The sequence below is a fragment of the Phragmites australis genome, chromosome 7 (genome assembly GCF_958298935.1).
Source record: "Phragmites australis chromosome 7, lpPhrAust1.1, whole genome shotgun sequence".
NCBI lineage: Eukaryota > Viridiplantae > Streptophyta > Magnoliopsida > Poales > Poaceae > Phragmites > Phragmites australis.
In genome coordinates, this window is record NC_084927.1 from 10,433,236 (window position 1) to 10,577,414 (window position 144,179).

Here is a 144,179-nt window from a genome sequence, read left to right on the forward strand (position 1 = left end):
TAGTAATCGTGTGCAAAGAAGCTTTGTTTTCATTAGAGGATATATTTCTTTCTTTGCCTCTTGCTGTCACTAACATTTTGTAGGAGTACACTGATGTTTCTCCAAAGGATGTACCACTAGGATTACCACCAATATGAGGGATTGAGCACAAAATGGATCTAATCCCTGGTGCCTCACTACCCAACCATGCACCATACCGAACTGAACTAGAGGAGACAAAGGTGATTCAGCACCAAGTATAAGAGCTTCTTGATAAAGGTACGTGCGTGCCCATGTGCTGTCCTATTATTCTAGTTCCTAAAAAAGATGGTTCATAGTATATGTGTGTAGATTGTACAGCTATCAACAATATTACTATTCGTTATTGACATCCTATTCCTCGGTTAGATGATATGTTTGATGAGTTGAGTGGCTCTGCTGTGTTCTCTAAGGTTGATTTATATAGTGGTTATCACTAAATTCGAATTAAATTAGGAGATGAATTGAAAACAATGTTCAAAACTAAGTTTGGCTTATATAAGTGGCTGGTTATACTGTTTGGTTTGACTAACGCCCCTAGTACTTCTATGAGGTTGATGAATGAGGTTTTGCGTGATTTCATAGGCAAAATTGTGGTAATATACTTTGATGATATTATGATATATAGCACATCTATATACAAACATGTTGAACATCTACGTACTATTTTTTATGCTCTATGAAATGCACGTTTGTTTGGTAACCTCAAGAAGTGCATCTTTTGCACCAATCAAGTATCATTTCTTGGATATGTTGTGACTCTATAGGGAATTAAAGTTGATAAAGCCAAGACCAAAGATACTCAAAGTTGGCTGACCCAACAACGGTCACCTAGGCGCAAAATTTTAGGACTTGCTAGATTCTACCATCGCTTTGTGAAGTATTTCAGCACAATTGTCACACCTATGAATAAGCCCACAAAGAAGGATGTTTCATTCGTCTAGAGTAACGCACAAGAAGAAGCATTCACGGTATTGAAATATATGTTGACATACACTCCTTTGTTACAACTTCTAGATTTTAATAAGATGTTGGAGCTTCAATGTGATGCTAGTAGAATAGGACTTGGTGGTGTTTTATTGGCAAATCAGTAGCTTATTTTAGTGAGAAATTAAGTTGGCCTAGTTTGAACTATTTAACTTATGATAAGGAATTATATGCTTTAGTTTGAGCTTTGGAAACATAGAAATTCTATCTTTGGCCTAAAGAATTTATGATACATTCTGATCATGAGTCTTTGAAGCATATTAGAAATCAAAATAAACTGAACCATAGCCATACTAAGTGGGTTTAATTCGTTGAGTCTTTTCCCTATGTCATCAAGCACAAAAAGGGTAAAGATAATGTTATTTATGATGCATTGTCTTGTCGATATACCATGCTTTCACAACTTGACTTCAAGATTTTTGGACTTAAAATGATTAAAGATCATTATACTCATGATGCTTATTTCAATGATACCTTGTTGAATTGCAAAGAGGGAATGACCTGAAACAAGTTCTTCATCAATTAAGGATTTGTGTTTCACGCTAACAAGCTATGCATCCCAAATAGCTTCATTCGTCTTTTGTTGTTACAGGAGGCGCATGGTGGTGTACTGATGGGACACTTTAGTGTCAAAAAGATGGAGGACAAACTTGTTGAACACTTCTTCTAGCCGAAGATGAGGCGGGACGTCGAGCGATTTGTTGCTCATTGCACTACATGTCAAAAATCTAAGTCACAACTTAATCCGCATAGTTTATATATGCCCTCCCTATTCCTACCACTCATTAGGCCAACTCGGCTTGTGTTTCTTAACAAAAGATCGGGACACCCATACTGTCGGAGGATTAACTCCTGTCGCAGGGATCCCAAGAGACCCCTTTTTAGAGATTCGGCCGGGGGGATGATCCTGAATAAGTTCGTCGGAGAAATAAATGGAAGTGAAAGTAAATGCAATGACCGGTGGTGGGGAATGATCGACCTAGCGCAAAGGGAAGTAAATGCACCGGAGTTTAGACAAGTTCGGGCCGCACGGGGGCGTAATACCCTACTCCTGTATGGATGCAATAACTATCCTGAGGGAGATCCCACACGGATGTAGCTGGTTACAAGAATATTGTATCTAACTAAGAGCTTGGAGCCCTTTGCTCTTGGGCAGGGACTATGGTTTTTGTTCTCGGTGCTTCTGTGCTCGATGCTTACGGTCTCTTCTTTGTTGGTTGCGGCACGGTTGACTGCTTGGGCTTCTTCCTCCCCTTCTTTCTCCCTGTGTGCCGACCCATTTATGCACTCGCCAACCGCGACATACCCCGAACTGGAAGGAAGGGGCACAAGTTCCAAGACACCATGACTGAGAAAGGTATCATCATTTCCTCTGGGCGAAGTGACTGGGGCGGTGGAAAAATGCGGCGCTCGTCCGGTCACTTGTCACTGTGGATGCCCTGGCAACGGGCGCCGTTGAGAGGGCCCACCGGGCAGCCACAGAGCCACCCGGCGTGCCCGCCCTGTCTTGTTCCTCTGCCACAGCAGGGCGACAAGCGGAACGCCTTGATCCTGGCAATGTTATCCCGAGATACACCGGATGATACGGGACGAGACCCGTGCAATTAATAGCCCCACGCCCCTCTGCCAAAGCATGGCAGGAACTTACGTCGCGCCGGGAGCAGTTGGATATGCCAGGCCACGCGCGCTCATTTAATGTGGCCTTGGACCTCTGACGGGCGGACACCTCATCGGTGGGCCCCTTGGGGGCCTCTCTGGGTCGTCGGGGAACCGAGTGCTCAGGGGTACCGTTCACCTCCCCGAGCACTCTCTCCCGGGAATGCCTATCTTTGTCTTCGGGGTACTGTGTGCTCGGGGGTACTGGTTACCTCCCTGAGGACTCTCTCCCGAGCACTCGCGCACGATCCTTCGGGGAACCGAGTGCTCGGGGGCTGCCACGAGCAACCCCGAGCACTCTCTCCTGAGCACTTTTGCACAGACCCTTCGGGGAACCGAGAGCCCGGGGGCTGCCACGCGCAGCCCCGAGCACTCTCTCCCGAGCATTCTCACGCTGGCCCTCGGGGAACCGTGCGCTCGGAGACTGCTGTGTGCGGTCCCCGAGCACTCTCTCCTGGAACTTAGCTCTTCTGATCGTCGGGGGACTAGGATGCTCGGGGATGACCGGGCACCTCCCCGAGCACTTTCTTCCTGGTACTTGGACTCTACGGGTCATCGGGGAACTGGGGTGCTCGGGGACCAGAGACTGTGGCCCCGAGCACCTTCTCCCGGAACTTAGATCTTCCTCACCTCGCAGGAGGGACCTCGCGGGGCGGTGACACGTGGCGGATGGCTGGCCTGGCCTCGGGACTCAGGGACCCCCGGTTCCTGATACACCGATAGTAGCCCCCGGGCCCATTGGCAGGTGATGGCACGGAGACTGCGGATGGGCCCTTCATCGCGGACGAGGCCGAGGCTGGCGTGGACGCCACATGGCAAGCTTTCAAGAGGTGGCCCTTTAGACCCGGGCCTTTGGTACGGCCCAGCGGGAGACAAGCGGACGCGTGTCCACACAACTCCCGAAGGGCATGACAACGGTACAGGCGGCACGCGCGGTTGCCGCGTAGATCGAGGAAAATACGCCTGGTAGCCACGGACGCCGCACGACCAGCGGGAGATTCGCCTGGCAGTTGCGTTGACCGAGGAAACCGTCCCGCTGAGTGCACCATTGGCAGGAAACGTTTGAATCCTCTGAGATATAAAAGGGGGAGGGGATCGATCCGCCCCCCTCTTTACGCTATCTTGCGATCTTGCTCTCGTTTCCTTGGTGCTCTGGAGCCCTTAGAACTCCTTTAGGCGATCAGAGCGCTTCTCCTCCTTCCTCTCCACCGCCAAACAACCTCCCCTCCCGTCGAGATGCCGAGAGCCAAAGGAAGCCGCCGTGACAGGACTCTGGGCAGCGTGCTGCCGGAGTCTCGCCTGAAGAATGAAGAGGCGGCGGATAAGATCAGGAAGTTGCTGGTCCCCGAGGGCCAGCAGGGAGCCTCGGTGGTGACGCCGGTGAACTTTTCGCCGGTGACGACCATTCCCGGGTGCGTCATCTTGTTCACGTCTTTCGTGGCGGCGGGACTGGTGCCGCCATTCTCAACGTTCTTCCTCCAAGTCCTCGACACCTATGGCATCCAGTTGGTGCACTTGAGCCCCAACTCCGTCGTAGTGTTGGCGATGTTCGCACACTTGTGCGAGATGTTCGTGGGAGTGGCGCCTTCGGTGACGCTTCTCCAAAACTTTTTCGTCCTGCGGTCGGCCTGGAAGAAGAGGGGGTACTCCACGGCGGACGTCGCGGGGTGCTGCAATCTTCGGCTGTGGGACGGCTTGGGGGAGCAGTACATCCCCAAGGTGCTGCGCAGCAAATGGGAGGAGTGGCGGCGGGACTGGTTCTTCATCGACATCGACCCCCATGATCGTCTTGCTCTACTAGAAGTGGCGGCGGAGCCCCAGAAGTCGACGTGGGAGGTGCCGCCGCCAGAGGACGTGAGGTTGAAGCCGGTGTTCGAGCGCATCAGATTCCTACGCGACTCCGGGCTGACCTCGGTAATGGTGGTGGCGGACTTCTTGCGCCACCGCCTGGCGCCCCTGCGGGAGCGGGCCCGGCCGTGCTGGCTCTACACCGGGCCCGAAGATATCACCCGGACCCAAATCGGCGCAAGCTGGGATCTGGGCCCAGCTGAGCTGAGGGGCATGACCCGAGTGGTGACCGGCGTGGAGGACACGAGCCGGGCGGCGCTCCCGTGGCCGGAGATGGCGCTCTGCACTAACCCTGAGCGCGCGGCGATCTTGGCGAAGCTGCCGGAGTTTGACGCCCAGGGGCTCGTCGACCGGCCGAGGAGCCGGAGCCCCGAGGCCCCCGAGCTCCCTGGGTTGGACGAGGTGGCCAGCGAGGAGGCTGCGAGTAGCCCGGTGGGGGCAGGTGGCCCGGGCGCCGCGTGCAGCGAGCCGCAGGCCAGCGGTAGAGCCGCTGCGGGAAGCAGCCGTCACACCGGAGAAGAGGGCACCACCGAGAGCGCAGCGACGGTGGCACCGGGAGACCGGGGGAAGCGCCCCCGAATCTGCATCCCCGTGCCGGAGTCCCCACCGTCGCCATTGGCGGTGGCGGCGTTCCCAGCCTTGGAGCCGTGCCTCGTGAGGATGGGGCCTGACTCGACACCTGGAGACCGCGCGGCAGCCCCGCCGAGCCCCCGGCGGAAGTGGAGATGGGAGGATTCCGGGCCAGCACCGCCATGCCCAGAGTTCAGGCTCCCGGTGGCCAAATGGCAGTACCGGGGAACTACGACCGCGTAAGTTTCATTTTTCGCTCTTTTTTGGGCGCTCTCCGCCCAAACTAAACTTCGGTTCTGACCTTCGTCTGTCTCCTGCACGCCACCCACGGGCGCCGCCGAGGGCGAAGGAACGCCGACGCTGGCGCCAGCGCCTGAGCCAAGCCAGCCGACGGAGCCGAGGCAGGCGGATGCGGCGATGGCGGGGGGCCAGCGGACGCGGCGGCCAAGGGGAGGATGGTGGAAGCGGCGACTGAGGCAGGGACGCAGCCGTTGCCCGAACCCTTGGCGCTGGTGGAACCTACCCCGGGCGTGCAGAGCCCGGGGCGGATGATGGCAGGGGCAGTGGCCTTGCCGGGGCCAGCGGGTGCGGTGGCCGAGGCGGGAACGCGGCCGTCGCCCGAGAGCCTGGCGTCAGTCGAACCTACCTCGGGCATGTCGAGCCCGGGGCGGATGATCGTGTGGTGACCCTCGGGGACCCTGAACCCCCCAGAGGTGGATCGCTGGGAAACCAGCGCTCCACCGGCGCTCGACCTGCCTGCCGACCCCTTCCTGGCTACGATCGAGGGCGTCCAGGTGGCGGTCGAGCGGCTGGGCGCGGCGGTGGATGCGAAGGAGGGGCAGCTTGAAGCGGAGCGCGCCCGGCTGGACTTGGAGAGGGCGCAACTTGCGAACGCCCAGGAAGAGGCCCGCGCGGTGGCTGCGCGAGAGCAGAAGATTTTGGAGGATACCCGCGCAGAGGTCGCGCGGGAGCGGGAGATTTTGAAGACCGCCCGAGCTGAAGCCGCGCGGGAGCGAGAAGGCGCCACCCGCCTGGTTGAGGCGTCGCGGCAGCAGGCTGCCGAGGCCCTTGCCAGGGAGGCGCAGGCGTAGGAACGGGAGGAGGCAGTCGCGGGCCGCGAGAAGGCGGCGGAGGACCTCCGGGCTGAGCTAACCCGTCGAGAAGGCTAGGTCGATTAGACGTGCGCCAGCCTCCAACATTGGAAAGATGAGCTCCAGAGAATTGACGGAGATGTCCGACGGTGGGAGGAGGACGTCTCCATCCGGGAGGTCGACAACGAGATCACGACGGCGGAGCTGGGCGCCCGGGAAGACTCGCTGACCCGCCGGGAGGGGGAGGCTGCCGCGGCGGCGGCGACCGTTGCCGCCAGGGAGGAGGAGAACGCCAAACACGAGGCAGAGCTGGCCGCCCGCGAGCGGGCTTTGTCCGAACTGGTGGCGCAGACGAAGCAGGCCACCGGCCTCGCATCCGGCGCTGGTGCTTCAGGTGCGGCCGGGGGCCAGGGTCTCGAGGAGCAGCTTCGGATCGCGAAGGAGAAGCTTGAGGCTGCCTTCGTCTCGCGGGTCAACTTGCAGCAGATGTTGGAGGACGTACTCCGGCGGATGCGGCAGGCCGTGGAGAGGGCCGGCCTTGGCCGACTCGTCGCGGACGAGAAGAGCGATGGCCCCGAACAACAAGTCCTGGGGCTTCAACAAGTCTGCGAGCGCCTCGAGTCGCTGCCCTGGGCCGTCCAGGAGCTTGCCGCCCGGGAAGGACGCGGCTTGGCCCAAGTGGTGGCCAAGCACGTCCTGGCCCGCTACCGAAGTAGAGACTTGAACTTCCCGCTGGAGCCAGCGCGGGAAGGAGTGGTCGAAGCCGAGGGAGAGGCCGCCCGGGAAGCAGTTCGGAGCACCGCTGCCGAGGTGGCGGCCGCCTTCAGGCGGGAAGTGCCGCCGCCGCCAGCCCCCGGGGATGGCCAAGACGACTCCGATGCCGACTCTACCTCCGATTAAGCTTTTGTAGTAGCTTTTTTTTGTCTTGGCTGGATGTAAATATGGGAGTGATCCCTTAGAAATGCTTGTATTCCCCTTATGAATATAATGGAAGCTTTTCTTTGGGCTCACAACTCCGGTGCCCTTGAGTACTTAGCGTTTCTTCTGATGTTTTGCCTTGAAGCCCCGGGGAGTACTCAGTCGGACCGCTCCCGACCTTTCCGTCCCCGAGAACAAAGTCGTCCTGATCGTCTTTCTTGGCGCGTTCAGCCCCCGAGCCCTCGCGAGTCCGCATCGACTAAGTCAAGAGACAAAGACACGAACTTCCTTGCTCGGGAGATGGATCGATCCAGCACGGAACACGCCATGATCGGTTAACACTTTTTCACCATGCAACCACTCAGTCTGCAGACCGGAGACACGCACGGGCGGGAATGCGACCAAGAGTCCCCATGGTTCGGTGGTACCCGGGCTTAAGACGAACCGAACCGAGCACCGACAGCCCGCCCCTGAGGCCTAGGCTCCGGACTACTCGAGTGGCTCGAGCGATAGGATTACCCAGGACACCCAGGGACTCGGTAGTGCTCGGGGCCCTTAAAAGCGGACCGAACACCACGACCACCACGAAGGACTTCGGTCGGACATTACCGCACGTACGGTACACCTTTCTACGGACTGTTCTATCGTTCTAGGAAAAAGTAGACACATGGTAGGGTTTTGTGCGCGAGGAGATCATCTCACTGGGCAGATTAGAATATGAGGGCCCCCGAGGATGACTCGGGAACAAAATACTATTGAATCGTAAATTCATCTGAATTTAATCACTCACCGGACAGCTGTTGGCCTTTCGATCGGCCGATCCAGGAGGAGCGTGCGCTCCGAGCTCGGGGTGCCCGGGGGCTTGGTTCCTTCAGCCAGGACGCCCGAGCGTCAAGGGGCATGCGAGGAGCCCGGGGGCGGGTGATCTCGACCAGTCATGCCTAAGCGGTAGGACCACCTAAGGACCCTTGGGGCCAAGCAGCGACCTGGGCATCGAGGCCCCCGCGGTCGAGCTGCTTTTGCTTTGATTGTTGACCTGTGACTTAAGAGAGAATTGGGAATTTCTTTGCTTGGTGCACTCTGTTAGTGCGGTACTTGTTATAGACTGCCCTCGTTTTTGACCCGAGACCTCTCGAATACCCAGACCAGCGGATAAGAGCAGGCAGAGGCATAACCCAGAGGTCCTATGGTTCGGTGGCGCCCGGGTATGACAGACCAGACCGAGCACCGATAGCCCGCCCCTGGGGCCTGAGCTCCGGACTACTCGAGCGGCTCGAGCGATAGGATTACCCAGAGCACCCAGGGACTCAGTAGTGCCCGGAGATTAGCCAGGACACCGAACACCACAGCCTACCACATCGGACGTAAGTCAGCGGCAGCTGCCCGCACGCATACCGATCGGGATTCTTTTATCAGCGGGGAAAAAGAGAGAGCAAACTTTTCTCGCACAACCAAGCACATCACCAAACCGATTAAACATATGGAATCCAGAAAAAAAAAAGAAATTGACATACGATTGCATATTAACATTTTCACTGAATTGACAATTTTTACAAGGTTGGGTGACTTACCCAGCTAGTGGCAGCCCCCGGTCAACCTGGGGCGGGGGTGAAGCCCCCGGCCTGGTTGACCTGAGCCGCGAGCATGGCCATCTACGGGTAGAACTTGCGCAGATGCTCGATGTTCCACAGGTTGGGAAGCGGCTGCCCATCTTCTGCTGCCAACCTGAAAGAACCTTCTCGCGGGACCGCGATCACGGTGAAGGGACCCTCCCACATAGGGGATAGCTTATTCTTTCCTTCGCGCGACTGGACGCGTCGGAGAACTAGATCCCCCACCTCAAAGGACCGTGCCCAGACGTGGCGCTGGTGGTAGCGCCGCAAACTTTGTTGGTACCGAGCCGCCCGGACGGCGGCACGCCGCCGGCGCTCTTCCAGGTAGTCGACGTCGTCGCGTCTCAGCTACTCTTGCTCACCCTCAGAGTATGCATGCACCCGAGGGGAGACTAGAGTGAGCTCGGAGGGGAGGACCGCCTCAGCGCCGTAGACGAGGAAGAATAGAGTCTCTCCAGTGGCGCGGCTTGGTGTGGTCCGATTAGCCCATAGCACGGCGGGCAGCTCGTCCACCCATCCCTACCCGTGCTTTGCGAGCACGTCATAGGTCCGGGTTTTGAGGCCCTTCAGTATCTCCGTGTTGGCGCGCTCGACTTGCCCGTTACTCCGAGGATGAGCGACGGAGGTGAAGCAGAGCTTGATGCCAAGGTCTTCGCAGTAGTCCCCGAACAGGGCACTCATGAACTGGGTGCCGTTGTCGGTGATGATCCGGTTTGGGACACCGAAGCGACTGGTGATGCCGCGCATAAACTGGAGTGCTGTGTTCTTGGTCACCTTGATGACTGGGACCGCCTCCGGCCACTTGGTGAACTTGTCGATGGCGACGTAGAGGTACTCATAGCCCCCGATTGCTCGGGGGAATGGACCCAGAATGTCCAACCCCTAGACCACGAAAGGCCATGACAGGGGGATGGTGTGAAGAGCCTGAGCTGGCTGGTGAATCTGCTTTGCGTGGAACTAGCACGCCCTGCAGCGCCGAACCAGCTCGGAAGCATCCTGGAGAGCTGTAGGCCAGTAGAAACCTTGCCGGAAGGCCTTCCCGACCAGCGTGCGGAACGATGAATGGCCACCGCACTCGCCCTCGTGGATCTCAGCGAGAAGTTCGCTGCCTTCTGCCCGGGAGATGCATTTCAGGAGGACGCCTCCTGCGCTACGCCGGTAGAGATCCCCATATACTATGGCATAGCGTTTGGACTGCCGAGCAACTCTTTCGGCAGACGCCTCATCCCCGGGAAGGGACTTTTCCTTCAAGTACCCTCGGATGTCAGATATCCACGAGGCATCTTGAGAACATTCAGCAAGTGCAGCACACTCGCCGGACGGCGGCACCCTAACGGGGCTTCCCACTGAGGGCACCGCCGGGGTCCCCTGAATTGAGTTCGAGGTTTCCCCTTCGTCCTGTTCGGCAGGCAGGACGAAAGGCCGTGTGAGTCTTTCTTCAAAAACTCCGGCAGGGACGCGTGGACGGGAGGAGGCCAGGTGGAAGAGCTCATCGGCCAGAGCGTTGTCGCGGTGAGGGATGTACCGCAACTCAAGGCCATCGAAGCGCCTCTCCAGCTTCCTGACTGCTGCCACGTACGCCGCCATTTGAGGATCCGTGCACTGGTACTCTTTGGACACCTGGTTGATCACCAGCTGGGAATCTCCCTTGACCAGGAGGCGACGAATCCCGAGCCCCACCACAGCTCGGAGGCGGGCGATGAGACCTTCATATTCCGCCATGTTGTTGGATGCGTGGAACTGCAGCAGCATAACGTACCAGAGTTCTTCACCCGTTGGGGAGGTGAGAACCACTCCGGCCCCCACACCTTTGAGCGTGAGGGAACCGTCGAAGTGCATGACCCAGTATCCGGGCGCGTCGCGCCCGGGATATGCAGAAACCTCTTCTGGGACGACCTCGGGGACGGGTGTCCACTCTACCACGAAGTCGGAGAGCACCTGGCTTTTGATCGCCTAGCGACTGACAAATTGCAGGTCGAACTCCGCCAGCTCCACCGCCCACTTGACAACTCACCCGGTGCCTTCTCAGTTCCGAAGGATGGGTCCCAGCGGATACGTGGTAACCACTGAGACCTTGTGCGCTTGAAAGTAATGGCGCAGCTTCCGGGAAGCGATGAGCACGGCGTAGAGCAGCTTCTGAGCCTGGGGATACCTTGCTTTGGCCTCCCGAAGGACTTCACTGACGAAGTACACCGGTCGTTGTACCCGACGGACCCGAACCGCGGCCTCACCCGGGCGGCTGTTACAGCCCCCGGGCTCGACGGCGTGGTCGGGGCTGGCCGGGTGCTCGGGCTCAACTCCCTGGTCGGGAGGAGCAGAGTGCTCGGACTCGACCCCTGCTCGGGGGGAGCCAAGTGCTCGGGCTCGACCCCTGGCTCGGGGGGAGCCAAGTGCTCGGGCGAGTGCTCGGGGGCCGCCGGGAGCTGGGACCCAGCACCTGGCCCCGCGCACTCGTCGCGCTCCACCACCAGCACCATGCTCACGACCTGAGGAGTGGCTGATACGTAGAGTAGTAACGGCTCGCCTTCAGAGGGAGCCACCAGCACGGGTGGTGAGGTGAGGTACTTCTTCAGATCGCGGAAGGCCTGCTCGGCCTCCGGTGTCCAGTCGAAATGACTGGTCTTCTTCAAAAGCTTGAAGAGGGGGAGCCCTCGCTCCCCGAGCTTGGAGATGAAGCGCCCAAGGGCTGCCATGCAGCCGGCGATACGCTGGACCTCTTTGAGTCGAAAAGGGGGTCGCATCTGCTCGATGGCCCGGATCTTCTCTGGATTGGCCTCGATTCCTCGGCCGAAAACCAAGAAACCGAGGAGCTTGCCCACCGGCACCCCGAGGACACACTTCTCGGGGTTGAGCTTGAGGCGGGAGGTGCGGAGACTGTTGAAAGTCTCGGCAAGGTCCTCGAGCAGGGTGGCGCGGTCTCGGGACTTGACCACGAGATCGTCGATGTAGGCTTCGACGTTGCGGCCAACCTGTGAATCAAGGGTAATGCGAATGGCGCGCTGGAAAGAAGACCCAGCATTGCGCAAACCGAAAGGCATTGAAATATAACAATAAGTCCCCACCGAGGTGGTAAAGGCAATTTTTTCTTCATCCTCTACGGCCATGCGGATCTGGTGATACCCAGAGTTTGCATCTAAAAAACATAAAAGATCGCATCCCGCGGTTGCATCTACAATTTGATCAATGCGGGGCAAGGGAAAAGGATCTTTAGGGCAAGCCTTATTTAGGTCGGTGTAATCCACACACATGCGGAGCTTGCTATTGGCCTTTGGGACGATAACTGGGTTCACCAGCCAGTCGGGGTGGAGGACCTCTCGGATGAATCTGGTGTCAAGGAGCTTGCTGACCTGCTCCTGGATGAATTCCTGGCGCTCAAGCGCCTGCCGCCGGACCTTCTGCTTCACCGGGCGGGCGTCCGGGCGCACCGCCAAGTGATGCTTGATCACCTCCCTAGGGATCCCGGGCATGTTGGACGGTTGCCATGCAAACACGTCTGCGTTAGCCCGGAGGAAGGTGACGAGCGCGCTTTCCTATTTGCTGCCCAGGCCACCGCCGATCCGGATGACCTGAGTAGCACCTTCGCCCACAACGACCTCTTTCGTGGGAACAGAGGCGTCGGCGGTGAGTCGGGGTTTAGATGAAGAGGGTCCCGGGCCCCCTGGGCAGCCTTCGACCTCGGCCTGAGCTGAGACCAAAGCCATGTACGTCTGCTCGGCGCAGGAAACGGCGCCACCAGAATCGGCAGTCACGGAGATGGGGCCTGTTGGGCCCGGCATCTTAACCGTGAGATATGCATAATGGGCGGCCATCATGAATTTGGCGAGCACCGGGCACCCGAGGATGGCGTTGTAGGGGAGGGGGAGCTCCGCGACGTCGAAGAGGACGTTCTCCGTGCGGAAGTTGTCCCGACTCCCGAAGGTCACAGGTAGCTCGACCTGCCCGAGAGGCAGGGAGTGCCCAGGCGTCACTCCGCATAATGGAAGCGACGGCTTTAGGCGCCGGGAGGGCACCTGCAACTTCTCGAAGGCCTCCTTGGATAGGAGGTTGAGGCCTGCACCCCCATCGATCAGCACTCTGCCGACCTTGATATTGCAGATGGTGGGGGACACTACCAGGGGTAGCCGCCCCACGGCTGTAGTACTTGCAGGGTGATCGGCCATGCTGAACGTGATCGGGGCGTCCGACCATCTCAGGGGCCTGGCAGCCTCCTCGCTCAGGGTTGCCGAGCACACCTCGCGCCGCATGGTCTTGATGCCACGCCGCGAGGAAGGCATGTAGGCGCCTCCGTCGATGAAGGCGACGGTATGCTCGGGCTCTTGGAAGCCGAGCTCGGCGTTGCCGGGGGCGGCCTTGGCATCGCCTTCCCCGCGGGACTCGTCACGCTCCCTCTGGCGTTGCTCGATGAGACCTTTGACCGTACGACCCTCCGTGAGATCGTGCCATCTGGTCTGGTGTATGGGGCACCATTTGCCTGGCTCGGGCCCCGCGGGAGCGGGGGCCCTCGCTGGAGCAGGAGCCTGGCCGGGTGCCGGGGCTCTTGCGGGAGCCGGTGCCCTAGCTGGTGCCGGGGCCCTCGCGGGGGTCGGGGCCCGAGGAGGGGCCCTGGCCGGGGCCCTTGCGGGCGCGGGCCGTCTGTCGGCGGCCGCCCGGCGTTCTTGCCGGCGGTTGGGCTCTTGGGCCGGCCTACGGGCGGGGCCCTGGGCCGGTTCGACAGGAGCGGCTTTGCGTCTTCTTCTCTTCTTCTTTTCCCGCCTGTCGGAACGGGAAGAGCTTGGCTCTTCGGCGGTGGGGCGCGGAGCATGCCACGCCCGGGCCTCCGCCGCCTTGGCGCACTTGTCGGCCAGCGCGAAGAGCTCCGCAGTGGTTTTGATTTCATGCGTACCTAGCTTTTCGAGCATCCGCTCATCGCGGATGCCCTGGCTGAAACGCTGGATGAAGCATCACAGTGTCTCCCCATCTTGTTGCTTGACGGCGTGGAAATCGCACTCCAAACCGGGGCGTGTGAATGTGCCCTGAAAATTAGCCACAAACTGGTGGCATAGGTCATCCCAAGAGCTAATAGATCCTGGGGGTAAGTTCATGAGCCAAGAACAGGCAGTTCATGAGCCAAGAACAGGCAGAACCCCTCAAGGCAACATGGAAATAATTTGCCATCACCTTTTCGCTGCCCCCGGCCGCTTGGACGGCCGTAGTGTAGATCTGGAGGAACTCGACGGGGTTGATGGACCCGTCGTACTTCTCTGGCAGCTCAGGGCGAAACTTGGAGGGCCATTTGACCCGACGGAGCTCAGTGGTGAAGGCACGGCAACCGGTGCCGTACCCCGTGGTGCGGGTGGCAGTCCTTGGCGGTGAATGCCGGCGAGCCGGGGATTCCTGGCGATAGTGGGCCGGGAAAGAGGAAGCCTGATCCTCTGCCTCGGCCTCCTGCCGGGTTTCCCGCTGGCGCTCGAGGGTGAGACGTGCGTCTTCGTGGCCCCTCCGCTCGTTGAGACGCAAGCGGAGGTCCTGGGCTTCAGACGCGGCCAGGGGGGTGGCGCTCCTCCTGGAGGCCCCCCGGCCCGTGCGAACGTTGCCCGTTGATGAGCCGGTTCTGGCAGCGCCACGCTGGGTGGTGGCGCGAGAACTCCCGGCCAGCACCTGGCGGCGAGCAGTGCCGACCAGGGCGGCGACGTCTTGGATCCAGCGGCCTTCCGGAGTGTTCGGCGTTGCCTGGACAGGCGGATGCCTGAGGAGAGCATGCGCCGCAAGTAGCGCACTTCCAGGGCCGGCCTCGCCGAAGGCGAGCCTACGCCGCAGATGCACCTGACGCTGTCCAGAAGCGGACCTGGCGGCTAGGGTTTCGACCACCTGCTGGGGGTCGGACGGTGCACCGGTGGCGGCGGCGGCGGCCCTGCTGGGCCCAGCGCCCCGGTCCCCTTGGGAGGGGAAAGCCGCGCGTGCAGATAGTGGCTGCTGCTGGAACGCAGCAGCGACTGGGGCCTCCTTGACGTCGGGCAGCATTTCCTCACTAGAAGTGAAGCCGGAACGCTGGAGACGGTGTCCACCGGCCATTTTTTCCTGCGGAAGAAAACAAACGAGCAGATTTAGGGATGTTCCCCCCTACCTGGCGTGCCAGCTGTCGGAGGATTAACTCCTGTCGCAGGGATCCCGAGAGACCCCTTTTTAGAGATTCGGCCGGGGGGATGATCCTGAATAAGTTCGTCGGAGAAATAAATGGAAGTGGAAGTAAATGCAACGGCCGGTGGTGGGGGATGATCGACCTAGCGCAAAGGGAAGTAAATGCACTGGAGTTTAGACAGGTTCGGGCCGCACGGGGGCGTAATACCCTACTCCTGTATGGATGCAATAACTATCCTGAGGGAGATCCCACACGGATGTAGCTGGTTACAAGAATATTGTATCTAACTAAGAGCTTGGAGCCCTTTGCTCTTGGGCAGGGACTATGGTTTTTGTTCTCGGTGCTTCTGTGCTCGATGCTTACGGTCTCTTCTTTGTTGGTTGCGGCACGGTTGACTGCTTGGGCTTCTTCCTCCCCTTCTTTCTCCCTGTGTGCCGACCCTTTTATGCACTCGCCGACTGCGACATACCCCGAACGGGAAGGAAGGGGCACAAGTTCCAAGACACCATGACTGAGAAAGGCGTCATCATTTCCTCTGGGCGAAGTGACTGGGGCGGTGGAAAAACGCGGCGCGCGTCCGGTCACTTGTCACTGTGGACGCCCTGGCAACGGGCGCCTTTGAGAGGGCCCACTGGGCAGCCACAGAGCCACTCGGCGTGCCCGCCCTGTCTTGTTCCTCTGCCACGGCAGGGCGGCAGGCGGAACGCCTTGATCCTGGCAACGTTATCCCGAGATACACCGGATGATACGGGACGGGACCCGTGCAATTAATAGCCCCACGTCCCTCTGCCAAAGCATGGCAGGAACTGATGCCGCAGCGGGAGCAGTTGGATATGCCAGGCCACGCGCGCTCATTTAATGCGGCCTTGGACCTCTGACGGGCGGACACCTCATCGGTGGGCCCCTTGGGGGCCTCTCTGGGTCATCGGGGAACCGAGTGCTCGGGGGTACCGTTCACCTCCCCGAGCGCTCTCTCCCGGGAATGCCTATCTTTGTCTTCGGGGTACCGTGTGCTCAGGGGTACTGGTTACCTCCCCGAGGACTCTCTCCCGAGCACTCGCGCACGATCCTTCGGGGAACCGAGTGCTCGGGGGCTGCCACGAGCAACCCCGAGCACTCTCTCCCGAGCACTTATGCACAGACCCTTCGGGGAACTGAGAGCCCAGGGGCTGCCACGCGCAGCCCCAAGCACTCTCTCCCGAGCATTCTCACGCTGGCCCTCGGGGAACCGTGCGCTCGGGGACTGCTGCGCGTGGTCCCCGAGCACTCTCTCCTGGAACTTAGCTCTTCTGATCGTCGGAGGACTAGGATGCTCAGGGATGACCGGGCACCTCCCCGAGCACTTTCTTCCCAGTACTTAGACTCTACGGGTCATCGGGGAACTGGGGTGCTCGGGGACCAGAGACTGTGGCCCCGAGCACCTTCTCCCGGAACTTAGATCTTCCTCACCTCGCAGGAGGGACCTCGCGGGGTGGTGACACGTGGCGGACAGCTGGCCTGGTCTCGGGACTCAGGGACCCCCGGTTCCTGATACACCGACACATACCCACATCAATATAATTTTTAGAAAACTTTTAATATTAGAAAATTTTATTTAATTTATTTTTATCCTTTGCATCATTTCATCCTAGGGTTTTCCCATATTTGGGTTATTACAGGAGCCCTCGGGGATCCTCTAGGCCCCAGGCTCTACCTCATTGTCTACTTCTTCCTTCCTCGACTTGGTGGTGTCCCAAGGTCTTAGGGCCTTGGAACCAATGCCTCCTCTGTCGGTCAGCTTCTCGACATGTGGTGGCCACATTGGACATCAATGAGCTCCTCTGTGCCCCATGCTCGCCTCGTTGACCACCTTCTCTCCTTCTATTTCGGTCGGGAGCTCAGCCATAAATCCTGGCATCACCATTCCACTGGTGATGGCTTGGCTGGCCTACCTCGATACTGCCACCGCTGTCATGAGACAACGATGGACTTTTGTCATCCATCACTTTACCAACGTGGTGGTTGTCAACCATGGAGCTTGGCTCTATTATGGTTTGGTCTCTAGGTAACTGAGCTTTGTCTCCTCCACTATTTCCACATGTTCTTAGCCCTGAAATGATGCATGCTGGATGATTTGAAGTCTAATGCTCAATGATGTGCAATGTGTGTACATATGATGCACTAATGACATAGAACATGAGCTGAAGCACGCTACCATGTTTTATCCTTAGTTAAACTGAGAGCAAAAACTGATGGTTAAATGCGTCACTTAAACACACTATCAAGATCTTGTCCTTAGCAACCAAGAACTAGAGATTTGAAGATCAAATCATGATACACATGCAAATTGCAATTATGATTATACAATCCGATCAAGGAAACCATATCTACCATGCTGCACATATTAAACTTGACATGCTCTACTACTTGACACATGGATTACATGGACACATACACACATACATCAGATTGCAGCTAGATTTAACATGCCTAAACATGAAAACACATCTATATACATACTAGTAGCAACTTGTGTTCAAACATACCCTATGCATCCTAGTGGCAAAGCATAGCTTAAAGGTTACGCATACTAGTTAAGAAAATCGATCATATATATATGCTAGTTGGTCAATCAAGCCTATACATGATACATGCAATACTCGATCATACATATCCAATTCATTCTAGTTTATGCACTTGCAATTCTTATGCATACTAGTCCATCCATTCTTGAACTCACCTTTCTAGGAAAGAAAGAAGATGCAAGAATGTTTGGATAACAAAGATGCTTGATGATGCTTATGATCAAGGGGTGGTGATGAATGACTCCTCTTTAATCCTTCCTCTTACTTTAGCTTCTACCATGTCCAATCCATAATGTCATAGCCATGATTAAGCAAGCACGAGAGAAAAAGAAGAGAGGAGAAAGAGATGAGTTATCTTCGCCATGCCATAACAAAATGAATGCCTAGCCAAGCTAAGCCCTCCCCTTCTATTTATAATGAAAGCTACTTGGAAACCAAGAAAACTCACTAAATAAATTTGTAAATGCATGCCTTGGGAAAATTGGGAAGATGATACCTAAATCGGTTATGTGTCAAGAGGCTTGACACATAAGCTATTTGCATGCCTCTGGTGTCTTAGTAAAATAACACCTACTGTCATAAGGTGGCATGGTAAGCATTCATGGTCAAGACAGGTTACTTTGGTAATTTGGCTTTGTGGAAAACATGAAAATTTTGGTGATCTTTGGTAATTTGGCTTTGTGGCAAACAGAGGGGAGCAGGGCATGGGAGAGGGTTGGCCGATGATCACAGAGAGAGCAGAGGAGAGGGGCAAGTGGGTGTTCTGTAGGTGGTGTGAACGCGGCCGATGATCGCGGCAGGGTTTCGGTCGGTGGACAGAGCGGAGAGAGAGAGGGGAGCATGGGCTGCTGCTCTGTGGTGTGGGCGTGCGAGTGATGGCTGGTGGTGTGATTTTGGCCGGTGTTGCGCAGAGAGAGAGGACTGTGAGATGTGAGGGTGAGATATTTGTGTAACAAACCAGTTGATTGTATTTGAATTGTATATAAATGGATGTGTGATAATTCAATTAGATGTAATTGAATTGAATTGAATTTGTAAATGAAGTTGAATTGAGATGGACTTGTAGAACAATTCAATGCACTGATTAATTTACAAATTAACTTGGTGCTTTCTGGAATACTTAGCCCAAAATAATATATTTGAATATATACATACGAGTATATATACATATTGAAATATATATTCCTTGATTTTATACAATTTTAATAATTAGAAAAAGTTTTAATTTGGAGCGAATTTTACTATATTTTTATATGCTAAAATTTAGGGTGTTACAGCTAGAACAAGCTCACGACTACTGATAGCATGAAAAATAGTTCTTATATACACTAGGCTATTAGCGGCATCATGGCTCGTCCAACACGTTCCTAGCACCAAGTGAACGTACTAGTTTGCGCATAATAGATAGATACCAAAAAGAAAAAAATACTGCTAAAGCTTGGTCTTTATAGTTATTTTAAATAATCCTTGATCTTATATCATAGTGATGATTAAAGGATCGACACATGTATTGATTGATGATCATGTTTCAGGGATCATAGATATCAAATCAATAATGTAGAAATATGTTACGAATTATGATGTTGAATTAACCAGCCTTGAGATATTACTGAATTTTTATGTGATGTGTCATCAGTTGTAGTCTTGGATAGTGTACCTATAGGCCTAAAATCATCATTGATCCATAGAATATGTAGTAGCATACTTATAGGCTGCCAAACACTACTCTATAATTAGATAGTTATAAAGATAGTTTTTAAGTATGCTATGAAAGATGTTATGGGGTATGAGCGATCAATATAGAATTTGCTCCTCTTAGATGACGAAAGAGGTATCCCTGTGCCCCTCAATATGGTTGGGCTAAGAAGTTCATGGTCATACCAATGTGATTAAAGAATTAATGGTTGGAATACTTACTCGCATTGGACATGTACGTGGGCTACACGAATATCGATATGTGAAGTTTTAGAGTCCTAATGAGCTTTCAACATTACAACCCATTAGTGGGCTCTATTTAAGTCAAGGTGTGGAGCTATGGGTGTTTCAATCATCCCACCTTGAAACCCTAGTCAGGCATATGGTGCTAGCACATAGGTCCATGACGTTTCATCCTTGAACGTTTGGATACTGTGGAGGTGTTGATGTTGTTGTTGCGGTGCTGATGGGTGAAAAGGATGTTAGGAGACATTTGGTTCGTGATAAGATCGACTACTTCCTCCACATTGACATGCGTGATATTGGATTGAGCTGTTCCAACTCTTGTTTCGCTGCTCTATACGTCTAGTGGTAATGATCTATGATCTTCTACTCATATAGTTTCCTTGATGAGGACATCACTCCCTTGGATACATACAATGATCCTCCATTGAACTTTCAAGGTCCAATCACAAGAGCTCGCGCACGACAATTAAATTTAGAGGTGAGCTCGTTCCTAAGCAACTCTTTATATAATTTTGAGAATAGATTACTACCTAATGATTATGTGTTGTTTAGGAATTATGGAGAGGACAAGGAAACACATAGAGGAAGGCTTGGAGGCGTGGAGGAGCAGCTAGGACGTCCAACAACAGCAGGAGGTCCAGTCCAACTCGAGTCCGAATCAGCCTCGGCCTCCAGGACCAGCGAGCAATAAAACGGACGCCCAGGACGCATCCGGACTCCGTTTTCGACGATTCACATATGGTTGGAAAGATAATTTCATAAGGAAACCAATGGCGTTGGTTTGAGGTCCAAATTCTTTCTGAGTCAACGGGAAACGTCGAAACAAGTCAGCATCCAGAATCTGTCCCGGTGCTGCGTCACCGTTTTTGGTCCGTTGGGCCATGTATCGTGTTGGAGTCCATTAGGGACGCGTCCAGGGGTCCTTGGCCGACCCTAATCCTTTATATACAGTAGCCGCCACCCTAATTAGGGTTGGGTTTTGCTTAGATTATTCTGTCAAGAACAGTTTCGCCGTTTCGTCGGTTTGTGAGACCCCAACTCGTGAGATTAATCATTCATCTGCAATTTGGTTGCATTCTTCCTTGTTCTTGCTTGTGTTCTTCGATTCGCAGGCAAGGATTTTAGCCTTCTTGGCGAGATCAACCGTGCAACGCCGGTTGATAACCAGAGGAGACGTGGTGCTGCAATTGCGGGGTTTCGGATCGTGTTGTTCGGAAGCCGGATCGACTTGTGTCTCGTTTCCACCAAATCGAGAGTTACCAGAACCTTTCGGAAGATCGGGAACCCTTGTTCATATTAAGTGGTATTCAGAGCTTCAGGTATACCGTCAGGTTCATATCTACCCTTAGTTTCGAGTGTTTTCGCCTTCGTTCCATAGTCCACTGCCATATCGTTTTTTTTCCTGTCCTACAACCCTTCCGCGCCTTTAGCTTTTGCATATTTCAGTTTCAGAGTTCGTCGTGTTGAGTTTGTGTCCTGGTCAAGGTCTTGTTGCTGGTTAGGTCGTGTTAGAGTCCAGTTCGTGTGTTTTCCCCCACCGTTTCTATCAAACCCTAGCCTCCGTCGCATATTTTCCCCACTTTCTTCCCGTTTTGTCCTCTAATTCGGAGTCGTTTCTCAAATCGGGCATAACTTTCGCATACGAACTCCGTTTTCAGAAAAGTCATAGAGTTTTTCGCATCGAAACAGCGTTTCGGATCCGTTCGTCCCCGGCTTTGCCGGGTTCGGCGAAATCAGAATTCCCAAATTCGCCTCCGAAGTTTGAGTTTTCAATTTCCAAATATTTTTCTCATTTTACGGCTGAACTTCAGAAAATTCTACAGGCCACGTCTTTCACTTGTTTAAGCTCAAATTTTCTATGGTTCCCTCTTGTGTGCTCCTAAGTGAAAAAAAAAATATCAAAAAAATAAAAAGAAAAAGTCGAATTTTCCCAAAAAAACAACGACAGCCCAAAAAAATAGAAAAAAGAGAGGGGCAAAAGAGGAACAATATCTAGAGGAGCACATAGAGAAGGGCAAAGTGAGCTGTGTTAGCGTGTGCTGTTTAGTTCTTTGTTTCTATTGCTCTTGCTATCCATCATACTTGTTTCTCCACCTTGTTTAACACACATACTTGGTACTTGCAACACTTTAGGCCAGCAACGAGAACAAGTACTTGGGACTATAATTCAGCATTACTATCTGTTTCTGATTTGTGTTCCACATATACATATTTGTTCTCTTTGTGTGCCTTCCAAGCCCCACAGATTCTTCTGGACAGCACTGGTTTGCATCCCTGCAATCGCTCGCACGCCTTCTAGGTATCCTTTGCTTTGCTGATAAGAACCCTGGTAAGGACTTGGTAAGGTGTCTACCTTTGCTGATCTTGATTGAGAGGCACCACTCCACCTTTGTAGTATGATTATTAGGGATAACCTTCACTGTTTGTTGTTGTGTTTGTTTCCACAATGTCAGTTGAAGGAGATAAAACGCCAAAGGATTTCAAGGAGTGTGTCAGCCAAGAGCAGCTACAAGCTGTTGTAGACAATGCTCAGAAGGAGATGAGGGAGACAGTCATCAAGGCTGTCACTGAAGCGATAATTGAGATGAAACTCGCAAACGCGATTGAGCGGGTGGACAAACGGTTATCCGAGCTCACCGACAGGGTAAATGCTTTGGAAAACCGTCCTGTGCACAACGAAGATGTGAATGAAAGCAACACCGGTGATGAGTTGTATGATGACGATGTTAATGTTGATCCAGCGGCGACATTGCAAAACAGATTACGGCGTCGTCTTCGCACTAACACCACAGGTATGGGTGGCGTTCCACATCACCACCACCATCGAGGTATGTATAATCGAGCTCCTGAAGATCCTTATGCTAAGGTTAAATTTACTATACCTTCTTTTTCGGGACATTATGATGCTGAGGGATATCTTGATTGGGAGATGACAGTAGAGCAAAAATTTAGTGCCCATCAAGTACCTGAACAACATAGAGTTAGACAAGCCACTAGTGAGTTTAAAGATTTTGCTATTATTTGGTGGACTGGTTTAGCTGCAGATGGTGCCACACCTCGTACATGGGAAGAGCTTAAGGTTGCTATGCGTGATAGATTTGTTCCCCCATCTTATCATAGAGACTTGCGTAAGAAATTGATGCGCTTAGAACAGGGAGATAAATCTGTGCAGGATTATTATGGTGAGCTTCAAAAGGGCTTGATGCATTGTGGCATAGTAGAGGGAAACGAAGATTCTATTTGTCGATTTTATTCGGGTTTGAGACGTGAAATCCAGGATATTATTGATTATAAAGAATTTAACAATGTCAACCAGTTGTTTCAGTTTGCTATGCTTGCAGAGAAGGAGTTGCAGGGGCGTGAGCAGCAGGGCAAGTACAAGGCCAGCACCACATACACGCCGCGCACAGGACCATCATTTGGGCTGTCCAAACCATCCACTTACAGGGCTCCCTCACCAGCAAGCAAGCAACAAGCAGCTACGGCACCAAATCCTGTCACTACACGACCTTCGGGCTCAGGTAAAAATTCTGTTTTGCAGGGACCTTCCAAGAGTGCTTCCTCTGTTGCATCAACGGGACGCACCTCTGGCATTCAATGCCGTCGCTGCCATGGATTCGGTCATGTGCAGAAGGATTGCCCAAGTCAGCGGGCATACATTGCAACGGAAGATGGGTACATCAGCGCCTCTGACATTGAAGAAGAAGAAGAACCAGTTGTTGAGGAGAGCAACGAAATCTTGGCCAGTGATGACACAGCGACCTATAGGAGCATCATTGTGCAGCGGGCGCTCAGCACAAAGGTACAACAACCAGAGAAGCTGCAACGCCATAACTTGTTCCAGATTTTCTTCGTCATCCAAAATCGGCGAGCACGTGTCATCATCGATGGAGGTAGTTGTAATAATTTGGTGAGTTCAGATTTGGTCAAGAAGCTTGGCTTGACCACACGCCAACACCCCCATCCATATAATCTTCAGTGGTTTAATGATGCTGGAAAAGCTAAGGTAACACAAACTTGCAGAGTTTCTTTTTCCATTGGTTCCTATGCTGATTATGTTGACTGTGATGTGGTACCTATGGAAGCTTGCTCACTTTTATTGGGTCGACCTTGGGAATTTGATAATGATGCTATACACCATGGTAGAAGTAATACATATACTTTTATGCATAAAGGAAAGAAAATTACTTTGGTTCCTATGACCCCTGCTGAAATTGTACAAGCTGATAAAGAACGAGCTGCTAATTTGCGTGATACTAAATCTGAAAATCAGCAAGTTGCTAATTCTCTTTACCCACCTAAAAAGGATAAGTCTACACCTAGTTCTAAGGTAGAGGGCATAAAATTGAAGGGTGGTGTTATGCTTGCACTAAAAAGTGACCTTGCTGAAATTTCTAATAATGATATTTGCTACACCTTGGTTTGCAAACGAGTTTTGTATTCGCTTGATGATGTTATTAGTTCGATACCTCTTGCTGCCACTAACCTTTTGCAGGAGTATGAGGATGTTTTCCCAGCTGAGATACCCCCGGGACTGCCACCTATGAGAGGGATAGAGCATCAAATCGATTTGATCCCGGGAGCAACATTGCCAAATCGTGCTGCGTATCGAACCAATCCCGAGGAGACTAAGGAAATTCAGCAGCAAGTCCAAGAGCTTTTGGACCGCGGGTATGTACGTGAGAGCCTTAGTCCTTGTGCTGTTCCTGTGATTTTGGTTCCTAAGAAAGATGGTACTTGGCGTATGTGTGTTGATTGTAGAGCCATCAATAACATTACTATTCGATATCGCCATCCTATTCCTAGACTTGATGATATGCTTGATGAGTTGTGTGGCTCTGTAATTTTTACAAAGATCGACTTGCGTAGTGGTTACCACCAAATTAGAATGAAACTTGGAGATGAATGGAAAACAGCTTTCAAAACTAAATTCGGATTATATGAGTGGTTAGTAATGCCTTTTGGTTTAACTAATGCACCTAGCACTTTCATACGTTTAATGAATGAGGTTTTAAGAGCTTTTATTGGACGATTTGTGGTGGTTTACTTTGATGACATATTGATTTATAGCAAGTCTTTGGATGAACATATGGATCACTTACGTGCTGTTTTTAATGCTTTACGTGATGCACGTTTATTTGGTAACCTTGAGAAGTGCATCTTTTGCACGGATCGAGTCTCTTTTCTTGGCTATGTTATTACTCCACAGGGAATTGAGGTGGATGAGATGAAAATTGAAGCCATAAAGAGTTGGCCGGTGCCCCAAAACATCAAACAGGTGAGAAGTTTTCTTGGACTTGCAGGTTTTTATCGTCGTTTCGTGAAGGATTTCAGCGCCATTGCTGCCCCCTTACACGAGTTGACAAAGAAAGGTGTGGTGTTCCATTGGGGTAAGGCACAAGAGGAGTCCTTTGACACTTTGAAGGACAAGCTTACGCACGCGTCATTGCTGCAACTTCCAAATTTTGGTAAGACCTTTGAGCTAGAATGTGATGCTAGTGGAGTTGGCATTGGAGGTGTTTTGATGCAAGAAGGTAAGCCCGTTGCATACTTTAGCGAAAAATTGCATGGCCCTGTTCTTAATTACTCTACGTATGATAAGGAATTGTATGCACTTGTACGTTCTTTAGAGACGTGGCGTCATTATTTGTGGCCTAAAGAATTTGTTATACATTCAGATCATGAATCGCTTAAGTATCTTCGTTCTCAAAATAATCTGAATCGTAGACATGCTAAGTGGGTTGAATTTATTGAATCTTTTCCTTATGTTATCAAACACAAGAAAGGGAAGGATAATATAATTGCTGATGCTTTGTCTAGACGATATGCTTTGTTGTCCCAACTTGATTATAGAATTTTTGGACTTGACTCAATAAAAGAACAATATGTGCTTGATCCTGATTTTAAAGATGTATTGCTGAACTGTAAAGAGGGACGTACATGGAACAAGTCTGTAATCAATGATGGATTTGTGTTTAGAGCTAACCGTCTATGCATTCCAGTTGGTTCCGTTCGTCTTTTGTTGTTGCAGGAAGCACATGGAGGAGGATTGATGGGACATTTTGGTGCTAAGAAGACGGAGGATATGTTGGCCACACATTTCTTTTGGCCAAAGATGAGGAGAGATGTTGAGCGGTTCGTGGCACGCTGTACCACATGTCAAAAGGCTAAGTCTCGCTTGAATCCACATGGTTTGTATATGCCTCTTCCTGTTCCTTCTATTCCTTGGGCAGATATTTCGATGGACTTTGTTTTGGGATTGCCTAGGACTAAGAGAGGGAGGGATAGCATTTTTGTTGTTGTGGATCGTTTTTCTAAGATGGCACATTTTATACCTTGTCATAAAAGTGATGATGCCGTTTATATTGCTGACCTCTTTTTCAAAGAGATTGTTCGCTTGCATGGTATGCCTTCTACTATTGTTTTTAGATCGCGACGCTAAATTTTTGAGTCACTTTTGGCGCACTCTATGGAATAAGTTGGGTACAAAACTATTATTTTCTACTACTTGTCACCCACAAACTGATGGCCAAACGAAGGTAGTGAACCGCACTTTGGGTACCATGTTGAGAGCTATTTTGAAGAAAAATTTGAAGATGTGGGAAGAATGTTTGCCCCACGTGGAGTTTGCTTATAATCGGGCAACACATTCTACCACCAAGGTAAGTCCTTTTCAAGTAGTGTATGGTTTTACCCCTCGCGCTCCTATTGATCTTTTGCCTTTACCTACCACTGAAAGAACACATAGTGATGCTAGTGCACGTGCTGATTTTATTCGTAAGTTGCATGAAACAACTAAAATAAATATCGAAAAGATGAATGAAAAGTATAGAATTGCTGGTAGTGAAGGTAGGAAAGAAGTCAAACTTGAACCGGGTGATTTAGTGTGGTTACATTTAAGAAAAGATAGGTTTCCAGAGCTGCGTAAGTCTAAATTAATGCCAAGAGCTGCTGGTCCTTATAAGATAATTGAGAAAATAAATGATAATGCATATAAACTTGAGTTGCCACCCGAGTTCGGGATTAGTCCTTCTTTTAACATTGCAGATTTGAAACCTTACTTGGGAGCCGATGATGAGCTTGAGTCGAGGACGACTCCAATTCAAGAGGGGGAGGATGATGAGGACATCACTCCCTCGGATACATACAATGATCCTCCATTGAACTTTCAAGGTCCAATCACAAGAGCTCGCGCACGACAATTAAATTTAGAGGTGAGCTCGTTCCTAAGCAACTCTTTATATAATTTTGAGAATAGATTACTACCTAATGATTATGTGTTGTTTAGGAATCATGGAGAGGACAAGGAAACACATAGAGGAAGGCTTGGAGGCGTGGAGGAGCAGCTAGGACGTCCAACAATCGGGAACCCTTGTTCATATTATTCCTGATTGAACAATATAGAAAATTTTGATTTATATCGTAGCCTGGTACAATATCTCTTACCGTTGAGCTCTAAAATGCTCTCCACAAGGCGTTGTATGGTTTGAAACCAAATTGTGTGGATTGCTTCCTTCTCCTTCCAATACAACAAATATGGATGTATTCTGAAAGCCTAAAACACCTCCGCTTGCTACAGGACCATGAGAGGCGACTCCGAGGGCAACATCATCTCTTCCGTTGATTCGCCAGCTCCCTCTCCCTCCAACGCCCTCGCCGACATCTGGGGGAGGAGGCATGTCTTTCACGAGTGTGCATATATACTTCTAGTATCTAGGCTAGGTAGTTTTCTTCCCGGTGGTGACGACGGCGTCCCCAACTTGGGTTTATCTCCTCTTCACCAACAGCAATGGTGCCATTTTTGGCGATGGTTGAATGAGGTTTGTTCTACTTTTGCTCTGCCTTTTGGCGAAGGAGATGAAGCTTCTGTTCATTCCCATGTGCAGGTTGCGTTTTTGGGCCAGTGACTTTGTTCCTGGTGCTGAAATGGATTTTTGGATGGCTTCGGATAGAGCAACTATGTCAAGTCGTCACGGATCTACTTCTAGGTCTTTCCTCCTGCTACAATTTTCCTTTAAGTACTTTGGCCCCTATAAAGTATGAGAAAGATTGGCGATGCGGCCTATAAAGTGCAGCTGCCTAGAGATTGCGAGATGCACCCTGTTCTTGATCACACACGATTCCTGTCATGCTTGCCTTGGAGGATACATCAGTTGCTCCGTAAGTTATACTCGATCGTCATTTGGTCACGGAAAGATTATTATGCTTTGCGTGAGAAGTTTCCTACTGCGGCAGCATGGGGACAAGCTACGTCCTCAGAAGCTGAGGCGTCATCACTCAACAAATGCGGAAAATCTGAAAGGTGTATTGTGTCGCAAGTGTGCGTGCAGCACGTGAGTTGGAGCCAGCTGGCTATTAGGTGGGCCCAAGGGGCCAGTGTACGAGAGGTACTGTGGTTTAAATGGAGAGAACCGTAGCAGTAGCTATCGTTGAATTGAATCGTGCAGTTCCTCCTCCCCCAAATTGATCTGTTCCCCTACCTAATTAGTGTGCTAAACTGCTATTTACCCTAAATTCCCTAATTATCTACCAAAACCCTTACTATATCTTTTTTAATCTCAAGCTCAAAATTGACAGCACAACTCAGGATACAAGAGCTGGTGGTTGGATGATGCTGCCCTTTACTACTCCTATGTTTCAGTTTTCTGTTTTCATTTTCGATTTATAACAATTCAGGAAACATTGTTGAAAATATGGACACCACAAATACTACATGGTTTCAGGATCCTACATTAGAATGTTCATAATTTCATCATTTACTATTTTCATGAAAGCATTATGCGAAGATTCTAAACATTCTGAAATGCAATTTTTGAATTTACAAAAAAAAAATGCCGCAAAAAAACTGAATATTCCAGAAAATCATAACCAAGATATTTAACATATATTTATTGTAACTTAAATTTTAAGCTGTTACAAGCTAGATACTTACCAGTAAGCGTGCACTAAAATTCATGTAAATAAGATATTTATTGAATGGTGTATATTAATATATTTTACATCATTCATACCGTAAAGTACCAATGGCATCGTCTTCTCACAGTTAATAATGATTTTCTAACTGCATAGATATATATATATATATATATATATAGATATATATATATATCATCTTAATAAGAGCATGTACAATATAATGCTTAAAGAAGGTTTTTGTTTATAGGATAAAATTGGTTTTTTTCTCACCTACGATAGCACAGGTGCTTACTTAAGCACCACCGCTTATAGTAATGCTATCAAAATATTTAACCATATTTAAACACTGCAGTATTTATTTACATTAAAAAAATATAATTTTATACAGATGCTTAACACTCTGGTTACTCAAGCACCTAGCCAAAATCAACTGTTCATGCCCGAAACATACCGGAGCAGTTTTTGACCGACGCCCAAGAAGTACGCCGGCACCGCTGCCCACTCCTCCAGCAGCATCTCCTCTCCACCCTCCCGGCAAATCGGAGGGAAGAACAGCCAGAACAGTGTGCATGCCCGCCATGAACAACACCAAAAGCGGCCAAGTCACTTGTCGTGGCGGCGGCGGCCACCCCCTTGCCGCCCACTGCTGGGTGCACCAGTCCTCAGCCAGGCAGCACGCGCCATGGAGCAGGAAGAATGCGACCATCTCTCCGGTGGGCGACCGCAGGAGGAGGTAGTACACCATGACCTCATGCATCACCCCGGACACGAGGAAAGTAGCTAGGGCGCCGGCTCCCTTCCCGGCGCGCGCGCACACAGGGTCGTAGACCGACGAACGGAGGATGGATGAAACCATAAGGTTCCACCGCCGACCCCAAAAGTTGCGCAGCGACATCGCCAGGATTGGACTGTCGAACTGCCGCTCCATCTCCATGCCGAGTGCGCGGCCGGCGGCCGCGGTGCAGGGGAGGAGGATGGATAAGAAGCAATAAATGTGAACGCCGTACATAAAGTAGCGCACGTAAAGATTGAGCCTGTTCTTGAACTGGTAGAGATGGAGGACGACGGCTAGAATGGCGACCTCGACCGCCCAAGAAACGATCTTGGTTTTGGAGGCACCTGCGTCCCCGGGACGGCCGCCGCGGCGTCTGAGCTTGACGGGGAACGCTGCGGTGAAGAGGAACGGGCCCACGGGGAGGGCGGGATCGAGCGGCCCGCGGCCCGCGGCGAGGAGGGCAACCTTGAACGTACCAAGCCAACCCAGGAAGAAGCCGGCGATGGATCGGAGAATGGAGGAGGAGAAGGCCATTGGGACCGCGGCGAAGAACACGACCACCGGTAGCAGAGCGGCAAGGCGGGGGAGACCTGGGCGGAGGCGCGAGCACGCGGCTCGCGCGTAGAGCGCGGCAGCCGAGACAGCCAGGGACACCATGGGGATGCTGTCCCGCAGGAGCTCCATGCGTGACACGGTGGCTCTGGAACAAAAATATGTGAGACCTTTGTGGCTTTGTGTCATCATTTTCTTATCTTCAGATTAAGAATCGAAAATTAATTCATGCGGCTAGTTTTTTTTAGGGTAATGTAATGTTATCGTTGCTGCTACGCACCATAGATTAATACGCGAGTGAGGTTCAGGTGGAAGAACACCAAGTGATAACTGATAAAATTGTTGTTGCTAACGAAATCGTGTAGATAGTTTCCTATGTTTGAAGGCAACTTCGATCTATATCGGTTGTATTTGAGATGACGACAGGACTATGAAGGTGATTTGTCATGATCCTGGGCCTGGAAGGTGAGATGTTAGGCAGGGATGAACAGGGACTTGATAGGCTGCTTCAACAACATTTAAATAGTAAGACATTTGAGGTTTTGTGATGATGACCTTGTGTACTTCGGCAAGAAAGTTGCTCCCTACATGAAAGGCGAAGCTTGTAGAACTCTTGTGATTCTCATTTCATTTCCTCACCCTCTGGTATTTCTTTTGTCTCACTACATTTTACACTTTAGTCCCTATACTATTGCATAATTACAGAACACACATATACACAGCAACAGTTAGGCACAGTGATATGGCTCAGATTGTCAGGATGAGTTAGCTGCTGGAATGGACAAGAGGATAAGCTACGGTATGCAAAGACTTCTGCTGAAGAAGATAAGGAATAAGGTGCAGGGGCAATTCAAGTACTGATAAACAAGCTGCGACTGATGAATTCTTGTGTTATCCGACCCTCCAATTAATTAAATACAACTTGTTACACGTTGCTCAGCTATTGAACTACTTTGTGAATCCCAATAGCTCAAGCCATGCAAACTGCTATGATGGAGGGCCGTCGACACTAGCAAGCTCGTCAACGAGAACGCTGGCTCGGGCAACTGCTGCAGATTGAGAGGGAGAGGCTGGGGTCGGGGCAGTGCTAGGGGAAGGGGCACAAGCAGTGTCGTCATGCCATGGTTTGCAACCTCACATCAAGGAACGATTCATTCATTTATCAAGTGGTGCACACATATGACAAACTAATTTGTAACAACTCTCTTATCCGACATGCGTGATGAAATTCTTAAGTACATCTTATACAATGTTGAATAAATTACAACACTTAACCATCCACAAGTTCTCTGATTAACACGAGTTATCACCAATTAGTGCACTATAAAAGCAACATGACAATTTTGAAACTGTATTTGTATCGCATAGCTCAACTGAAGTACAGTATACATCTCAAAGCCTATTTGTAACACACTAAAAAGAATTTACATCACATTGCCTGCTCTGGCCAAAGCAGCAGTACTTCTTGTTTCCTCGCATTCGTGATTATGCACCAGAAATTAATTGCACGTGGTTCAAAAGTTATTTTGTGAATGCTATGCTCATTTGATGCCTTGCATAATGCAATCGCTATGCAGTCAGTTGTATCAATAGATGTAGAACAGTGAGAAATCTGACCAGAAAAAACATATAATTTTACATGGCAACAACAACTGGTGCCAATGAAAACTGAGGGCACTAGCAAAATTGTGTCATCACAGTTCTTGCCCATCCAAATCTGGTCTGACAGGATAATCAAGGCTCTGTAGAGCTGGTATTCTTCTCAAATCCTCTTCTGAATACGCGGGGATGAACCAATATCTTTTGTCATTCCCAAAAACCTGATAAGAAAACATTTGTCAACTAGAAAGTCTAAGATAGTCATGCATAGAGTAACTTTTGCATTTGCTAGTATTTGACAGACAGAACTGGTACGAGCAGTAGGTACTGTAGCGATAGGTCCATGCCTAGGGACTAAGATGGCATCTTCTTACGAAGTTATCTATTTCCTTAGTAGTTTTGATTAGGTTCCTACGATAATTATTAGTTTTTACTTAGATGCCTTGCTGGCTACGGAAAATTTGGCACTTCCATTGTATAACTTTTCCACCATTACTAGAGTTTTTTCTATGTTTGCCCCTTCAAGCCTTGAATAACAACAATCGCACAATGATTATGTGATAAGAACAAGACAACAGCTATCATGGATATCTTAACTATCTGTATCCCCATGCACAGCCGACATACTCCCTCCGATTGCAAATGTAGATCGTTTTAGGCTTGTGCACAAGGATTAAGAAAGTAGATTAAATGACCATATTGCACTTCATTCATTATACATTGGAAAAGATAACTCATTTATTTGTAAGAGTGGTAGCATTTATTAAACAAGAGCAAGATACAAACAAAAGAGAAAAAAATGCATAAAAGTTCGAGAATGATTTATATTTAGAGAATAGTTGAGAGGCTAAAACGACCTACATTTGCAACCAGAGGGAGTATGTTTAGGGATTTCACCGCCACCTCATCATGATAGGTGTATTATTCTCTTGAAATAAAGTTAATTTGGCTATGCTTGGCCATAGAACCAAACAAGTAAATGACTATCTAGAAATTTCTTAAAACTAAAAAAATCAGAAAAGCCTAACCTGAGCAAAATTCCTCTTCCGGCCAAGATGATAAATCCAATGTGGAGTAGTTTTCTTCTCATATGCCTGTAGATCAAGGTAACAAATTAATCTCATCATGCACATTGCAAAAACTGTTTAAAAATGTATTGCTAGATGCTTGCCTCAATCGTTGTTGTATTAGAAGAAACAAGTGAAATATGCATAATCATAAAACCAAGAACACTCAAGGAAAAGGCCAGATTCAACACTGCATAGAAAGAGAACTTTTAGTTGATGTTTCATGAATCATGCAGAAACATAAGTTTTCCATAAAGTAAAGAGTGAATTGTACAAAACTACAACTATTTTGTCATTTTTAACATAAAACTACAACTATTATGTCTAGTAACATAAAACTACAAGTTTTGTACAATAATTTCACACATAACCTGATTTTCGTTATCTCTACCTCGAAATTCACTGTTCACCGGTACAAAAATCAGTGATCTTCTGTTTCTCTAAAAATCTTAAAAAAATTTGTACGTGTTCTATAATCCATGTGCAACCCATTTTAAATGCATTCAACCAAAAAGTCTGTGTAGAATTTAAACTAAAATTCTTTTAAAAAACTACTTTATAACTTCTAACAATCGTTAAGGCCTCAAATTTTTGGGATTTTATTTGAGGCCTTAACGATTGTTAGAAGTTATAAAAGTAGTTTTTTAAAAGAATTTTAGTTTAAATTCTACACAGACTTTTTGGTTGAATGCATTTAAAATAGGTTGCACATGGATTATGGAACACATACACAAAGTTCTAGGATTTTTGAAAAAACGTAAGGCAACTGATTTTCATATCAGTGAACAGTACCGATGAAAGTGAATTTCGACGGCAGAGATAACAAAAATCAGGTTATGTGTGAAATTAGTGTATAAAACTTGTAGTTTTATATTACTAGGCACAATAGTTGTAGTTTTGTGCAATTCACTCTAAATTAAATGCACTTACCGAAGATGAGAAATGTGGTTGCAAGTGCTGCAGGACTTCCAGGATATCGACATCGCTGAAGAAGGCTATGAAGTGAGGCAGTAAAGAAATAGTGACAAGTGTTGTCTTAAGGAAGGTGTAAAACTGCATGGCACCATATAAAAATGGTTTCTTTTCAGAAACCTTATGATAGACAGCAGTGTTAAAGAGACAATGATTGAAAACAAGTCTGAAAAAAAGATGCACTTTAGCAGCTGTGTTTGTACTGTTAACATTATAAACAGAGCAGCGAACACACTGATAACATCATAAAGACATAGGTGCAATTGCTTCTATTCTGACTTGCATTATCCTACTATTGTCTTCCATGTTCCACAACTGAAATAGCTCTTCACGATTCAAGCAAAGCAACAAAGCATTAATCTTAACTATTGCTAAATGAGATTCCAAATGATAGTTAGCAAAAGTTGCTAGCAACAGGTGCTAATAGACTATGGTGCAAAAGTTTCTAGGAACAGGTGCTAATAAACTATGGTATCACATATAAACATAAAAAAACATAGGCTAACCAATATTCAATTCATTTCACCTTATTAGTTGATTCATTCTACCAAATAGGTGGGGTGGGGGGCTATTGTTTTGGAAAAATCTGACTTGATGAAACATGTTCAGTTCATAAGGTAACATAGTTGCACTTACGAACAGCGACTGCAAAATGTTAGTATTATAGAGGTTCAGGACATTGCAAGCATATGCATAATATTTTATGATGATTTATAGAGACTGAATTTGGTGGCATTGCCTACTTTAGGGATGCAAGGACGCAATGTGACATTATGTTTGTTCATGAAACCTGAGGTAAAATCAGGCAACCAGTGACATAAACTATTTGGAGGGCAAGGCACTCAACAAAGTAAAATTACTATCTTGGTTGAAGCAGCCAAACAAACAAACATGTTTTTAGTTGAGATGGCAATGACCTCATGCTCATATATTTCTCATTTAATTGCTTAGAGCCAGTTGTTTCATTATATTGCATGAACAAGGAAAAACCATGGCATGGCACAGAAAACATCACAACTAGGTTAATTCACTACTTTTGAAATTAGCAAGTCCTAAGATACTACACTACAATAAATTTATTTTTCGAATGCTGGAATAATTATTATGAACAATCATTTCCACGTTTGACAGATCAAAAACGCTTATCTGCACAGACAGTTTCTGATATGCCGAATTGTGACATACAAAGCATTTAGTTTGATGTGGAGCGCAGAGGAATGTGAAGAAGCATATTTGGATTTTTATTATTCTTGGTTCAGCTAGTCAGTTAACTAATCAAGCAGCAATCTGGTTGAACAAGACAACATTAATGTGCTCAGAGGTGTTTAGCCATACATGTTTCCAACATGTTTCGATGACTTGGTTTATCAAACAATATAACCAAAAAGCAGAAAAAGTTTTAGTATTCATGGTCAATTAAATAAATAGTTGATGAAAACATATTTCAAGAAAAATATATTCAATTTAGCTTTCAAAGCTTTCAACGTGGGTTAATGCGTCAACCACAAACATTATGTCACATCCCAAATCTCAGACATGTCATTAAACATAATTATGCATCATGAGCATCATGTTTAATTGTTGAGCATTTGTTAAGTGCTTGTTAATTCCAATAGTAGCTTAACATTTGTTAAGAGTTATGAAAATACCCAACCTTAGAGTTTTCATTTAGTTTAAGTTCCACATAGGCGTTGTGGGTGAGTCTAATTAAAATGAGTTCATCTTGTTTGGTAATCGTTACGCCAAAAGTCGTAGAAATTTTGGAGCACTAAAGCACCTCGGTTTGGGTTAACAAAAAGAGAGAAGGAAAAGAAATTGCAGCTGTAATAGACATAAGATTCTAGCAAGTGGGGCCCACTTGAGCTGGCCCACCTCCCCTCCCTCTCCTTCAGCTGCAACAGCCGCCCTCCCCCTCACTCTCACGCTCTCTCTCCCTCCCAGTCAAGACAGCCAAGGGCAGCAGCAGCTCCCTCTCAAACCCCCTCTATTTCTCCCCCAAATCCTCCCTCAAGAAGCTAAAATCAAGATATGTATGTGGTACCACTGCGTTCCCTAGCTTCTAAGCTTCCCATTCATCCAATCTTTTCATGCATGCATGAAGGCTGTTACTAATCTCTCTTGGTTTGTTTGGTGAAGCCACAAGGAGCAGTAGCTTGGTCCCTCTTCGCGAAGCTTTTTCCTCTGTTTTCTTCCCCACCCAACGGTCACCCACCGTGACAAGGACTTGGGTAAGTCTCCTAGGATCCCCATGGTGGGAATGCACGAATTAGTTTGGCATTGGATAGGTTTTGCAGCTGCATTCTTGTAGTTGCGAAGCACCACTTTATTCTTGATCAATTGGAGCTAGTAGAGAAGGTTTGGATGAGAAAGAACCCATGACTCATGCTTGTTTTTGTGGGTAGATGGAGCCTAGAACCCTTAGGCTAGTGCAAACATGCTTTTCCTCAAATTGGTGAGACATGAAAGTTGAATCAGAAAGGAAATCGTCGCGAACTCGCGCTTGCCAGTTCACCCAGAAGTTCCAGATTCTAGCTGGAAGTTCCAGATAATTCAAGTTAAAACTACTCGAGAACCCCTATCTGGAAGTTCCAGCCTTCGACCGGAACTTTTGGATTAATCCGAGTTGAACCACCCAAGAACCCATGTTCGAAAGTTCCAACCATCAACCCGGAAGTTCCGGATAATCCGAGTTAAGCCAACTCGAGAACCCTTGTTCGAAGAAACACCCGGATGTTCCGACCACTCGGAAGATCCGACCTTAATCCGGAAGTTTCGGCTTCTAGTCAGAAGTTTAGATGTTGCTTGGATCGGATGCTTCTTTGTTCTTTCGCGTGTCTTTGTACTCTTACCTTGTTATACTGCATCCTCACTCTTTATGCGTCTTGTTGCATACCTCTTTGCACCTCGTGCGATGTCTAAATTGATAAATTATCGTTTATGTATGTTATGCATGTTTAGCGAGTCAAAGTCGGGTTATATGGGTAGAACCTATGTTGATGCATTTTCCTACCTTGGATTATTGATGTTTCCTATCCTTGTAACCCGGGTACAACATGCCATTGTCTAACTTCAAAGTTATCTAAGATGCTTAGAAATGCATAGGTCACCAGTAGAAGTCAAGCAGTGGAATATTCTATCGTTCGCAAGTTATAAGACTTAATTACTTTCACGATGATAATGATGTTGGAATGAAAAGTTTGTGAGAACAAGATGAGATGTGGGTAGTACTAGGGATAGGTCGGGAGAGAAACTCAAATGCTATAGACCGCTTGCATCGATTAAGCACCGACCGTTGTTACAGTTGGCATTATCACTTGTTCGTACTACCACATATCTATATACGGGACGGATGAGCCGAATACCTTATGTTGTTACAGCCTTTTGACATGTGAGTCTATAGTGTTGTGGGCTACGGGCTTGTAGAGATATCTAGTTTACTCAGGGAGTAGTTCTAGATGACCTCCGCACCTATAAACGCATGTTCAAACGGTTGGACTTATTTGGGAAAAGTTGTCACGTGAATCATTACTTGCAACCGATGGGTTGTACGGAGGGTGGTCTCGTGTCATGTGGTTAAAGAAGTACTCCTGCAGGGTATAAGAACAATTAGAATTGCTACGCTCTCGGTTATGAGCACGTTTCTGTCCATTTGCATCAATCGTAAAGTCCGATATTGAATGATGTTATAATATGTTGGAAAATAGTTGTGATGGTTGATGATAAGTTACATATATGTTTATATTCAGGATAGAAGAGTATAAGTGGTTAGAAGTAGCTGCTCATATATTTGAGTCGAATTTTGCTTTTGCATGTAAATTCACTTGACCTTATGGTCGATTCCTTGCTAATTCATCCAAATGCATTATCCTTGGAGTCGGGTTATTAAATGTACCTATTATGGATTAAGTCTTGCGAGTACCTTCGTACTCACGTTGTTTTGATGAGTCTTGCAGGTCAGGAAGAGGTCGATTACTTCACGACTGCCGATGTTGGCGACGAGTGACAGTAGTGCCATCTACTCGGGTGATGTCGTTTTAGGGTGGTGCCTTAGGGCAAAAGGCTTCATCTATCTTTTGTTGTTAATAGATTTTATGTTCTGTTGCGCAGTATCTCTAAGCAGTTAGGAGGTGAAGTGGTGCTTTTGTTGTTGCTTTTTTCCTCCTAACGTACGTTTTTGTAAATGGATGAAAAATCTATAATAAATTAAAGACTTTTAATATAATTTCATTATTCGCTCTTTGTTATGTCATGATTTGATGAAGCATGTTGTAAAAGCTCATGTTTCGATATTGGGTATAAAACACTTATCGGGACTACTGGAAATCAAGAAAATTAAACAGAGTATTAAAGTAGGCAAGGCCCCAAAATTCTCGAAGGAAGAGAAAGGTATAGTATGGTTTGGTAAGCGTATCTGCGTACCAGACCAGAAACAGCCCAAGGACATAATCCTAAAAGAAGTGATGTACTAGGATCTAAAGGATTGTTATTGGTGGCCTAGCATGAAACAAGAAATTGTCGTGTATGTAGCAATTTGTGATATATGCCAACGTATGAAAGTAGAACATCAAAAGTTAGCTGGTTTGCTGCAACCTTTGAAGACACCTGAGTGAAAATGGGAAGAAATTGGTATGGACTTTATAGTTGGTTTACCCCGTACCCGGTCAGGCTATGATCCTATATGGGTTATTGTGAATCACCTTACTAAGATAGCTCACTTCATCCCGGTTAAGACTGTGTACAATGGAGCTAAGTTAGCAAAGCTATACATGATTGTGTGTCTACATGGAGTTCTAAAGATGATAGTGTCAGATCGAGGTACCCAATTTACCTAAAGGTTTTGGCAGAACTTGCATGAGTGTCTCGATACAAAGTTGAATTTTAGCTCGGCATACCACCCACGTACAAACGGATAGACAAAAAGAGTAAATCAGATACTCAAGGATATGTTACAAGTGTGTGCTCTCCAGAATAGTAATAGTTGGGATAAGAATCTACCTTATGCAGAATTCTTGTATAATAATAGTTACAAATCAAGTTTACAGAAGGCTCCATTCGAAGCATTGTATAAAAGAAAGTGTAGAATGCCTTTACACTGGAGTGAAACTGGAGAAGGTCAAGTGTCGGAACCTAAGATACTTAAAGAAGCTAAAGAACAAGTACAGGCAATACGAGAAAAAATAAATACAACTCAGTCTAGACACAAAAGTTATGCTGATAACTGTCAAAATTGGAGATTACATGTATCTCAAGGTTTCGTCTTTAAGATGTGCACGATGTGTTTCACATACCACAGTTGATGTGCTTAAGAGTGACAGAGGAACAGTTGCCATTAGAAGAAGTGGATCCTCAAGAGAATCTGACCTATTTAGAATATCCAATCAAAATTTTAGAGACAACAGAGCGTGTGACTCGAAGAAATGTCATACATATGTACAAAGTCCAATAGAGTCACCACACCGACGATGAAGCAACATGAGAACAAGAAGAAGAGCTAAAAGCAGAGTTCCCTCATCTGTTTGGAGACCAACCCAAATCTTGAGGATGAGATTCACTCAAGGGGGTAGGTTTTGTAACAACCCAATTTCTAAAACCAAAAGAAATAAAAACTATTTTCATACAGAATTTTTTTTTTGCAAAGTCAAATAAACCCTACACATGTATATATGCATATATGTTTATAAACATACATATGAAGGTATGTATATACATGTATAAGTATATATATGTATAAAGGGATATGTTTTCTTTTTATGAGAATATATAATATAAATATACCTATAAATAAAGGATTTCTTGTTGATTGCTTATGTGAACTCTTTTGGACTGAGTTCACTGAATCTGGCCCACTCTCCCTTCTCTCTTTCTCTTTCAGCCTGGCCCATCTCCCTTTCTTCCCCTCACTCTCTCCTCTCGGCTCTTTGTTGCCACCCGATAAGAAGAAGACCAAAGACCGACCAATAAGCGCTTAAACGGATTCACTTGAGTCTCTAGAAGATATGGTCTGCGTCAAATTCAGCCGAGCCCAAGAAGATCACAAGCTGGCTTCGAATTTGTTTCCGCCAGCCACACGGGAACCCATTCAAATTTGTGCGATTTGGAAGGAGATAGGCTAATAGATAAAAGGGGAAAGAAATAGGGAGCTACACACAAGCTTTGGCCTAATCTATCTGCAACCGAGCCGGTTTGAATCGCGAGATAGAGCTCGAATCTCCTCTGTCATCGCAAACCAAATTCGAATCGATTACTCGTAACTATGACCTCGCGTGTATATGCATGTAGCCCCAGAGCCTCCCTAGAACACCACGAGTCCTTTGCCCACCTTGCCGAAGCAAGAGCACGACCGAAGAACCATCTCTGACGAGCTCCGTAGCTGAAGACAGCCGCTTAGTGTTGCTAGCTTCAACGAGGCATCACTGATGTCAACTTGTAGCCCAGACGTGTTCGCTGTGAGCACATATCGAGACCGGTCAAAAGAACTTACTAATCTTATCTATATGTTGAGCCCAGAAAGCAATCATAATACATAGTGACTTCATAGACTTATATCATTACAATATCACACTTAATCGTCATTAACTATTTTACAAAAGTGACATTCGAGGGTCCAGATCCAAATAAAACTACAGCATAGCTACGTATACTCTAATCCTTCACGACATCTCCACATGCATGATCAATGTAGAATGCATCTTAGAATGATCAATCTTCAGTGAACTCTTTGATTTCTTCTCCAGCCGAGTGTTTGGTGACAGCAGGAGTGAGCACATATTGTAATAAGCAAGTTGTGAAAAAATAATATGCATATGAAAGCTTAACAATAATACAGGAATATGACTCTTTTGCATGAAATAGCATTTATTTAAGTAAAAGTATTTGAAAAGCAGTAATAGTTAAGTGAACAACTGTAAATAAACAACCACCTCAAGATTCCAACAATCTTAACATAACCAACTTTCCAATACCTTAACCAATGATCCCACCACTAAAGTTGAACACCACCTCAAACATAATTCTTACCACCATGATTGACCAAAGCGACCATACCACCATGTTTTGATCATATAATGTTTTCCTTGCCACTCATAACTATGAGTATGACTGATTAACCATTTTTTCACTCTACAAGGATCGTACACTTTATCTACAAGTCATGATAATACTTTTTTGCCGGTACCCATAAATACCTTACAAACTTCCGAGGTGTGCGCCGAGTTGACCACTACAAAGCATTTACAATGCCTCTCTCAGCCCCCTCTTATGCCAATGGAACACCCTCGGTGTACAACCTTCTATTCCACACAACCGGATGGTCTACACAATGCTGAGAGTATGAAAATTATTTAACTAGATCTATCCCATTCTAGACTTATAGTTGTACCGTTTACACAGAAAAATCACTCCTTAAACTGGTCCTTAAATTTGAGCAGAACTATCACATACCAATTGTACATGTAAAAGTCTCATTGCTCAAATCCCTATACCATGTTGCAATAAAAATTATGTCATCATCTCGTATTATTGTTACATATGACCATTATCAAGTTTCGTAGAGCAATTATCATGATCACCATCTCAAAGCAAAGCTAAACATCATCTACCCTTCCATAACCCTAAACCAAAACCATGATGACAAGGATGATACGGGAAAACTTGGGTAAAGCCTAACTCTTGGGAGTCTTGATAAATTATTAGCATGTATATTTGTAAAACAAAACATTTTAAAAACTAGGATAAATATGTTCAAGAACACAGCTTGTCTTCACTATACTCAGTTGAATCTTCAAAATCTCGATCCTACAGTGCTTCTAGCTCCTCCGAAATGTTAGCATCTACTTGCAACATAAGCGAAAAGTCAACAAATAAACACAAAGATCCAAAAAAACTAAATATCACGTAACAAATTTCATCACACAAGATCACGTTTTTTCGGACAATCCGGCAAAAGAACATGTCAAATTGAAGCTACATTTAACAAGTTATGACTTTCAAAAGATTAAAATAGGAAAAAAAATTATCTACAGATGAAATTATGTTGCTAGAATTTCTCTAAAAAAATTTGAGTCATCTATTGATGATAGGTAGTACAAAACTACCATATCTAGATCCCCTAGGGTTTTCTTTATTCTCAGGGGTATATCTCTATGTTTGGAAAAAGAATCCCTAGACATATAAAAACTACCCGCAAGTATCCACGATATCTCATTAAAAGGGAAGTTTATCTCTAAGGATGACAAAATAGGAGTAGAAAGACCATACAACGACCCCTACATATATATGGAGCAAGGGGACCCTGCGAGGGACAAGTCTATTCACTACAATGGAAACACCCTTTTGCAACGCCCCAAATTGCTATGATAGGCCTACAATTGTTGCGAAAAGCAACTTTTGTAACAAAATAAATCATGGTGAAAGTCATACCAGATTGTTGCAATAAATGGTGTGGTAATAAGTTATTACAACAATTTAAAAATCATAGTAATGTGACACAATATTGCAACAAATTTTAAGATGTTTCTGTAACATCTAATTCGGTTGTAATAAATAGGAAAAAGTCCAAATTACTCCACTGAACTATGACCAGTGTCCGGATAACCCCCAAACTTTACAATCGTTTATTTAATTCTCCAAACTTTAAATATTGGATCACATAACCCCCTAGAGTGGTTTTTCTTGATGGCTTTGCTGACGTGACAGTGGTTTCGCCACGTGACAGCCCACGATGTCATTTTCGCTGACATGACAGTGCCCAGTGACACGTGGCAAGCAACCATTTGGTGTGCGTGCGGCTCACAGAGGGGGAGAGAGAGAGAGGCCAAAGGGGAGGAAGAGGTGTGCCGGTGAGGGGGATGGCTGGAGGGCAATCGGCTTGGGGAGACAGTGGTGGTGCGCAGGTGGAGAAGCGGCGGGAAGAGGAGGAGAGGGAGGGAGCCGGCAGCGATGGCTTGGTGTGTTGGCCGGAGCGGCACGCACACATGAAGTTCGCCAGTGGCGAGCGGCAGCTTAATCGGCCCGGCCAAGGGCACCAAAAGCAAGAGCGTGTCGCGGGGAACCCGTTTGGTTGGGGCTCGGCTGGCGGGCTTGGCCGGAAGGTGGCTAGCGGTGAGCACAGAGGGGTGGCTACGGGCGGCTCACACGGATGGGTGCACTGGCGTCTGGTCGGAGCCAAACCAGCGCGCGCACAAGGAGGAGGGCAAGGGGAAACTCACCATGGGGTTGGTTGACCCGAAAGAGGCAGAGGTGGGGTGGCTCGATGGTGAGGGCGGATCGGGTGGTGGCCGAAGACGAAGAAGGTTGCCGACGATAGCTCGTGGTGGACGGTGCCCTGCAGCTTGGCCTTGCCCCTCCACCTTATCCCCACCCCGACGCCTCTCTGCCCCTTTCCCCTCCCTCTCCCTCACTCCCTCTTTCGGACCATAGAGCAGTAGCACCCCCATACACATTGTCCCGCAACCGCTGGCTGAATCAGGGGAGCAGGGACCAGATCCATGAGCCCGAAGCACAGAGAAGCGAGGAAGCATGTCCCGTGCAACTTCTCTGGCTGGAGCTCGACCGGATTCCAATGTTTTCCACGCGAAGTGAGCTCGGCGATGCCTTCTTTTCCAAGTCTGATAAGCCGCTTTTGCCATGCTCCATCAATGCACCACTGCGGTAGCTCCTCCATCTGGCCCATGACACGGTGAACTTCACCGTGCTCAACTACAACTTTTGTGTTCAGTTCTGCCTTGCCCTGTCACTAGCGCAGCTGCCACGCACTCTGAGCGTTGCCGCCTCCCTGCTACTCGTCGTCGGCTGTCTTCCGGCCTAGCTTACTATCCAAAGACCCCAAGAATGGAATCCTTGTTGCGCAGGGGTGCCTAGGGTGCCCTAGCTGGGCACCACGCCGCCTCTTTCGCTGTTGGCGACCACTCCATCCGCCACCAGCCGCCTGTGGCACTTGCACTTGGACCACTCCCTCAGCCACCGGGCACTGATATGTCAGCGAAAATGACATCGTGGACTACCACGTGGCAAAACCACCGCCACGTCAGCAAAACCACTGAGAAAAACCACTCTGAGCAGTTATGTGATCCGGTATTAAAAGTTCAGGAGGTTAAATAAATGATTTTAAAGTTTGGATGGTTATCCAGACACTAGCCATTGTTCACGGGAATAATTTGGACTTTTTCCTAATAAATATGTAGCTCCACCATATATCTCTGTTGCATTATGGTACTATTTCTATGGCTGAAATTCGTGGGGACAACATCCTAATGCCACGATTAGTGATTCGTGGTGACAGAATCTTAAAGCAACGATTATAGATTTGTGGTGATAGAATCTTAATGCAATGGTTGTAGATCCATAGCAATAGAATGTTATGTGGCGATAGAATCTTAATGCAATGGTTGTAGATCCATAGCAATAGAATGTTAACACAACGGTTGGTGATACATGACGATAGAATACTAATACAATGGTTATTTATCTATGATGATATAGTACTACCACAATAGACATACATCCATGCCGACAGAGTATTAATGCAACGGACATACATCCATGTCGATAGAGCACTAACGCAACAGTCGTCCATCTGTGGTGATAGATCTAACGCAACTGATAAACATCCGTAGTGATAGAACACTATCGCAATGAACATACATCCGTGGCGATAGAGCGCTAACGCAACGGTCGCCCATCCGTGGCGATAACTATTGCCACAACCACATTATCGTCGCAATATTCTATTGCAACAAAATCTAACTATTTTCATTGAAATTGTATATTTAATGGATACCATTTTTTATTTGGAATAACATGCACAAATAAATAAAACCTCACATAAGCAGTAAGTTCTAAATTCCAAATGAGACAATTATCTATAGCAAGTGTGCTACAAGATTAACGCAACAGTCTTGATACACATAACTGGAGAATGAAATGGAAACAAATATGAAGCGTAATCCAACAAACAGAATAATTAATAACAGAAATGTAATCTGGACGCAATCTGAAAGAATAAACTGAAAGTAATCTGGAATATTCATAGGAAGGACATCACTGAGTAATCTAAAAGAATAAACTGTAAGTAATCTGGAAGTAATCATAGAAAGGACATCACTGAGTAATGCACCAAAATCACAATGCAGCCAAACGAGCAGGCAAAAAAATCAACAAGCACACAAAATCTGATTTATCACAAAAAAGTTAATTTTGTAGATGCAAATTGAGTATCAGAAATTGAAAGCAATAACATGATTAAATCTGGCATTTTTCAGCGATAAGAACTTATGCAAGCTGACTTCTGTGTGCTTTTGTAACTGGTACCCAAATTTCTATAAAAAAATCATCCTTCAACTGAACATGAAAAAAAAGGCTAAATGTGATCTCAGAGGAAAGACTCGATGTTAACAGTACTTGGGTTGGAGAAAACACAATTCAACACAATATGTTATTACTATGAGATCATAGTTCATAGTCAGCAACATGGTTATTAAAAAATACTCAGAACAACAGGGTAGAAGAAATAAAGAAAGAGCATTACATACCGTTTGGTAGAAGGAGCAAGAGATGCATGGGTAGTAAGCCAGCAAGAAACAAATTCCACAGCCCGGCCGCCACCCCAATGAAACTGCAAGGAACCGAGGCCAAGAACAGGACACAATCGTCTTCACACGCACAGCTAGCTAACAAACAGGGATGCATAGAAGGAAGCGTAAAGACCACGCACACAAGATATTTGAGAAAGACCAATTCTGGTAGTAAATACATAACTTCCTATAGCACAAACAAAACAGTATGTGGCAGCAGCAAGTTTCAATCTCTTCTCAGCAATATGAAATAGTAGATGTATCCCTAACAGCAGCAATACTATAACTGTAATCAAGTATATCACGGTCAACACGGCAAGGGCAACCAGCACGATCTATCCCAATTATGATGGCAGGATTATTAAGCATAAAAAAAGTAACCAGAAAGAATAATTATGAACAGAAAGGTAAGCTGGAAGCAATCTGGAAGTAATCCGAAAGAATAAACTGGAAGTAATCTGGAATAATCATAGAAAGGACATCACTGAGTAATCTGAAAGAATAAACTGAAAGTAATCTGGAAGTAATTATAGAAAGGACATCACTGAGTAATGCACCAAAATCACAATGCAGCCAAACGAGCAGGCAAAGAAATCAACAAGCGCACACAAACTTCTGGAACTGCAGATGCCAGAGCAATTAATTCAGCAGATACGGATCCGTTTTGGAATTAGACCACAAACTTTCATGTATGAATGAGAAGCACCTCCAGCCATGGTTGCAAGCGACCGGAGGCAGAGAAGAGAAGCAGAGCAGCCAGCCACAGGAGGCAGAGAAGAGAAGCAGAGCAGCGGCGATGCAGGGCTGCTATGTGGGCAAGGCCACCAAGATCTTTCTCTCCCTCCTGGCCGTCCTCGCCGTCGTCGGCGTCGTCCTCACCTTCTGCCCCATCCTCCACCACACCGCCAATTCCCGCCCCAGCTCCGCGTGTGCCGCCGCCGCCGCCGCCGACTACCAACCCGTCCTTCCCGACCCCATCCAGCAACCCGCCACCGCCGCTGCACACGCCAACGCAAAATCGCACCTTTCCGGCCCCGGAAACCGCTGCTGGTGCCCCCTTTGCAGCCGCCGCCGTCACCACTGCTGGTGCCCCCTCTGCAGCCACCGCCGTCGCCGCTGCTGGTGCCCCTCTGATGGACCACAATTAGATCGGAAGGCAAAACCTCCCTGGGTCAGTTGGCAACTCCTCGCTGTTGTTGCCTGCGAGAGCGAGACCAGTTGTGCTGGGAGTTGGGATTTGGACGGCAACCAAGTTTGTCGCGACGAAGGACGCCCCGAGGAAGGATAATTGTCTTTTTAGATCGGAGTGTTTTGTCACAGGACATTAGAAGCGTGGCTATGATTTTTTTTATGTAGGCTACTGTTTACTCTAAAACTGTGGATATTTGCTAAAGGACATCATATGTAAAATAATCGTTTCTAGTTGAGTAGGAGAGAGAAATATAGTGAAATGTCAGAAATGCCCTCATGCCCTACTAGTTCGATCCTTTTTACCCTCGCTAGTCGCTAGAAGGCAGAGCAACGGCTGTTGCAGCTCTGCTTGCTGGCATCGGCGATGAATGGCGGCACAGCTCAGTCTCCTAGGGACGGGAATGGCACGAGTGGCTCTTGGCGATGCTAGAGATGGTGGTTGGGAGGCGTGAGACAGCTGGAGGCTCGTTGGCGATGAGGTCAAGTGGTAGTGGGGCTCAGGTGCGACTGCATACCGAGCTCCGGCTACAGATCAAGCAGCCCGAGTGACGTGAGAGCATTTACGGGGCATGCTAAGGCTCACCATGAAGCTGGCTAGGGCGGAGGAGATTTGAGGGAGGCTGGCAACGTAGGAGCGGCTCGGCGGTGGCGAAATCCTTCGGGTTCACCGTAGAGGGTCGAGTGCATGCATGAGGTGGGGAGTGGTCTAGATATTGAGAAAGAGGAGGGATTTGGCGAATGGCTCACCAGATATCGTGGAATTGGTTGCGGTGGCTGTTCGCCGGAGAGGAGGAAGACAAAGACAATCTCCTCACCTACAACATGGTTCAGGGTGGTTCTTGGGGCATTTTGGAGCTAAGGCTGAGGCGAACTCGGTGGCATGACGGTAGTGGTGGAGAATTACCACGGTGGCTAAAACGCGCATGCGACTTCGGCGGACGATGGAGGAGGGGTGACCGACAGAGGTGGGTGATAGGCTAGAGACAAATCTGTCATCTCTAAGCGCGTCCCTCAGTACGGCAGCTAGCAACAGGCTGTGGCGAGATGCGCAGCACAGCTCGTCAGAGTGGAACAATAGGGAGGCGCGATCACAAAAATAGCAGAGCGGCGCGACCACAGGGATAGTAGGGCTTCGGCCACCAGATCACGATAGAGGCCAGCCAAACTCGATTTGGTCCAACAAGATCGAGAAACAGGTGTGAAACAGTAAGCCAAGGGCATTCTACATCATTTACAAAAATATCTCTCACCTAAATCACAAGATATAGTATTTTAATGGTTGTGGTGTTTTCTAGCAAATATCCGCAGTTTGAAGTGCCCAGTAGCATACATGAAAAAAAATCGTGTCCAGTGGCAAAAGCCACACTTCTAGTGTGTCCTATAGTAAATGTTCCCTTTTGTTTATCAGATTTTGTGGAGCGGTTGCACCTCCAAAATTATGGTGCGAAACCAATTTTATGGAGAAATGTTATGGTGGAAAACCAATTCGGTTACAATTTGGTAGGAAATTAAGTGTTGATATGAAAGGAGTTTACATACATTTATTATTTTTAATTATGTTGCCCTATAAAATGTATTACAAAGGAAACTCGTATGTGTACCTTACATATACTACTGATGAAATCGAATATGTACCAAATTTTTGGGTCCAATGTTGTAAGCCACACTTCAATCCCCAAATCAATATGCGAACCTGTTGCTACTCGTGCATGATGACAAACTCATCTCGATCTCTCCATCTCCCCTCCAATCTTGTACCAACAACCTTTCTCCTCTACAACTGGTTCACCCTTGTCACCCACCTCCTCTGCTCGTACCCCGCTAGCCATCACCTCTCCTCCCACCCTGCCGACCGTTAACTAGCTAAGGTGAACATTGGCACAACACCCTCTGCCTAAAGCTACAAAGAAAGTAGATCCATCGGTGTAGGTTGCCTCTCTTCTACATCACTAATGGGCGACCACAACGGTGGTGACAATGACCGGGGCAAGCCATTAGCCTATTTTTTCCTCGCACTTGATGGGTCTATGGCTCCTTTGGATACGATGAATACCACCAATAATTCTCAAATCATACAAGGTTCAATTACAAGAGCATGTGTATAATAATTAAACCATCAGGTGAATTCGTTCTTTGCTGTTCATGTTTCCTTGGATGGTACTACTAAATTCTTGTGATCTTTTATTGCATAGGAACATGGGAGAAGCACAACAACCTTACTCAGATGTCACTCCTAGAAGGCCAAGTGTACTCGGACTCAAGACTGAGCACTAGTCATGGTCGAAGTCGTGGTCATGGTCGAAGTCGAGTTCCACGATAGCATGTCAGTAAAACAGGTATAACTCTCTCATACAAAATTCATTTTAGGCAATCTTGGACATTCTGGAAAGCTTACGACAAGCCCTTTCCAAAGGATATGAGCTCGACCAAATATTCCTTATAGTTTAGTCAGAGTTAAAAGAATAAGGTGTTGCATCACTGTTTGAAACCCTACTGGGTTTTGTAATCGTGTTAGAGTCAGAGTTCAGGTTGTGCATGCCTCTCTCCACAGTTGCACAACCTTAGGTTGATCTCATCATTACTCCTATATATACACAGTAGCTGTTATAGTTTAGGCTTGGGTTTAGCTTAGATTATTCTATTTAATACAGTTTTGCTGTTTATCGATTTGTTGAACCCTAAACTCGAGTACTTTATTGGTAATTAGCAATATTCTACCTGTTCTTGCTTGTGTTCTCGATTCGCTTGCAGGAAAAACCTTCTTGTCGAGGTTAACCGCGTCTTTGCATGGTTGATAATCACAGAGTAGTGGTGTAGTGGTTGTGAGGGTTCTTGATCTGTTTTGATCGGAGCCTTTGGATCATCAACGTTGAAACTCCACTAATCAACTTATCATATTATCTTCGGAAGATCGGGCAAACGCGCATCAAGTGGTATCAGAGCCTCGATTGTTTGTTAGGTAATCTCAGTTATTCCTTTTGTTTTGTCGAGTTCCTTTACCCAGAGTTCAGAAAATTACTCCAAAAAAAAGGATTTAGATCTTAGTTTTCGGCTGTCCAAACCACTTTGTGCCTTTTGCAATTCTATTTTCAGTTTTCACGTTGTTGAGTTTGAGTCCATCATCGGTGTCTTGTTGCTGGTCGAGTCATCGTGTTCTAGTTTTTAGCGTCGAGTCTGCTAATTTAGTCATCGAGTTACTTAGCTTGCCTAGTCTGCTATAGCCGAGTTTGTGTCCCACTCGAGGTCCCGACTAGTCACTCCGACCACCCCTCGGGTCCCGACCAGTCACTTCGACCACCCCTCGGGTCCCAACCACTCACTCCGACCACTCACTCGGGGTTCGGACCAGTCACTTCGGCCACCCACCAGTCACTCAACCAACTAATCGGGGTCCGAGCAATCACTCCGACTATCCACTCATTGTCTGACCAGTCACTCCTCCCACCTTCTCGGATCTGACTACTTAGTCGGAGTCGTCCACCTTCTCGGATCTGACCATCATAGCCAAAACAGAGGTAGTCAAAGTTCAGAGAGAGAGAGAGAGAGAGAGAGAGAGAGAGTATCTTTTTATTACCTTTATCCCCCTACTCTCCGAAAAAAGTTTGTGACCCACATACCACACTGGTCTTAGAAAAAGCAGTAGAAGAGTTTTGAGTTTGTGTCACATTCGAAAAATAAAAGAAAAAAGAAAATAAAGCAAGAAGCAAAGAAAAAAAAAGAGAAGAAGCAAAGAGTGAAAAAAAGAAGAGAGAGAATTAAAAAAAGGAATCAATTTGCATTTCTAATTTTGTTCCATTGTGCTTGTGTTTGTTATAGTTTCCGGCTTGCTTGAGCTAGTTCTAGGAACTTGTTCGGGCCAGCAACTGTAACGAGTAATGTGGACTTTTATTCAGCTTTGCTAATCTGATTTCAATTATTGCTATTCCTTGCTATTAAATATTGCCTGTCCAAGCTACACATTCTTTCGATCAAAACGATTTCTCTCCTTGTAACTACCTCACTCGCACCCGATAAGGTATCACGAACCAGCCACCGGTTGTGCCAACTGCTGTGTATGGTAAAAACACTTGCAAGAGCGTGATAAGACGCTTGAGAGTGTGTGACTCCACCTCCATCGCCTAGTAGTTGATAGGGATAATATCTTTTATTATCTTCTGTCTACTACTAACCATGACAGGTGAAACATCAGATGCGAAAGAGTGTGTTTTGAGAAAAGAACTCATAATGTTGTTGGATGATCATCGGCAAACTATTGTAACGACATTGATAAGAAGCTTGCGGGAACCAATACCGCATTACAACGACTCAATGAAAGCATCGCAATACTTAATACACGCTTTGATCAATTGGTTAATCTTCCACCGAACAATGGTCGACTGGATCTTCGTGTTGCAGCTCATGAACAAGAGGAGTCCATCGCAGATGAAGAAATTTTGAGGCAAGAACATGATTCCTTTGATGCACGACAACGGAATTGATTGAACTTCAACCATCAAGAGAGGTAATGATTTTCAGCAACATAACCCATGTGTTAATGATGATCCATTTGCTAAGGGTAGGTTTACTATGCCATCTGTTGCAGGTACTTATGATGCTAAAAAGTATTTAGATTAGGAGATGACGGTCGAACAGAAGTTTAATGCTCATTTGGTTCCTGAAGTGCATAGAGTTAGGAAAGCCACTAGTGAATTTAAAGATTTTGCAATCATCTGGTGGAATAGAGTTTACATCGATGGATTAGTACCTACAACATGGAATGCTTTAAAGGTTGCTATGCATATTTGTTCCACCCTCTTTTAAACGTGATTTGCGTAAGAAATTGCAGCGCTTAAACCAAAATGATAGATTTGTAGAAGAATATTATCAAGAGCAACAAATTAGTATGTTACGTTGTGATATTATTGAGGATAAAGAGGCTGTAATGGCATGCTTTTATGAAAGGTTAAGGTGTGAAATTCAGGACATAGTTGATTACAAAGAATACGATAGTGTTCCTAGATTCTTCCAACTTGCGTGTTTGGTAGAAAAAGAATTGCAGGGACAACAACAGAGGCCAAGGAACAATTTTGGAAGCTCGGCTTCTTCAAAATCAACGTCGGGTCAAGACAAAACATCCCCACGTTTAGCTTCACGGTCTGCGGCCCCCTTCTCAAGTAGGGCGCATTGAGCTATACCCTCAACATCGTCACACACTCCCAAGGTAAGAAAATCCGTAAGTGTGTAGGATCCAGCCAAGAGCTCTTCTTCGGTTGCCTCTACAAGCTGATCGACTGGAATTATATGTCACCGATGCAAGGGAATGGACCATGTCATGAAGGATTACCCAAGTCAGCGAGCATATATTGCAATAAAGGACAGTGGATATGTAAGTGCTAGTGATGTTGAGGATGAATATGCTCTTGCAGCTAACCTTGCATGTAAAGAGGATGAATTCGAGACAGATATCGACCATGAGGAAGAATTGAGTGCAGCTGCTACAGAGAATTATAGGACACTCATTGTGCAGCGAGTGTTAAGTACTCAAATGGAGCAAGCGGAACAATTACAATGCCATAATCTATTTCATATGTTCCTCATGGTCAAAGACTTTCGTGTTCAAGTCATTATTGATAGAGAAAGTTGCAACAATTTGGTAAGTTTAGATTTGACCAAGAAACTTTCCTTGCCAACAAGAACACATTCTCATCCATGCCACATTCAGTGGTTAAACAATAGCGAAAAGGTGAAGCTAATGCAAATAGCTAGGGTGTATTTTTCTATTGGTTCATACCATGATTGTGCTGATTTCGATGTAGTTCCCATGCAAGCATGCTCTCTTTTGCTAGGATAACCATGAGAGTTTGATACTGATACAATACATCATGATAGAAGTAATAAGTACACTCTTGCGCATAAAGGAAATAAAATAACTTTTCTACCTTTAACCCTTGCTGAAACTGTGAAATGTGAACTAGAGATAGCTGAAAATAAGAGAAAATAGCTTGAGAATGAATCTGAAAATCAGCAAGTAGCGAAAAAAGTCTTTCCACCCAAAAAGGAGAAAGCAACAACAACTTCTAAGTCCGTTGGAATTAAACCGAAAGGGTGTGTTATGCTTGCTACTAAATCTGACCTTGCTGAAATTTGTGATAATGAGCTACCATGGTATGCTTTGATATGCAAAGATGCGTTAGTTTCACTTGAGGATATATCTACCTCTTTACCTCCTGTTGTTGCTAACATTTTGCAGGAGTTTGTTGATGTATTTCCAGCAGAGGTACCCCCAGGATTACCACCTATTTGAGGGATTGAGCATCAAATTGATTTGATTCCGGAAGCAACTTTGCCAAACCGTGCTGCATATAGGACCAATCCGGAAGAGACTAAGGAAATTCAGCGACAAGTCTAAGACCTTTTGGACCGCGGGTATGTACAAGAAAGTCTTAGTCCTTGTGTTGTTTCCGTTCTTTTGGTTCCTAAGAAAGATGGTAGTTAGCATATGTGTGTTGATTATAGAACCATCAATAATATTACTATCAGATATCATCACCCTATCCTTAAGTTAGATGACATGCTTGATGAATTGAGTGGTTCTATAATTTTCACTAAAATTGACTTGCAAAGTGGATACCGTCAGATTAGAATGAAACTTGGAGATGAATAAAAGACTGTATTTAAAACTAAGTTTGGTTTGTATGAACGAAGTTTTACGTGCTTTCATTGGAAGATTTGTGGTGGTTTATTTTGATGATACCTTGAATTACAGTAAGTCACAAGAACAACACTTTGATCATTTACGTGTTATTTTAATGCTTTGAGAGATGCACGTTTGTTCGGTAATCTCGAAAAGTGCACCTTTTGCATGGATCGAGTTTCTTTTCTTGGTTATGTTGTTACTCTATAGGGAATATAGGTGGATGAAGCAAAAAATAGAACCATAAAGAGCTAGCCGACTCCTGAGACTATTACTCAAGTAAGAAGCTTTCATGGTCTTGCAGGTTTCTATCGATGATTTGTGCGGAATTTTAGCACCATTGCTGCTCCATTAAACGAGTTGACAAAGAAAGGGGTAATTTTCAAATGAGGACCCGCACAAGAAAAAGCATTCAAGTTGTTGAAAGAGAAACTTACCCATGCTCCATTGCTCCAACTCCCTGATTTTGGTAAGACATTTGAACTAGAATATGATGCTAGTGGGATTGGAATTAGAGGTGTGCTAATTCAAGAAGGTAAACCTGTTGCTTATTTCAGCGAGAAATTAAGTGGGCCAAGTCTGAATTATTCCACTTATGATAAAGAATTGTATGCTTTAGTTCTTGTTCTAAAACTTGGCAACTTTATCTATGTCTTAAAGAATTTGTTATACATTCTGATCATGAATCACTGAAACATATTAGAAGTCAAGCTAAACTGAATAACGACATACTAAATGGATAGAATTTATTGAGTCGTTTTCATATGTCATAAAACATAAGAAAGAAAAAGACAATGTGATTGGTGATGTGCTTTTTAGGCGTTATACCAAGTTATCTTAACTTGATCATAAGATTTTTGGTTTAGAGATCATTAAGGACTTATATGCTGCTGATTTAGACTTTAAAGAAGTGCTTGAACATTGTACAGAAGGGAAAGCATGGAATAAATATGTGCTGAAGGACCGATTGCTCTATCGTGCTAACAAGTTATGCATTCCAGCTAGCCCCATTCGTCTTTTGTTGTTGCAGGAGGCGCATGGAGGAGAATTGATGGCACATTTTGGAGCAAAGAAGACTGAAGATGTACTGGCCGCTTATTTCATTTGGTCAAAGATGAGACGTGACGTCGAGCGCTATGTGTCACGTTGCATCACTTGCAATAAAGCTAAGTCTCGTTTAAATCCACATGGCCTGTACATGCCTTTTCCTATTCCTAGTGTATCTTGGGAGGATATTTTCATAGATTTTGTTTTAGGATTGCCTAAGACAATGATGGGGAGGGATAGCATATTTGTAGTTGTAGATTGATTCTCTAAAATATCACATTTTATACCTTGTCACAAGAGCGATGATGCTACAAACATAGCTGATTTGTTTTTCAGGAAAATCGTTCGACTACATGGAGTGCCTAATACTATCATCTCGGATCGTGACACAAAGTTTTTGAGTCACTTTTGGAGATCACTTTGGAATAAATTAGGGACAAAGCTGCTGTTTTCTACTACATATCATCTCCAAACTGATGGTCAAACAGAGGTCGCCAACCGCACATTATCGACCATATTGTGGGCAGTTCTAAAGAAGAATTTGAGGATGTGGAAAGAGTGTTTACTACATATTAAATTTGCTTACAATAGATCACTACACTCTACCACCAAGGTAAGTCCGTTCCAGGTAGTGTATGGATTTAATCCCCGTACTCTTATTTATTTCCTACATTTGCCTACTTGTGAAAGACTTAATTTAGATGCTAAGAAATGTGCTGAGTTTATTCTTAAGTTGCATGACACAACTAAAAAGAATACAGAGAGCATGAATGAAAAGTATAAGATTGTTGGAAGTAAAGGTAGGAAGGAAATAAAATTTGAACCGGGTGATTTAGTTTGGTTGCATTTGAGGAATGATAGGTTTCCAGAACTAAGAAAATTAAAGTTGATGTTTAGAGCTGATGGACCATTTAAGATAATTGAGAAAATTAATGAAAATGCATACAAATTGGACCTACCTGCAGATTTTGGGGTTAGTCCCACACGTAACATTTCAGATTTGAAGCTATATTTGGGAGAAGAAGATGAGCTTGAGTCAAGAACGACTCTAATTCAAGAGGGGAGGATGATGAAACCATTGCTCCTTCGAATACGATCAATACCACCAATAATCCTCAAATCATACAAGGTCCAATTACAAGAACACGTGCACAACAATTAGACCATTAGGTGAACTCGTTTCTTACTGTTTATGTTTCCTTGGATGGATTACTAGTAAATTCTTGTGATGTTTTATTGCATAGGAACGTTGAAGAAGCACCACAACTTTACTCGGACATCACTCCTCGAAGGTCAAGTCTACTCGGACTCAAGACTGAGCTCTAGTCGTGGTCATGGTCGAAGTCGTGGTCGTGGTCAAAGTCGAGTTCCAGGGCAGCACGTCAGTAAAACGGGCATAACTCTCTCATATGAAGTCAATTTTAGGAAATCTTGAACATTCTAGAAAGCTTAGACGAGCCCTTTACAATGGATATGAGGTCGACCAAATATTCCTTATAGTTTAGTCAAAGTCAAAGGAATAAGGTGCTATGTCACCGTTTGGAACCCTGCCGGGTTTTGTAATCGTGTCGGAGTCGGAGTCCATGTTGTGCACGCTTCTCTCCACGGTTACACAACCCTAGGTCGACCTCCTCATACCCCCTATATATACACAATATCCATCGTAGTTTAGGTTTAGGTTTAGCTTAGATTATTCTGTTTAATACAGTTTCGCCGTTATCGGTTTGTTGAACCCCAAACTTGAGTGCTTCATTGGTAATTAGCAATATTCAAATTGTATCTACCTATTCTTGCTTGTGTTCTTGATTCGCTTGTAGGGAAAACCTTCTTGGCGAGGTCAACCGCGTCTTGGCATGGTTGAGAACTATAGAGTAGTGGTGTAGTGGTTACGAGAGTTCTTGATTTGTTCTGATCGGAGCCTTTGGATCATCAACATTGAAACTCCACTAATCGACTTATCATATTACATTCGGAAGATCGGGCAAACGCGCATCAGCACTCGTGGTCATAGCCTGACAATTATTTACACATTCCACAATTTGCTTAAAGATATGCATGCAATCTGACATATTCTAATATCATCTGAAGTAGAAGAGCTACTCAAGTTAATATTTGAGCCTTATATTATTTACCAATTACTTAGGATTTGAAATTCTTCACCTCTAAGAGCAGGAGCGTCTCTTCAGTTCACGGAAATTACTAGGTTTGGCAATATCTCTGTTCCATTAAGTTTGAAAGTTGGTCAAAAGAAACTTACACAAAAAGAGGATTGTTTCTTTTTTCATTCTGAACCCATGCATCTCTTGTACAATTGTCACAGGAATCCTGAATGCTGTAGACTGAGTACTAAGTACTTGTATGAACAAATCTATAACAGCAGACAACAACATCAATATATATCTCTACTAATTAAATCGTTTGTAAAATTCCTTTCGTCGTGCGTCCGTCCGCGATCTACCCCCTCGTCCCCTATCCGCCCACATCACACGTCCGCCCCATGATCTCCATCCTTTTCCTCCTGGGCCTACCGTCCTCCCGCATGGCTGTATCTCACTCCCTCATCCCACTGCTCCTCTCTTCGTGCATCTCACCTTGCCCTAATCTCACTCCTCGACACAATCCATGCACCATCGCAACCCTCATCGGCCCCTTCCTCTCTCCCTCCCTCTCCACTCTAATCCCTTGCACAACCTCCCCAAGCCCGCAACCCCCGCCGCCATTCTCTGGGAACCTTGGCGGCGGTGATTCCGTCTTTCCCGATCCATGCTTGTCCACCTCGTCTCCTGGGGGGGGGGGGGGTTGATCTGCGGCAGTTGTTCTGGGTGCGGTTTGCGGTGATTGTTTCGGGGGCCAGGTGAAGTGGCAACAGCTAGACGTCGGGCTGCGGAGTTCGGCACGACGGCACATGCTTCGGGCGGCACACCCACCAAGTTGTTTTTCTCCTAGCACCGTCTTCTCCCCCTTTGAGGCCCGTTGGCTGGAGATCCGGCAACGAGCACTGATGTACTCATCAGCATGGTGTGAGGTACAAGGCGGTGACCTACTATGGTCCACTGGTAGTGGCGTTCGGATTGGTGAGGTCACTGTTGGAACTAGTTGCCAAAGACCAGATGTGCCTGAAGGAGACAGCAAAAGCTAGCCATATAAACTCGGGGAAATTGATTATTTGTCATCCTACCAGATGGCTCACTCCCAAATGCCACTCTACCAAAATTCAACTCCCAAATACCAATTGGGTCCGCAGTTAAATGGATGAATAGTAGCCGCTATAGAGCAAGAAAAATTTGTGCAATTCAAACTAAAACTTGTGCAATTCAAATTAAAAAATGCCAAAAATGTGTTGATTTTTGTATATTCTCTATAATTCATAAGAAACCCATTTTAACCAGATTTACCTAAAAATCTTGTGTAGAATTCAAACTAAAATTTCTCAAAAGGTGCTACTTTTGCAACTTCTAGTAATTTTTAAGTCCTCACAAAAATTCCTAAAAATCTAGAAAATTAACTAATATTCCTCTAATGTGATTTAATAATTTATAAAATTATCTTTCACCTTATTTTATAAGGTGAAAAGTGAGTTCATTTGTAATGCCCATTTATTAGTGCTAATAATCATTTGTACAAATAAATGGGCAATACAAAGAAACTCACCTTTTCACTTTATAACCTAAGGTGAAAGATAATATTAGAAATTAGTACATCATATTACAGGAATATTAGTGAATTTTACCAGATTTTGTAGGAACTTTTGTGAGGCCTTAAAAATTGCTAGAAGTTGCAAAACTAACACCTTTTGGAAAATTTTAGTTTGAATTCTGCACAATATTTTTAGGTTAATCTAGTTAAAATGAGTTTCTTATGAATTATAGAGCATGTAAAAAAAATGAACACATTTTTTGGCATTTTTTAGTTTGAATTGCGCAAGTTTTAGTTTAAATTGCACAAAATTTTCTTCTCTAGAGTGGCTATTGTTCATCCGTCTGGCTGCCAGCAGGCCCGGGTGGTATTTAGGAGTTGAATTTTGGTAGGATGTTATTTGGCAGTGAGCCATCCAGTACAATGGCAAATAATCAATTGCCCCTATAAACTCCGGATCGGCGGATCAACCACGGCAGTAGTTCTTCACCACTGACCACAGCCAGCCAGCCGCTGCCGCCGCCCGCCAGCCATGGATCTCGTGGAGGCTGCCCATGACGAGATCACCTTCTCCATGCACGTGCTCAGCACCTCGCCTACTGCGACGGCAGGGACGCGGGTGGCAGCGCTAACCTTGCCGTCTCCCCGCGAGTCGCACCAAGAGGCGGCCCTCCTCGACCAGTGGAAGCTTCGGATCCAACACCTGGTTCTCCGATTGATGTTGCCCACCTAAACCTCCCACTTATCTTGATCAGTTTCTCTATGCGGTCCTGATGCGGTGTTCTTTCAGAACGAGGAAATCCCGTAGTTTGACGCTGGTCGCGATCCTGTTGGTGGTTCTTGCGCTCGACAATGACAAAAAAACCAGGCGATAAGCCACACACGAGTCACTTGTGTACAGCCAGCCTTAACCGTTCCAGCGAGCGCCTCTAGGAACTACACCTCTGTCACGTCTCAAATTCTATAATCGTGTGATTAAGCTTAATCATGCATCATTAGCATCATAATTATTTTTGAGGTAAATTATTTTTTCGCACTAGAGCACTTTGTTTGAAATCAATTGGATGAGAGGAAGAAATTCAGGAGAGAAAAGGATTGAATTCGTAGCGAAAATGGACTCTTTTCACTTACTTGTGGGCCCCACATGTGGCCCCACCCTCCAACCACTCAAGTGGGTAGCCCCCACTGCCCTCTCTCTCTCCCACCTGCTCCTCTCACTCCCCACCGTGCTCCTACCGGCCACAAGGAGGAGCTCCCCCTCCCACTCAAGCTCTCACTCCCTCTCTCCATTTCTTCCAAAATCCGAGCTCAAAAGAGGGATTGAAGGTATGCATGTGGTACCATTGCATTCTAGAGCTCATAAGCTACTCATCCATCCAATTTATTTTCGTTTTCTCGAAAGATTCGAACCGGATTTGATGTCTTTTGGTTTTCTTGGTTGAAGCACAAGGAACACCGGAGTTCTTCGATTTCTCTCTGTTTCCTCCATTCTTCGGTGATCACCCAACTCCACAAGCATCTTGGGTAAGTCTCTTAGGCTCTCCATGGTAAGAATTCATGATTTGGTTGATCGATTTCGAGTTTTAGCAAAGTTCATGAGTTTTTGAGGTTTTGGACCAAAGTGAGGATTTAGCTGAGATTTGAGTTAGGAATCGAGTTGCTAGGTTGATGAGTAAATTCTAGACTCCATAAACCATCTCAAACATGTTCTTCTTTAGTTTGGAAAAGATCGCAATTCGATTTGGCAATTTTTTCTCCAAAATCAGAGAAGTTCTAGGCAGTGCGGAGTATCTGCATAAAAGTGCGGATAGTCTGCAAAAATACGGAGGTTCTGCATCAAAGTGTAGAGGGTCTGCACTTTCTAGGAAAATGGTAATTTGAATTGTATTCAAGATTTTCTTAGGGTTAAGCTACAAAGTTAGTCTAAAACCCTTGGTATGGTATATGCGCATGAGTATGTAGCATAGGTTCAAGTTTGGAGTTAAATCGATCGATGAATCATCGAAAACACATCTTCAGCCTAGGTCCGGAGTGCCCGGACAAAAGTTCGGAGGGTCCGCATATGTCTGAAGTATCCGGAGAATTCTCCGGATAGTCCAGAGTTTGTCTGAGTTGCGCAAGGTCCGGATGTTCCATATAATTTTGTGGATAGTCCGTATATGTTTGGAGGTTCCGGAGAATTCTTCGGAGGTTCCACACTTTCGGCAACTTTTCAAATTTGTTTGAGTCCCAATTTTGTTCTAGCTCGCATGTTTGCACTTTTAACATGTTTTGCGCATCTTATGGCATGCATTGTTGCATTTCATCCATACTCATGGCATTGCACATGTTATTCTTTTTAGAGAACGCCAAACTACGATCTCGGCGAGCGAGGGTGATCCGTAGGTACCCCACCTTTCATCCGTATCGGTCGTAGAGGTTTGTTGTGGATTTGTGGTTCGGGTTTGTGGTGGTGGTATGGACATGGTGGCTATGTGGGAGTGGTCAGAGTTGGTACTTGTTATACTTTTGATACACATGTTGATTACAATTACTTATGTTCAGTTAGTGGTGCAGGGTAGTTTTATATATGTTGGTTAAGTTAGTTGCACACATATATGTCTAGGTTGCTTACCGCTTTAATTCACTTAATCGCATGTTTAATCCTTGCTACTAGCTAATGCATGATCCTTGGAGTTGAGTTATGTATATGTGCTCTATATTGTGTAAGAGTTGCGAGTACCTTCATACTCAGGGTGTTGCCCTTAAGTTAATGCAGGTTCACAGGTCGGCGAGGAAGAGGCGGTGTTTGGCTACTTTGTGCCTGCCGATCAGGGTGGTGAGCAGGAGTAGGAACTCAGTGTTTTGGTATGGAGCCTAAGGGTATGTGGCTCCATATCCTTTTGTTGTATAGTTTTCTTTCGCTGCGTAGTTATTGTTTTATTTTGATGTAAATTGTGAAAACAATTGCATGTTTAAAGACTTGTAGTATAATATTTAATTACTCGCTCTTTCTTAAGTTTTGTTGTGATGCTATATGTTGGTAAGGCATGTGTTTCGATCCGGAGCGGTATTCTGATTAATCGTTGAAGTCATGATTAAGTAAATGATCGACTTAATGATTAATTAGAATACTGTTTGTACGGTTCCTCACAATCTCCGGCATCTACCACATCTGCCTCCAAGGTTTGCCAGACTTCTCTATAGTCCAATCCGAGTTGAAATTTGCTAACTTCAGCAAATGCCACGAGTTAATTTCTCATCGCTATCATGTATGTATGTGTCCTATTGATCTAATCTGATTCAAAGCGTAACTTGCCGTGTTTCTCCTGTGCATTTATTGTTTGTATAGAGGACAGTAGCTTTTGATACACTCGCAGCAAATGGTCATGGTGGAATGTATTTGACGAACATGATGAACGCTTTGAAATGTGATCTCCGCTGCAAGTCCTTTGGACACATGATGTAATAGTGGGAAAGTAGCTTTTACAGAGGAACTGGATAATGGATTATGCAAAGTATGCTCATATTTATACTTTTTATCGTGAGTACTAACTGCTTCACTTTTAGGATTCGAATACAGATTATCAGTGGAGTTTTCAACAGAATGCTATGAAACAACTCCAGGATTTCCTCGTACCTCTATTGATTCTTGGCTCGAAGCTATCATCCATGTCTTCAAGCACATTGTAAGTACTCAAGCATACAACGAATGCATACTTATATGTCAAGCAGCACCAGATTAGCATAGGACTATTATGGTCTTATGGTCATTGGCCACCGACAAGGCTCTAATAGGTTTAGCTACCTGCATAGCTGATTCGTGCTTATTCTAATTAACAATATTCAGGTGGGATGCACTTTTTTCAGTCCATGTTTTATTTTTTACCTAAGGCCTTTTTGCTTATTCAGGCCTTCTTTACATCTTTTTGCTTTCCAGAAGATCTCTCTTTGAATTTTTGACTATTTTCTCCCTGGAATGCCAGATTTTGAAGTATTCAAGACCATTTGACCAATAAGACTGAAGACCTCATGTGAATTGGAACCACAAAATCATTTGTGACGTGGGGTTTTCTATCAGCAAATTAAAGTTGAGAGGTATAGATTGTTCAGCTAGAGAAGGAAAAATTGAGCCACCTATTTAGGGGTGTGAGTTCTTTCGCTTGGTGAAAGCCTTTCCTGGAAGAAAGTTGAAAACGTCTTTGTAAGTTAAAGTACCATGAGTGTACCAAAAATTGAACACTGTTGTGCAAATATTTGGTTTCCAACTGCAAATTTGTTCTCGGTAGCAATGCATGGGTATTTAGCTATTCATATCTGACTTTCATTCGTAATCCATTTCAGAAGTTCTGCATCCAAGTTTATACTATCTGGACCAATATTTGATTTTTGTCCTTGGTGTTATTGATGTGGCCAAGGATACTTCAAATATTTCAACTGGTACTATTCCGAAAATTTCTTGTGTTCAGCTTGGTTCCTTTAATTTTGATGTGAAACAAAACAACAAGAACTAAGAGGAGCTTGCTGCAGCTGCTACTGCTGTGCCATGCAAGTTAATATTCATTGGGTCTAATCTTCGCAAGAAGCATCAAGAGAAGAAACCAAAGCCAACTAGATTGATTATTTAGGATCATGAGCACAGTAGCCAGATTATTTTAATCATTCATGCATGTCGGTTGTTTTTTGGTAAGTACAAGTCCCTGCTAATTAGGTGAGGTTCAAATCGGGTTTTTGTTAGCTGGTGGAGTCGGAGTTAATTTTTATCTGGTCTATCGAGGTTGAGTCCAAGTCAATTTAGATCGAGTGGGGTTAGCTTGCATGCCTATAACCTAGGGTGCCGCCCTGGTATCCTAGGGTGCCGTCCTGGTATTGGGGAGGTTTTGTTTTTGGTTGAGAGTTCCTGACGAGTCAGGTTGGCCTGTGTGTTTTATGCAAAGAAAATTGCTTGTTGCTTGTTGATTGGACCGTGAAAGATAGGGAAAATTCGAGCATCGACGTCTGGTGCTCACAGTTATTTGGCATGTGCCTATGACTTAATTTGTCCATAATGTTGCTAATTTTTTTTATTTTTTTATCCTGATTTATCTTAATGTGCGTGGACAAGTTACAAGGACGAATGATGTTATTTTGTATTAGTTCCACCCACCCAATATTATTATCTCGTATAAATTTTTGACTTCCGTTATAATATACAGGCATTCAACTAGTGTGAAACAAAACAAAGAAAGCGAGATGGTTTATTCCTAGAGTTCTTCAACCATTCAAATCAACATGCTTCTTCATAAGTTACTTTTCATGTAGTTGAATATCTTTTGTGAATAATTGAGCTTTCACTCATGTTATCTGGAGCAGAAGAGCTACTCATCTTCTGGTTGTAATATCCAGGTTAAAGATGGAGCAAAGTTAATGTGAGACGATTATGTATATAGTGTGAAGCAGAAGAGCTGCTGGTTAGTGCTGGACTTCACTTTCTTCTAGTTGCTAACGTGAAGGGTGAATGTGATATGTCCTAGAGGCAATCATAGAGTTGATTGTATCATATCTATGTTTATGCACTTCTAAATAATGTGTTACTTTAAGAATAACTATCATTTATATTAATTAGCATGTATGTGACTTATTCATGGAACTCCTTGTTCGAATAATACTGTTATTCTAATATGATCCCTGGTTACATATCATTATGACGATTCATAAAACCAACGCATGTATTAATTGATGATCAGGTTTCACGGATCAAAGGTTTAGAGATACTGAATCTATAATGTTAATTCATAAAACCAACGTATGCTCAGTTTTGGTTTAAAGTTAATTTCATGTGTCTATGAAGTTTCATCTTGGTTTAATCCATCCAAAACCTTGCTAGAATATCTAGTGTTTGATCTGAGAAAATTTTAAGTGAATTTTATTTGTTCTTGAGTAGCTTTTTGTCAACTCGACTAAGTTTTGATCTACTTGATACTGGTTGACACAGTCTTCTTTGACCAGGAATAACTTTTGATCCACATATCCGGTTTACTCGATACTTTTTATGTTAGTTTTTTATTTGAATCTAGTTTCTACTGACCAAATTTGAGAGCAATCCAACTAGCAGATCTTTCTCTACATCATTTTTACTAGAGCTTGTTCATTCTGTTTCGAGTGAAATACCGAGTTTAATCGAGTTTTGATTTGGGTGAGTTAATCTTTGAATTTGGTTTGCACAATCATTCACCCCCACTGATTGGGTATTTTGCGCATATTCGAACCTACAATTGGTATCAGAGTCTTAATCATTTCTAATTGATCTTAATCGGTAATTAGAAACATGACTTCAGATAAGTATTACACAAAACCTTGTGTTTTCGATGAAGTTGATTTTCAATTCTGAAAGGCGAAGATTGAGGCCTACATTTAAGCACAGGGCTTTGCAATTTGGGAAAAGGTCTACAAGCCATATGTGGTCCCTGAGAATAAGGAAGTGACGGCACATAACATGTCTAATGTTGAGGCGAACAACCATGCAAGGAACCTGATCATCTAAGGCTTGGAAAGGAGCGACTTCGATTGAGTAATACATCTCAAATTGACATACGAGGTATGGAAAGCACTCTGTGATTATCATGAAGGTTCACATACTATTAAAGTGGTACGTCAAGATTTATTTAAGAAAGATTACATGCGTTTTGAGATGAAGCCTGATGAGTCACTAGATGATTTCTTTGCCCAGTTTAATAAATTCTTAGTAATTTGCATGCTGTTAATATTACATATACTGATGCTGAGAATGTGAACTAATTACTAGGAGCTTTAGATATGTCAGTGTGGGAGATGAAAGTTATATCTCTTAGAGAATCTACTATCATGAGCTCACTTACATTAGATGTACTTTATTCTAAATTGAAAACTCATGAGCTAGATGTTTTTGCTAGGAAGAACGTTGATAAATCAATTGCTTTGGTCTCTCAACCTAGCATGTCTCATATTGAATCTTCTTCTTCAAGTTTTCATTATCTTCACTAACCGATGATCAGCTTGAGTTGATTCCTGAAGAAGATTTAGCACTACTTTCTACTCGGTTTTCTAAAGCATTGCAGAATGTACGTATGAGGAAGAAAGGAAGTGGAGGTCCTAAAAAATGCTATGAATGTGGTGATCTCAATCATATTCGTTCCAATTATCCTAAGCTTGCAGATAAAGCATCAAAAGAGGAGAAGGAGAAAAAGAAGCGATCGTTCAACAACAAGAAGAAAAAGAGCTTTCTCAACTGCAAGGTTGTGCATCGAGTTCTTTCAGCGCTTGAACAAGTCAACTTGAGTGACGTTGATTCAGAGAGCAGCGAGGATTACACAACATCTAAGAGCAAGACATTGCGTGATTTGACTGGATTATGTCTCATAGCAAGCAACAAAGAAAGCTCAACTGAGGATGAAGTTGACACTGATGGTAATGAGGTATTACCTACTTATGATGATCTATCTAATAATGTTTTTCATCTTGGTACACTCTTAGAGACACGTAACAAAAAAATTAAGAAACATGATGTTTTAATTAAATCGCTTAATTATGAAATTGCAAGACTTAAGACTTTAATTCCTGATGATGATGCTTGCAAGTCATGTGACTTATTTTATTCTGAGCTCACTTCTCTTAGAGATATCCATGCTTTTGTTCTTGAGAAACTTAGAGAAGAAACTGAGAAAAATGAGAAACTTGTTGTGTTGAATTGCAAACTTGTTAAAAATGTAAGCTGTTCAACATTTGATTTGCATGATTCAATTTCCTGTTCTAATTACTCAATTCTTGAATTGAAGTTGTATGATGCTAATACTAGAGTTTCTCAAATAGCTAATGACATAATTACTCATAAGGTTCTTTCATGTTCTAACTGTCGTAAACAAAAGAAACTCATGAGTGTTGCTTGTGATAAGTGTCCAACTCTTTTTAAATAGGTTGATTATTTGAACGGAACTTTAGAACGTTTTTCTAAGGGAAAGAAAAATCTGAACCTGATGTTAGATTCATCTAAGTCAAGTTCATGTAAATGAGGTTTAGATTTTGATCCATATGCTCGTTCTAAGATAAATGCACCCACTATTGTTAGAACTCTTGGCTGTGGCAAATTTGAAACTCATGTTGAATCTGAACCTAAGAAGGATGTTTTTAAGTATAGTGGATTTTTATCCTCTATAATGAATGCAAATGTTGCTTCTTCCTCAAAATCCTTACATCGTGTTAAGTACACTTGCACTCATTGTGGTAGAGATGGACATTTAGTATATTTTTGTTTTAGAATAGTTAAACAACAAAAGAAAGAAAAGTCTAAGGCTAGATCTAATTTGCGAAACACACATTTTATCCCTTGTGAGGTTGTGGCACCTCATTTTGTGCCTCAGGTGAAACAGTCATCACCTTTTACTACTCATGTAACTCAAGTTGAACCTACTCGAGCTTCTTGAGTTTAGAGTACTCGAGTTGCTAGTGCTTCTTGAGTTGAACTCACTCGAGCTTCTTGAGTTAAGTCTACATGAGCTATTCGTGTTTTGCCTACTCATGCTATTGGTCAAGTGTCTTAGTACTAGATTCCTAAAAGCTTTATTACTAACCCCAGTACTAAGGTCTCGACATCTTCTGTTTACTTGTAGGCTTCTCGAGCGAGAAAGGAGAACATTTGGCTAGTCGATTCTGGATGTTCACGGTACATGTCCAATGATAAAAATTGGTTCTCCTCTCTTGTACATGCATCTCGTGCTGTAAGTGTTACTTTTGGAGATGCTTCTTCTACCTTAGTTGTTGCAAAAGGTACAGTGCAGGTAAAAGACATGTTTATGTTCAAGGATGCTGCTTTCATCAAAAACTTGAAATTTAACTTGCTTTCTGTCTCACAAATGATTGATGAAGACCTTGAGGTGCGTTTAAGAAAAATGAATGTAAAGTATTAGATGCTTCAGGTGATTTGGTATTTAGAATCTCACGTTTTGGAAGAGTTTTTAATGCTGATTTTGATGCATCACCTTTCTTCTAAGCTTAGATGTCTTGTTGCTAATATTTCTAAAGATTTATTCTTTTAGCATCGTAGACTTGATCATGTTGGTATAAATCATCTCACTCGAGTTAGAGGTTTAGATCTATTCGTTGATTACCTAAGCTTAAGGGTGATAGCGAATTAGTTTGCTCTTCTTGTAGACACGGTAAAATGCTTTTAGGTTCACATCCACCTATTACCATGGTTATAACAAATGCACCCGGCCAACTTTTACACCTTGATGCTGTTGGTCCTTCTAGAGTACAATATTTTGGAGGTAAATGGTATGTGCTTGTTATTGTTGATGACTACTCTAGATATTCTTGGGTTTATTTTATGGCATCTAAGGATAAAGCTTTTGGTTATGTTAGAAATTTAGTTCATAGATTGTCTATTCATCTTCTAGGATCTTTGAGAGCGATTAGAAGTGATAATGAAACAGAATTTAAGAATTCTTCTTTTGACCACTTTTGTGCTGAGAAAGGTATTGAATATCAATTTTCATCACCTAGAGTTCCTCAACAAAATGGTGTAGTTGAAAGGAAGAATAGAACTCTGGTCGAGATGGCTAGAAAATTTTGAGCTGAAGCTATATCTACTGCTTGTTATGTTTCAAACCATTTTTTCTTGAGATCTAAATTAGGTAAAACTTCATATGAGCTGCAGTTTGGACATAGGCCTAGTGTATCTCACTTTCGAGTTTTTTCTGCAAGTGCTTTGTGCTGAAATATGGAAATTTGGATAAATTTGAGTCTAGATCAACAGATGGTGTTTTTTTGGATATCTTGCTCATACTCGTGGCTATTGAGTGCTTATTTTGGAGACTAATAAATTTGTTGAAACCTGTGAGGTTACTTTTGATGAGACTAGTCCAAGAACTAGATCAAGCGACGCAGGTATAGGTACATATATCCAGGGGGAGTTTGCGAGCATTTTTATGGATGATGATGAGGTCGATGAGGATGAGATTTTAATTCCAATGATACAATTAGCTGTAGATCCCTTGACACCTTCAATCACTTCAGCTACAGTTGGACATCCTCAAGCTACTACATCATATGTGCGTATTGAAGCAGAAGAAGAGATTGCTTCTCGATTGACATCTCCTTTGCACATTCAGCGTAGTCATCCATCTGATCAGGTGATTGGAGATTTTCATAAGCGAGTCACACGGTTCAGGTTTATTGATTCTAATTCTCATGCTCATTCAGCTTTTGTTGCTTCTTTTGAACCCAAAGATGTTTCACATGCATTAACCGATGATGCATGAGGAACTTGAAAATTTTGAACGCAATAAAGTATGGAAGCTTGTCGCACCTCCTCCGGGTCATACACTTATTGGTACTAAATGGGTTTTCAAAAATAAACAAAGTGAGGATGGTGTTGCTATTAGAAACAAAGCTAGATTTGTAGCTCAAGATTTTACACAAGTAGAAGGGCTAGATTTTGAGGAAACTTTTGCTCCGGTTGCTAGACTAGAAGCCATTAGAATTATTTTAGCTTTTGTAGCATCTAAAGGCTTTAGATTATATCAAATGGATGTCAAAAGTGCTTTTCTGAATGGCTACATAAATGAAGTGATTTATGTTAAGCAACCACCTGGTTTTGAAGATCCTAAATATCCAGATTATGTATACAAGTTGTCTAAAGTTTTGTATGGTTTAAAATAAGCCCCTAAAGCGTGGTATGATAGGCTTAAATTTTTTTTTTCTTGAAAAGAGTTTTGAAATGGGAAAAGTGGATAAGACGTTGTTTGTGCTCAAGCATGTTAATGATCAACTATTTTTTCAGATTTGTGTAGATGATATGATATTTGGTTGTTCTTCTCATGCTTTGGTGTCCTAGTTTTCAGAAACGATGAGTAGGGAATTTGAGATGAGTATGATGGGTGAACTAACGTACTTTTTGAGACTTCAAGTCAAACAAACCAAAGAAGGTACTTTTGTTCATCAAAGTAAGTATACACGAGACCTGCTATGATGTTTTGAGATGGAAAACAGCAAGCCGATCTTGACACCTATTGGAGCAACAACGACACTTGATCCTGATGAAGAAGGTGAGCCAGTTGATCAAAAAGAATATAGAAGTATGACTGGATCACTTTTGTATCTCACTGATTCAAGGCCAGACATACAATTTTGTTGTATGCTTGTGTGCTTGATTTCAAGCTTCTCCACGTGCTTCACATCGACAAGCTGTCAAACGGATTCTAATGCATCTTCATGAAACTCAAGATTTTGGCATTTGGCTTTCTGTTTCTTTATCTATTACCTTAAGAGCTTTTTCTGATGCTGATTTTAGAGGTTGTAAAATTGATAAAAAAAAAGTAAATCTGGTGTATGTCATTTCTTGGGTAATTCTCTTATTGCATGGTCATTTAGAAAATAGTCCTCTATTGCACAATCTACTACTGAATCTGAATATGTAGTTACTGCTAGTTGTTGTTCACAAACTCTTTGAATAGTTGCTACACTTAAAGATTTTGGGGTTAATTTATAGAGTGTTCCACTTTTCTGTGATAACACTAGTGCTATAAGTATTGCTAAAAATCTTGTGCAACATTCTCGGACTAAACACATTGACATCAGATTTCATTTTCTTAGAGACAAAGTTTGCTCATTTTTGCTTCAAGGGTTAGGGGGGGGGGGGAGAAATTTTTTTCAAAGGATTTTTTGATCTTTTGATTTCACCTTGCGTTTGATTTTAAAATCAAATTATGTCTGTTAAAAGGTTGCCAATGTTCACATAAGGGTTGCCAATGTTTTCATCAAGGGGGAGATTGTGAGATCATTTGATGAAAAATTGGTTTGATTGATGAAATTGGCAGAGCAAAGTGATTTAGCATAATGACATTTGGTTGATGTTCATGAGTTGCTAAGATATGCTTGGATAGCATAGTTAGTTTGATGCGTTATCATTAGTTGGGTATGCTTATGTTAGCGTGTTGGTTTTGCTTGGAGTTTTGCGTGGTGTTGCATGAGCTGATCTTGAGTCAAGTCAGGAAGGACTTGTGCTCGTACTCGATTGTTGTTTGATTCATGTGCAGGTGTTGCTCGAAGACGAACATGTTCAATGACGGATCAACGAACTATGTTCAGGGAGGAACTGAGGTTCAACGACTAGGTTCAGGAGGAACTGAGGTTGCAGTGATCGAGGATTTCATGTGGGATGTTCGAGCTAAGAAAACAATGCATATGGAGACAAGGCTTCGCGATGGACGCATAAGGTGATCCGATCGTGAGAGGTCACGAAGACTAATTCATGTTCAAGTCGGAGTAGGCACGAGGGAGTCGTGTGGTGGCTGGACTTGAGACAAGAGTTAGTGTCGGAGATGGACTATGAGTTGGTTATGTATATGCATGTATGCATGGGAGATGTGCATACTTGATTACATAAGAGTTGTTGGCTAATTAGATTAATTAGCAGAAGCTGTCTGTCCTCTTGTGATTAGAGGAGGATAGAGACCAGATTGAATATGACAGGGAGCTGTAGTTTGATTCGGTCACGCTTGTGCGTGTGGCTACCCTATAAACAGAAAGGTCTGTTGTATTGGGTAGTAGAGAGCGCAGAAACGCGCGTAGCACACAGCAGAAAGATAGAGAAACTAGAGAGAGAGAGAGAGAGAGAGCTGTTTTGGGATTTTGTGAAAATGCTTGTTGGATGCTTTGGAGAGGCATCTTGTAAACTCATCTATGCAATTAAAATCAAGTTTCATAAGTTGATGAGTTGCTGATTCAGAATTTTCTCTTTGTTTTATATTCTATATGCTCGGTTTTGGTTTTCAATTAATTTCATGTGTCTATGAAGTTTCATCTTGGTTTAATCCATCCAAAACCTTGTTAGAATATCTAGTGTTTGATCTGAGAAAATTTTGAGTGGATTTGGTTTGTTCTCGAGTAACTTTTTGTCAACTCGACTAAGTATTGATCTACTCGATACTGGTTGACACAGTTTGCTTCGACCAAGAATAACTTCTGATCTACATATCTGATTTACTCGATACTTATTGTGTTAGTTTTATATTTGAATCTAGTTTCTGTTGACCAAATTTGAGAGCAATCCAATCAGCAGATCTTTCTCTATATCGTTTTTACTAGAGCTTGTGCATTCTGTTTCGAGTGGAATACCAAGTTTAATAAAGTTTTGATTTGGGTGAGTTAATCTTTGAATTTGGTTTCTGCAATCATTCGCCCCCTATGATTGGGTATTTTGTGCATATTCGATCCTACAGACCCACTTTGAGATACTACTGGGATTGTTATTTATAATGTACCATCATCAGTTGTTATCTCAAATGGTGTATTTGTAAGATCCTTAGACCTAAGATCGACATTGATTTCCAGAATATGTAGTGGCATACTTTGGGGCTACAAAATGCTACTCTGTAACTGGGTAGTTATAAAGGTAGTTTTCGGGTTTGTTATGAAATAGGTCCTGGGGTGTGAGCGATCAAGATTGAATTTACCCCTCCTTGATAATGGGAGAGATATCTCTGGGCCCCTCGAAGTAGTTGGATTGAGAAAGTGTGTGCGCGTGCAAATATATGATTAAAGAGTTAATCATGATGAATCCACTACGTGGTCGATTGAATGGTTGAGCTATCACAAGGGTGGCACGTATCTCACCTTGAGCTTGACTGGTACGGTGAGGAAAATGGATCGATGCATATGTATATCAAGATTTAATCGATATGATCTTTTTTATACTCGGAAGTCAACATGTCCTGCTAGGAACTGCTATTGATTTTGGCTCGGAAAGGGTTTCCAAGTCGTAGCCGTTTGTACATAACCTAACGGGTCACACACTTAATGGGTTGGAAAAAAAACATACGGATTGAATTCGGATATGAGTTTGATTGGATTGTGATCCATGAGTAGTTAGATTCCTAAAGGGCTTCCAACGTTGGAGCCCATTAGCGAGCTCTATATATGGAGATGCGTGGGGAGGGCCAAAATAGGTTGAGCCTCTCCGAAACCCTAGCTAAAGCCCTCCACATGATCTCCTAAAACCCTAGCCACGCGTGCAGTGCCAGCACACCAGTGCACAACGATCCTGCCCAGTACATGTGGATACAATAGAGACGCTGCTGCTTTTATGGCGCCGATCTCTTCAGCATGAAGATCATGACACAGCTACCTAGCTGGTTGAGAACTTGCTTGGCTGGTTGACATATCTGTTCGACTGGTCGTGGAGGACATGACAGACTTGATCGGTGGCTGGTCGTGGAGCGCGACTACTACCCGAAACTGGTCGAGGAGTGCGACTAGTGTTCAGAGCTGGTTGAGGACAACAACGCACCCACTCGGAGCTAGTCACTGACGCGCACAACATTGAATCTGATGTGCGTTTGCCCGATCCTCCGAAGGTAATATGATAGGTTGATTGGTGGAGTTACGACGTTGATGATCCAAAGGCTCTGATAAGAACAAATCAAGAACCCTCACAACCACTACACCACAACTCTGTGATTATCAACCGTGCCAAGATATGGTTGACCTCGCTAAGAAGGTTTTTCCTGCAAGCGAATCGAGAACACAAGCAAGAACAGGTAGATGTAATCTGAATATTGCTAATTACCAATGAAGTGCTTAAGTTGGGGTTCCAACGACCGAACAAGCGACGAAAATGTATAAAACAGAATAATCTAAGAAAAACCCGAGCCTAAACTATGATGACTACTGTGTATATATAGGAGGGATATGAGGAGGCTGACCTGGAGTTATGCAGCCATGGAGAGAGGCGTACACAACTTGGACTCCAACCCCGACATGATTACAAGACCCAACTAGGTCCAAAATGGTGGTAAAACACCTTCTTTTTTTGAATATTTGGTCGAGCTCATATCCATTGGAAAGAGCTCATCGTAAGCTTTCCAGAATGTCCAATATTGCCTAAAACGGACTTCGTATGAGAGTTATGCCCGTTTTACTGACGTGCTGTCATGCGACTCGACCACGAGCATGACTAGAGCTTAGCCTCGAGTCTGAGTAGACTTGGCCTTCGAAGAGTGATGTTCGGATAACGTTATGGTGCTTCTCTCATGTTCCTAAGTAATAAAAAATCACAAGAATTTAGTAGGAACCCATCCAAGGAAGCCTGAATAGCAAGAAACGAGTTCACCTGGTGGTCTAATTATCGTGCACATGCTCTTGTAATTGGACCTTTTCTGATTTGAGGATTATTGGTGGTATTGATCATATCCGAAGGATCCATGGGCTCATCAGGATTGGTCTACTCCAACTCTTCTTCCCCTGCAATGCATGTTGAGTGGTAATAATCTATTATCTCCTACTAGCATGGTTTCCTAGGTGAATGCGGTAGAAATTTTTTGTTTTAAGCTAGCATAGCCTACCCATTCCCTAACAGTGGTATCAAAGTTTACATGCATAGTTTTTGATCTGGATCGATCACACATAGATGATATGTGGTAGTAATAGATTGGATCTATTATAGTTCTAGTGATCGGTTTCATATGATGGATCAGGTGTTGCACAGTTTGTTGTAAGTGGGGTTAGATGAGGTGTGAATTGGAGGAACCATATGACCAAAAAATTAGCTCATTCTCCCACCTGGCTAATAGGGCGCGCTGCATCATGGTTGGAAGAACAGCAGATCGAGGTTGCGTGTGTTGTCACCATTTCCAAAACCTCACATAATGGTCAATATGATTGATCTAATGAAAATTGAGGCATTGCGAATGACTCAAAATTGAGTTGATATCATCAATCCGATGAGATTTCCATATTTCATAGATATGATCTATGTATTGCCGAGAGTTTTTTAATGATAATGTGTTTACATCATGCCGTTAGAATTCAACTATGCGCTTAACTTGTTTTTGCAGGGTATGATGTGAATAGTATGGCCTTTATGTGTATATGATGCGTGTGTAATTTTCATAGCTTGCATGTCATGGTTAATTACAGCCAAAGGCTATCATGTTATTATATAATAGTCTGCGAGTCAACTTGTGATGCTTCATATTCTCATGTAATTTGTTGCTAGATATCTAGTGTAGTAGTCTAGTACATGATCATGGAGACTTAAAGCATGATGACCCAGAGGACAAAATTTGTGGCGATGGAGATCACCATATGAAGGGGCCATATTATGTCAGTTAATATTATCGCCTGTGATGTCTAATTATGTTCCTATCATGCTATTTTATTCATGTTTCCTATGAGATGGTTATATTTATATGATAGAATAGCTTCCCTCAGAAAAATTTAGAGTAATTGATGCCCTTCCAATAGCTGCACCTACATAGGTTTTGATTATTTTTGGTAGGTTTGCCAAAGCAGGGTGCCATCATTTATCTTAACCAGTTAGGGTGGATGTAGGACATCCACACACATAGTGTTGGTTCACTTGACAACGCTATCAAAACATTTTTAGGCTTTGGGGTATGAAGTTGGGCACTAGGGCATTGGATGCCACCTAACAAACAAGAGTCATATAAGATATGATTAGCAAAGTGTTGCTTACCTATGTCACTGGGTTTCTAGCAGTGATGCAAAACCTCACTAGTACTTAGTTGAATATGGATCTTAGCCCACTATATGTCGTTAGAGGGAGACTATTTCATATAATGGGTGTATCTTTTGTTAAAACTATTTAATGATAGATTTATATTTTTTGTTGTAGATCATGGCATCTACTGTTAACGTCAATTCCAGTTTTAATTTACATTCAATTCTTAAAAAAGAAAAGCTTTCTAGAACAAACTTTGTTGATTGGTATAGAAATATGAGAATTGTTCTCAAACAAGAGAAAAAAGAGCATGCTCTAGAGATTCCCTGTCCTAATGAACTAATTGATAATACATCTACCACTGATCAGAGAGCTTACGAGAAGCACACCAACGATTCACTTGATGTTAGATGTCTCATGCTTGCCACTATGTTCTCTGAGCTTCAGAAGCAATATGAGAACACAGATGCCCATGATATGATTGTGGGACTTCGAGGCATGTTCGAGAACTAAGCAAGGGCCGAGAGGTTCAACACCTTTAAGTCTTTGTTTGCGTGCAGGTTGATAGAAGGCAGTCTGGTTAATCCTCATGTGATCAAGATGATATGTTACATTGAGAGCCTAGAAAAACTTGGCTTTCCCCTAAGCCCTGAGTTGGTTACAGATGTGATTCTCCAATCGCTCTCTGCGAGTTTTGAGCCATTCATTTTGAATTTTCACATGAACAGCATGTAGAAGAGTATGGCTGAATTGCATGGGATGCTTAAGACGACTGAGGAAAGTATTAAGAAAAGCTCTAGTAATGTGATGATGGTTCAAAAGGATAGTAAGAAGAGAAAGCACAAGGTCAAGGCTAAAGCTTCAGATAAGATCTTGAGATCAAAGCCTAAGCCCATTGGAAAGTCCAATGCTAGCCCTGTTGCTGCTGATACATGTCACCACTGCCATAAGCCTGGCCATTGGCGGCGGAACTGCAAGCTATACTTGGAAGAAATCAAGAAGAAGAAGGTAAGTGAGACTTCTGCTTCAGGTATAAATGTTATAGAAGTTAATCCTGCTACTCGTCCTAATGATTCATGGGCATTTGATATCGGATCAATGATTCATACTTGCAAATCATTGTAGGGGCTAAAAAGGACTTGAAAGTAGGTGAGAGGGCAAGTGACTTGTTGGCTCTTGTACATACAGATGTATGAGGACCAATGAGCTCTATCGCCAGAGGTGGTTTTCAATATTTCATTACTTTTACTGATGACTTTAGTAGATATGGTCACATCTACCTAATGAGGCACGAGTCTGAATCATTCGAAAAGTTCAAGGAGTTTCAGAATGAAGTACAAAACCATATTGGCAAGATAATCAAATTTCTATGATATGATCCTGGAGGTGAATGTTTGAGCAATGAATTTAGTAATCATCTAAAGCAATGTTGAATTGTTCTAAAGTTGACTCCATCGGGTACGCCTCAATGGAATGGGGTGTCTGAATGGAGGAACCAAATTGGACATGGCCCGGTCTATGATGAGCCAATCTGGTCTTCCATTATGCTTTTGGGGATACACTCTAGAAACTGTTGCGGTCACCTTAAACAGGGTTCCATCTAAAGCTATAGAAAAGACACCATATGAGATATGGACCAGGAGGTGTCCCAAGTTTTATTTCCTTAAGATCTGGGGTTGTGAGGCCTATATAAAACGTTTGACGTCTAATAAGCTCACTCTGAAATTAGATAAATGCATCTTTGTGGGGTATCATAGGGAAACCAAAGGATATTACTTCTATAATCAGGTAGAAGGCAAAGTGTTTGTCATCCAAAATGATGTTTTTCTGGAGAAAGAGTTTCTCTTAAGAGTCATTAGTTGGAGCATGGTGCAAATCGATGAAATTTGGGAACCATCGGAAAGCATTTCCGCTCCTACTAAACCACAATTGGATATGCAAAATGTTGTAGAACCTGTTGTCGAGACACCAGCCCCACGTCAGTTCAAAAGGGCCAGTCGTGCACCTAAGAGGTTTATGTTCCTAACCACGAAATAATGCGACATATTATTGTTGGACAATGATGAACTTACGACCTACTCAGAAGAAATTGTGGGACTGGACTCTAAGAGATGGCTTGTAGCTATGATATCCGAGATAGAATTCATGCACGATAATCAAGTTTGGAACTTGGTTGATCCACCCAATGGTGTTAAAACTATTGAGTGTAAATGGGTTTTAAAGAAAAAGATAGACGTTGATGGATATATTCACATCTAAAAGGCACGATTGGTGGGGAAAGGTTTCAGGCAAATTCAAGGTGTTGATTATGATGAAACGTTTTTGCTTGTTTCAATGCTAAAGTCTATCCAGATCATACTAACAATTGCCGCATATTATAACTATGAGATATGGCAAATGCATGTTAAAATAGCTTTCCTTAATGGAAACCTAAGTGAGGATGTGTATATGATGCAACTTGTAGGTTTTGTCAATCCGAAAGATGCTAGGAAGATATGCAAGCTACAAAAGTCCATCTATGGGCTAAAACAAGCTTCTCAGAGCTGGAATCTTCATTTTGATGAAGTGGCCAAAGGGTTTGGTTTCATCAAGAATGAAGAAGAGCCTTGTGTTTACAAAAAAGGCTAGTAGGAGTGTACTTGTATTTCTAGTCTTATATGTAGATGTCATATTATTGATTGGGAATGATATTCCAATGCTTAACGCTATCAAATCTTCGTTGCGAAGGAGTTTCTCAATGAAAGATCTAGGAGAGACAACATACATATTGAGCATAAAAATCTATAGAGATAGGTCAAGAAGGCTAATCGGATTAAGCCAGATTACATACGTCGATAAGGTATTGAAAATGTTCAATATGCAGGATTCCATGAAAGGTTTCTTGCTAATGTCACATGGCATCACTCTCAGCAAGAGTCAATGTCCTTCGACACCTGATGAGCTCGAAAGGATGAGTGCAATCTCGTATTCTTCCGCTATTTGGTCCATCATTAATGCCATGCTTTGTACACGCCTAGATGTTTCCTATGCTCTAAGTATTACAAGTAGATACCAATCAAACCGAAGTGAAAGTCACTGGATAATAGTAAAGAATATCCTCAAGTACTTGAGAAGAACTTTGTATATATTCCTAATCTATGGAGGTGAGGAGGAGTGGTTCTTTGTAAGTGGTTACACTGATGCTAGTTTCTGAAGTGACAAAGATGATTCGAGATTGCAATTTGGTTTTGTGTTTTGGCTCAATGGAGGAGCAGTGAGCTGGAAGAGTTCCAAGCAAGAAACGGTGGTTGATTCCACGACAGAGGCCGAGTATATTGTAGCTTCTAAAGCTGCAAAGGAGGTTGTCTGGATTAGAAAGTTTGTTTCTGAGTTAGGTGTGGTACCTAGTGCTTCTAGTCTAATAGATCTTTATTGTGATAATAGTGGAGCCATTGCGCAAGCCAAAGAACCTCGGTCACACCAGAAGTCTAAGCACACACTATGGTGCTATCACCTCATTTGAGAGATTTTAAATCGAGGTGACATGAAGTATGCAAGGTGCACAGGGATTTGAATATTTCTGATCCATTGACAAAGACACTCCCGTGGCACAAGCATGAGGCGCACATGAGAACTATGGGTATTAGATACTTATAAGATTGACTCTAGTGCAAGTAAGAGATTGAAGGTGATATGCTCTAGAGACAATCATAATGATGATTGCATCACATTTATATTTATGCACTTCTGAATAATGTGTTACTTTAAGAATGACAATCATTTACATTGATTAGTAGGTATGTGACTTGTTCGTGGAACTCCTTGTTTGTATAATGTTGTTGTTCTAATCTGATCCTTGATTACATATCACTGTGATGATTTATTAAACTAGCGCATGTATTGATTGATGATCACGTTTCACGGATCATAGGTATAGAGATACCGAATATATAATGTAGATATTTATGTTAGAGAATATGATGTTGGATAGATCCACCTTGAGATACTGCTGGGATTGTTATTTATAATGTGTCATCAGTTGTTATCTCAAATGGTATACCTGCAGGATCCTTAGACCTGAGATCGACATTGATTCACAAAATGTGTAGTGGCATACTTTAGGGCTACCAAACGCTACTCCGTAACTAGGTAGTCATAAAGGTAGTTTTCGTGTTTGTCATGAAACAGGTCATGGGGCGTGAGTGATCAAAATGAAATCTGCCCCTTCGTAATAACGGGAGAGATATCTCTGGGCCCATCGAAGTAGTTGGATTAAGAAAGTGCATGGCCATGCCAATGTATGATTAAAAAGTTAATCATGATGAATCCACTATGTGATTGAGTGAATGGTCGAGCTATCACAAGGGTGATACATATCTTGCCTTGAGCTTGACTGATATCGTGAGGCAAAGGGATCAGTGCATATGTATATCAAGGTTCATTTGATATGATTTTTGTGCATATTCGAAAGTCAACATGTCCTGCTAGGGACCGCTATTGATTTTGGTTCAGAAAGGGTTTCCGAGTCATAGCCATTTGTACATGAACCTAATGGGTCACACACTTAATGGGTTGGAACAAAGCATTCAGATTAGATTCGTATATGGATTTGATTGGATTGTGATCCATAAGGAGTTAGAGTCCTAAAGGGCTTCTAGCGTGGGAGCTCATTAGCAAGATCTATATATGGAGAGGTATGGAGAGGGGCAAAATAGGTTGAGCCACTCCAAAACCCTAGCCGCAGCCCTCCACACGACCTCCCAAAATCTTAGTCGCACGTGCGGTGTTAGCACATCAGCGCACAATGATCCTGCCTAGTATGTGTAGATACAATAGAGTCACTGCTGCTATTGCAATACTGATCCCTTTGGCGTGTATCACGGCGCTGTTGTCTGGCTGGTTGAGAACCAACTTGGCTGGTCAACATACCTGTTCAACTAGTCATGGAGGATGCGACAGACTTGCTTGGTGGCTGGTCGAGGAACTGATCGAGGAGCGCAACTGCTGCCCAGAACTAGTTGAGGAGTGTGACTGCTGCCTGGAGCTGGTTGAGGAGCGTGACTGGTGTTTAGAGCTGGTGGAGGACAACAACACACCCGCTCGAAGCTGGTCGGTGACGCGCACGACATTGGATCGGTCTACTCTAACTCTTCTTCCGCTGTACTGCGCGTCGAGTGGTAACAATCTATGATCTCCTACTAGCAAGGTTTCCTGGATGAATGTGGTAGAAATTTTTGTTTTAAGCTAGCGTAGGCTATCTGTTCTCCAATAAGGGGATCATGCAATATGAAGAAAATACAAAGTTGTGTTCATTTGCTAGTTTAAAAATGGTTTATTTCAATGCTTTGCCCCAAATGTCTGGATGGTTGCAGAGGTCCCGCCATTTCTTAAGCTATTGTTGAACTCTTGGGCATCAACATGAGCTAGTATTTTTTATTTGGTAAGTGTTACATAGTAAAATTATGTACCTGAGTAGGTGTGGTTCGACAAATGGATGGTCACCCATCCTTATCTGGAAGCCCCACCAGTAGATGGCACAACATTGAACACTCTGCCGATTATCCAACATATAAAACCTGCTGTTATAGCGTTACAAACAAATCCTGGGTAATCTAGAGTTCCAAACAATTCCTATTGGGGGAAAATAGACTAGCCCGAGGACACTGGTGGACGATCGCTATCAAAGGCCCCTCTGGAGCCTTCGGCCTCTAGACTCCCAGCCGGAGGCCTGGCCCTCGAAGTCAGTAGACACCTTCGGGCCACCCCTCCGGCATGTACGTATCCTTCTGAAGACTTGAAGCTACAGCAAGTCCCTCTAGAGCCTTCGGCCTCCAGATTCCCAGCAAGAGGCCGGGTCCCAAGAGGTTGCAGACCCCTTCAAGCCACCCCTCTGGTGCCCATGCGGCCTTCCGAAGCCTAAAGATGCAGCCGGCCTCTGGAGATAATATTAGGGAATAAAGGACACCCACCTGCAGCTGACCTGATGCGAGGTGATGGGCGATTAATGATGGTGCTAGTGGTTCTTATCTTGACACCCCAGCTTGATGAAAGTCGTCCTGACACCCCCAGTAGAGCGGTGCCATGCCGCAATTGGCAACTAGCTCACCCCTCAGGGGGCAGGCACCACAATAGTTACCACGGTAGATATTTATCTTCTATGTAGGGTAAAAAGTAGTTATCCAGGATAAGGCCTGGTAATTCAGCTAGGTCGTAGATATTTGTACATCATGATAACTTATACACTAAGCTACGTACACCCTATAAATAGGGGGTTGTGGTCATCTGGGTAGAGGGGACCCCCAAGGATGGATTTTCTCCTCTGATCAGATGTAGAAACTCCCCTTATAACCAGTTGATACACGCCATAAGAAAAAGCACAGAACGTAGGGCTGTTATCCAACCAGGAGGCCCAAACCTGGTAAAATCACTTGTGTTCTTAGGTCCATCACAGACACACCCCTTCTTTCACTCTCTCCTCTCAGCTCAATGCTGTCCCTAAGCTTGAGCTTACTCGTTAGAAGAGGCTCTCACCATACTCTATTCACGCAAGACATCCTCTTGCGCCAACAGCGTGCAGTCCGTGGGGTGCAGATACAAAAAGCCATGAGAGGAAATAGGTTGGGAAGACATCAAAAGAGCAAAATGTGTCCTCGTGTCTGTACGTCGAGACGATGCCTCTGAACACAGGTCCATGCGGAATGTGCCTGGAGGCTACCGGAGCCACCCTCTGCATTTTGGTAGTCATCAACATCTTGTGGATGAAGAAACCACCATTGCATCATCCTGAGCGCACGCGAACAGCAGCCATGGCGTGCTGTGAGCCACTCCCGAGGCTGTCCAAAGGAAAAGCATGTACGAGTGTGGCTCCCCATGCCCATCCAGCCTTGAGCGAAGGCTAAACCAGGCTTATAAAAGCTATGAAGCCCCCCCCACACCCGAGGTGTTTCACCATGTCATGCGTCACTAGCTCCGGCTCGAGCACCATATAGCCTGCCAAAGCCCCTACACACTCGGTCAGAGCCTCACCGGAGCCATCCGCTCGCTTGCCAAGGCCTCCCCTTGGCCTCAGTCGAAGCCCTCCACTTCACCAGCCAGAGCTCCTCTACTCCACTGACCAGAGCCTCTCTGCACCACCACGGTCGGAGCCTAGTTAGACCGAAGCTTCCCTGCATCTTCACACTCGAAGCCACCAAGCCTGCTACCTTGACACCGGAGCACCCTTCGCTTCAGGACTCGTTGCACTCGACGCCGAATCACCTCCACCCTCCACGGAGTTCATCCACTCCATACCAGAGTACCTCAATCACCGGAGCTCCTTCGGTGCGCTACCAAAGCTTCTACAAGCGGTGGCCACAGCATCTCCGTGCTTAGGCTGGGCCTCCTCCGGCTCGCGGCAGCGTAGAAGGCTCTCTTTGTCGCACCACCGCACTGAGGCCACACTCTGGCTCCGGCTCCGGCCAACCTCCACTACTGCCTGGGGAATTGCCGTGTTGAGAACCGTCCTCCAAACCGACCACAACCACCTGCACTCCTATAGATGAGCGTCCACCTCAACCACTTCCACCAAAGAAAGGCACCTACCTGCTGTCACAGCTAGTAGCGCAGAATGTCACCACAAGGTTGACGACGTGGTGGCCGGGGTCCATACGCACACTGCGTACAAACAACTAATGATCCAAAGAAGAAGAAGTATCCTTGCATGTGTACGCTCGCGTATGTGTACAGGGAGGACACAGTGGTTGGGAACTTGTGGTGGAAGAGGTTGGCGCCCAGAAGTATCACTGCCGAAGTACTCGCCACACCCTGGCCAAAGCATCCCTCGATGCTGAAGCGCACCGCGCTCGACGCCGGAGCACCCTTCGCTTTCGAAGCCTCGCTCAACTCTGGCGTCTCCATGCCTTGCCATACTTCGAAGCCTCGTCATACCGGCATCTCCATGCCTCATCAAACTCCAGAGCCCCTTGGCCGAAGCCTTTGCGAGCTCAGTGGAGGCATCACCGCTCCCCTCCGCGTGCTGGACCACCTCCACGCTCCCTGCAGGAGCCCTTCCGCACTCACGACCGAAGCCCTCCGTGCTTTCTACTGGATTAGGCACCGAGCAGGGAGCACACAAGCTCTCAAGGGGCACACGCATGCCCATAGAGAATAAAGCTAGTACTGCTCACCCCACAAAAGCTCACCAACTGCATACACACAAGAGGAGCACCTCACGGCTGGAGCTTCATCCAGCTTTCGTAAACCACTACATTATACGGTCGGAACCCGTCCGCCTCACAACTGGCGAAGCCCCCCTCCACCAACTCCATGCCGAAGGCCACCGTCTGGACCACCTCCAGCTCCGGAAGCCATCTATCCGCTTCGCCTCCGGCCGGACTACTCTCCGACCCATTGGTCACATCCTTCACCCCTCTGGATACCACACCGTCATGTTGAGAGTCGTGCTCCTCCCTCATTCGCTCTAGATCCCCCTCGTTGGTCTACCTCGACCAAACTGAGCCATCGACACTCTACAGACGAAGCTCCGTCCGGCTACTAAAGCTCTTGCGCTCTATGACCGGAGCTTCGTCCAGCTGCTAGGAGCCCTCCATGCCATGGCCGAAGCCCCTCCAAGCTTTGTGCCGGAGGAAGTACTCTGGACCGCCCAACAGTGCACCGACTCTCCTCTGTGTGCTGGTTGCTGCCATAGTTGCGTGCGAGCAGACGGGTAAATGACACACTACATGCCCGCGTGGCTTCTGCATCCACTACGTGCTTCACAGACTACACACATCAGCGCTGCGCTCCCGTCATTGAGTGCCCTAGCGCTCATTTAACATCTGCGGTGCTCGAGTGCACCATGTACCTCACTCAGCTCCATTCGTTCAGAGGCCTCGCTCCACGCCAGAGGCCACTCACCAGGGCCCCAGCCTCTGCAGCAACCACAATGACTCATTCTGCTCGGAGCTTGTTAGCAGGTGCAGCAATGACAACCTCACAGGCCCAATCCCCAAGGAGCACTTCGGGCTCCAGAACTTAGTGAAGCTATTGTTGCTGAACAACAAGTTGTCCGGGTGCCTACTGACGGGCAGTGGCAACCGTACCACTCCACCAGCTCCAACCCAGCGGTAACTGGCTGACTGATGCCATACCTGCTGAGATGGGCACCCTCAAGAACCTCAACTTCCTCGACATATGCAGGAACCACCTCGTTGGGTCAAAGCATCGCCAGACACATTACCGCACAGTCCCCAGCTCGTTGATGACCCTGACAACCAGCTCTCCCGGTGTTGTTGAACTTCATCATGCTCAACACCTACAATGCCTTCTCCGACGAGGCTACCGAACACGCCATCCTCCTAGAAGTTGCCCCTCTGGAGGCCTACAAAGGTATGCAGGAAAAGTCCAGATTCTGCAGCCATGGGCGCGCAAACGTGTTGCCACCTTCCACGAAGGACAAGCTCCTACGAAGGCTAGGATACACACCGGAGCTCACCTCCATGCCTACATCAGCGTCATGGGCTGGCCTTCGGCCGCCATTCACTTCAGAAGAATACCCCGGCCGCTCTCCGTGCCGGTAGTTGGAATCTCCACTCCCACCTTGTGTCATAGGCTAGGGCCGGTCGGCCAGCCAGGAGATCGTTCGTACGTTGCGGACTGCATCTCCAGACGCGCCATGTCACTGCCTGCCAGTAGCCACCCAAGGATGTAGGATTACCGATGGCCAAGCATGCATGCATGCAGCCATGCATGTTCTATGGCACGCTGCTGCTGCTGCATGCCTGCATACACGACCGCACACATCGACCCTTGCGTGTGCATACGCGTACACCCGTGCTCCAAGCCACCGCACTCGTATCCTCGCAAAAGGCCACATCGGAGGTAAGGCTCCAGCCCAACCTTGCTCCGGAGGCCACCCTCGGTAAGCTCGGTGCTAGACGGAAGTGTCTTGAAAAACCCTCTGTAAAGTAGAGATATCTTAAAAACCTCCACGCCTGATGGCATAGCCTCAGTGACAGAGATATCTTAGAGACCTATCTCAAAAGTACCTCCAGCATCTTGAAGGCAGTGCCTCCATGCCGGAGAAGTATTCCATCCATCATCTTTAAGGTGTAGCTAACCTACGCGGCGGATATGTAAAGACCGCTGTGGCATCTTGAAGGCATAAGCATCCGTGCTAGACAGACATATTCTATCTGCCATCTTTAAGGTCTAGCTAACCTACGTGGCGGATAGGCAAAGACCGCTCCGGCATCTTGAAGGCGTAAGCCTCCGCGCTGGACAGGCATAAACCCTCCGCCATCTGAAGGCCTAGCAAGCCTCCATGACGGAAAGGTAAAGAAATCCTCAGGCATCTTGAAGGCAGTAGCCTTTGTGCCAAAGAGGTATAGCACTCTACGCATAAAGATGTGTGGGCCACTTATACATACATCATACATACATGCACTCATACATACATACATGCACTCATACATACATACATTCATACATCACACATACATACACTCATACGGCATACGTACATACATACATACACTCATACATCATATGTACATACATACACTCATATGTCATACGTACATACATACCTACGTACATGTACATATGCTTACAGATGGTCAGGGAGCCAGAGGGCTCGGTCAATCCTGCACAGTTGCAAAATTTCGCTGTTTCTTGTCGGAACACATTATGTTCAAAACCCTCCGGCATCTTGAAGGCATAGCCTCCAAGCCAGAGAGGTAGATAACTCTTAGGCATCTTGAAGGCAAAAACCTCCGTGCCGGAGGGGTGATTATTCTCCAAACAGTTACATGCACAATGCAGGATGGAGATTCCAACAAGTTGAGTGGTACTCGGAGTACACAGGCTCTAGACGACTTCGCCTTCGTTACGTCCCTCAGCCTCGCCATCGACTACGCTTTCAGCATCCACCGCTGATGGGGTAATGAGCTGCTTCCCATAGCCCCATCGTCGACTTCGCCTCCATCTTCCATCGTTGTGGGCTCCGGACGACTTCGCCTTCGTTACGTCCCTCAGCCTCGCCATCGACTACGCTTCCAGCATCCACCACTGAGGGGGTAACGAGCTCCTTCCTGTAGCCCCATCGTTGACTTCGCCTCCAGCTTCCATCATCGTGGGCTCCAGACGACTCCGCCTTCGTTACGTACCTCAGCCTCGCCGTCGACTATGCTTCCGGCATCCACTGCTGAGGGGGAAAGGGGCTACTTCCCATAGCCCCATCGTCGACTTAGCCTCGAGCTTCCATCATCATGGGCTCCGGATGACTCTGCCTTCCTTACGTCCCTCAGCCTCGCCGTCGACTATGCTTCCGGCATCCACCGCTGAGGGGGTAATGGGGCTACTTCTCATAGCCCCATCGTCTACTTCACCTCTAGCTTCCAGCATCGTGGGCTCCGGACGACTCCACCTTTGTTATGTCCCCCCAGCCTCGCCGTCAACTACGCTTCTGGCATCCATCGCTGAGGGGGTAACGGGTTGCTTCCTGTAGCCCCATCATCGACTTCGCCTCTAGTTTCCATCGTCGTGGGCTCTGGACGACTTTGCCTTCATTACGCCCCTCAGCCTCACCATCAACTACACTTCCAGCATCCACCACTAAGGGGGTAACGGGCCGCATCCCGTAGCCCCATCATCTACTTTACCTCCAGCTTCCATCATTGTGGGCTCTGAATAACTCCGCCTTTGTTACATCCCCCAGCCTTGCCGTCGACTACGCTTCTAGCATCCACCGTTGAGGGGGTAATAGGCTGCCTCCCACAGGCCCATCATCGACTTCACTTCCTGCTCTCCGCCGCCGGGGCCTCCAGACAAATCTGCCTTCGTCACGCCCCTCAGCTTCACCGATGACTCTGCTTTCGACATCTACTGCTGAGGGAATAACGGGCTTCCTCCCGCAGCCTCGTCATCGGCTCCACCTCCATTACGCCCCTTAGCTTTACTAATGACTCTACTTCCGGCATCTACCACTGAGGGGGTAACAGGACGCCTCCTGCAGCCCCATCATCGGCTTCGCCTCCGGCTCTCCATCGCCAGGGGCTCCGGACGTTTCCGCCTTTGCCACACCCCTCAGCTTTGCTGATGACTCCGTTTTCGGCATCTACCGCTGAGGGGGTAACGGGCTGCTTCCCGCAGCCTCGTCATCGGCTCCACCTCCGTTACGCCCCTCAGCTTTGCCAATGACTTCTCTTCTGCATCTACCGCTGAGGGGGTAGCGGGCTTCCTCTTGCACCCCCGTCATCAACTTTGCCACCTTGGCCTCGTCATCAACCCGGTCATAGACTCCATCTCCGGCTGCATCATCACAGGCTCCAAATGACTCTGCCTCCGACACGCCACTTAGCTTCATCGATGACTCCACCTTCGGCTTCACTGCAACGCTCCGTCAGGCCTCTCCTCCGTTGAACTTCGCCACTACCACGTGCAGTTATCACTGAGAGGTTTCTCGAGGACGGGAGGCCGTTCAGGACATCCAAACTTCAAAGAGGCTAGAGCTAATTCACCATGCATCCGCTGGCCCCTCAAAACCTCAGAACTAGCAGGTGAGGGGTACTGTTGGGGCAAAATAGACCAGCTTGTGGATACTGGTTGACGATCGCTATAAAAGGTCCCTCCGAAGCCTTGGCCTCTGGACTCCCAGCAGGAGGCATGGCCCCCGAAGGTTGCAGACCCCTTCGGGCCACCCCTCCGGCATGTACGTGGCCTTCTGAAGACTCGAGCTATAGTAAGTCCCTCCAGAGCTTTTGCCTCTGGACTCCCGGCACGAGGCCGGGCCCTCGGAGATTGCAGACCCCTTCAGCCACCCCTCTGGTGCCCATGTGGCCTTCCAAAGTCTAAAGATGCAGCCGGCCTCCGAAGATAATACCAGGGACGAAAGGACACCGCCCTATAGCCGATTTGACGTGAGGTGACGGACGATTAATGCCGGTACAAGTGGTGTTTAACCTGACACCCCAGCGTGATGAAAGTCGTCCTGACACCCCCGGCAAAGCAGTGCCGGGCTGCAATTGGCAACCGGCTCACTCCTCATGGGGCAGGCACCAAATAGTTACCACGGTAGATATTTATCTTCTATGTAGGGTAAAAAGTAGATATCCAGAATAAGGTCTGGTAATTTGGCCAGATCTTAGATATTTGTACATCGTGATAACTTGTACACTAAGCTAAGTACACCCTATAAATAGGGGGTTGTGGTTATCTGGGAAGAGGGGATCCCCGGGAAGGATTTTTCTCCTCTGATCAGATATAGAAACTCCCCTTGTAACCAGTTGATATATGTCATAAGCAAAAGCACATGACATAGGGTTGTTATCTAACTAGGAGGCCCAAACCTGTTAAATCTCTTGTGTTCTTAGGTCCATCACAGACACACCCGTTCTCTCGCTCTCTCCTCTCATCTCACTGCTGTCCCTAAGCTTGAGCTTCCTCGTTAGAAGAGGCTCTCACCGTACTCTGTTCGCGCAAGACATCTTCTTGCGCCTACAATTCCTTAGAAGTAAATATAGATCTTCTGTCCCTTTTCATCATGTCCAACTTACTGTGACTGGTGATGAGCTCATGGTTGTTTCTTTAGAATTATGATTCTGTTCTTTGTGGTAAAGTGGTCATGTTTAGCGCATGTTTAGATAGGCAGGATTGCTCTAGGAACTTTTAAGATTTAGTTAAATTTGAACAAATCCTGGATTTTTTTTTTATCAATATCCCCCTTATCCAGAGTTCCAGACAATTCCTTAGAAGCAAATATAGATCTTCAGTCCATCATGTCCAACTTCTGTGACTGGTGATGAGCTGATGGTTGTTTCTTCAGAATTGTGATTCTGTTCTTTGTGGTAAAGTGGTCATGTTTAGCGCATGTTTAGATAGGGGGGATTGCTCTAGGAACTTTTAAGATTTAGTTAAATATGAACAAATCCTGGATTTGTTATCACTGCCCCCCTTATCCAGAGTTCCAGACAATTCCTTAGATGCAAATGTAGATCTTCAGTCTTTTTTCTGAAACTGAAAATAGTTGCATTCATGAGTTGCCGGGACAAAGAAACAATACCTCAGAGAATTGCATTTTGGTTTATGCTTGTGTTGTCAGTCTCAGCTCCCCAATTAGATTTTCCTGCTTCAGTTCTGAATTTCTAATTGAGCATACATTCCTGTAACATTTTTTCCCCCGTAGGTTCAGACACTTGTTGCGACTATATAACTGTAAGCTAGCTCTCACTTGAGATTTCCCTTTATGTAAGCACTTGTAAAAAATCAATTATCTGCTCATATTTCTGACGGGACAACACTTATTATTCCTCATCTTAGATTATTTAAAACAATATTCTCAAGATACATCGTCCAAATGATTTGGCATAGCATTGCTGTTCCTAAAACGTTTTCACAGGTCTATTTCCTCAGTGTATCTGCATAGTTCCAATTAGTATATACAAAAAAAAGTGTTCTTTCTTTCACCAGCCATATCTTCTTGGCATATCTGGCTGGCGATTTCTTTCATGTCCTCATCTGTCAGCTTCACCTTGAAGGAATCAATGTTGGCATCTAGGTTGTTGATCTTGGTTGTCCCTGACGATTTAGTAATTTTGGTCATTCAAGTTGGCATGATTGTTAGGAAATCATCACTACCCCTACCATTTTGGTGTCCTCATTATTTGCATAGATTGGTATTAGTTTATATATTCTATTTATGAAAAAATGTGTCAGGAACGGTTCTGGTATTTGATTGACTATATTGCTACTCTACACTTTTCTTTTCGTTTACAATTTGTATCGTTGATTAAATGTTCTCTGTATTTTCCCTCGTACTTCCAAATCTAGATGATTATCATTCTGTTTCTCGTGAATATTTTATTTGCTGTGTGCAAGATCTGCAACATTTCCCTCGTTTTCCTGCTGTATAAATCTCCTACTTTAAACATCGGAGTACAACTGAAAAATTCACGACGTACAACAGCGAGAGCATCTGCCCCTATAAAAGTAAAAGTTGTCGTATCTTTCTAATCCAGTTAGTAATGTTGAATGAATTACTGCACCTGGATGTTCACTACATCAAATCCATGATTCGAATTATTGAGATCTAATTACCTTTTTGTTTTGGGTTTTTCTCAGAATTCCTTTTAGAACATCTCTATATGAATGATTGATGATTCTGTCATATGAAAACCATATACGATCTGTTCTATCAGTGAGATTACCTGATACATTTGTATTCATTATCTGATTACCTCTAGTCTTATACGATAGCTGAATAAATTATGCTACAGACCTACTGTTGTTTCAAGAGATTCAATTTGTATTTGAGTGATGGAGTTGTCCTGATTAGCAAAATATCAATGATATGTAGGATAGATCTAGTGAGGTGTAACCATTTTATACTTTTCTATAGTCTCCTGCTGTTTTTTTGGCATAACCACTGTCTTTGTATTGCTGCGTGTTTATAAACGGGACTGGAGTTTGGTTCTTTGGCACCCATTTATTGAGCCCTTCTGATTTGCTTGCTTACCTATGCCGTAATTTTGGGTACTGCTTTGACATCAGCATGTAGGTGTCGACACGAAAAAGATGTCGTGTGCCAAACGTTGAGCACCTCGCATGCAATCCTCGACCGGAAGTTCTGACCAGGATAATCAGAAGCTCCGATGTGGACAGGCAGCACCTAGGAAACCCTAGTTGTGGCACCACGCCGTTGGACCTTCGTTATCACCCATGCTCGGGATGAACCCTGTTAGAGTGTAGATGGTCAATGGCTTGTCCTTGGTCGTCGAGATCAAGAATGAGTAGCATGGGGAGGCAGAAGAAAAAGGGACATAACTACAAGAGCTAGGTAAAAAGATATATGCGATTGTTTTTTTAATCAATTACATTTTGGATGATTACAATCAGCCATGACCCTCTTCTATTTAAAGGGCTGTAGGTCTTAGCCATACAAGATCATGACTCCTAATTCAAGCTGAATAGGACTTACAGATGTGATTCAACTATGCCTTATGATCTCCAAACTTTCTATCACTAACATATATTTCCTAGTTGACTATGTAAATTCCCATATATCTATCCGAGTATCTTTTTATTACAGTTTGGCCTTCTTGATCTTAACTACATGCTTGACCCGAACATCTTGCTCGTGTACCACATGCTCCATCTAAACATCTGCTTGGAGAATGACTAATCGGTTCAATTACGTGCTCGAATTTGACTAATCACTGCTCAGTCTGACCAGCTCCTTGGACTTGACCAACTCCTTGGTCTTGATCACCTGGTCAAATATCACTATGGTCGAAGATACCTAGTCGAAGATCATCGTTGTTGCCTGATCGTGGATCACCATGGTCGCGTGGTCGAGGATCACCGTAGTCACGTGGTTGAGGATCATCGTGGTCACCTGGTCGAGGATCACGTGGTCACCGGGTTGAAGATCACTGTGGTCGGAGACCACCTTAGCCGGAGACCACCTGATTGATTTGATCACTCCCACGCATTCGACCCAATCCAAAACTATCCCATTAAGCCAATCATCACTGCAACGATCACTATAGATTCCAAATCTAGTCACATCAACACATGCCCCCCTATTTTCTTTGGTAAAGTTTACTTACCAAAAAATAATCGCATGATAGATCCGGTATAAACAATGTGTTACCTCTCCTCTTACCTTTGTTACGACGATGATCAAGACACCAGCCTTAAATGCTCCTTAGGGCGATGACAAGCAAAACATCAACAATATAACCCTACACACGCCTACTCTAAGCATCTTGCCATACACTAGGATAGTATTTCTTGAAATATCATCCGTTAATAGCTCTATGCAATTTCTCCCTTTGCAAGGTTTCTAACAAATAAGAATTTTCAGGGATGATTCTTACAACTCTGCATGGCCATTCCCAGCTCAGAGACCACTTGCCAAACCTATTGTCTTTTGATCCAATCAGCAAGATAGTCTTTCACACAAGATCTCTAATTTGAAATGACTTTGCTTTTACCTTCTTATTGTAGGCTTTGGCTACTCATAATTCATCCTTCTCAATTTCTCTAAAGCCTATAACCTTTCATCTGTCACTTCATCAGTCCTGTCTATCAATAGATCATAATAATCTACAACTGACAGATTATTCTACTCGGTCAACCTCAAAGCACCAATGTTTATTTCAACATGTAGTACAATCTCTTGCCATAAACAAGTTCATACAATATTACTTTACTAGCACCATGTCTAGAAATACGATATGCCCATAAAGCCTCCAATAGAACTGCATACCATCTTTTGGGGTGCTCCTCTATTTTCTTCTTGATAAGCTTAATCAAAATTTTATTACTAGACTCAGCCTGACCATTGGCCTAAGCATAATATGAAGATGAATTGAGAAGCTTAATTTTTAATGACTCGACAAATTCACGTAACTGATGTGACATGAATAAAATCAATCTGGTAAAATAATCAGTAACCAACAAATTCACGTAACTGATCTGTAGTTAAAGTTTGCAAAATGTTGAATCTATGAATAATATGCTCCAAAATAAAATCAATCACCTCCTTGTGTGTCATATTCTTAAGGGGAGCAACTTTAATACACTTGGTAAAATAATCAGTAACCACCAAAATAAAGCAATGACCTTTTGACGATGGAGGATGTATTTGACCAATGAAATCCAAATCCCATCCCCGGAATGACCATGGCTTAATAATAGGATACATCACAGCAGCAGGAACTAATTGGATATCACCAAACTTTTGGCATGCCTTGCATCCCTTATAATACCTAAAACAATCATTAAGCATAGTTGGTCAATAGAATCCAGCTCTTTTCAATAACCACCTCATCTTGCGTGCTGATTGATGTGTGCCACATATGCCTTCATATACCTCTCCCATAGAAATTCTTGCTTGATCTGAATCCAAGCACTTAAGAAGTAAACCATCTACAACAAAGCGATATAGATCATCATCCAATAATGCATATTTGAAGGCTTATCGCCAAATCTTTCTGTCAACACTTTTGCTTGGATCATTCAAATAATCAATGAAAGTTCTCATCCAATCCTTAGATTCAGCCATTTCAACCTTTTCTCTCACTAGAGAAGACATAATTGAACCGAAGAACTCATGTTTGGATGTACAATGATCAACATTTTTCAAGCATTGGTCTTTCAATCACAAAGAATTTGCCTCTATCAACATGATAAACATATGCTTGTTGTGCTAAGTCATTAGCTCTAAAATTATCATCTCTAGACACATGATTGATAGCAAAATCATCTAAGATGGCAATCATGTCTAGACATTTGTTAAGCTAACTATTTAGTGATCTGTCGAAACATTGATAAATACCGGAAACTTGCTGCACAACTAGTAATGAATCACCAAAAGTTTCTAATCTAATAAGAGAGCTTCATATTCGGCTTGGTTATTAGTACAAAAATACTCCAAATGACAAGATGTTTCTAAAACAGCACCTCTAGGTGAAACAAAAATAAGACCAACACCTTGTCCTACCTTGCAAGTCGAACTATCAAAATAAAACTTCCATGATTTAATAGACATATAACTGACTTCTAAATCATGCTTATCATCAATCCAATGGTCAACAATAAAATCAGTTACAACTTGTTCTTTCATAGATTTCAAAGGCTCATAAGCCAAATCATACTCTATAAATGCATAAGCCCATTTGGCAATTCTACCACTTAAAATTGGCCTTTGCAATATGTTGGGGGGGGGGGGATAAGCCAGCCTGAGGATAACGGTTGAAGATCACAATCCCGGTCCCCCCGAACCCTCTGCTAGAAGCTCGATCTCCGATATCATCAGATCCTCTCACGGTACCCCTTCACGCCTACGAAGCCTTCCCTTGACTCCACCAGCTCAACCCCCCGAGGCCTTCCAAAACACGGCCTCCCGAAGCCTCAATCCTCTGAAGCTTTGGCCTCTCGAAGTCCCAACCCTCTGGGGTCCCGCCTCCCAATGCCTTTACCTCCCTGCTCTACACCTCCCAAGGCCCTTGCCTCGGGATGGTCAGGCCACCTTCTCGAAGACAGTAGGATGAGTCAGCAGGCCTTGGGAAGATCTGCCAGAAGGAGAGCGCCGGTTGTGCTTTGCTTACCAGGAAGTGACCGGCATTAAAGGCCTAGGCTGATGGGCACCACTCTGGAACCCTGGCGTAGTGAGGGCTATCCTGACACCCCTAATAGTGCGGCGCTAGACTGCAATTGGTGACTAGCTCGCCCCCTTCAGGGGGCAGGCACCACGATAGTTACAACGATAGATATTTATGTCCCAGGTAGGGTAGAAAAGTAGTTATCCAAGATATGACCAAGTAAATCGGCCGGATCCCAAATATTGGTACATTATGGTAACTTGTACGCCAAGCTATGCACGACCCTATAAATAGGGGCCATAGCCGTTTGGGCAAGGAGGCGGGGAAAAGACGGCGAAAATCAGAAACACCACACAGCGAACGTTGTGATACTCCCCTCCCAGAGTGACACATTTTTCTACCATCAATACATTCGTGGTGTTCCTTCCTCTCAAATTTCGTCTCTAAGCTTGAGTCTCCTCCTTAGAAGAAAATCTCGCCGTACTTGCTGGGGCAAGATGCACTCTTGCTCCAACACAATATATATTTAACCACATTGGCTTGACATGCTACTACACAAGCACTATGTAGCAAATAATACCTCAGTTTCATGCAAGAATAATATAGCAATAAGCATAAATTTTCAATAAAGACATACCTTGTCTCCGCTTCTAAGAGACACCAGCTCAAGTAGTTAATAGCGTACTCCTTGCCATCAACCTCTTGTGTCAAACAACGCTAATCATGTTCTCTCCAGCAACAATATATAGCCAGAAAGGTAATACGACTTTAGGCACCTGAAGCACTGGAGTAACAGACAAATATTTCTTGATCTCATCGAATGCATGTTGTTGTTCTGCCACCCAAGCAAATTCGGTCTCATTCTTTAACCGAAGTATAGGTGTAAAACCACTAACCTTTCCAGACAAGTTTGATATAAACCTTCTCAAGTAATTTACCTTACCCAAGAACTTTTGCATCTCTTTTACATGTATATGCCTAAACCTTTTGTATAGCCTCTATTTTAGTAGGATCTATTTCTATGCCTCTCTCATGTATTCTAAAGCCTAAAAACTTCCAGCTGACACACAAAAAACACATTTGAGTGGATTCATTTTCAAACCATACCGACGCATTATTTCAAAGGCTAACCTAAAATCGGCCATATGACAACCATCATCATCCAATTTAATGACTATGTCATCAATGTATACTTCTAATATAATCCTAAGCAAGTCATGAAAGATTAAATTCATAGCTCTTTGATAAGTAGCCCTAGCATTTTTTAACCCAAATGTCATGACCAACCACTCAAATAATCTGTCAAAACCAGGACAACGAAAAGCCATTTTAGCCATATCTTCCCCAGCCATAAAAATTGATTATAACCAACATTACCATTTTAGCCATATCTGAAGCATCATCAGTTAACATGTTAGCTATATGCATAGGATATTTGTGTTTAGGAGTAGCTCTATTCAAATCTCTAAAATTAATGCAAATTCATAACTTACTGCTACTCTTCTTAATCGAGATGATATTGGAGATCCAATTCGTATATCTGCATGGCCTAATAAACCCAGCATTCAATAATCTGTCTATCTCTTCTTTAATCCGATCATACATGTTGGGATTAAACCTCCTAGGTGACTGTTTATAAGGTCTAAATCCTGGTTTAATAGGCAACTGATGTTCTACCAACTCTCGATCAAATCCCAACATCTCGTGATACTCCCAAGCAAAACAATCGATGTATTTTTGAAGCACCTCAATTACTCTAGCCTTGTAATTGGCTTTCATATTCTTGTTTACAAATGTTGTCCTCGGTATGGTACCATCACCTATATCAGCTCCTCTAATGGATTAGCTAATGCAAAATCTTGACCTAACTTATCTAACTCATCTAAGTCCTCAATGGCTTCACGTATGTTGTTCTTATCTAAATGATATTGTTCCATATGCTTTTGTAGCCATTCTAAATTCCTATCTCCACTCATTGATACACTATATCATTTAACCGATTATCACAAACCAGATTCATGACCACGGGTACAAGACCATATTTAGAGACACTAAGAAAGTCATAATCCAAAAGATCAAGCCCTGATAAGCACTTGGCATTGTCATATCTCCAATCAGTTGAAGCATCGACCAAAGTAACATAGGCCAAAGTATCCGTGCGTACCACTTCTACGTCGTCATCCACCCATTGGATAAAAAAACTAATGCAAACTAGATGGAACACAATTGTTTGTCTGAATCCAATCTCGTCCAAGAATAACACTATAATTACTTTGCACCTCGACGATGAAGAAAGCATTGGATAATGTCTTGCTTGCAATGGTAAGTTCCATAGAAATAACATCTTTGGCCTCATTAGAATCACTTGCGAACCCATTGAGCACCAAGTTAGTCTTTATTAATTCATCATCATCTCTACCAAGATTCTTTAAAATTGAATATGGCATCAAATTCACTACGGCTCCACCATCAACTAGCATCCTTCAAATTGACTTCCCGCTGATGTGGCCTTTAACATATAATGGTTTCAAATGTCGATTCGCCTCTTTGGGCTTTTCAAAGATAGCCTATCTCGATCCTAAATCCAATTGAGCCACTCCACCTTTATCTATAGTACGGAACTCCAAAGGTGACATAAAAACCATATTGATATCCATAACTTCGGTTGGCGAGTGTCATACTCGGTTTTAACGGCCAAAACCAGATGCGGCTTATGTGTGCCCAGGATGTTCAACACACATAAGGACGTCACAGGAGAAGTAAAAAAAGTAATACTTTTATAGAATAAACGTTAAACTCTTACAACAATTGACATATATTCTCTTCTATGAAGATATCTACAACAGAACAGAAGCACTGATGTCAAACAACACCGCAGGCAACCGACTGGGAGACACACACCTAGAACATCACAACCTCGTCAACATCTTCTCTCACTGAGCAGTAGCACACATGTCGCATGGCATAGGGAAAATAGAAGTGTGAGCACATGACGCGCTCAGCAAGTGTGGGAAAGATAATGATATGCAAGCTTATATCAAGAATAGGCTAACACATGGTATATTTGCATAAATGTGAGTAATGAAAACATATTTGAACTCAAAAAGCATTAAACAATTATTAAGTGAATGTAGCCCATACAGTTCAACATCCAGCATATAAGGCTCCCCACCTTGCATACCATAACCGTCTAGTACTCCCTGTACTATAAACAAAACCACAACCAAATCCACAACCACAACCCATAATCACAACCCACTATTCATGTGAGAATCCAAGTCTCACATATCTGTGAGCATGGCTGTTATAACAGTTTTTACACTCTGTAATGATTGTACAACTTTCCCACGAGTTGTGATTTCATCACCTGCAAGCAGATGACCAAAATCTCCTTGTTGCAATGACAGCCAAGCACTATACACACGCCAGTGGTGTATTGCTAGGAGATCACTACGAAGCCTTTACAAAGAATCCTCCCAGTATGTGTCATCAACACTCCAGGTTTCACCACTAGGTGCTACCACCTAGAAGCCCCCTCTTGTGCCATGTGGTTTCCGAGAATTAGCTTCCCTCATCCACTCCTCCCATCTGGCCCACACAATACTGGAAGAACCCTAATTAATCAGCTAAGCCTACCCATATCAGTCTTGTGTTTGTACGGAACTTCTCGGGTTGTTGCTCCACGAACCGGTCCTTACTGGAGCAACCAACACCATAACCATGACCACTATCACCAACACCCCTATGCTCAAGGTCTAAGGTTCCATGTTGCTAGACCATTAACAATTTAACAACCATTGTGGCATATGTTCATTAGTCAATGTTATGACACTTCCCATTATCCCAAAGCATGGCTAATCAATCTACCCACCAAAAATACCTAACCATAAACCATCTAGGTTCCAAGGGATGATAAAGGAAAATCTAGGGAAAACCCTAACATAGGTGACTACCCATCATATTGACAAACATTGCATGTAATTTTGTAAAACAAAACATTTAAATCATAGGTTCAAGATGATCAAAGACACTTGCCTTTTACACAATGCTGCTCAGTGTTTTCGAAATCTTGGACTTGAAGTACCTCGAACTGCTCTGAAACGTTATCAACTAATCGCGAGAACTACCGGAAAACACTAAGAACAACATACCAAATATCATTAAAACACTTTAAAAATATTATGGTTAGATAGGGATGATTTTAGAAACATTTATATTCAAGAATCTCCTAAATTAGAGTTAAGATGAAAAGAGAACAGTTTTTGAGAGATGGATTAGACTGAAATGAAAATACTGATTTACCGGAACTATCTTTCTATGGGAAAAGGTTTTATTGCATAATCACTGTGTTAGGCTTGACAACATTATTGCGCAAGATTCAAGAAGTGTAGGGCAGATCAGACTTCATTGACTAGGCTAAGGAGAATGATGTGGCGCTGACTTGGCATGGTATGCAAGTATCATCTTGGATTAAAGAAGGGATACGCTGAGATCTAGTCCTGACCACCTATGATCAAATGGATGGAGGTTGCGCTTCTAGGTTAAGGATACTACGGGTGACTCTATGTAGCGGTGGTGGTTCAGGTTTCGTCGAAGATGGCGATCGGGCGTATGACCATTAACATCGATGTTGGGCTTCGATGGTGTTTCAGTGAAACAAGGGAAGCATAGCGTACAACGCGGAAAGACTAACTTAGCGGTTTGGTTGGTTTTGGAAGGGGTCATCCAAGGTGGCGGCAAAACAACGATGACTGATGCTAGGTTTGGTGGTGACTGCAAGCAGATGCAGCAACTAAGATACTCGCGCTCCAGGAGATTGGCTTTGAAATTTGAGGAACCTTTTCAATAAAGATGTTCGTATATCCCGGGAACACAATGCTAGAGCATAGTTTTGGGTAGATCATCCACTAAGAGGAAGAACGATCAGCAGAGATGAGATGGGTGATGGCTACGATGTGCTATGGTTGGCAATGGCGTCCTGGTTGTGTCGCTGCACAAACGGGGATGGTCTCCTAGGGTCTTGTAGAAGACTTGATGGGACGCACCGTGACGTGTTTGGTGCATGCATACGGCTTTTGGATTGACGGGGAACGCGAATGCAAATCCGGTGCGTGCGGAGAACGCGTCCAGAAACTAGACAGCGGGTATGTCGACCTTGATTACAATGGTTTGGCTGCTCTACTGGTTGACCTAGTTGGTGAGGGCATGGGGAACATCATGGGACATACACCGATGAAAGAGCTTGGTGATTTGACCTCTAGTCAGTCGGGAATGTCGATGCCAATCAGCTACAGCGCAGCTGTCCGCGATGGCGACAATCGTGGCGGCGTAGATCGGGATTTGGCTGAGGCTAGGGCTTCTCTATGGACTTAGTATGATGCTAAAACATTAGTCAGGGATGAGAAGAAGGGGTCCTCACCTTACTTTGATGGTCGGGGAAAAGGATTCGCGGAGAAGACGACGAGGTAGCGCATCACGGGTGGCGGCGACGGTGGCACACGGATAGGGCAGTAGTGACTTCTAGGATTTGGTGGTATGGAATAGGGGTAGGAAAGGGCGTGCAACTCATATTTATAGGGCTATGGGCGGCTGGTTGAGGTGGAGTCCAAGCTGAACACAAATCGGATTCGAGTTCGAATCAGTTACAGTTTCCTTTTTCACAGCTCTCTATTCCGAGGATGATATCTCCATCGTCTGGACTCCACATTGGACGTTTCTTGACTCTAAATTATAGTACTCGAAAAGATATACAACTTTGGTTTGAATTGGAACTTCTAAAAATGTCATCTTGATTTCAAAAAATGCACCATAAGTTAAACTGTTTGAACTTGGACTTATCTGCGCAACACTGATTTCGGAGGCCATAACTCCTAGCTCTATTATCCAAAAGGGGACTTCCATAGGTTCAAATCGAATCTCTCGACAAAACCTACAACTTCGGTATGTTCAAGATTTGCATTTGAGGCAATTTTGAACTCTGAAAATTCATGGGAAGATGAGGCTGTCTAGGACTCCGCGAAAATTTATAGATTTCGTGGATCCTTTGTGTTGGGCCTTCTAGATGACTTGGCTAAGGGTTTAGACTTGAGCAAGATTGAGCCCAAAGACACTTTATATATATCTAGGGTTTAGAAAAGAAACTTTTGCAGAGAAATTTTAATAAGGTTTGAATTTGAATTGAGTTTAGAGTGAATTTAAGAGAAACGAAAAATGAGGTTGAACAAGAATAGGAGTAGATAAGGAATTTGAATTTGGATTTGGGTAGAATTTGAGAAAGAGGAGAGATTGACTTTAAACAAAGATTTGGATAATATTTGAATTGAACTAGAGAAGGATCATGTATAATTAAGGATTGAATAGATGATGAATTCAAGGATTTTGAATTCCAACCATTTAGATCCTTAACTTATTCACTATTGAGTTTTGTAAAAACCTCTTCAAAATCTTTTTCACTCAAAACACCAAAGAGAAATAAAAGACAAAGAACTCTAATGCAATTTACCTATCTCCTAACAAAACTAAGCATGCAATGCACACAAAATAATAACCTATATTGATTGATTGATTAAGAAAATAGGCTTTAAACTTATACTACTGTTGAAGCTATTTAATTATCTTGAAAAATTTAAAAAGTTGTAAATTCTGAAAATCAAGGTGTTACAGCGAGACATCACTAGCAATGGATTGGTGAATCACTATGATCAAGTGACTCTTCATCTTCATCACTATTAGGAACAAGTGCTGGCGTTGGTGCAGAAGCTAGCGCAGGAGCTATCATAGGGACCGCTGCAGCACCTTGCTTTGGCTTCCATTCTGGTCTCACAGGCTGCATCGCTTTTACCTCATTGAACGTAACATCTTCTAACATTTTAGCTTTTTGCTCTATTAATTCTTGCTTGCAGCTTTGTATGGGACAAGCCTGAAAGACACCATCTCGGTTGTAGGTATTTAGAAAGTTGCTTGTTGTTGTCCATCATTAGTTTCTAAAGTATTTTGGACAATAGCGCTCACATGTTAGATTTGACTGAATTATTTCTAATGACAACCGTTCCTTCACCAAGCTCTTTGGCAACCATTTTCATTGAACCAATCTCAATAATATTAGCAGCAATGGTCCTTATTTTATCAACATTAGGACCTACAATCTGAGTAGAAACACTGCTCTCTTTGGCTCGGTATATTTTCTTCATAATTTTAGCATCTAGAACATCACTAGACCGATTTATGTGCCCCAATCAGTCATGGATAGGATGTGATATTCTATCAAATACCGACCTTTGTGGTGCTGCCTATCCCAGATGAAAAGGAGTAAATTGTATAGGAGGAGACAACATCCACATACCTTCATAGCCCCACGTTGAGCAAGGAGGAAAGGGCATTGGAGGGAGCATCCACGACAATGGCAACAACATGGTCCTCCTTTGTTGATGATGATTATGCATCCCTTGCCTTGAAGGTGATCTTGGTCATTAAACCTGCTTGGCCAACTCATATGTGCTTGGATGACCTTGTCCTTCTCATATTTGGACAAGAGTTGCTTGAAGGTGGGCTTGGATTTCTCAATCTTGTCATGTCTCTTTGCCTCATAGATTTTCCACTTGCCGACCTCCAGGCTCTTTGTCTTGTTCATCCTTGGCATTGCATTATCATGCCCCCCAGTGGTTGAAGTGTTCACCACAATCTTGATCGATTCCTTGCCTTCAAGAGTTATCTCGAGTAACACCTCTATTAACAAGTTTTTATTCTTCCCTAAAGGTTTAGGCCTTTCTTCACCAACAATTACATTTTTCCCTTTAGTTGATTTGGCTTGAGTAGGCCATATTAAGATGCTCTTGTCTTGGAGATCAACCACATTAACTGGGAATAGTTTCTTGTCCACTTGCATCTCCACAAATTTTAATTGTCCTTCATTAATGGCCGATTGAATCTATCAACGTAAAACATTGCAATCATTAGTCACATGAGAATAAAAATTATGCCATTTGTAATAAGCTTGCCTCTTCAATTCATCTAATGGAGGAATTACATGACCATGAGATAGCTTAATTTGGTTTACTTGTAGCAAGTAATAAAAAATTCTATCGCACTTTACTACATCAAAAGTAAATTTGATTTCTTCTTGAAAATTCTTAAGAGGCATTGGCTTAAGAGTAGAGTAAATGAATAGTTTAGACTTAGAAGACCAAGCACATTCGGCCACACACACATCAGCATCATTATCATCTAAATTTTTAGATTCGTACTCAAGCATGTGAACATTAGGACGATTGACTCTTATTTTGTCATTTGACCTTTGAAAACTTCTTGACTCTTTAGCCCACCTCTCCCATGCTAGAGCTCTTTGCAAGACTTGACTAACATCCTAAAAATCATAAGCTTGTATTTTCCTTAAGATGCGACAATAAACCCAAATGAGCTAATTCAACTAAGTCTTTTTTCAGAAAGTGTTAAGTTAAAACATCCGTTCTTTGTATCCCTAAATCTCCTAATATAATCATCAACAGTTTCATTGCATTTTTGTTTAACCGATATCAGATGCGAAAGACTCAATTTAGTGTCAGAACTATAAAATTATTCATGAAATCTTTCTTCTAATTGAGACCACACATGTACAAAATTAGGAGCAATGGATGTAAACCATGTAAAAGTAGTTCTAGATAATGACAAAGGAAATAATCTAATTTTGAGGATATCATTGGAACTAGCTTCACCCAATTGTGCAAGGAATTGACCCACATGCTCCCTACTGGTTCTATTATATTCCCCGGTGAATTTCACAAAATTAGGAACATTAAAACCTTGGGGGTTTGGGATTGTGTCATAGTGCTCAGATATGGATTTGGTATGCATGAGCTTTTCTTGTAACCTCCATGCCGAATTGTTATCTTAGCACAGTAGCTACTTGTTCTCACATGATTTCAGCATAATCAGCCACATGCCGAGCAAGGTTAGCTATTGGCTCAAGTTGTGATGTAGACAAATTTGGTGCATAGGAAGTAACAAGAGGTGCCATAGCTAAGCATTCCATAGGTGTCGTCCCATAAGGGATGCCTGACCCTTGTGGTACTATAGGTGGAGCACTATATGCTATGGTTTGGTAATATGGTGTTTGTACATTAGGATAACTTTCGGCTCTATAAGTGTCACGTTCCAAATTCTTAATCACACAATTAAGTATAATTATGCTTTTAAACATTATGTTTAAATTTGCGTAATTATAATTCGGATTACTAATGGAATTCGTTTGAGATCATTTGGATGAGAGAAAGAAATTCGGGAGAGAAAAGGATTGATTTCGCAGCAAAAATGAATCCTTTTCACTTACCTGTGGGCCCCACTCCTCACCCACCCCCTCTCTCAAGTGGGCTGCAGCCCACCTGCTCCCTCCTCACTCTCCCTCACGTCCCACCCGTGCTCCCCTTCCCTCTCACTCTCCCTCTCACTCCCTCTCTCTTTTCTTCCAAAATCCGAGCTCAAGAGAGGGATTTGAGGTGGGTATGTGGTACCATTGCGATCACAAGCTCATGAGCTATCCATCCCCCCAATTTATTTTCGTTTTCTTGGAGGATTTGAACCGGATTTAGTGTCTTTTGGTGTTTAGGGTTGAAATGTGAAGAACACCGGATTTCTTCGCCTCCCAAGATTTTCCCTCCGTTTCCTCCTTCAATCTACGGTCCACAACCTTGGTAAAGGACTTTGGGTGAGTCCCCTAAACTCCCATGGCAAGAATCCACCTTTTGGATGGTTGGATTTCGAATTTTGAGCTACGGGTTTGAAGTTCATGAGTTCTTGATGAATTAGAAGCAATAGCCAAGTTTTTGTCGATTTCGGCATATGCATGTTGTCCTATACGGTAGAGGAAGTTAATGTTATGCTCTAGGTCCAAGTCCCCACTCCAAATGTCGCCAGAATCGTCGCCGGTGAGCTCCCAAAGTGCCTCCGGCGACTCCCAGCGGTCTGACCGCCACCCCACCCCAAGGTCGGTCAGACCGCCAGGTACCAAAACTCTCTGCATGAGGGCGATCTGACAGCATTTCTGGTGGTCTGACCGTAAGATATCTGCGGTCTGATCGCTGTATACCCAGACAGCACAGTTACTGCTTGCTGAAACTTGTAAAATTCATAATAAATTCTCTATAACTCCAAAAATTATGAAACAAATTTTTTTGGTTTCATAATAACCTACTATACCTATTAAAAATATCTCTAGCCATGAAATAATGAATTAAATTTCTTATATTAATTAATTAGGTTAAAGGTTCATTAATTCACCGTTAATTCATCATTAGTCCAAAATTGATGAATCTAATTTTTCTAGTTTTCTTATGAATTGTTCTATCTAGGAAAAATATTGTCGTCCATTATATGCATGTTGTGGCATATATTTGCACTTCATTCATATTCATTGCATTGCACATGTTATTCTTTTTAGAGATCGCCGAACCAACGATCCCGACGAGTGAGGTCGATCCTGAGGCGCCGCACCTTTGTGAACCAGTGTATCAAGGCAAGCATCTATCATATTGAACTCTGTTGATTGTATCGAATGGAGTCTAAATATTGATAAATTATGCTTATGTATAGGTTTGCATGTATAGGAAGTCAATGTTGGGTGTTGATTGGTAGATCCTATGTTGAATTGCATTGTCTCTACCTTGATGTATTTTTTATCCATATCCTTGTAGCCTGGGTTTAATCATGCTAAGGTCTAACTTAAAAGTAATGCGAGATGCTTAGCAATGCATAGGTCCTTGGTAGAAGTTAAGCGGTGGAACGTCCCATCGTTCGCGAGCTATAGGTTAATTACCTTCACAATGATTACAATGTTTGGTCGATGATGTTGGTTGGTCGAGTGGTGAGTATGAGACGAGATGTGGGCGGTGTTAGGGGTGTCATCCGCCCTCAAGGAAAGTCCGGGGGTAGTTCGAGAAGGGAACCCGGACACCGTAGGCCGCTTGCATCATTTAAGGCTGATCGTCGAGGTAGTTGGCTTTAGCACTTACCTTACTCACCACATGCCGATCTAATGGTAAGGCGAGCCGAATACCTTCGCAGCTGTGGCTTTGTGGGGCCTGAACAACGACGGTGTGAGCGGGTGGGCTTGTAAGCGGTACTAGTTTGCTTCGGGAGTAGTTCTGGTACCGCCACACCGAGCGTTGCATGTCGCACACGGTTGGGGCTAGTTGGGAAAGGTTGTCATGGGTACCCCCTTGTGTGCACTTTAGCGGGTGGCACAAGCCAAATGGGCCTCGTGTCGTGTGGGTCTAGGAGTATCCCCCTGCAGGGTGTATAAGCAGTTCGAACTGCCGCGCTCTCGGTCATGAGCATGCTATTGTTTCAGTTGCACCCGGTCGTAGAGTTCTCATGGTTGGTTCAGTTGTATGGTTCGGATATGTGGTTTGTGGTTCGAATATGTGGGAGGTGGTCGAGATGGTAATTGTTATACATTGATACTAATGTGGTTTTAGTTTCATATGATCAGTTGGTAGTTGCAGGGTAATTTCATATATGTTGGTTAAGTTAGTTGCTCACACATATGTCTAGGTTGCTTACCGCATATGTTTTACTTAACCTTGTGGCCTACTCTTGCTAACAGCTCAATGCATAATCCTTGGAATCGGGATATTATATACCCATATTGTGTAAGACGTGCGAGTACCTTCGTACTCAGGGTGCTGCCCTTAAGTTGTTGCAGGTTCACAGGTTGGCGAGGAAGAGGCATTGTTTGGCTACTTTGTGCCTGTCGATCAGGGTGGCGGGCAGGAGTAGCACACTCTACTCCGAACTCAGTACTCTTAGTATGGAGCCTAAGGGCATGTGGCTCCATATCCTTTTGTTGTTTAGTTTATTTTCTTCCACTGCGTAGACCTTTTGTTGGTTAGGAGTTGGGGAGTTTTGTCTCCTCCTAGCTCGCTTTTGTTGTAAATTGTTGAAATCAGTTGCATGCTTAATACTTGTAATATAAATGTTTATTACTCGCTCTTTATTAAGCTATGTTGTGATGTACATGTTAGAAGGCATGTGTTTCGATCCTTGGGCACAAAACACGTGCCGGGACTGCCGGAATGGTATTTTGTAGCAACATGATAGGGAAAAATGTTAATCTTGACTAATGAATTATGGAACAAGAATCGGGAAAGGGTAATTTTGTAGCAACATGATATAGGGATCCCAACAGAATGGTTGTCGATGTTGGTGCCGGAATGCACATGTGCCGATAGTGCACAGTGGGTTGTGGTTGTTCCTGTGTGGGGTCCTAAGGACTGGTTCTTGAACATATAACCAAGTTAGTTTTGCACAACCACGAGGCCTAAATGGGTACGGCCTAGCCAATTAATTAGCCACCCCTCTGGTTCTATGGGCACCGTTGACGATTATGTGGCACAAGAGGGGACCTCTGCAGCGATGGAATCATCTGTTAGCGGTGAAACCTTAGTGGGTGCCAGCAGGTTAGTGGGAGCTTTGTAAAGGCCTTGTAGTGAGACCCCAACTCCACACCCTAGAAGTGTGAAGCAGCATGGGAATCATGACTTGTGGGGAAAGCTGTGCAAACTCTACAGAGTATAAACTAATTGATCAGCTGTGCTCGTGGTCAAGAGCGAACTTGAACTTCTTCAGAATTAGTTGGAATTAGGGTTTGGTCTGGTTGGTTGGGTAGCTGGGTAATGAAATTACCTGGTGAGTCTTGGTAGTCAGATGAAATCCAATGACTCAATCCTTTTGTCTTAGTTGTGTCTTCACGTAGGAAATAGGATGCCTGTTGTTGAAATCATAAGTTCAGGTTGCTTGGTGCAGTTAACATGTGTCTAAACCTTTCCTTGACTTAAACCCCATATCATGTTTCCCCCCACTTGCGGAGTACTTTTTTATACTCAGACTCGTTGTCCCCTTCCTTGCATTCTTCCACTGTTCAGAAGCCGTCAATGAAGTTGCTACCTTCGACGAGGACGACTTCGACCCAAAGCTGCTATTCTAGGCTGGTGTGCCCCCAGTCAACGCCTGTGGAAGATGGAGCCACTAGCGCTGAAAACCTCTTTTAGTTCCGTTGTGTTTTCTTTTAGATCCTCGGATCCTTTTGTAATAATTATTTATCGTTGTAATCTTGGCACTGTGATGATAATAAAGTAAGAACATGTATGAAACTTGATCCTGGCATACATGTGTTGTGCCCAGTTTTGTTGTTTTAAAACTGGGTGTTACAGAAGTGGTATCAGAGCTATGTTGACCGTAGGACACAGTCTAGATAGAATGAACGTATTAAGGATTTATATTTATACAAATTACTTTTGGAAAACTATTTTTCTTCCAGTTTTTCCTTCCTTTGTCTGCTGCTCTTTATAAAACGGTTACTAATTTTCTATCCAATTCAAATTTTAGATGGCCCGCACGAAGATCACCCTGCGCAAGCGCGTGCTGGTTCCAAAGGTGGAGGTTCCTGCTGGTGCAGTCTTGAGGCACCAAACCCCAGCTGAGTTCTACTCCGACGAATAGCTGGCTGGGTACTTCGCCCGCACGCTGTGGTACCTGTTGCAAGGTCTTGGTTCTCACGATGCTCCCCTCTTCAGAGGTGTCAAGGTTCTGCTTGGAGGACGTGGTTACTCCTGGTCTGTGGAGGTAACCATGTTCGAGAGGCCCTCCGACGACGGTCTTCGCCGCGTTCGCCGAGTCCACACCGCCACCGCTCTCAGAGCTACGTTCAACGCAGGGATCGAGGACACTGCCCGCCAGGCTTTGGCTATTCTCTGCCAGGAGAACAGACATGACCTCAGCCACACCCAGATCGGGAAGTTCCCGCAGTGCCCGTAAGGCAGCTTGGAGGTCACCTTCGCGTCCATGGGCAACGTCGCGGATCTCCGTTTGAGAGAGCAGGTCCGCCTCACTGCCGCTCTCTACACCGAGCTGGACAGAGCACTCGATGAGTTGGAGGATCTACACTAGTGCCATGTTGAGCATGAGTAGATGATCTACGAGCTGGAGATGATGCTGCAGGACCTTGACCAGCACCGCGACGAGGTTCCCTCGGCACCAGCATCCACGCCTACACTGCCCCATTCCCCTCTATGCAAGAGGCTTCATCAGGCAAAAGTTGTAGGCCCTTCCGGCATAGCAGGCCAGGAGTAGAGTCGAGCTAGAACGATGTCCCTAGCTGAATAAGTTATTTAGTCCTGTGTGTCATAGTTGTCTTGTGTCGTCTGTTCGTGTGTGTGCTTGTGCTTGAGTCTGTAATGTGAACCAAGTTATGAGTTGGATCTTTGATTGAGTGTTGGTGTGATGTGGAGGTTTTCCCTCTGCATTTCATTAGTTAATAATATAATAATAGTTAAGAGTCCTTTTATCTATTTCCTTTTGTTCCTATCTGTTCTTTTCTGTTCTTGTCTTGTTTTTCTGCCCTGCTTTTCCCTTATGCTTCCCGTACCTTGGCGACAACAGATGGTGAACACCAGGCGCAACAGCAACGTCAATGACAACACCAACAACAACATCAACAATAATGACAATGATGATGTCAACGACAACACCAACGACAATGTTGCCAACTAACGTGACCTTCCTCCCCCGTCACCCCTCATGGACGCTAATCACGTGATGACTCTTCTTCAAGCCTTGGTTCAGGCCATCAACCAGCAACCCCAAGCTCAGCAAGCACTGCCGCAGCAACCGTAGTCCAGGCTCAGAACTTTCGTGAGCACCCAGCCACCTACATTCTCTCAGGCAGTGGAGCCCATGGAAGCAGATGACTGGCTGAAGGCAATTGAAAGCAAGCTACAGATAGCTCAGTGTAATGGAAGGGAGAAAGTTCTCTTTGCATCCCATCAACTAATTGGACGAGCTCAAGAGTGGTGGATAGCTTACACTGCCGCTCACAGGAATCCCCAGGAAATCACTTGGGCAGAGTTCCAGGATAACTTCCATGCGCACCATGTCCCCAATGGTGAAGTAAAGCTTAAGAGGAGGGAGTTCCTTAGTATGAAGCAAAGACCCATGGCAGTAAGGGAATACCTCACCAAATTTACTCAGTTGTCTCGCTACGCCCCCAATGATGTTGACACAGATGAGAAGAAGCAGGGTTGCTTTCTTAAGGGTCTCAATGCTAGTTTACAGTATGCCCTCTTAGCAATGAGTACCCCAGCTTCCAGAAGCTAGTGGACAGAGCCTTCATAATGGAGAAGAATCGCCAGAATTTGGGAGAAGAGTGCAAGCGCCATCTGCAGGGTTAGTCTTCTTGCGGTAACACCCGTCCCCGCTTCAACCCTCCTGCCACTGGTCCTATGTTCCGCTATGGAGGATAGGGCAAACAACAGAATCAGCAACAAAGGCCACAACAAAAGATGCAGAATCAGGTTACAGAGTCATACAAGCCACCAGTGCAGCCAGCGCAACAACAGTCTCATCCCAACTTCCAGCAGTAGCAGCGACCCAACCACAACCAGTCTCAGCAGCAGAACCGCATAGACCAAGGGTCAAGCAACATTGGTTCGTGCTTCAGTTGTGGCAACTTTGGGCATCTTGCCAACAAGTGCCCTAAGAAGTAGCAAGGCCAGGCACAGGGCCAGGGCAACAACAATCAGCAGCAGTAGCCTCGCCAGAACGTGATGCATGGTCGCATCAACCATGTTGCAGTGGAGGAAGCCCAGGATGCTCCTGACGTGGTTCTGGGTATGTTTTCTGCTAACTCTCATCCTGCTACAGTATTGTTTGATTTCGGTGCTACGCATTCATTCATATTATGTCAGTTTGTGAATACGTATAAATTGCCAAGAGCATTAATGAAAAATTGAGTGCTAGTAAGTTCTCCTGGAGGAGAAATGGAATCGAGGCATGTATGCCCTAAACTAAGTATATGCATAAGGGGGATAGACTTTCTTGCCAACCTCATCATTCTTGAGTCCAAGGGTATTGATATCATTCTGGGAATGGACTGGTTGACCAAGTATAATGGAGTCATCAGATGTGATACAAAGACAGTGCAGTTGACACATACAGATGGTACCAAGGTGGAGTTTGAAGCCACGACAGAGTCAGCTATCAATGCCAGTCTCAACAAAGCCAATGCAATGGAAGATAGAAAAGTGGTCAGTGAGTTTCCTGACGTCTTCCCGGAGGATTTGCCAGGTATGCCACCTGATCGTGAAATTGAATTAATCATTGAATTAGTACCTGGAACGACTCCTATATATAAGGGACCATATAGAATGGATGCCAATCAGTTGGCTGAGCTAAAAGAACAGATCCAAGAGCTACTAGACAAAGGGTTTATCTGCCCCAGTTCTTCGCCCTGGGGAGCCCCAGTTATCTTCGTCCCGAAGAAGGATGGTACACAAAGGATGTGTATAGATTATCGAGCCCTGAATGAAGTAACTATCAAGAACAAGTACCTTCTACCCCGCATTGAAGATTTGTTTGATCAGTTGAAAGGAGCATGTGTGTTCTCCAAGATCGATCTTCTGTATGGGTATCATCAACTGAAGATTCGTGCCTAAGATATTCCAAAGATGACATTTGTTACTCGTTATGGTCTATACGAGTACACGGTAATGTCTTTCGGGTTGACCAATGCTCTAGCCTACTTCATGTATCTGATGAACTAGGTCTTCATGGAGTATTTGGACAAGTTTGTTGTGGTATTTATTGACAACATTCTGGTTTACTCCAAGAACAAGGAAGAGCACGAAGAACACCTAAAGATGGTATTGTAGAAGCTCAGAGAAAACCAATTGTACGCTAAATTGAGCAAGTGTGAGTTCTGCTTGAAGGAAGTTCCCTTCCCTGGTCACATCATATTAGCAGAAGGTGTGTCTGTAGACCCGTCCAAGGTAAGAGATGTTCTGAACTGGAAGCCACCGCAGAATGTGTCCGAGATCCACAATTTTTTGGGTCTAGCAGGATACTATAGTCGATTTATAGAAGATTTCTCCAAGATAGCTGTCGGTGTATCAGGAACCGGGGGTCCCTAAGTCCTGAGGCCCGGCCAGCTATCCGCCACCTGGCGCCATTCCCCGAGGTCCCTCCTAAAGGATGAGAAAAGCTCAAGTCCTGGGAGAATGTGCTCGGGGCCACAGTCAGTGGTCCCCGAGCACCCCAGTTCCCCGATGATCCACAGAGCCTTAAGTACCGGGAAGAAAGTGCTCGGGGGGGTGCCCGGTCACCCCCAAGCACCCTAGTCCCCCGACGATCAGGAGAGCTAAGTTCCGGAAGAGAGTGCTCGGGACTGCGTGCGGCAGCTCTCGAGCGCTCGGTTCCCCGAGGATCTGTGTAAGAGTGCTCGGGAGAGAGTGCTCGGGGCTGCACGTGGCAGCCCCCGAGCACTCGGTTCCCCGAAGGATCGTGCAAGAGTGCTCGGGAGAGAGTGCTTGGGGAGGTGAACAGTACCCCCAAGCACCCGGTACCCCGAGGACAAGGATAGGCATTCTCGGGAGAGAGTGCTCGGGGAGGTGAACAGTACCCCCGAGCACTCGGTGCCCCGCCGGTGAGGTGTCTGCCAGTCAGAGGTCCGAGGCCACATTTAATGAGCGTGCGTGGCCTGACATCTCCAACTGCTCCCGCCGCGGTGTCAGTTCCTACCATGTTTTGGCAGAGAGGCGTGGGGCTATTAATTGCACGGGTCCCGTCCCGTATCATCCGGCTTGTCTCGGGATAACATCGCGAGGATCAAGGCGTTCCGTCTATCGCCCTGCTGTGGCAAAGGAACAAGACAGGGCGGGCACGCCGGGTCGCTCTGCGGCTGCCAGGTGGGCCCTCTCCACGGCGCCCGTTGCTAGGGCGTTTATGGTGACAGGTGACCGGGCGTGTGGCGTTTTTTCCACCCCCAGTCACTTCACCCAGAAGAAATGATGACACCTTTCCCAGTCATGGTGTCTTGGAACTTGTGCCCCCCTCCTTCCTGTTCAGGGCATGTCTCAGCCGGCAGGTACTTAAAAGAGCTGGCGGCACAGAGGAGAAGACAATCCAACAATAACCGATCCAACAAGAGACTGTAAGCACCCAAGCATCAAGAACACAAGAACCAACACAAGGCACAAGGCACAGTCCCTGTTGAAGAACAAGGAGCCTCAAGCTCTTAGTTAGGCTAATATTCTTGTAACCAGCAACATCCTTGAGGGACTTCCTCAGGACAGTTATTACATCCATACAGGAGTAGGGTATTACGCCCCCGTGCGGCCCGAACCTGTCTAAATTCCTGTGCATTTACTTCTCTTTGCACTAGGTCGTCACCCCCACCACCGGCCGTTGCATTTACTCTCATTCATTTCTCCGACGAACTTATTCAGGATCATCCCCCCGGTCGAATCTCTAAAAAGGGGTCTCTCGGGATCCCTGCGACAGGAGTTAATCCTCCGACAATAGCAAAGCCAATGATAGAACTGCTAGAAAAAGGAGCAGAGTTTAAGTGGATAGCTGCTCAGGAAGCCAGTTTCAATGAATTGAAGAAAAGGTTGACCTAAGCACCAGTTCTGATCATGCCAGATACTCAGAAGCCATTTTCAGTGTATTGTGATGAATCCCGACAAGGTTTGGGATGTGTGCTCATGCAAGAAGGTCATGTCGTAGCATATGCATCTCGACAGTTAAGGAAGCATGAAGAGAATTATTCAATGCATGACTTGGAGTAGCTGCAGTGGTTCATGCACTAAAAATTTAAAGCCATTATCTGATTTATCAGAGATGTGAGATCTGTGCAGACTATAAGAGCTTGAAGTATATATTCACTCAACCAGATCTAAACCTCAAACAACGCAGATGGTTAGAGCTCATCAAAGATTACAATATTGGAATAAACTATCACCCAAGAAAAGCAAATATAGTAGCTGATGCCTTGAGTAGAAAATCTCAGGTCAATGCCATAACTCTTCAAGAGATGAGTCCCGAGCTATGCAAGGAGTTCGAGAAATTAAATCTAAGTATGGTGTGTAACACCGAGATAGTTGCAATGGAAATATACTCGATGCTTGAACAAGATATAAGGATGAAAAGATTTTGGAAATCAAGCAGCTGATCAAAGTTGGCAAAGCCCCATATTTCACTTAAGATGAGCAAGGTAAATTATGGTACAAACACAAGATATGTGTTCCGGACATAAAAGCTATTCGGGATACAATTTTAAAGGAAGCTCATGATTTAGCATATTCCACTCACCCAGGGAGTACCAAGATCTTAAAGATCGGTATTGGTGGCACGGAATGAAAGGTGCAGTAGCAGAATGCGTGGCTTTTTGTGATATCTATCAATGAGTCAAAGCCAAGCATCAAAGACTAGTAGGACTGTTACAGCCATTGAAAATACCTGAATGGAAGTGGGAAGAAATCAGCATGAATTTTATAGTGGGTCTACCTCGAACCCAGTCAAGGTATGATTCTATATGGGTCGTAGTTGACCATCTGACAAAAGTAGTTCACTTCGTTCCAGTTAAAGAATCCTATCGAGGTCCGAAACTCAATTTGAGGACCATCAAGACCAGGAGCAAGAATACACTGAGCAGCAGCAAGGAGAAGGCAAGTGTCCTTGATCATCTTGAACGTATGTTTTTAAATGTTTTGTTTTACAAAAATTTCATGCAATGTCTATCAATATGATGGATAGTCACCTATGTTAGGGGTTTTCCTAGATTTTCCCATATCATCCCTTGAAACCTAGATGGTTTATGGTTAGGTATTTCTGTTGGGTAGATTGATTAGCCATGCTTTGGAATATTGGGAAGTGTCATAATCTTGATTAATGAACATTAGCAACAATGGTGGTTAACTTGTTACTGGTCTATCAACATGGAACCTTAGGCCTTGAGCATAGGGATGTTGGTGATAGTGGTCATGGTTATGATATTGGTTTAGTATTTGCTCAAGTAACCTAAGTAAGGACCGATTCGTGGAGCGACAACCCAAGAAGTAACGTACCAACCACGAGGCTGATATGGGTAAGACGTGACATACTAGTTAGAGTCTATCCAGTGTGTGTTGTGTTAGCACAAAAGGGGGCTTCTGGGTAGGAGTTTAACTCACGTAAATCCTGACGGTGAAACCTAGTGGGCAGACGCATACTGGATTAGTCTCTGGTTAGTGGAAAATGTCATTCAGTGATTTCTTGGCGGCACACCACTGGTGTGTGTTAAGTGTTTTGCGAACACAGTAACATGAAATTCACTGATTCGTGGGGAAAGCTGGACAACCTCTGCAGAGTGTAAAACTGTTATAACAGTCGTGCTCACGGTTATGAGAGACTTGGATCCTTACATGATTAGTTGGTTCTGGTTATGGTTTGGTTGTGGTTTTGGTTGTAGTACAAGGAGTACTAGACGGTTATGGTGTGCAAGGTGGGGAGCCTTGTATGCTAGATGTTGGACTATTTGGATTACATTTACTTAATAATTGTTTAGTGCCTTTTGAGTTCAAATATGTTTTCCTTACTTGTGTTTACGCAAATATACTATGTGTTAGCCTATTCTTGATATAAGCCTGCATATCATTACTTTCCCATACTTGCTAAGTACTCTATGTGGTCACCCTTGCTATCTCCTACAAATGATATGCTGTTCAGTGGAAGACATTGGAGATTTCCAAGACGATGACCTGGCATTCTAGGATTGTGTCTTCTAGTCGGTGCCTGCGGAGTGCTTGGTCGCCAATGCTTTCGTCCCGCTGCCGTTGTTTAGACGCTGTCGTTTAGCTTTTGAAGTTGTTTAGGTGAAGTCTTTATTGTAATAAGTGAACAATTATAAGCTAAAGTATTGTTTTTGTTACTTCACCTATGACGTATTTATGTGTTAAACTTCCTAGGCACATATAAGCTGCACTTGGTTTTGTCCGTTAAAACTAGGTGTGATAGTGGTGGTATCAAAGCCATACTAACTGTAGGACCGCAAGCCTAGATAGAATGGTCGTCCTAACGATTGTCCTAGTTCGTCTAAACCCATCAGAGCCTTTCCATTAGTTCTCATACTTGTCTCTTGCTATACATAAGGTTATTTCTTATATCCTATCTCTTCCTTTTTAGATGTTTCGCCAACTGCTTACTGCCCACAAGTCAACCAGAGGACATCCACCCATTCTTCAATGTGTTCCAACCGAAGAGGAGATTGATGACCCCACTTTCTGGAGTATGGACCCCATTCCCGACGCCTATGGGAAGAAGTTATGGTCTTCACGCTGGACACCTTCCTCGCTTACTGTGGGGGATACTTCCTGGTCTTGGACATACACAGAAGCTAGTCTACATGAGAGTTAAGAAATAACACTCTGGATATGTAGAATGGAAGGTTGAAGTCACTACCTACGATTACGAGCAAAGCCAAGATGAAGGTTTGGAGGTTCGTCGAGTTGTGGGCATTCACTCAGCAATGGCCCCAAGAGCAACCTTCACCGCCGATGTTCGAGATGCAGCTCGTCAAGCCATATCCCGTGCTTGAGATCAAGATAACAGCAAGATGGTCGACTCTCCTTATGCATACTGTTCCCAGAGAACTCGTGGAAATAATGAATTGTTTGTGAAGAGTCCCTTTGGAGAAAACCAAAAGCTATGTGAACAAGTTGCACTCGCTGTGGCCTTGGAAGATGAACTAGACTGCGCTTTATGGGAGTTGGGAGAAGTTCGCCAATGCCTTGCTTTCGTCACTACACTTCTTGAGGATGAACATGATGCCAACCAAAACGAATCTAAAGATGAAGAAGAAGACTTGTCTATCCACTCACCCCCACGCAAGAGGATCTGTCTCAACACCCCTGCCATAATTGGAGATTGATCAGTTGATTCCTCCCCCTTAGGGTACCGTACTAGAGAGGAGTCCCAATAGTATGGTCTTTTTGTAGATGGTCTTAGCGTTGCTAGGGTCGAGCGTTGATTAATCGTTAAGGATAGTAATATTGCTAGTGTGATATTTGTTATGGTGCTAAGTATGTAATTTGGATCTTTTGTTTGAGTGCCGATGTGAGCTGTGGAATGCTTTGGCACCTTGTCCACAGACACATCTTTATTCCTATATAATATAATATAGATGAGTTTACTTAGTTAAATTATTTCCAGACTCGCTTATCTACTCCTGTCCCTTTTTCCAACCCTAATCAGATGGTTAACACAAGGAGGAGTATCAATACCCACGAAGAGAACAACAGCAACAAGAGTCCACCGCCGCCCCCTCTAATGACCTTGGAACAAAAGATGGCTATGCAGATTGAGATCTTGCAAGCTTTATCCCAAACCATGGTGCACATGCAGCAGTAACAACCAAATCATGTTCCTCAACCACATCAACCATCAAGACTTGGAAAATTCAAAATAACTCAATCCCCAGTCTTTAGTGATGCAGTGGAACCTATGGATGCAGATGATTGGTTGAAGGATATAGAAAGGAAACTATGAGTTGCTCAGTGTAATGATAGAGAGATGGCTCTCTATGCCTCACATCAACTTGCTGGTCAAGCCCTAGACTGGTGGGAAGCATACTGTGCTGCACATGAAAATCTAGCAGCTATCACATGGATGGAGTTTAAATCCAGTTTCCGCACTCATCACCTGTTGTCAGGACATGTCCATTTGAAGAAGAAGGAATTCATGAGCCCGAACCAAGGACCAATGACTATAAGGGAGTATGTGACCAAGTTTACTCAGTTGTCCAGGTATGCTCCTAATGAAGTGGATACAGATGAGAACAAGCAGGAACGTTTTCTTGAAGGTCTGAATGTTGCCATAGAGTATGCTCTACTTCCACAAGAGTTTCCCAATTTCTAAGCAATGGTAAGCAAAGCTTTGATGGTTGGACACAAGCGTCGTCAGCTGGATGAGAAGAAGAGGAAGATGTCTTTCCAAGGACAAGGAAGCAACACACATTCCCGTGGGGCAACTCAAATGTCTCCACAAAGCCCTATGTTCCATTCCAACATTTAGTACCGGACTCAGTCGCAAGTCCCTGTTCAGCACTCTAACTATCAAACACCCCGTTCAACTCCACCAGCTACTCCTCAAGTCAAGAACAGCCTTTATACTCCTGGCCCAAACAAAGGATGTTTCTATTGTGGAGAGGAAGGGCACTATGTGAGTAAATGCCTTAAGAGGGTGCAGGATCAGGCCAAAACCAATAACGCACCAAGGTCAATTCTAGCCCCAGCTCAGTAACGCAGTGGGAGTCAGAACCCCGGTCAGAACAACTATGGACAATAGAATTATGTTCATGGGAAAGTCAACCATGTCACAGCAGAAGAAGCTCGCGATGCCAAGTATGATGGAGTAATAGAGTGTGCTAGGAGGGTAGTCCGTCTAACAAATGGAGATGGAACCAAAGTCGAGTTCGTAGCTACCACACCAGCAATAGAGGATTGCTCTCTCAACCTACTGGAAGATGCACCCATTGATCATATCAGAGTGGCTTGTGAGTTTCCCGATGTTTTCCCTGATGAATTGCTAGGTATGCCACCAATTCGAGATATTGAAATTGTTATAGAATTGGTACCCGGTACGGCTCCTATAGCCAAAAGGCCATATAGAATGTCCGCTAATGACCTAGCTGAGTTAAAAAAACAAATTCAAGAGCAGTTAGATAAAGGCTTTATCAGACCAAGTGTGTCACCTTGGGGAGCCCTAATTCTTTTCGTAGATAAGAAAGATGGTACCTGACGAATGTGTGTAGATTATAGAGCACTCAATGACGTGACCATTAAGAACAAGTATCCGTTACCCCGGATTGAGGGTTTGTTTGATTAGATGAGAGGAGCCCGAGTGTTCTCCAAGATTGCTATAAGGTTTAGGTACTATCAATTAAAGATTCGACCATCAGATGTGCCCAAGACTGCCTTCAGTACTCGATATGGGTTATATGAGTATACCATCATGTCTTTTGGATTGACCAATGCACCAGCCTATTTCATGAACTTTATGAACAAAGTATTTATGGACTACTTGGATAAATTTGTTGTAGTGTTTATTGATGACATTTTGGTTTTCTCTAAGAGTGAGGAAGAACATGAAGAGCATTTGAGAATGGTGTTACATCTCAGGGAGCATCAGTTGTATGCCAAGCTTAGTAAGTGTGATTTTTGGTTAGATCAGGTTGCCTTTCTCGGACATATCAAAACAGCTGGAGGTGTAGCAGTAGATCCAAGTAAAGGATGTGTTGAATTGGTTACCACCTACCAATGTGTCAGAGATCAGGAGTTTTCTTGGATTGGCAGGATATTATCACCACTTTATAGAAGGGTTCTCTAAGATAGCTCAACCTCTTACGTCCTTGCTTCAGAAAAACGTGGTTTTTAAGTGGAGCCCTGCTTGTTAAGAAAGTTTTGAAGAGTTGAAGAATAGATTGACTACAGCCCTAGTGCTAGTTCTACCAGATATTAGCAAGAATTTCGATATCTATCAAAGAGTTGCCGGGTTCATTATGCTCTTCTTCCTTAAAATGGGAAGTATTATGAAGTTTAAGTCCTATGATGCTTCGGATAAGAACTTGGATGTGTTCTCATGCAAGAAGGTCGAGTCGTGGCCAATGCGTCAAGGCAATTAAGGAAGCATGAGGAGCACACCCTACGCATGATCTGGAATTAGCAACTGTGGTTCATGCATTGAAGATTTGGAGACATTATCTCATTGGAAAATGGTGTGAGATATATATGGACCATAAGAGTTTAAAGTATATCTTCACCCAACTGTATCTAAACCTTTGTCAACGCAGATGGTTAGAGTTAATCAAGGACTATGATGTGGGAATTCACTACCATCCAAGAAAAGCAAATGTAGTAGCCGATGCTTTGAACCAGAAGAGTTACTATAACTCGGTGACGGTTCAAGATAGTCAACCTGGGTTATGGAAAGAGTTTGAGAAGCTCAACCTTGCATTTGTAGCGGATATGGAAACAACCACCATGGAAGTAGATTGCACTCTTGAACAAGAAATTCGGAAGGGTAAACTGGAGGACGAGAAGATCAAGGAAATTAGACAGCTTATTAAGGATGATAAAGCTCCAAACTTTACAGAAGATAGTCAAGGTACTGTGTGGTTCAAAAAGAGAACCTTTGTGCCTAACCAGAAGGATATTAAAGGGATAATTCTGAGAGAAGCTCATGATTCAGCATATTCTATTCACCCCGGAAGTACAAAGATGTATCAAGATCTCAAGGATCGTTACTGGTGGTATGGAATGAAGAGAGATGTTGCAGAATACGTAGCTATGTGTGATACTTGCTAGAAGGTCAAAGAAGAACATCAGAGACCAGCAGGGTTATGGCAACCGTTGAAGATACTAGAATGAAAATGGATTTTATTGTCAGTTTACCCTGTACGCAAGGAGGATATGATTCAATATGGGTCATAGTTGATCGATTGACTAAAGTCACCCACTTTATCCCAGTTACATACAGTGGAGCTAGACTAGCAGAGTTGTATATGTCAAGACTAGTATGTTTGCACAGAGTGCCAAAGAAGATTGTATCGGATAGAGGTACATAGTTTACATCCAAGTTTTGGCAAAAGCTACATGAGTCTATGGATACAAAGCTGAACTTCAGTTCCGCATATCACCCTCAAACAAATGGTCAAACCGAGAGAGTTAATCAAATATTGGAGGATATGTTAAGAGCTTGTTTTCTAAGGTACGGTAAAAGTTGGGATAAGAGTCTGCCGTATGCAGAGTTCTCATACAATAATAGTTATCAGGCTAGTCTTCAAATGTCTCCGTTTGAAGCACTGTATGGAAGAAAGTGTAGAACACCACTATTCTAGAATGAGACCGGAGAAAGTCAAGTTTTTGGCCCAGAGGTTCTACAAAATGCAGAGAAGTAAGTTCAGATAATTCGAGAGAATCTAAGGATTGCACAATCAAGGTAAAAAAGTTACGTTGATAATAGGTGAAGAGAATTGGTTTTTGAAATTGGAGATTTTGTCTATCTCAAGGTTTCACCACTCAGAGGTGTTCGAAGATTCAAAGTCAAGGGAAAGTTGTCACCAAGATTCATTGGACCTTTCAAAATAATAGAGAAAAGAGGGGAAGTAGCTTATTAGTTAGAGTTACCATCTCCGTTGGCAGATGTGCATGATGTCTTTAATGTGTCTTAGTTGAAGAAGTGTCTTCGAGTGCCTGAAGAACAGTTGCCAATGAAAGATCTAGATGTTCAGGAAGATCTCTCCTATACAGAGTATCCCGTAAAGATTCTTGAGAGATCAGAAAGAGTGACCAGAACCAAAATGATACCAATGTGTAAAGTGCAATGGTCACCACTTGGAAAATGAGGCGACGTGGGAAAGAGAAGAAGACCTGAAGAACGAGTTTCTTCATATTTTCTCCAATCTGTTCGAATCTCGAGGGCGAGATTCATTCCAAGGGGAGTAGGTTTGTAACACCCTAATTTTCATTTTTGGCAATTCATAAAAATTTGCTAGATTTTACTTCGAGTTAAACCAATTTTTTTAAAAGGTTAAACCTATTTTCTAAAAAGAAACTCTAATTTGACATAGGAAATATTTGAATAATGTGCATCCATGCTGTTCTTAGGCATGTAGGGTTTTCCTATGTGTGGTATAGTCTTTGATTGAGTAGAATTTGCTTCAAATTTCAAACTTCAAATGAATTTAGAAAATCAAATCAAAAAGGAAAAATCTTAAACCTTACCTCGGGCCGCCTCCTCCCCTTCCCAGCCCACCTCCAGCGCTAGCCTGCTCACCCCCGCCTCCGTGGGCTGCGACGCGCGCTCGCGCTCCGCCGAAGACGCTCGCCCAATCTCCGCCTTCGTCGTCTGCCACTCACCAGTGGGGCCCGCTTGTTAGTATCTTCGTCTTCGAGTCGAAGAAGCCTCCGCAGCAGCATCCGAGTCCAAGTCCGCCACCAATCTCGAGTCCTAGGCCTTCCCGTGTCCTCCCGAGCCCCTATAAATATAGACCACCTCTCCCCGAGCAGATCCAATCCAAGAAGTCACCGAGTTTAGGCCCAATTTGCCGAATTCGAGCTCGCGCCGCCGCCAAACTTGCCGCCTCAGTCGTGCTCACCGTTCCGCCGCTCCAGAGCCGCCGAGCTTCACCCGAGCTGCCTAACAGAACCGCCGCCACCCGTCAAAGTTCCTCCCGTCGTTGCCTTGGTTCCCCGGCCGCTGGAGACCCCTTCCCTACGAGATCCAGAGTCTGCCGCCGCCCCTTCCGTCGCCGAGCCCTTCCAGTGCTGCCTTGGTATGGGTAAGCCCCAAATCGGATTCGCCGTGTTCCCCTCTTCGAGATCCGCCATTCATTGTCGCTGCTGACTAGCTGGAACGATGTCCGGCATGATCTCCGATCGTGCATCGCCGTGTTTCGCCTAGGCGCCACTGACTCGTTCCCCTCCGGCCGCCCGATCTCCTCTGAGGCATCAAATCCAAAACCAGTCGCCCAGATTAGATTAGAGGATACCCCCTAGCAGCTAGTAGCAAGTTGCCACGTGTCTGCCTTAAACCAGTCAGCAGCCACGCAACCTCATCTAGCCACCTCAAGTGCCACCTAGCCCTGATTGCTGATGTGTCGTGCCTAGTCAAGCCCAGTCAGTGCCTACGCATTAATTAAAGGTTTTTTAGTATAAAAAGAATTTCAGAATTCCCAGAAATTGGTAACTTTCCAGTCTAGCCCCTGAATTTTTCTATAATTACAAAAATAGCCCTATCTTTTTACACTTAGGTCCCTAAACTTTTCTAAAATTACATATAGGTCCTTCTATTTTTATAAAAAGGTCCCTAGACTTTTTGTGAATTACAATTAAGTCCGTTTCTTAATTAAAATAAGCCCTAATCTTGTTTTTAGCATATCTTTTTCGTCGTAGCTCTGTTTTAAATGATTCTTGCACTGTTAGATTTGTTTTTCAGTACTCTTTCTTTCTTGATAGATTTTATCTTGTTGTTCTTTTGTTTTGTGCTCTATTATTAGTGTATTTTATTTGTGTTCTTTGCCGGTTATTGTGCGATTAGTCGACAACGCCTTGGATCAATTTGAGGAACATCGAGACCAGGAGCAAGAATACACTGAGTAGCAGTAAGGAGAAGGCAAGTGTCCTTGATCACCTTGAACCTATTTTTTAAAAGATTTTGTTTTATAAAAATTGCATGAAATGTCTATCAATATGATGGGTAGTCACCTATGTTAGGGTTTTTCCTAGATTTTCACATATCATCCCTTGGAACCTAGATGGTATATGGTTAGGTATTTTTGTTAGGTAGATCGCTTAGCCATACTTTGGAATGTTGGGAAGTTTCATAATCTTAATTAATGAACATATGGAACAATGGTGGTTAAATTGTTAATGGTCTAGCAACATGGAACCTTAGGCCTTGAGCATAGGGATGTTGGTGATAGTGGTCATAGTTATGATGTTGGTTTAAGTAACCTAAGTAAGGACCGGTTCATAGAGCGATAACCCAAGAAGTAATGTACCAATCACGATTGCTCAAGTAACCTAAGTAAGGACCGGTTCATAGAGCGATAACCCAAGAAGTAATGTACCAACCACGAGGCTGATATGGGTAAGGCATGACATCCTAGTTAGAGTCTATCCAGTGTGTGTTGTGTTAGCACAAAAGAGGGCTTTTGGGTAGGAGTTTAACACATGTAAATCCTGGCGTTGAAACTTAGTGGGCAGACGCATACTGGATTAGTCTTTGGTTAGTGGAAAATATCATTCAGTGATTTCTTGGTGGCACACCACTGGTGTGTGTTAAGTGTTTTGTGAACACGGCAACATGGAATTCACTATCTCGTGGGGAAAGCTGGACAACCTCTGCAGAGTGTAAAACTGTTATAACAGTCGTCCTCACGATTATGAGAGACTTGGATCCCACATGATTAGTGGGTTGTGGCTATGGGTTTGGTTGTGGTTTTGGTTGTAGTACAGGTAGTACTAGATGGTTGTGGTGTGCAAGGTGGGGAGCCTTGTATCCTAGATGTTGGACTATTTGGATTATATTTACTTAATAATTGTTTAAAGCTTTTTTAGTTCAAATATGTTTTCCTTACTCGCGTTTACGCAAATATACTATGTGTTAGCCTATTCTTGATATAAGCCTGCGTATCATTACTTCCCCATACTTGCTGAGTACTCTAGTGCTCACCCTTTCTATCTCGTACAAATCATATTCTGTTTAATGGAAGACTTTTGAGATTTCCAAGACAACGACCTGGCGTTCTAGGAGCGTGTCTTCCTGTCAGTGCCTGTGGTGTGCTTGGTCGCCGATGCTTTTGTCCACTGCCGTCATTTAGACAGTGTCATTTAGCTTTTGAAGTTGTTTAGGTGAAGTCTTTATTGTGAAAAGTGAATGATTATAAGTTAAAGTATTGTTTTTGTTACATAACCTATGACGTTCTTATGTGTGTTAAACTTCCTGGGCACACATAAGCCACACTTGGTTTTATTTGTTAAAACTGGGTGTGACAAAGGCGGCGTGTCCCAAAGCCTGTGGTTTCCCCAGTGTCTCCTTCCCCTTTAGGAGGTCGTCGAGGCTGCCTAGTGAACCGACTATTGGAGCCAAAGTGGTCCTGACTATGCTTCTCCGGACGAGGTGGGATTGGGGTTCCCTGTGTGCGGTTGGTGTTGCGAGGGGGTGTCGGAGGCGCTGGCGGGATCTGCACACCCCGGAGCCCTGCGTCTCCTTGGAACCCTCTTTTGCCTGAGGGGGCCAAGGAGGACACTGGGTGGACAGACTTTCCAAAGATGTTGGATCACTCGGGGTATCCCAGGGGTTGTCGAACGGGATATTTTGGGACCAAGCCCAGGTGGGAAAACTCCTGGGTTGGACTGCCCAGAACCACTGGAAGGCGGCCTACTTGGCTATGGCTTCAACCGCGTCCTCTCCTAAGGCGGCGAGGTCTTCGTCGTGCAGAGGCTAGAAGGCCTCCGTGCCATCTGGAGTTCCTGTACCGACCCAAGGTTCTTGGTTGGCCAAGGTTGAAGGAACGCTGTCCCACATGATAGCGGGGCTAGAGCATGCATACAGTCCATACAGTGCGCATGGCTAGCACTTTGGTGATTTTCCTAGTGGATTCCTACCTCTCTTAGCACTTCTGTGTTCAAGTCCCCATGGATGGCGCGCTGTTGGAGCAAGAGTTCGTCTTGCCCTAGCAAGTATGGTGAGAGTTTCTTCTAAGGAGGAGACTCAAACTTGGAGACGAAGTTTAAGAGGAAGGAACACCACGAATGTATTAATGGTAGAAAAAATGGATCGATCTGGGAGGAGTATCACAGCGTGACTTGGTGTTCTATCACCTCTGTGTCATTTTTGCCATCTCGCTCATGTCTTTCCCCCAAGCAACCATGGCCCCCTATTTATTGGGCCGTGCGTAGCTTGGCGTACAAGTTATCACAATGTACAAATATTTGGGATCTGATCGAATTACTGGGCCTTATCCCGAATAACTACTTTCTACCCTACCTGGGAGATAAATATCCACCGTGGTAACAATCGTGGTGCCTGCCCCCTGAAGTGCTACGAGCTAGTGGCAAATTGCAGCTCGGCGCCACACTGTCAGAGGTGTTAGGATAGCCTCCATTACGCCGGGGTATCAGAGCGGCGTCCACCAGCCTAGGCATTTAATGCCGGTAACTTCCTTGCAGGCAAAGCATGACTGGTGCTCCCCTTCATGCAGATCTTTTCTAAGACCTGCTGACTCACCTTGCAACCTCTAGGAAGCTAGCCCGAGCAGCCGGAGACAGGGGCCTCGGGAGGCATGGCTCCGGGAGGTCAAGGCTTTGGGAGGCAAGACTCCGGGAGGGGAAGGCTTTAGGAGGCAGGACTCCGGAAGGCCGAGGCTTTGGGAGGCCGAGGCTTCAGGGGACCGAGGCTTCGGGAGACTGAGGTCTCGAGGGGTCGGTCTTCGGGAGGCCGGGATTTGTGCGGCTGAGGCTTCGGGAGGCCGGGCTCGTTAAGCCAAGGGAAGGCACAAAGGAGCCCGATGGCTTCGGAGGTCAAGCCTTCAGCTGAGGATCCAGAGATCAAGGCTTTGGAGGGATCTGGATAGTAATCTTCAACCATTATCCTTAGGCTGGTTTATTTTCCCCTAACACTAGGCTACCAAGAACTCCCCTTGTTAACAGTCTTAGAGATCAATACAAGACAAACAGAACGGAGAGCTATTATCCTAAGGGAGGCCTAAACCTATATAAACATTTGTGTGTTTGAATGTACTTAAAAGTGCCTAGAGGGGGGTGAATAGGCTTTTCTGAAAATTAAAACTAAACAGCGGATTAAACAGATGTCGGATACTCCGGTGAAGGTCGGATACTCCGGTCTATCCGGAGTATCCGGTCTAGTCCGGAGTCTCCGGTCTATACAGGATTTCGAGACTAACTTAGAATTAACGAGAACAACTAGAATCTAAAGGAGATACTAAATCTAATGGATAGCACAAAGCTTAAACAACAATAAATACTAGCAAGATGATCACTAGGACTAATTGTATGGAAAATTCTCAAAGCTACACAATTAAATAAATTGCACAAATGAGGACACAAGGGATTATCCCGGAGTTTGATGACCTCACAAGGAAGTGCCTACGTCTCCGTTGAGGAGCTCACAAAGAGCCGGATCTTTTCCAACCATATCCTCTTCTAGCAACCACAAAGATCAAGCTAGAATTTCCTTACTCAATTTGATGTCGATTACGAACTTCCCGTGGCACTCCACAAAGATTGGGTGCTCTACGGGCGATGCCTTGCCATCTAGGAGCACAAGGCTCCAAGAGAAATGATCACAGCGAATGCTTGATAGAGAACTCAATGCTCAAGTGTTCTTAACTTCACTCCAAACCCAATCTCACAAAATTTGCGCAAAACTAAGCACTAGAGATGTTTGGAGGGACTTTGAATGCTCTTGGAAGGCTTTATGAGTGTAGAGCTCAGCAGCAACAGCAAGCCATTAATGCTATGGGGTGTTGAAGTATATATAGCTCTCTCTCAAAAACTATCCGTTACTGTTCTGGCACACCTAACCCGGAGTATCCGGTCTAAAATCTAAAACGGCGCCAGAATGGTCACAGAACTGTGCCAGAACTAGCCATTATGGTTCTGTTAAGTCGTCGGAATCTCCGGTGAACACCGGAGTCTTTGGTCCTGACAGGGCACCACTCAGACAAAGTCTGGAGACTTGCCGGACACTTCGGCTTCTCTAGGTACCGGAGTATCCGGTGAACATCAGAGACTCCAGTCTTTTTAACAAAAGAATAAATACTAACCAAACCACCCCTGCCGGAGTCTCCCTCGGAGACTCGAGTAAAAACATTTTCTCCTACCGGAGTATCCAGTGAACACCGGAGACTCTGGTCTTTTTCAACAAAAATAAATACTCCGGGCAAAAAGAAATTCGGAACAGAGCGCCTTCTGCTGGAGTCTGTCTCGGAGACTCCAGCCTAAATACTGAGTACCGGAGTATCTGGTGAACACCGGAGACTCCGGATTCAGTGAACTTCTGTCTAACTTCCCGGTGTCCGTGGGTGAGTGTGTCTCTCAACTTATTGGTTCTAAAGGTTATCTTGAGCATTGAGACACTAAACAAGCAATCAAATGCAACCCTCTTAAAAGAGCGGCTATCCTAGACTCAATTTCAAAGATAGAAAAAAATAAATCCTATTGAGTACTCCTCATTGCTTCTCTTTTCTTTCTGAGGGGCGTCAACCGTCATAAGTCTTCTCAATTTAGACTAAAACCTGTTCATGACTTAGATAAACATTTTAGATCCTTAATCGTTTTGTCATCAATAAGCTAAAACCCACTTAGGGGGCCTAGATGCACTTTCAATCTCCCCCTTTTTGGTGATTGATGACAACACGATTAAAGCTTACAAAGATATTTGAAAAAGGATTTTGAATTCTAGAAGATATGGTGAGCTCCCCCTAAATGTGTGCATTGATTTAGGATTGAGTTAAACTCAAATGCACATATTCAAGAGAATTTTTTTGCAAGAGCTCCCCCTATATCCTAGGATCCGTGGGATGCAATATCAAGTATTCAATATGCATATGACAAGATATGAATCACACTTAATTTAAGAAATACGACAGGCATCACACTAACATGAAGAGTCTTACAAATTTTAAATAGAGCACATAGTTCATTACACACACAAGATAGTCCCAATGTCCAACAGCGATGAAATAAAGAGAGTCCAAAGCTAGAAAAGAAAGAAACTAAGGAAACTAAGAATTTGATCTCTCTCTCCCCCTTTGGCATCAAGCACCAAAAAGAGAGAGAAACTATTCGCTGTTTTCTTCATCATCGTCGTCGTCTTCATCATCATCATCCTCACTTCCATCATTGTTGCCACCAGGAAAGGAGCTCGCTGCAGGAACGGCTTCGACATCGGAGGAGTCATCATGAGGTTGAGCTTGAGAGCTCTCGGCAGCTGCTTGAGCTTCATCATACCAAGCCCATGGATTTTCAAATTCAATGGGTGCACTTTCTGCTTCATCCGAAGCGTTAGGTGAGCAAGGCGGTTGAAGGTTCATAGAGGCATACATTGCCTTCTGGCGTTTCTCCATTTTCTTCAGACGAACATTCTGCTCCTTGATCTGTGTCGCATTATGAGTGCACACATTAAATATAGCTTTGAGAGCGCTCTTTATAAAAGATGACCCTCGAGGAGGAGCACGTCTCAAGGCAATTTTCCTTGAGCTCGGAGGAACATGAGGAGGAGATGGCGAGGGAGATGGAGCTCGGATGTTTAGAGGCCTCATCCGGTAAGGTTCATGTTTTATCTCCTTCACAAAAGTCTTCTTGGATACGCGCTCGATGATTGACATGATATATGGAGCGTATCCACAACTCTTGATGGGCGATTTTGATGTGAACACTATTTCTTCCCAAAGAAAATAAGCCACACTAAAAGGAGCATGATCATTGGACATAGCAGCGAGGAGGTTCCTTGAGATGCTCTGCACTGTGGTCGCATCCCTGCTCTTAGGTGCCAATGTGAGTCGAAATAAAGAGTTCAAGCATCTGTAGAATGGCCTCATTCCGGTGAGTTTCCCAAACTCGACTCTTCCATGATTAAGATACATGAACCCGAGCTCTTCCAAGGTGAGTTGATACTCGTTGTAAATTTGATCCTTATGTATATCACGAGTATCAAAACGGAAATGATGAGCAAAGCCTCTAAAGCTCACCTTGTACTGTACTCCCTCGGTCATCCAATGCATGAAGGGATTCTCCGATCCATCGAACCAAACTGTGGCATAGAATTGTGCGATGACTTCTTCGTACCAATCATATTTGAATGCCATTATATTCTTTACCTTCTTGCTCTCACATGCAGCTATGACTTCATTAAACATAGGGTCATTTTTCTGTGCCATGGAGTTCCAATCTATCCATTGCATGTGGGTGATTGGCTTCTTCTTTGATAGGATCACCGTCTCGTAGAAGTCTGCTTGGAAATCATTCCAGAAGCGGTAATCCGTGACATTCTTTTCATAGTAAAAAGGGTTGGTCATCCTCTCAGTGTTTACCCTTGACACATGCTTCATGTAATTCATTGTCTGCTTAGGGGTATCAAAGGGTGAAGCTGTCCTTAGGGGTCTGTGAAGTTTCAGAGGTCCAATTACATCATCTGCCTCTTGTTCTTCTTCATCCTCTTGTTCAGCTGCATCAGACTCAGAACTATTTTACATAGCAATGCCTTTGCCTCTCTCTTCACGAGAAGGCATGCTACTTCTTCCCCTTCCTGCTGTAACTGGAGCCAAACCCTTTCCACGGCCACTCTCGTGGCCTCTCATAGCTTGACTCTTGGTCCTACAAAGAGCAACATTGGATCTTTGTGATTCTCTAGCAAAGGTCTCTTCTTCGATGTGAATGCCTCTCCCGGTGGCCACTTTGCGAACTCTTTCACCGCTCGCATGTCCGCTCCCACTATCCTCTGAATGAGCCGGTGCTCTAGGCTCTTGAGCATGAGGATCGCTTTTCTATTTCTTCTTCCGCTCGAAAGTGTGACCTTTCACAAAACAATCTCCGACCATGATGAACTACTTGAGAGAAAGAGAAAATTAGGAGGATGCGAAGATGTTTTGACGAAAGGGCTGTTGCTGAAAGGCTGTCAGATACCAGAGTATCCGGTGAACACCGGATACTCCGGTCAGCCCGAGAAAGTCCCAAAAATTTAGGGTTTTGGGAGATTTGGCCAACAAGAGTTGAATCTGGTAGAGGAACAAGTTCTAAGAAGTATATGGAGCTATTCTACCAAAGGAAATCGATCCTAGAGGTGGGCATTGAGAGATCGGGAAATTTTGGAAAAGGTACCTTTTGGAGCAAAAATCACTTTGGTGATTTGATGAATAGAGATGTCCGGAGATTCTGGCCTTGAATCCGAGTGAGAAACGATGAAAAACTTGAAACTCCTTGGTTGTTCTTCAAAAATCACCGGAAAGGCTAAGTTGGGGTGAGAGGAGTTGAGAATATATGAGTTTGAGCCACTGTTCGGGTAGAGGGGTATATAAGAATCACCGGAGTCTGCAGTCCTAATACTTTACCGGAGATTCCGGTGAAGGCCGGACTTTCCGGTAACTGGAACCTGGACAGGGATCAGCTGAAAAATGAACAGTGTCAAGCCCAGATACTCTGTTGAACACCGGACATTCCGGCACCTGGAACTATTACAGAATAGAGTGAAAGCTGAAATTTGAGGAGAAGTTTTTCAGGAGAAGGTCGTTGGACATAAAAGACGAATTTGCTAATTGTGATCAGCCAACAATCATCATTACATAACTATGATCACAAGTTGCAAACTATGATCAAAAGATCAAAGAACCAAATAATTTCGAAAAAGCACTCAAAAATACAGTTTTTGGAAACTCCTAGCTAAGAAAGCTATAACTCTACAACAAACAAATGTATGCAACAGTTCAAGCCACATTTCGAGAATCTAGGATATTTAATTCACTTCTCAACTTGCAAAACCTTTGCTCGTCTAGTGGCTTAGTGAGGATATCAGCTAGTTGTCTTTCGGTTCTCACATGGCGAATATCGATATCCCCTTTTGTTGCATGGTCTCTCAAGAAGTGATGTCTAATGTCTATGTGCTTGGTTCTTGAGTGTTGTTATTGTTGGCTATTTTGATGGCACTTCATTATCACACAAAAGTGGAATTTTGGATGTGTTGTGGCCATAATCTCTTAGTGTTTGCCTCATCCATAGGAGTTGAGCACAACAAGCTCCCGCAGCAACATATTCGACTTCGACGGTGGATAGGGCTATGGAGTTTTGTTTCTTGGATGACCAAGACACTAAGGACCTACCCAAGAATTGGCAAGTCCCTGAAGTACTCTTTCTATCTACTTTGTAACCGGCATAGTCGGAATCCGAATAGCCGATGAGGTCAAAGGATGACCCTTTAGGATACCATAAGCCAAGGTAATGTGTATGAACTAAATATCGAAGAATCCTCTTAACGGCCATTAAATGGCACTCTTTTGGAGCGACTTGAAATCTTACACACATGCACACACTAAGCATAATATCGGGCCTAGATGCACAAAGATAAAGTAAAGAACCTATCATGGAGCGATATACCTTTTGATCCACGCTATTTCCTTCTCCATTGAGATCAAGATGACCATTGGTTTGCATGGGTGTCTTGATAGGTTTGGCATTCTCCATGTCAAACTTCTTGAGCATGTCTTTGATATACTTTGTTTGGCAAATAAAGGTTCCTGCCTTGAGTTGTTTGATTTGAAATCCAAGAAAGAACTTTAATTCCCCCATCATTGACATCTCAAATCTTCTTGTCATGATCCTACTAAAATCTTCACAAAATTGTTGATTAGTAGAACCAAATATGATGTCATCGACACAAATTTGGCAAACAAATAAATCATTATCAACATTCTTAGTAAAGAGAGTAGAGTCGGCTTTGCCTATTTCAAAACCCTTTTTGACAAGAAAGTTCCTAAGGCATTTATACAATGCTCTTGGGGCTTGCTTTAGCCCATATAGTGCCTTATGGAGTTTGTAAACATGTGAGGGGTGCTTGGGATCTTCAAAGCCGAGCGGTTGCTCCACATACACCAATTCGGAAATTGGTCCATTGAGGAATGCACTCTTCACGTCCATTTGATATAGCTTGAAATCATGGTGAGTAGCATAGGCTAATAATATGCGAATTGACTCAAGCCTAGCTACGGGAGCATAAGTCTCACCAAAATCCAAACCTTCAATTTGAGTGAACCCTTGAGCAACCAATCGTGCTTTGTTCCTTGTTACTATCCTATTTTCATCTTGTTTGTTGCGGAAGACCCATTTTGTGCCAATCACATTTTGTTTTGGTCTTTCCACCAAGGACCAAACTTCATTCCTTTTGAAGTTGTTCAATTCTTCTTGCATGGCTATCACCCAATCCAGATCATCAAGAGCTTCTTCTACCTTCAAAGGCTCCAAAGAAGAAACAAAGGAGTAAAATTCACAAAAATTTGCAATTCTTGAACGAGTAGTTACCCCCTTTTGTATATCACCAAGTATGTTGTCCACGGGGTGATCTCTTTGGATGCTTTGATGAACACGTTGATGTGGTACTTGAGATTGATGTTGAATGTCTCCCATTTCATCATCCAAAAAGTTATTTGGGTCTTCATAGACTTGATTTTGGTCTTGTGGTTGTTTATCGCCTTGATCTTGAGTTGACATTGATGGTTCCACTTGCATTAATGAAGATGGTTGGTCTTGATCATTTTGAGTCACTTGTAGCTTTTGTTGCTCTAAAGGCTTGATTTCACCAATTGCCATCTTCTTGATTCCTTCGCTTGGTATTTATTCATCACCTAGCACATTAGGATGAACTTGCTCCACTTGGGAGCCATTAGATTCATCAAATGTCACGTCTCTCACAATTTCAACGCAACCGGTGGTTTTGTTGAAAACATGATAGGCGTAGGCATTTGATCCATAACCAAGCATAAAGCCTTCATCAACTTTTGGGGCAAATTTAGAACTTCTTGCCTTCTTATTTAATATAAAGCATTTGCTACCAAAAACTTTAAAGTAGGAAACATTTGGTTTATTACCGGTTAGAAGCTCATATGAGGTCTTGTTCAATATCTTGTGTAGATACAACCGGTTGATGGTATGGCATACGGTGTTGATTGCTTCCACCCAAAATTGATCAGATACCTTGTATTCATCAAGCATTGTTCTTGCGGACTCAATTAGAGTCCTATTTTTCCTCTGGACCACTCCATTTTGTTGAGGGGAGTAAGGAGTCAAGAATTGATGCTTGATTCCTTCTTCATCAAGAAACTATTCAACTTGTATATTCTTGAACTCGCTTCCGTTGTCACTTCTCACCCTTTTTATCTTCACTTCGAACTCATTTTGAGCTCTTCTTACAAACTTCTTGAAAATAGCTTGTGTTTCGCTTTCGTCATGCAAGAAGAATACCCAAGTGAAACATGAAAGGTCATCAACAATAACTAAACCATATTTGTTACCTCCAATACTTATGTTGGCAATCAGCCCAAATAAGTCCATGTGGAGGAGTTCCAATGGTCTTGTTAGTTTTCATCACATTTTTGACGGGATGAGATGCTCCGACTAGTTTTCCTGCTTGACAAGCACTACAAATTCTATTTTTCTCAAAAGAAATATTTGTTAGTCCTAGGATGTGTTCGCCTTTTTGAAGCTTAGACAAATTCCTCATGCCAACATAAGCTAGTCGGCGGTGCCAAAGCCAACCCATGCTAGAATTAGGTATCAAGCAAGTTTTAGGCTTCACTTCATCCGTTGAAAAATCAACAAGATAAAGTTTACCCTTCAACTTACCGGTGAAAGCTACTGAGGCGTCTTCCCTTCTAGAGACAATCACACCCTTATTAGTAAAAAGATAATTATAACTTATCTCATATAATTGTGACACGGATAACAAATTATAATTAAAAGATTTGAGAAACAAGACATTTGAAATAGAATGATCATTGGAGATGGCGATTTTACCTAGGCCTATTACCTCTCCTTTTCCATTATCGCCAAAAATGATGTTTTCATGAGGTCCTCCATTTTCTTCAAAAGAGGAAAACATACTCTTTTCTCCGGTCATGTGATTTGTACATCCACTATCAATGACCCAACTTGATCCTCCGGAGGAGTATGCTTACAAAATAAAGTTATGCCTTTATTTTAGGTACCCAAATTTGTTTGGGTCCTTTTGCGTTAGTCACGAGCATCTTTGGTACCCACACATTCCTTTTAACAATTCTATCTCTTGTGCGGGGAGCAACATAGAGAGCAACCACTTTACCACGGTGGTCTCTCTTGAGCATATATGAGGCATAGAATGAGCATTGAGGAGCATGAGCCTTTGGTTGCTTTGCTTGAACCGTGTGATCAACTTGCTTGCCTCCTTTAACAAACTTGAGGCATTCCACTCCATTCAATATCACATGACCATTTGGTTTGCTTGTGTATTGGTCAAATCCAAGACCTCTCTTTAGCTTGTTATCCTTGGCTTGGATGGTCTTGTAGAGTGCATCTTTTGATTTATAGGTTTTGATGCATCCATATTTGACCAAGATATTTAGCCTCTCATTCTCCTTTTGTAATGCTTGCAAGGATTCAACATTAGTCGTACAAGCATTTACATCAAAATTGAAACAACGAGAGCATCCATGGCTAGTGGATGCACTAGTAAGTTAGCTTCATTAGAGTTGGATGATCCTTTCTTAAGGGTACCAATTTGCATTTCAAGAGTTTCATAATTTTTATCCAAGCAAGATAATTTCTCTTGAAGCAAGAAATTGTTACTCTTAAGGTCAGCTATTGAGCAATTGGCCAAATCATAGTCATTTGACAATTTCTCAGCTTTCTCCTTGTCACACCCGGTTTTAACGGCTAAAACTAGATGCGGCTTATGTGTGCCCAGAATGTTCAACACACATAGACATCACAGGTGAAGTAACAAAAGCAACACTTTTATTAAATAAATGTTAAACTCTTACAGCAATTGACATATATTGTCTTCTATGAAGATATCTGCAGCGGAACAGAAGCACTAGTGCCCAACAACACCGCAGGCAACCGACCGGGAGCGCCTAGAACGTTGCAACCTCATCTTGATAGTCTTCAATATCTTCACTCACTGAGCAGCAGTACACATGTCGCATGGTATAGGGAACATAGCAAGTGTGAGCACATGATGCGCTCAGCAAGTAAAAGATAATGATATGAAGGCTTATATCAAGAATAGGCTAACACATGGTATATTTGCGTAAATGCGAGTAATGAAAACATATTTGGACTCAAAAGCATTAAGCAGTTATTAAGTAAATGTAATCCATACAGTGCAACACCCAGCATACAAGGCTCCCCACCTTGCATACCATAACAGTCTAGTACTCTCTGTACTATAACTAAAACCACAACCATCTAGTACTCCATGTACCAGAACCATAACCACAACCATCTAGTACTCCCTGTACCAGAAACAAAACCACAACCACAACCAAATCCATAACCACAACCCATAATCATAATCCACTAATCATGTGAGGATCCAAGTCTCTCATAACCGTGAGCACGGCTGTTATAACAGTTTTACACTCTGCAGAGGTTGTCCAGCTTTCCCCACAAGTCGTGATTTCCATGTTGCCGTGTTAGCTAGACACTTAACACACGCCAGTGGTGTGTCACCCGAAAAGTCACTTCAAAGCTGTTACAAAGTTTCATCCAGTATGTGCATGCCCGCTAGATTTCACCGCTGTCAAAGTGGCATCACACCACCCAGAAGCCCCCTTTTGCGCCTTGTAGCTCCAGAAAGTTTTCACCCTTCCCTTCCACTACATATCTCATACCACTAACCAAATGGTTCTGGCCTTTGCCGTCCCCACACAACCACTCTTCCGTTTGGCATGCACAAAGCTGGGATCCACTAATTAGTAGGCTATGCCTGTCTCATACCAGGTCTCGTGGTTAGTACGATATATTTTGGGTTGTTGCTCCATGAACCGGTCCTTACTTAGGTTACTTGAGCAAACACTAAACCAACAACATAACCATGACAACCATCAAAACTACTTTGCTCAAGGCCTAAGGTTCCATGTTGCTAGACCATTAACACATTAACGACCATTGTTGCATATGTTCATTAGTCAAGATTATGACACTTCTCAACATCCCAAAAGCATGGCTAAGCAATCTACCCATAAAAGACACCTAACCATAAACCATCTAGGTTCCAAGGGATGATAGGGGAAAATCTAGGGAAAACCCTAACATAGGTGACTACCCATCATATTGACAGACATTGCATGCAATTTTGTAAAACAAAACATTTAAAAACATAGGTTCAAGATGATCAAGGATACTTGCCTTTTACCCATTTCTGCTCAGTGTTGTCAAAATCTTGGTCTTGAAGTCCCTCGAACTGCTCCGGAATGTTATCGACTAATCACGAGAACTACCGACAAACAACACAAAGGAAAACACTAAGAACATCATACCAAACATCATCAAAATACTTTAAAAGCGCTATGGTTGGATAGGGATGATTTTAGAAATGTTTAGATGCAAGAATCGCCTAAATCGGAGTTAAGATGAAAAGAGAATAGCTTTCGAGAGATGGATTAGACTGAAAAGGAAATGCTGATTTTCCGGAACTATCTTCCTATGGGAAAGGCTTTATTGCACAATCACTATGTCAGGCTTGACAACATTATTACGCAAGATTCAAAAGTGTAGGTCAGACTAGACTTCCCTGACTAGGCTAAGGAGAATAATGTGACGCTGACTTGGCATGCTATGCAAATACCATCTTGGATTAAAGAAGAGATATGCTAAGATATAGTATCTACCACCTATGATGGATTAAAAAGGCTGAAGGTTGCACTTCTAGCTTTAGGATACTATTGGTCACTCTATGTAGCGGTGGTGGTTCGGGTTTCGTCGGAGATGGCAATCGAGCATGTGGCCACAAACATCAATGTCGGCTTCAGTGGTGTTTTAGTAAAACGAGGGGAGCATGGCGTAGAACGCGGAAAGACTAACTCAGCGGTATGGTTGGTTTTGGAAGGGGTCATCCGAAGTAGCGGCAAAACAGCGATGACTGCTTCTAGGTTTGGTGGTGACCGCGAACAAATGCAGGAACGAAGACGCTCACGTTCCCAGAGATTGGCTATGAATTTTGAGAAACCGTTTGAACAAGGATGTTCATATAACCTGGGAACACAATGGTATGGCATGGGTTTTGGTAGATCATCCACTGAGAGGAAGAACAATCAACATAGATGAAACGGGTGATGGCTGCGACATGCTGTGGTTGGCAATGACGTCTTGGTCGTGTCGCTGCACAAACGGGGATAGGCTCCTAGGGTAGCATAGAAGACTCCATGGGACACGTCGTGACGTGGTTGGTGCATCCATACGGCTTTCAGATTGATGGGGAACGCGAATGCAAATCCGGTGCGCGCGTAGAATGCATCTAGAAACCGGACAGAAGGTATGTCAATATTGATTGCGGTAGTTTAGCTTCTCTACTGGCCGAACCGGTTGGTGAGGGCGTGTGGAACATCATGGGACATGTGCTGGTAAAATGGCATGGCAAACGGTGCACTATTTGGCCGGCAACATCGATGTCAATCAGCTACAGTGCTGCTGTCTCGAGGCTGTCCCCGATGACAACGACCGTGGCGGCGTAGATCGGGCTTTGGCCGGGGCTAGGGCTTAGCTAGGGACTTAGTATGATGCTAAAACAGTAGTAAGGGAGGAGAAGAAGGGGTCCTCACATTGCTTTGATGGTCGAGGAAGGAGGATTCACGGAGAAGACGACGTAGCGCATCACGGGCGGCGGTGGCGGCGACTCCAGCGAACGGCAGCGCTCCGGCGATGCACGGACAGGGCAGCAGCGACTCCTATGGTTTGGAGGCATGAAATAGGGATAGGAGAGGGCGTGCAACTCATATTTATAGGGCTAGGGCCTGCTGGTTGAGGTGGAGTCCAAACCGAACACGAATCGGATTCGAGTTCGAGTCGGTTACGATTTCCTTTTTCGCAGCTCTGTATTCCGAGGATGATATCTCCATCGTCCGGACTCCGAATTGGACATTTATTGATTCCAAATTGTAGTACTCGAAAAGATCTACAACTTTAGTAGTCATTCTAACTTCTGAAAACGTCATCTTGATTTCCAAAAATGCGCCACAAGATAAACTGTTTGAACTCAGACTTATCTGCACAGCACTGATTTCAGGGGCTATGACTCCTAGTTCCATTATCGAGGACTTCCATAGGTTCAAATCGAAGCTCTTGACAAGCCCTACAACTTTGGTATTGTCAAGATTTGCATTTGATGCCGTTTTGAACTCTAAAACGTCATGCGAAGATGAGGCTGTCCAGGGCTCCGCGAAAATTTACAGATTTTGTGAATCCTTTGTTGGGCCATCTAGAAGACTTGGCTAAGTGTTTGGAATTGAGCAAGATTAAGCCCAAAGACACTTTAGTTATATCTAGGGTTTAGAAAAGAAACTTTTTCAGAGAAATTGAATAGGGTTTGAATTTGAATTGAGCTTGGAGTGAATTTAGAGAAACGAAAACAATGAGGTTGAACAAGAGTATGAGTAGATAAGGAATTTGAATTTAGATTTGGGTAGAATTTGAGAGAATGATAAGGTATGATCAAGGATTGAATAGATGATGAATTCATGGATTTGAATTCCAACCATTAAGATCCTTAACTTATTCACTATAGAGTTTTTAAAAAAAACCTTTTCAAAATCTTTTAAACTCAAAACATCAAAGAGAAATAAAAGGAAAAAGAACTCTAATGCATTTACCTGGCTCCTAACAAAACTCAGCATGCAATGCACACAAAATAATAACCTATAGTGATTGATTGATTAAGAAAATAGGTTTTAAACCTATACTACTGTTGAAGCTATTAAATAATCTTGAAAATTTTTACAAATTTCAGAAATCTGAAAATCAGGGTGTTACACTCCTTCTCTTTAGCAAAGAGCTCCTCGAGTTCAAGGTTTCTCTCCTTTTCAAGGATGAGCAAGTCCTCTTGTCTCTCAAGGGTTTCCTCATGACTATCTATTGTATCCATTAGCTCCTTTATTTTAGCCATGACATTTTTATTCAAACCTTTAAACAAGCTATCACAATCACTATCATATTCACTATCGCTATCTAAGAGCTTGGATTGAGATTTTACCTTGCGGCTTTTGGCTATGAAGCACTTTGGGGAGTCGTCATCATCATCACTCATTAAGAGTGATTTTCTTGGTGTTGACTCGTGGATGGCAATGGTGGCGACCCCTTCATCATCGGAGTCGGAGTCGAAATTTGAATCCCACTCTTCTCCAATGTGTGCTTGACCCGAATACTTCTTCTTGTGTATCTTCTTTTTGTCCTTCTTGTATAGCTTGATCTTATTCTCTTCCATGTCCTTTCCTTTCTTCTTGTTTGGATAATCGGCTATGAAGTGACCAACTTCACCACATTCATAGCATGCCCTTCTTGATGATCTCTTCTTGGGCATGTCTCTCTTGTATTTGGAGTAGCCTCCCTTTCTCATGAACTTCTTGAATCTTTTCACAAAGAAAGCTATTTCTTCATCTTCGGAGCTTTCCTCTTCACTTGTACTTGATTCTTGAGTTTGGTTGCTTTTGCTTGCCTTGAATGCAACCTCCTTGTTCTTGGAGGTTGAGCTTTGTTTGGCATGAATCTTCACTTCATTTGCTTCTTCTTCCATAATCTCATGAGCAAGTATCCTTCCAAGCACATCGCTTGGTGTAAGCCTTTTGTAGTCTCTTCTCTGTCGGAGGAGTGTCACCAAAGTGGGGTTTCTAGGAGCAAATGCTCTAAGCAATCTCTTCACCACTTTGTGATCATCAATGCCCTCACTCCCGAGTCCTCTTAACTTGTTCACAAGCACCATCATTCGATCATACATAGCTTGAGGAGTTTCATGATCTTCCATCACAAATCTTCCTAGCTTGCCCTCAAGTAGCTCTATCTTGGATTCTCTCACGCTTGTTGTCCCTTCATAAGCAACTTGGAGAGTGTCCCAAATTTGCTTAGCCTCCTTGAGTCCATCTACTTTATTGAACTCTTTCGGACTCAAGGCACTAAGCAATACACTTGTGGCTTGAGCATTGCGGTGCATATTTTGTTCTTCACTTGACGTGAGCTCTTGATCTTCATCCGGCAAGTCAAAGCCTATGCAAACAATCTTTCAAATACTTGGATGAAGAGAGATTAAATGCATTTTCATTTTGTGCCTCCAAGCGGCATAATGTGTACCATCGAAGAATGGTGCACGCCCGGAAGGCACGAAGATATCGTTACTCGAAGAATTTAGATGATCATAATTGAAAGGAACTTCACTTCCCTTTCCCTTACCAAAACCATTGTCAATCTTTGACAGATCATCTTTTAAACCTCTCAGGCTTTCGGATGTCGACATAATAATTTCCTCCAAGCGGTGAAGCCTTGTAGGAGGTTAGGCTCTGATACCAATTGAATATACTTAAAAATGCCTAGAGGGGGGTGAATAGGCTTTTTTGAAAATTAAAACTAAACAACGGATTAAATAGATGCCGGATACTCCGGTGAAGGTCGGATACTCAAGTCTGTCCGGAGTATCCGGTCTAGTTTGGAGTCTCCGGTCTATACAGGACTTCGAGAATAACTTAGAATTAACGAGAACAGCTAGAATCTAAAGGAGATACTAAATCTACTAGATAGCACAAAGCTTAAACAACAATAAATACTAGCAAGATGATCACTAGGACTAATTGTATGGAAAATTCTCAAAGCTACACAATTAAATAAATTACACAAATTAGGACACAAGGGATTATCCCGGAGTTCGGCGACCTCACAAAGAAGTGCCTACGTCTCCGTTGAGGAGCTCACAAAGAACCGGGTCTTTTCCAACCCTATCCTCTTCTAGCGACCACAAAGATCAAGCTAGAATTTTCTTACTCAATTTGATGCCGATTACAAACTTTCCATGGCACTCCACAAAGATTGGGTGCTCTACGAGCGACGCCTTGCCGTCTTGGAGCACAAGGCTCCAAGAGAAATGATCACAGTGAATGCTTGATGAAGAACTCAGTGCTCAAGTGTTCTTAACTTCACTCCAAACCCAATCTCACAAAATTTGCGCAAAACTAAGCACTAGAGATGTTTGGAAGGACTTTGAATGCTCTTGGAAGGCTTTATGAGTGTAGAGCTCAGCAGCAATAGCAACCCATTAATGCTATGGGGTGTGGAAGTATATATAGCTCTCTCTCAAAACCTAGCCGTTAATGTTCTGACACACCTAACCCGGAGTATCCGGTCTAAAATCCAAAACAGTGCCAGAACGGTCACAGAACCGTGTCAGAACTAGCCGTTACGGTTCTGTTAAGTTGCCGGAGTCTCCGGTGAACACCGGAGTCTCCGGTCCTGACAGGGCTACCACTCAGACAAAGTCCGGAGACTTGCTGGATCCTCCGGCTTCTCCAGGGAGACACCGGAGACTTCGGTCTTTTTAACAAAAGAATAAATACTAACCAAGCCACCCCTTCCGAAGTCTCCCTCGGAGACTCCGGTAAAAACATTTTCTCCTACCGGAGTATCCGGTGAACACCGGAGACTCCGGTGTTTTTCAACAAAAATAAATGCTTAACCGAGCAACCTCTGGCGGAGTCTCCGAGACTCCAGCCTAAAAACTCACCAACACCGAAGTATCCAATGAACGCCGGAGACTCCAGGCAAAAAGAAATTCGGAACCGAGCGCCTTCTGCCGGAGTCTGTCTCGGAGACTTCGGTCTAAATACTGAGTACCGGGGTATCCGGTGAACACTGGAGACTCCGGACTCAGTGAACTTCTGTCTAACTTCCCGGTGTCTATGGGTGAGTGTGTCTCTCAACTTATTGGTTCTAAATGTTATCTTGAGCATTGAGACACTAAACAAGCAATCAAATGTAACCCTCTTAATAGAGCGGCTATCCTAGACTCAATTTCAAAGATAGAAAAATTTAAATCCTATTGAGTACTCCTCATTGCTTCTCTTTTCTTTCCGAGGGGCGTCAACCGTCATAAGTCTTCTCAATTTAGACTAAAACCTATTCATGTCTTAGATAAACATATTAGATCCTTAATCGTTTGTCATCAATAAGTCAAAACCCACTTAGGGGCCCTAGATGCACTTTCAGTGTGTTGTGTAATTCTTCTACAGGAATTATCCCCTACTCCATCTACAAGTTCCTAAGATTGGCGATTCATAAATCGTCGACATGTATAATTTTCTAGCATTTATTTGAATTATAAAACTATATAAAAACATAAATAGAATTAAATAAAACTATTAAAACATTATTAAAACTGTTTTCCAAATTATTTCTATTTTTAGAATTATTTTTGTACTAAAATTAATTATTGCGCAATATAAATGAATTATGATGTCAGTAGACAGAGATAATTGAAAAAGAAAATAAAAAGGCTGACTAGACATGCCACACAAGCATACATGTCCGACGTGGCACTACCATGTGATCGAAAAGGCTGACGCCACGGCTGATGTGGCTAACAGAACATTGACAGCTCCACTAACGGCACTGTCATCTTCATAAATCTGAGCCGCCCATCTTAGATCTAATGGCTCACAGTCAACTCACCAAATTGTTAATTATTTTATAATCTGAACCATTCAAACGAGATCGAGGGACAGAAATCTTACCTCTCTATGCTCTGGTCAGAAGGCAGCGGTGGCGACCTCGCCCACAACAGCGCCTCACTGGAAACCTACCAAAATCACGTCACGCAGCATGACGTACTCCGATGATCCCGTTTAACACACACGTCGATGACGACGAGTAGCACAGTGGCCTAGTGATGGCCAGGGGTCTTAGTTGCTCTCTGTGAGGATGCAAAGCTCCTATGGTGGTGGATTTGCTCTGGGTTTCGAGGGGAAAGCTTGCGGTTGTCGAGGAGAAATTATAGGTGCATATATATATATATATAATGATATTATAATGATGGAAGTGTCTTCTTGCAAATATCCATTTTTCGCAAAGACCATACTTAATGAGTGTCCTGTAGCAAAATTTGCTAATTTTCTTTGTCAAAGTGACTATTATGTTCCTTTTTCCTTTCAATGACTACTGATATGACAAGCAACACTTCAGTTATATGGGACAACTAGGTGGAAGTTTTTAAGTAATATTATTTTTTTAGAAAACTGTAAAAATATTGTTGAGAACTATCATAACTGAACAAGGTGGGGGGCCTGTTGGTGGAAGAGATCGTCTTGCGCTAACAAGTACGGTGAGAGTTTCTTTTAAGGAGGAGACCTAGGCTTGGAGACAAAGTTTGAGAGGAAGGGGCACTGCAAATGTATTGATAGTAGAAAAGATTAGTTAGGGGGGGTATCACTATATGTCTTTGTGTTTATGCCTATCTCTACTTTCCCTCCAGATGACCATGGCCCCCCTTTTATAGGGTTGTACGTAGCTTGGTGTACAAATTATCACTATGTACACATATTTAGGACCTGGCCAAACTACATGTCCTTATCCTGGATAACTACTTTTAACTCTATCCGCTCGTGCTGGCCCCTATGGCGAGGGCGTAGGAACAGACAAACTCATCAGGGTCCAAGTAGCCCTTGAACTTAGGTAGCTATGGGGTCCGAAAGCCCTTCGGGAAGGGCGTAGTCTGTAGGTTGGCCTATAGGGGAGAGTCGTAGTTTTGTAGAGGATCCTCACAACGCCAGCTCTGAGGCTCCGGAAGCTGAACATGATGGGTCCTATCATCGAAGAGATCATCGGCATTGAGGGCCTAGGTCAGAACAACACTGATCGTCACGAAGGCGGCGATGGTCATGCGGGTAGCTTGCTGCTTGACCCGCAGGGCCGCTTGTAGCTCCTCCATATGGGCTAGGAGTGCCGCCAGGCATGATTGACGCTCGGGTGGAATGGTGTTTTCAGCGGTGGCACCAGCTGCAGCCCCTAGGGGTGCAGCGGGAGCCTCGCTATGCCACTACTATTGCTGCTAGGCATCCGAGGAAGGAGCCCTTCTGTGCTAGCTACAGCTATGGTTGTGGCCGGGTCAGTACTGGCTGTAAGGCCCTCGTTCCTCCCTGTTGTGGGTCCGTCGTCAGCATTGCCTGTGCTTAGTCGCCCGGACTTTCGCACAGGCATGACCAGGGGGTCGGTCGCCATCGCCGTGGCCTTGGTGGTCTTCTTCTTGAGTGGCATCCTACCTCTCTTAGCACTTCTGTGTCCGAGTCCCCACGGATGGCATACTGTTTGCGCAAGATATCGTCTTGCGCTAATAAGTACGACAAGAGTTTCTTCTAAGGAGGAGACTTAGACTTGGAGATGAAGTTTGAGAGGACGGGGCAGTGTAAATGTATTGATAGTAGAAAAGATTGGCTAGAGGGAGTATCGCTATATGGCTTTGTGGTTGTGCGTATCTATTTTTTTCCTCCAGATGACCATGGCCCCCCTTTTATAGGGTTGTACATAGCATGGTGTACAAATTATCATCATGTACAAATATCTATGACCTAGCAAAATTATATGGCCTTATCCTGGATAACTACTTTTAACCCTACATAGAAGACAAATGTCTACTATAGCAACTATTGTGGTACAAGCAACACTGAGGGGTGAGCCATTCGCCAATTATGGCCCGGCGTCGCACTACCAAGGGTGTCAGGATGACCTCCATTGCACTGGAGTGGCAGGATAAGCACCACTTGCACTGGCATTAATTGTGCATCACTTTGTGTCAGGTCGGTTGCATGGGGTGTCCTTTCTTCCCCAATATTATCTCCAGAGACCTGCTGCATCTTTGAGCTTCGAGAAGGTCACATATCCACCGAAGGAGTGGGTCTGAAGGGGTCCACGGCCTCCAGAGGCCAGGCCTCCTACTGAGAGTTCGGAGACTGAAGGCTCAAGAGGGACCTTCGATAGCGATCCTTAACCATTGTCCGTAGGCTGGTCTATTTCCCCCAACAATATCTATGACGGCAAATGTAGGGGCTGAACTAGCCCTAGGGTCGGTGCACGGCCGATCGCCAAACATGGCTAGGTGCCACATGGCCTGATGACTCACCCTGTAACCTTTGGAAAGCCTGCCAAGCTACGGAGGCTAGGGCTGCAGAAGGCATGGCTCCGGGATGCTGAGGCTTACCGAAGCCCGGAGGCCCAAAAAGGGGTCTTCGGGGGCTTAGATCCATAGGCATAGGCTAGCTGAGCCAAGGGGCCATCGGGGGTCCTTTACAATGATTCTCAACAGTGCCCATCATGTGGGAAGCGTGACGTCTTGTTTGTTGGGGCTCATGGGGGTGGTTCTGCTCCCCCATGACCATAACCTAGCAGCCGAAGGGATAGGGCGTGCGCCCATTTTCCTATGGGAGGTGATCTCTGCCTTATCTTTATAAGGAGAGTGACTATTCCAAGCAGCGATCTCGCTTTGCGCCTCGTTCTTATCTACCTTGGCCTCCAGCCATTCTTGTCTTTGTGCATACGTCCATCGATCGCTGTTCTTCCCTCTTTCTTGCCATCCAGTGCCTTTCGCCACCTTCTTGGAATCCGTATGGCTAGCTCAAGTGCCCCGGGTGGAGCCAGAACTCAGGCGATGAGCGAAGCAGTCAATGCGGTCGTGGCGGGGGGCCTTCAGATGGCACTGATTCCTGCTCCATTGTTGAGTCCGCCGCCGGGTGTGGAGCTCTGTCGTACCAGTAGGACACATCCCTAGTAGACCATCGTGTTGGGAGCATCTGCCATTGACGATAAGGAGCTCGACCGGATGGTTAGGAGGGGAAGATTCCATTTAGAGCCATCGTCCGGGCTCCGCTGGAAGAGGAGGTTGTGAAGCATCTAGCCCATGAGGTCGTGGTGTTTGAGGCCTTCTTCGAAGCGGGCCTAGGCCTTCCATCGGTGACGTTGCTCAAGGAGGTGCTCCGCCACTTCTACATGCAGCTTTTGCAGCTCCATGTCAATGCAATCGCCCACCTAGCCACCTTCGAGTGGGCCATGCGTGTAGAGGGGTGCGAAGGGAGGACGGATTTCTTCTTAGCCCTCCACTTTGCTAGCTGCCACCGAAGATGGTCAAGGAGGATGGGGTCAAAAAGGCCCTCAGCTTTGGCAGCTTCAATTTTTAGGTACAGCCACAGTACCATAATGCCTTTCCTGTGAAGGCCATAGCAGCCGGTGGTACACCAGCTGGTCACAGCGATAGTTTTACTATAAAGTCGGCCTCAGATCCCCCCTTCGCTCCATAATCCGGGATATCGCGTATGTCCAGGAGCCGGAGCCAGACATCACGTACGACTAGTTTACTTCACGGCTAGCCCTCCTCCATAAGGTGGCTAGAAAGATGAGCATGTGTGACCTCATAGAGGAGTTCATCATGTTGCGCATTCAGCCCCTTCAGGTGGACTGGGACTGTGTTTATGAGCAAG

General features: G+C 44.6%; 1 pseudogene; it reads right to left on the reverse strand.

Moving 5' to 3' along the window:
- Positions 1-28,578: 28,578 nt before the first annotated feature.
- LOC133923438 (probable long-chain-alcohol O-fatty-acyltransferase 4) lies at positions 28,579-30,029 on the reverse strand (annotated as a pseudogene).
- Between the last annotated feature and the right edge of the window lie 114,150 nt (positions 30,030-144,179).